The 135,684-nt window shown below is 40.9% G+C and overlaps 2 protein-coding genes and 2 long non-coding RNA genes across 6 annotated transcripts; 2 read left to right on the forward strand and 2 right to left on the reverse strand.

Moving 5' to 3' along the window:
• The first annotated feature begins 48,753 nt into the window (after positions 1-48,753).
• Positions 48,754-55,352, forward strand: LOC129176957 (aquaporin-4-like). Of its 2 annotated transcripts, XM_054767579.1 has the most exons (6): positions 48,754-49,255; positions 50,024-50,143; positions 50,349-50,790; positions 51,471-51,635; positions 53,295-53,375; positions 54,829-55,352. In XM_054767579.1, the coding sequence occupies exons 2-6, from the start codon at positions 50,046-50,048 to the stop codon at positions 55,072-55,074; spliced, it is 1,032 nt and encodes a 343-aa protein (XP_054623554.1). In that variant the 5' UTR covers positions 48,754-49,255; positions 50,024-50,045; the 3' UTR covers positions 55,075-55,352. The 2 variants fall into 2 exon arrangements, with proteins under 2 accessions (XP_054623554.1, XP_054623555.1); XM_054767580.1 differs by lacking the exon at positions 48,754-49,255 and having other exon boundaries at positions 49,941-50,143.
• LOC129176959 (uncharacterized) lies at positions 52,521-83,263 on the reverse strand. Its single transcript, XR_008569546.1, has 3 exons — positions 82,841-83,263; positions 78,283-78,393; positions 52,521-52,643 (listed from the first exon to the last, which is right to left on the reverse strand). It is a non-coding gene; the product is annotated as an uncharacterized LOC129176959 (long non-coding RNA).
• LOC129176958 (BTB/POZ domain-containing protein KCTD1) lies at positions 72,165-96,482 on the forward strand. Of its 2 annotated transcripts, none has more exons than XM_054767582.1 (5): positions 72,165-72,349; positions 83,652-83,830; positions 85,369-85,513; positions 87,339-87,644; positions 94,933-96,482. In XM_054767582.1, exons 2-5 carry the CDS (start codon positions 83,667-83,669, stop codon positions 95,092-95,094), a joined length of 777 nt encoding a protein of 258 aa, XP_054623557.1. In that variant the 5' UTR covers positions 72,165-72,349; positions 83,652-83,666; the 3' UTR covers positions 95,095-96,482. The 2 variants fall into 2 exon arrangements, with proteins under 2 accessions (XP_054623557.1, XP_054623556.1); XM_054767581.1 differs by lacking the exon at positions 72,165-72,349 and adding an exon at positions 82,300-83,302 and having other exon boundaries at positions 94,933-96,478.
• Positions 96,483-97,320: 838 nt separating this feature from the next.
• LOC129177238 (uncharacterized) lies at positions 97,321-102,259 on the reverse strand. Its single transcript, XR_008569600.1, has 4 exons — positions 101,322-102,259; positions 100,012-100,145; positions 97,680-97,750; positions 97,321-97,596 (listed from the first exon to the last, which is right to left on the reverse strand). It is a non-coding gene; the product is annotated as an uncharacterized LOC129177238 (long non-coding RNA).
• Between the last annotated feature and the right edge of the window lie 33,425 nt (positions 102,260-135,684).

The following is a 135,684-nucleotide window of genomic DNA, read 5'->3' on the forward strand; positions in this document are numbered from 1 at the left end:
TGAGTGTGGCTGTGATGGAAATAAGTGCTCCTCATACAATCAACACATTCATCTGTGTACAGCACACTTAACCAGTACTTTGTGTCTGACACCGTGCATCATTGTAGAGCTGGGAGGAGGTAAAAGGACTGGCATTTCCATAATCTGACATGAACACTGCCTTTGACCTTGTGTTACTTAATACGCAGCACGGCTCAACACTTGAAAGAAGTTTTATCTCCATTTTGATGAAGTTCAGAGAAGAGGAAAAGGATTCATCCCTGTCCCTTGTGGAGATACCGAAGGTTAATATCTACTCCCTCAATATTTTATGTATGTTTCTTCATTTGATGTCAATGATAGTACCCCTTTAGAACTGATACTGCCATTGTGGTGGGTGTTAACATTTTCACACAACACGAGTTTTAAAAGGTCAGCTATAGGCCAATAATACAGTAATTCCTCATTTATCGCGATTAATTGGTTCCAGACTCGACTCTCATCACTGAATTTTCGGGAGGTAGGCTTCTGCATTTATAAATGGAATATTTTCATAGAGCATAGAAAACAATTCTCCAAAAAAATTACAAAAATGAAATACTGTATAATACAATATAGGAGAGTCCAACAATGCAAAGAAATGCAACAGTAAGAGCTTGAACAGTCTAAATGACTTCATTTTTAGGAAATTAAAATGAGATTATTATTGCCTGAATGAAATGCAGCATTAATTTAGTTCCAGCTTGTAGCCCGGCAGGGTTCACCATGAACTTTCATTTAGCCTCTCAGACTTTGCCTTTCTTCTGCGCCAGGAGAACGCAGCAGCCTGCGGACCCGGTGAGCTGAATACCCGGCGAGCAAAGCATCCAAGGCGTAAACGAGGCAAGCGAGCCGGCCTGCATGCTAGGCTAAAAGCTAGAGCGACGAGGCCACCGCTACCAAGCCTGCTGCTAGCCAACGTCCGCTCTCTTGAAAACAAGATGGACGAACTACGAGCAAGGATTACAACTCAACGTGAGATCAGGGAATGCTGTGTCCTCACCTTCACAGAAACCTGGCTGACGGAGGATATACCGGACTCGGCGATCCAGTTGGAATCATTTGCTGCTTACCGGGGAGATCGGACTTTAGCGTCTGGTAAACACAGAGGTGGCGGCGTCTGTGTTTACGTAAACAAACGGTGGTGCACAGACGTACAGACGATGGAAAAGCACTGCTCGCAGGACATTGAGCTGCTGATGGTGAAATGCAGACCTTTTTATTTGCCTCGTGAGTTTAGCGCTGTGTATTTAACTGCTGTTTACATCCCACCACGAGCTAACACTGCTAATGCACTAGGCCTCCTGCATGACATCATTGATAAACACGAGACCAAACACCCAGACGCTGTATTTATTATACCTGGCGATTTCAACCACTGTAACCTCAGGACTGTCCTCCCCAAATATTACCAGCATGTGAGCTTTCCCACAAGGGAAAATAACATCCTGGACCAAGTCTACTGCAACATGAAAGGTGCTTTGAAGGCTGTTCCAAGACCCCACTTTGGAAAGGCTGACCACATCTCTATATTCCTTTATCCAAAATACAGACAACTTCTTAAAAAAGCTCCCCCTGTACGTACAGCAGTTAAAGTGTGGAATGAAGAAACTGATCAAGTACTTCAGGACTGCTTTGGCTGCACAAACTGGGATGTGTTTAAAACTGCAGCGGGGAGGGAAGATTGTACTGTTGATTTGGATGAATATGCTTCTGCTGTTACTGGCTACATTAGCACATGTATAGAGACTGTTACCACCACCAAGTATTACAGAAAATACCCTAACCAAAAACAGTGGATGAACTGTGATGTAAGGGCTAAGCTACGTGCTCGTTCGACTGCATTTGTCATGGGCACCGCTGATGACTACAAAAAGGCCAGATATGACCTGAGGAGGTCCATACGGGAGGCCAAAAGACAGTACAGACAGAAGCTGGAGGGCTACTATTCCACCTCAGACCCTCAGCGCATGTGGGCGGGGCTCCAGCACATCACAGACTATCGACAGCAGAGTAGCGTAGCCACGTCCAGCCAAACCACACTTCCAGATGAGCTGAACGAGTTCTATGCCCGCTTTGACACCCAAACTCCTGATGAGCAGAGAGGGTGGCTGAACCTGGGGAGCACACAGGACTCACCTCTCATGGTGACATCAGCTGATGTGCGCAGGGTTCTAAACAAAACAAACCCACGAAAAGCAGCAGGGCCAGACAACATCTCAGGACGTGCACTTCGGGTTTGCTCATCAGAGCTAGCTGATGTGCTTGCTGACATATTTAACCTGTCGCTTGCACAAGCATCTGTACCGACCTGCTTTAAGTCCACCACCATAGTGCCCGTACCCAAGAAGAGCAACGTGACCTGCTTGAATGACTATCGCCCTATAGCACTCACTCCTATTGTTATGAAGTGCTTTGAAAGACTAGTCATGACCCACATCAAAAAGAGCATCCCGGCGGCAACTGTGGACCCTCTACAGTTTGCATATCGCCAGAACCGGTCCACGGATGATGCAGTCAACACTGCCATCCACACAGCCCTTTCTCACCTACAGGGCCAGGACACATACGTCAGAATGCTATTTATAGACTATAGCTCTGCTTTTAATACAGTCAGCCCCCACAAACTCACAAATAAGCTCCTCACACTTGGCCTGTCTCCCTCCCTCTGTAACTGGGTGTTTAACTTTCTCACAGGCAGGCCCCAGTCAGTCAGAGTCCACAACCGCACATCCAGCTCAAGAATTGTGAGCACTGGGACCCCACAGGGGTGTGTGCTGAGTCCACTCCTCTACACGCTCTTCACCTACGATTGCGTGGCCTCCCAGAACAACACCAGCATCATTAAATTTGCGGATGACACTACAGTCATCGGACTGATCACTGGTGGTGTTGAAACATCATACAGAAGAGAGGTGGCGGACCTCATAGCTTGGTGTCGCGATAACAATCTCCTTCTCAATACAGATAAGACTAAAGAGATGATCATCGACCCAAGAACAAGGGAAAAGGAGCCACATAGACCCCTGTTTATTGATGAGACTGAGGTGGAGAGGGTGAAAACCTTCAAGTTCCTTGGCACACACATCAGCGAGGACCTCACCTGGTCTCACAACACCCAACAAATTATGAAGAAGTCCCAAAGGAGACTGTACTTCCTGAGAAGACTGAGGAAATTTGGCATGTCCACCACAATCCTGAGTTGCTTCTACAGATGCACTATCGAAAGTGTCCTTACCGCCTCCATCACTGTTTGGTACGGTAACTGTACAACACGTGACAGGAAGGCACTCCAGCGGGTGATCAAGACCTCACAGAACATTGTTGGGGCAGCCCTCCCCTCACTGCAAGACATTTATAAATCTAGAGTCCTACGCAGAACACACAACCTCATCAAGGACAGCACACATCCACAACACTCATTATTCACACTCCTACCGTCAGGCAGACGCTACAGGAGTTTGAAGTCCAGGACCACAAGGCTGGCAAACAGCTTTTACCCACAGGCCATCAGGCTCCTCAACGAAGCACTCGCACACGCCGCACGCACACACTCATAGCACTTTATTTATTTATTTATTTATTTATTTATTTGTATTATTTGCTTGTATTAATGTCTCTTCTGTTGTTGTTGCTTAATTTATTGGTATATATGTTTATGTGTTTATGTTTCTTATGTTCTTATTCTTTCATTTGTTTTATTTCTTTTCTTGGGAGAATGAACAGAATAAGATTTTCATTGCATGGTATAACTGCTGTTTTACTATGCACATGACAATAAAACTCTCTTGTATCTTGTATCTTGTATCTTGTATCTCTTGTATCTTATCCACTTGGTCTTTGTCTGTTTACATATTTCACCGGGAAGTCAAAGTGTTCCCAAACTTGAGACTTTAACGACGAAAGATGGTTTTCAATCTCTGGCTTTTCTTAGGCACTATCGCTAGCCATGACTACTGCTAGCAAAAGCCTACACCGAAATAAAGAGTAGATGCGCGACTATGGACAGATTCACTTTGTGTCCCTCACTTTATACCGTGTGGAAACTCGGTACACCTCTGTACTGTACCAAAAAATCAGATTACGAATACACGTAGCATTACACCCCGAGAGATAATCTGTTTGTCCTTGGAATACATAACATAGATTTCTTTCAGAAGCAGTTTCAGCATAAAAAAATTCATCCATGAGGATCCACCCAAGCATGGCGCTAATCATAACAGTGCAAAGTGTTTTAAACAGTGTGTGGTAGCTATCTGAGACTGAAAATTCCTCAACTCTAAGTAGTTTGAACTGTGAACCTGACATTTGAGGGAGAAACATCTCTGAACCTGATCTAGGACCTTCACGGTGGAGCGCCACACTGAGCAGTCGGATTTGGAAGCTATGGGAAAGGAGACATTTTTATAACACACTTCAATTATTCATTTGAAGTAATAGTCTTGCTGATGAAATATTAATGAAAGCGTAATGAGGGATGTATTGATTTAAATAGCGATCCAAATGATCGGCATTCTGCAGATCATCTTTTTGTATTCGCTTTTCAAGCACGGAACACTTGTGCTGATTACAAATTAGACACTTGTGTGGAAATCATTTCAAGAAAATCACACATCCTCCATTCAGCAGATTAGAAATCAGCAGTTACTGATAAGAACAACATTGTTCCACTTTATTGCATCACTTTATGGTGAGCTTCATTAGTCTGAAGCTCAACATGTTCACAAGGGTTTAATGACCACTTCAAAAATCAAGACGTTCCTCTCCGCCTCCACTATAATTAATTTCTTCTAAAACATCGTTAAAAAGAATGTCATAGGTCTGGCTTTGTTGTTTAAGGGGCTATCCACATGACGTTTTCAGGTCAAAACGGCAAAGTATTTTATCTTTTCAGCCTCTCATCCACACGGAAACAGCTTTCTGGGTTCCCTGAAACTGTATTTTTTTTTTTAAACGGCTACCAAAGGGGAAAATCTGAAAACGGCGGCTGGTCGTTTTCATTTAGATAGCCAAATCGCTGTTTTTCAGAAACTATGACGTCACTGATTCCTCGCCACCCTGTTGACGTTGGGTGACCAGAAATGAGCTTTGACAACAAGCCAACATATCTGAACATTTCGACGGACCCCAGTTGACATTCTCCTGATATTTTCTTGTTTTTTACTCCAAAATGACTCATAGAAATAATTCCACTTCTCTTAAGTCTCGATGAGCTTTGAAAAGCAGAAGATGATGGACTTATGTGCGTAGTTATTTCTATAGTTTGGTGTGTCATGTGGTTCCATCTGCGTGTCTGTTCACGCCACACGTTTGTGTGTCTTGCGTATTACATCGTTTTCACCAACTGATCCTTTCCCGTCCAGATGCAGCTATTTACTAATCTAGCACAGTGTGGACGCAATTTTTTCTCGACCCGCCAAAAAAGAAATCCCAGGAATGTTCCCGTGTGGACAGGGCCAAAAACTATGAACACCTTTTAATGTTCATCAAGTGCAACTAAATAACTGTAATTACTTTTTCTCCTGTAGGCAGATTATGAACACAGCCATTCATTACATATCTGTGTGCTTTTATTCACTTTGACTTGTGAATTTCCATGACGAAATTTCATGAAAGAAAGACAGTGATGAATGGTGCTTGGATTTGGTGTCATATTATACTTTTCACAGTTAATATACCAAATAAAGAGGTTATCAGCAGGATCTTGGAACTCAATGGAGTGTGGGCTTAGGAAATAAGTCATCAGGTCAGGCTGTAGATATGCTGAATTTCATTAATATTTCAGTAGTTACTGGATTCTACAAGGTCCTTCGGTTGCATCATGTTTCACTAGTAGCCTTCCAACTATGGCACAGCTGTCATCACACACTTTACTTTTCTTTACCAACCACTTTAACAACTTAGTACTATATTATCTCCTATTCCCAATGCGGAGATAAAGACAGGTTTGTGGTATATTTTCATGAAAATGAGTTTTTGTTTATTTGCGTTTTGAAACATAGCAACCAGTCAGGCCAGTAACGCACACTCTAAAACCTTTTTCAATCAGGAGTAATCTAACACGTTACTATTTCCAAACCAGTAATCAGATTAAAGTTACTTATCCAAGTCACTGTGCGTTACTATTTTGTCATTTTCCATGGTAAAAAGATACTGTATATGATTTCCTCATGCGTCTCGGGGAGTGACGTCATGCATTTTTCAGCATGAGGACAACTCACGTATAAAGCCGCAAGCAACACAATGGAGGGAGGAGAGAAATGGGCATTTTCTGGATGGAAATACAATTATTATTTTTTAGCAGGGGTCGCCAACCCGTCGGTCTTTGCGACTTAAGGAAAATAAATGCACTATCACGAGTGCCCTCTCCCCCTGGAGAGTGACCAACACATTTTGACCACTGAACATGCACATGCGCATTGTCGCTCCACAGACACACACCTAGGCTGAGCTCAGTCCCCAAAACCCGGCCGGAGCAGTGTTGTTTTCGTCATTGATGACAATGACAAAATTATTTTGATGACAAAACTTTTTTTCATGACACAAATGAGATGGTGATGATGATGATGGTGATGATCATCACTCTTTGACGACTAAAACGTGACGAGTCGTGTGTGAGTTTTGTTGACGAGAATGGACAAACCTTTTTTGAACCACGGACCGGCTCGTGTTCCCAAAAATCTCCGGCGGATTTTTGTATCCCCTTTTTGTTTTTTTTTTTCTTGTTGTCAGCAGCTGCTGAATGTAACTAATAGAGTAACTTGTAATCTAACTTACTTACTTTTAAAATAATGTAATCAGTAAGTTAACTAAGTTCTTTTTTAAAGAAGCAATCAGTAATCAAATTACTTTTTCAAGGTAACTGTGGCAACACTGATCACAACATAACTTCTACCTTTACAGCATAAAAGCAAAAGGGACACAGTGTTGATGGTAGGGTAATGCAGAGCCCAGCGTGAAAAACTACTACAATGCTTATCCTTTTGACTGCACTGAGAGCAGCTGTGATCTTTATGTCGAACTGCTGTCACTGCTGTCCCGTGGCATAAACCAATGTTTGTCTGGGGTATCCCACAGATTGTGAGACACTTTATGGCACGGACCAAATGCCTTGGGATAATTTGTTTTTTACGACAGACAAAGTCATGGCACAGTGTGAAATGGAAGCTTCCAGTGCCAAAGTTACGGCATGTGTATAAAGAGACACCATTTGTCTAAGGTAAGCATATGACTACTTTTTTTCACTGCTGATTAAACATGTTCAGTGATGGCAACAAGGCCTTAGAGAAAGTGACTATTGGACATAACTGTGTTGATTAAGTACCTTATCACTAACAGCAAATACGAGAGCTCATTTGATGTCTTCAGAACTGATACATGCCGCAAATGAGTCAACATTCCATTGATACAACGTGGTACCGGTGTATCCTTTCAACCTGTCATTATTGATCAACAACTGGTACGTTTGTTTTGATTTAATGATTTAATGTATTGTCTACTAAGGATGTGAAGGTCTTTTGCAGTGGGGGTTTTGGGGGTGCTCACAGGCATTCTGGCTGCTAATTTGGTTGACATTTCAGCACAGGTCTGTGAGGTGAGCAGTCTAAGAGGATGAAGCACAATCAGTTGATTGCCAACATAAGAGAAGACAACAAGATGGGAGTGTGGGACGGCCTTGAATGATTGATATTCTGCAGTCAGAGCTTGAGGAGGGCCAACAGCACTGAGTCCAAAGAGAGTGACAGAACAAAGACAGGTTGGTATTTAGAAAACTGCAGGAGGAGGACTGTAAGCTGAGCCATAATGTGTGCCTTAGTAAGACTTTCACTGAGTTGTTATTGCATTAAATGTGTTCTGTTAAATGATAGCCAAGCATTTTTGAAAACCACACATGCATGAAATTGGGGACTTCTTGTACTTGCTTTGTACTAATTACTTCAATTGCAATGTATTGGAGGGACAATAGTTTCAAGTTTTTCTGTAATCAAAATTGCTGATAAAGAGGAATATGAAGCCAAAACTTTCTAAAGCAAGATCGAGAGGCTTCCTTGCATCCACATACTTCATCATAACGTCCTCACAAAACATCTTCTGTAGACGGTTAAATGCCTTCGTGACGCAAGTGCGAGAAGGGCAGACAGGCGATTCCAGTGCATGCTTATCAAAATAAAGCGTAGTGAATTTTTTTGTTATGATATTTTAAATTGTTTTCAAACTAACTGTGGTCAATATGCACGTAAATAATAAGCTAGATATGTATCTTTATAGCATATATATCAATTTATACAATATATTACTTCAAATTGTTTTCAAGTAAAAAAAAATACTTTTCAAGGTGTGGAGGCTTTTATTTTGTAGTAGCGCACCGCCACTATCAATTTCATGCAGCGGAAACCGTGACATAGTTCATATATTAGTGAAAGTTTGCATAAATGTTGTAAATTTATGGTATAAATCCAATTAAGACAATAGTCTGAAATTACAAGTATAAATCTAATTAAGACATTAGTCTGAAAGAACTGTAATTTAAACATTTTAAAAATGTACCTTACTTCAAACAAAGCCTTAGTCAGACTAACCATAATCAGAATATGATCCGTAACGAGATGTTAGCATTGTTGCCAACTTGGCGACTTTGTTGTGAAATCTGGCGACATTCTAAACCCTCTTGGCGACATATTTTCTCAAAAGCAACTAGCGACAAATCTAGCAACTTTTTCTGGCGTCATTGGAGAGATTTCCGGTATTTGGGGACTTCAAAGTGAAAGCACGTATTGATCTTCAGTTTCTGTTCTCACTGAGCAGCACTGTCATCTCCCACGGCACACTGAGAGCACAGTGGAGCTCCACACATCCATAAATTATGCATGTACAAGGCACGATGCCACCGGGGTGTATCTTGCCCTGTTTTACAGAGCGGGATCTAAAACGTAAATGTTACCTAATCTTCATTAAATTCGGCCACTTACCTCTCAGTGTGTAAGAACGTGTGATGGAAGAACAATGTGTGATAAGTCAAAAGTTAAAGTAGTCCTAATTGAAAGATCAGAGGTGGAGGCTGGAGGCAAGTCCAGATGTAATTATTACGCTGTCAAGACTTGAGATGCGCTGGCCGAAATAAAATATTACAGTTATTTTTATTTTTATGACGTGATGGCCAATTTTAAATAAAACAAGGAATCAAGTTTATTTGTAGTTCTAAACATACCGTAATTAAGGTGTTTTTATTCACTTTTTCGTCTCTCCTACGAGGTTATGCTTATTTCCCAACAGCATCTCTTATGACATCATATGCAAACAATGTGCAAATTAGTTAATGACATCATCTAGCAACTTCTAGAACTGCAAGGACAGCCAATAGCTACTTTTCTTACTGAGGAGTTGGAAACAGTGGATGTTAGTCACATGCAGCAGAAAAATGCGACACATACAAGATTTAGTTTGAAAACTAAATGATGAAAACAAGAACTGGATGGATGGATCCTTAAAAACAGAAGTTAAGAAATACTAGTTCTCAGCTTTTTGCCAACCCAGTAAAAAGTGCAGCAAAGTAAGATTAAAAAGAGGCATAGGAGGATTTGACTTTCTAACTGAGGGCTTAAAGCACATATTATCAGAAGAAGAAGGAAGCAGATAGGGAGCTTGCCACGTTATGGAAAAATTGTACCTGCAGGGCAGTAAAGAATCCCACAACCCCATCACCACAAGTATTTTTGAGATTTTGGAAAGTGAACTTCAATGAAGACACTGAACGGAAGCTGGGGAAGAGATTAGTTACAGAAACACACCTATTAACTCTGATTGACACCACAGTTTCTAAGACCCATTTGTGATTTACTCTGTAATTAGGAAAGAAAATAGTCTGCGCTTGAAAATGTCATTTGCGAGCCTCCACAGTTTCTTACTGAGAATTGTTTGCTAACAAGTTAAGTCTGCATACAGCATTAAATGGGCTTTACCTAAATGTCATTGCGTCATTGGTGATTGTCAGTTGCGCTGCCTGCATTGATCCCAAATTTTTAGCTCTTCTTCAAGGTCCTTCATCATTTATCCTCAGCAGCCCTGAAAGCCTCCACATCCCTACCACCCACAGCTTTGACACAATCTCTGCAGTCTATTCCATTTTTCTGTGTTTGGAAGGACTTCATTTCCTTCCTTAATGCTTTCTAACCCTGCCACTGTCTCCAGGCAACTTAAAGGCTGTCAAGCTTGTTAAGTCCATATCCCCTGAAGAGTTCTTTTTTTCCCCTCTACTGTTCCTGGATCCCTATGTGTTTCTGGTGAAGCTCAAGCCATATCCACCCGCCAAGCACTATGAGGATAATTAAAGTTGTGATAGTTATGAGCTCTCTCAAAATTGTCGCATATTTATGGTTCTCACAACCAATTTATTGGTCAGATATTTCCTCAATTATTTGCTTGGTTTAAAATGTCTAGAAGGGGAACCCCGCGACACCTGACAATGAAAGCCCCAAAGATTGCAACCCAAAGTCTAAAAAGTTCTTTATCCATATGCAACAACTTATTTGCTAAAGCTGAAAGAAACAAATGTCTGCGTCAGTTCAATCAGCATCTGACAAATCGCAATACTGACACAGTCCAGAAGGCACGCAACTGAAGGAAGCAGGGGAAAATTCAAGGCACTTGGAGCTGTAAAATCTAGAGCAAAACTGCAAAATCTACATGGAGGACAATAGGCATGAGCCAAAGTGCTTGTCAAAGACATCAAAGAACTGGTCAAATATTGAAAATTCCAGTCGACCCCTTGCTACATGGTGGTTCGAACATCGCGCCCTCACTCCACTGTGGTTTTCAACAAATAAATGAATAAATGATGGCTGTTTTGTGGTTGTATACGGCCTATTATTACTAAAAAACATGCAGATTGTACTTTCAAGCAATCAAGCATAAAAATGGTTAAATAAACTAGAAATCTTACAAAATTTTGAAATATGTAAAATCAAGTCTATTATTAATTCTATCTGATAAAGCATGACAAAAAAGAAAATTACCTAACATTTAGTAGCAGGCATCCTTCTGTCTTGAGAGACACACATGGTAGGACTAGGGTGGGTGAAGTGTCTTACCAAAGGGACACAGAAACAGTGGCGGGAGCAAAGATCGAACCACCGACCTTCTGGTTTCTAGACGACCTGCTCTACTTCCTGATCCACGGCCACCCCAACATAATACCTAATACTAGTGTAAAGTAATAAAGCTGTATCCTGAAACCAGTTGCCAGATGTTGGAATTAGCCTAAATCCATCTCAAATGCAAAAAAGGGGTTTGCCAAGTATAAGAAAAACAGACTAAATATTAGGAAAAAATACTTACAACTACTGAAATTATCTATCTGTGCAGCTAGTTCATTTTACTTGATAAAAAAAAAAAATCCTACAGTAAATTAAGATTTCTATAGCTGGAAATAAACAGGACTTTTAAGATGAAGATACTTATTTTCAGAATAAAATACTTCATGCAACCAATACAAAGTGAAATATTATTAAAATAAGTGAAAATGAAATTACATATTAGTGCAGAATGAATAAACTGTATCCTGAAACTCGCCCAAATAAGGCCAAATTAATCTTACAAGCAGGCCAAAAAGTGTACTTGTTCCATGAATATATATTGCTTTACAAAATCTGTAATTTAGTCATTTAGTCTGTATTTGTCATCAAAGATTGCTGATAGTATGCCATTACCTTTCTGTTTAATGAACTTTATATATTAAATATAATATATTAAAACGTTGTCCTACTCCTTTTCAGACATGTTGAATTGTGCAAATGTAACCATGTGATGTTCTTTAATGTAATTTCAGTGTCTGAAACAAACACACCATACAATACCATTGTGGATAAACCAAAAATTAGGCCTGTAAGCGGGAAAGCGTGACATTATTGTTTCCTTGCAGGCAGTTCTATCTGTGTTGGAAATCATGGACTTTTTTAATATGTAGCAAATTAAACTCAAAAGATCAAAGCCATCAACTGTGCCTGCCAAACTTCCTGTAAGCAAAACATCTCTCTTCAGTTGTGTGGGCACTGACAAAGGACACGTCAACACTGTATCCGTGCCAGCAGAGGGGCACATTAATTTGGGCCGTTGAGCACAACGAGATAAACACGTGACATTGATCTTAAGCCACAGTGAAGGACTGAGGTGTACGTTTAAAGTGCATGAAATAGGAAAACTAACGGAATAAATAAAGTATGAAAAAGTTTTGGGTATAAGCAGTTGAGGACATGTTGAGGACCTCTGGTCTATGACTTTAAGTGTGAGAATCATGCATTAAAGTTAGGCTGCATATTTTCATTTTTCTGCAAACTTACACTGAAATATGTAGCAGCACGTTACCGTGACTGAACTGCATGTTACGTTACTGATCCTAACATACAGCAACACTTAGCCTAAGTCAGCGACCCTTTAGAAAACGGGTATGTAATTATTTTGACTCGCAGGCCACAGTGGGTTAAAAAAATATGGCCACAGTGCTGTGAAAAACTTATTAAAGTATACTGTATTACATGATAATAACGAAAAACTCACAAAGTAATGAATGATATACTGTCGTCGTCCCTCGCCACTTTGCAAACGTCACTGCTTCACTCTATCGCCGTTTTACAAACATATATTAAGAAATTATGCTGTATTTAAGCCAATTTTACGTACTTTTTGCCTAAATTAAGCATTTTAAAGCATCGGTGTTAGTTCATGTCTATTGGACTCTAATATTAATGTTAAAAAAACATATTTAGAAGATCATAAACAGGTTTTGTATGCCATAACTATGAAATATTTTATAAAGACGACGTCGTGGAAATTCATTAATCATGGTCGGGTCTGGAACCAATTAACCACGATAAATGACGGATTACTGTAATGCTAAAAAAGTTACAACAGGCCACCTCAAAAGACAGAATTGAATTTTACAGGTTTTTACTGAATAAGACACCCAGAATGTGACGGTTTCACTGTATTATAATTACAGCTCTAAAATGTCCATCCATCCATTTTCTATGCCGATTATCCTCACTAGGGTCATGGGGGTATGCTGGAGCCTATCCCAGCTGACTTCAGGCAAGAAGAGGTACACTCTAGACTGGTCGCCAGTCAATCACAGGGCACATATAGACAAACAACCATGCACGTTTATAGACAATTTAGAGTCTCCAATTAACCTAACGTGCATGTTTTTGGAATGTGGAAGCGAAGAAAACCCACGCAGGCATAGGGATAACATGCAAACTCCACAGAGAGATGCCCAACAGCGATTCAAACCCAGATCTTCCAGATCTCCTGACTGTGTGGCCAACATGCTAACCACTAGGCCACCGTGCACACCAGCTCTAAAATGTGTTATTTTGGAGTATTTTATTGACAAGTCCTGTCAAAACTGTCATTTTTAAACCATATAATATAACACGATGAAAGTGGAACGTATGTACTTACAATAAACAAAAAATAACTGAATTGTTTCTAAATAAATAAATAAAATAAAATGCTGTTCTCAATGCAGTCTACTGTGGCTAATTCTGCAACTAAAGTCACAACACAAGAGTAAACGCTTTATACCACTTATCCTCCACTCCTGTATACTTATATCACATCTCCACATTTGGTGACCCCCAACGTGAATAATATGTCGACCGACAACAGCGACAACAGTGCGGTCGTACCGGTACTCAGTGCTAACAAGGCAGCTAACAACGCCTGTGCTATCTATGCCCGACGTATGGCAACACAGCAGATGCCTGTGGTTTCAACACATCGAAGCCCAGTTTCGACTGCGAGAAATAACACAGGACGTGAGAAAGAATTACCATGTAGTGGCCGCGCTGGACCTCCACTTTCTCTCATATCGTAGAAACAGCATGGCACAAAATTTGGGTGTTTTTGAAACTGTGATAGAAAATGAAAAAAAAAAAAAATTGTATAGTGACGTTGCGGAAGTGCGCGGCGAGGATGCCTGCTGACGTGTGCTATGTTTGACTCCGGCTGCTGTGAACATACTACAGTAATTTTGAATGCTTATGTTTTGTTAAACCAGCGGGCAAACGCAAGGCAAGGCAAAATTTTAGCAAAAATATAGGATGTAAATGGAAAAACCGGTGCGGACGTTAACCGAGGTACAACTTGAAACAAGTAACCGGGCCATGCCTAGATAAAACACTGACTATAGTATAAGAGTATGTGAATGTCACTTCCAATGTTACTTCCAACGACCTCCTCAACGTGTTTTGCAATGATGCAAAACACAGCAAAAATGCCACAAACACAGCAAAACATGAAAGCAAAGGGTAAAACAACACCCAAATGTCTGATAAAAATATCACTTTTCTTTAGAGTTCTTTTTTCCCCCTTTTCCTGTCCAGCCAATGGGGTGGATAGTATTGTTGATGTCCTGACATGCTAAACAGATTTGCTCTGACAAGGAAAAGTGTAAGATACTCTTCTCTTGTTACATAGTTTGTATTTGACTTTATTTAATGTTTTACTGTGGTGCAAATTTGAGAGAGGGGCAATATATTATAATGGTTAATACTTTCATTACTCCTATTACCACTAATAAGTATGACTGTTTTAATTCAGTATTATCACTGTGGCTGTTGATATTATTTTGCCATCTCCATCATGGTCTTTATGGCCGTCATAGACATACAGTATACTTTGCTGATGAAGTCCTGATTGCTTCTCTTGTTTTGTTATTGTTGCTGTTGTTCTTATCTCGCTCTGTATTGTCCCCTTCTTGTCCACGCACTCCCCCCTCTGTTTTCTTTTCTCTTATTTTCTATCTCCTCCTGCTCCGATCTGGTCGCTCCAAATTTGGGCACCGGAGGCCACACACCAGCGGGCCTACAGTCGACCCCGTCATCACGCCACCCAACCCCGCACCTCCAGGGAGCATTGCCCAGCCTGCCCTGGGCCACCCTACACCCGGCCCCAGACACGGGACCACCCCGCCCAAGTCCGGGGAGATATCACCCCCCGGCCCCCAAGAACTCTGTTATAGAAAGCTTGCTTTCGTGTCTCTCCCCGTCACATGCTCGCGCCTTGCCTGCTCTGCACACAGACCCCCCCACCCAATATGCTTCATATCATTGCCTTATCATCCTAAAGATGCTGTTGAGTAGTCCCTATGATCACTGTAATGACCGGTATATTACCAGAAAGTGCAGACTCTCACATTTCAGAAACCTTTGGAATAATTTACATAGACTTATGCTAATTTTTAAAATCCTATTGCCAGCTACAGCTACAGCTTCAGTGTAAAAGGTTAAAAAAAGTAGCCAAGCTGTAGATGCTCGAGTTTTCGTCTAGCACCCGTGATGCAACTCTGGTTGGAAGAGGAAAGCAGAGTTGATTTGAAGCAAGGACCAGGTTTGTTGTTTTTTCCACAGAGCTAATACATTACTAATACAAATGCAGTTAGCTAAATTAAAAAATGAAAACAGATCAAATGTCTTTAATTGTGCAACTGTCACTCTAACTGCAAATGTATACAAATGCAGTTAGAGTAGCAATTAATGACATGTTACCTGTTTTCATTTTTTAATTTAGCTAGTGGTAGCAAGGGTTACTAAGTAACAAGTTAATTGACATGAGTACACGTGAGTCCCAATTCAGTAAAAAACCTGACTCGTTCAGGACTCGCACATCTCTCTGCCCCAAAATTCTTTTCATGCCGGGAACTTCCAGTAAGATGAATCAGAGTTCATTTCGGAGCACTCATTCCAGAGACACACGAATGGCGGTGCACTCAAGAAGATATATAAATGCATATATAATGTTCCATGTGAGACGGTGTGCATCTGCTCCCCAACACGCTTCTGCTTTTCGCTTTATAAGCCATTAGACAAGGGCAATTGAGTGAAGCTGTCAAATTTAAAAAGATCTACACAGATAGAGAGGGAGAACACGTATTGCTAATCCCAATGACATAAGAGGGAAGGTAATCTGTGTCCCTCCGTGCCCCTAAAGCACATTGTGATGCCACTGCCAGCACATTAGCAGCTCTGGTATTAACACAGAGAAGATCACCATCACTTATCACTTACTCTGTAATCAATAATAACTAAGTGACCATTGTATTTATTTTTTGCTAGTAAAACAAAGAATAGCTGCACAATATTGGAATCAGCAGATATGCAAGTGATGCAGAATACACATGGGCATGGCAGGATGATTGCATATGCGGTAATATCATTATAGCGATAAGAAGCAATCACTGTGGCAACACTGTCAAGGGACTGGTGTGCACGCTTGGTGACAGCCTTGCAATTACAATTTTGTGTGATTACGTTCTTTTCATATGGATAAAAACAACGTTCTCTTTCTGGTGATGCATAGAGACTCTGTATGACCATATACCTGTACAGTCACGGGAAAAATTATTAGACCACCCTTGTTTCTTCAGTTTATTGAGCCATCCAAAAATATAGCTCATAAGAGTTTAATTAAAAGCTGATATCCAGCAACTTCCATGGTTTTCTTGATAATAACCAAAATCAAGTAAGTTCTTACATGTACTGTATATCTATAGCCTTGTACTGCCAAAAAATTTAACTCTTATGAGCTTTTTTTTTTATTGTCATTGTTTTAATTGTTCAAACAAATGTTGTCTTAGTTGTATCACGCATTAAAATGAACAAGAAACTGAAGAAACAAGGGTGGTCTAATACTTTTTTCCATGTACTGTAATACTGTACAGTACCTGCAGAGGAGAGCATCCTCCAGTCCTCAGTGTTTTATTATGAAAAGTAACTACAACTGTATTTGTAAGCCTAGCAAAAAAAAAAATTGCTCTTTCCTACCATAGCATTGTGATGTGGTGGCTATCACATCTGTCAGACAGTCAGGGGATCTGGGTTTTAGTCTAGTGGCAGTAGCAAGTCCTCATGTCCACCAAGGTGGACATGAGAATAATGTGTTGTCTTCAGGGTCTTAAAAATGACTGTTACCAAAACCACTTCAAACTATTGAAAAAAACACAATAACTGGATAAACTGAATAACCTACCACTCTTGTGCCCATAAAACACACTGGGCTGTATGGCAGACCATTTAAGGAAGACAGATCTTCTATTTTTATAAAAGGGAGGCTTATTTGATTTTCAACATAGATCATTAAATCATGTGGTTAAACAATATTTGCCAGACAATCTGATCTGATTTGGCAAGTGTCCATGATGTCAAACATATTTCTTCATAACAGCCGTCTGTCCCGCACCTCTCAAAACAGAGCTGTGTCCTTTCCCATTTACACTCTGCTGTTTTCAGCATGGCACAGCCTGTCATATAACACAGGGACGGTTGACAGCTGTTTGCTGATGCAGTGCCACAGCTTATTTCCTCCGTCAGTTTGTTTTGATGTCAGCGTTCAGGCGAGATCACTTTTGGTGAGACAGGGGAGGAGGGTGCCTTGCTTTTTTACGGCGGCCCAGGAACAGACACTTTACAGACGAGCTGGTCTTTTCCCCTGAATGTCAGGCCAAGTTACGCTGACCATTGTAGTTTTGTTACACAACTAGCTGTGGGCTGGTCAGAATGAATAAATTATTTATGTATACCCATTTTTGTGTGTCTAGAGTAATCCCTTGTTTATCGATGTTGACTGGTTCCAGACCAGACTGTGATAACTGAATTTCCACCAAGTAGGATTCCTTACTCATAAATTGGATATTTTCATAGTTAGAGCATAGAAAACCTGTTTACGGCCTTCTGCATACGATTTTTAACATTATTGTATTTAACATTAGCGATCAGAAGTGACAAGCCAACAAGTCAACAACTTTGACTCCTGATATTTTTTTTTTTTTGTCTTTTTCTCCAAAATGACTCAGAAATAATTCCACTTTGTCCTAAATGTAGACAAGCAGAAGACGACGGACATACTTCCTTTCTTCTTTTATAGTTTTGTGTGTCACGTGGATCTTTCTGTGTGTCTGATTACAGTGCCACACGTAGGTGTGCCTTGTGCATTACATTGTTTTCACCCAGTTATCCGTTGCTGTCTCGATATGACTATTTACTAATTTGGCACAGTGTGGATGCAAATTTTTTTCAAACCGCAAAAAAAAAAATAATCCAGGAACGTTTCCTTGTGGACACTCCTGTGACTCCTGTGTGTGTTGCTATAAATGTGTTCTCTTGGGTGGTCAGACAGGAAGTCATGTCGGGGGTTCAGAGTTGAGTATTAGCTTGGTGTGTGCTACGGCCGCCACAGTAGCCCGCTTTTTATTAGGAACTTTTATTAGGGATTGTTGTGCCAAATTTGAAATTAAAACCTGTTGTTCCAGCAATCAAGTCTGGTATTTGTGTGTCAGTAACATTACCGACGCCTAGTGACCAGTGTAGAATGATACATTTCGTTCACAATATCTTTGAATGCGTCTTCTGAAAGTTGTATTTTAGTTCATTTAATTTAGGAAAAAATACAATTAACAGAAAAATTAGCTTCAATATGCATATTTTTGACAGGGAATTAAGTGGTATTTATTTGAGCTACCAACGACAAAACTAGCATGTCTGATGCAGAGGTGTCCGATAAACAAAGACAAGTGTAAATTACCTTGGAGTTGCTTATCCTTCAATTACTGTTTTCGGCTACTTAATGCACGTAAAGGAGTCTTTAGAGCCTTTTTTGTTGTGTATTTCGTTGCCGTCGCAGCACTGCCCCACACTGTCAACATATTGCTGTGAAAACATGTTTTATAACATGTACAGTATAATGCTTTGAATGCTTGTCGCTATGGTGGCATAGTGTTTAGAATACAATATGTAAATAAGACATGACTTAGTCTGTTCTGTGGCAACTTTGACGCCATTCTCCTCCTTTTTTCCTGTGTAGCATCGCATCAGGAATAACATCCTAGCATCCAAAATGCGTTTATACCGTACTTTCAAGCCAAGCTTCATGTAAAGGTGTTCCTTCTACCAGTCTTCAGTGAAATGAAGGCAAAGCGGTGGTCCATTTATCTCTTATTCTCTGTGTGCTTGCTTCGTTCACTGTAGGCAAGGCAAGGCAAGTTTATTTATAGAGCACAACTGGTACACAAGGTAATTCAAAGTGCTTTACAGGAAAGAAGGGTAAAATCACTTCATAAAATCATTCCGTAAAACCATAAAATCATTCAAAATATCATTAGATAAAATTCCATAAATCATTCCATAAAACGAAAAAGATTACAAATAAAATACTTTTAGTTGTCATAGTTGTCAATAGTTGAATAGTAGTCTTAAACCTTCATCTTTTGGAAAAGAAAACAAACTTACAGTATCACTCGGACACTGTGACCAGCCAGCGGCAACACAACGTTTTGGCACGACTACTATTTAGATGAAAAATATAACAAAGTCGATGAGCTACCGGTTGAAGGGTTTGTTTACTAGGCGTTAGCTAAAAGTTGTGGCTTTGCCGACGTCACTTGGGAAACGCCCCTTTTCTAAGGTGTTCAGTCCATAATGGCACCCGACACGTACAAAAATGTACGGCAATCTGCGTACTCCTAGGAGTATGCATACCCGACTTTGGGAATTAGGATGTAGACCAGGCGTCTCCAACGTTTTTTTTTCTCTCATTTTTGTAACATTTATTTTCAGAGCTTATTTCAACTCAAACAAACCAAATATGCTTGTTTTACCAGAACATTAACAAAATGCTGGTATCCACAAAAAATATTTCTTTCTAGTGTTCTCACATTATTAACTGGAAACCTGAATGAAAACAGGCTTGCGGGCGCCTCATGTGGTCGTGCGGGGCTACCCGCGGGCACCACACTGGTGCCCCTACCTGATGTGACACTATATCACACTATCATCAGTGTTGCAACACTGCCATTATTTATTGGAAAGTATGAACTGCAAATATAAGGAGGCATTGTGAGCACAGTGCTGACTATATCTTAGCCGGCTAGAAACTAGCCGGTGTGGTGTGGCAAAGTAACGTAGTTCGAGCGGCGTAACAATGTTAATAATAATAATAATAATGTTGCTGTAGCTGGGTTAATATGCACGTCACATTATATGGAAACAGGTTTTCTATGCTCTACAAAAATATTCCATTTATAAATAAGGAATCCTACTTTACAGAAATTCACATATAACAGTGGGGTCAGGAACCAATTAACCACAATATATATTAATGTATATTAAAAATATACAACACATATTAAATATATACAACATAAGGTAGCAAGAAATACATTAGTATTGAATAAAGCAAAATTTGTCCTTGATCAAAAATCACTCCATACTCTTTACTGATCTGGTATTACCGTATCTAACTTATTGTGTAGAGATATGGGGTAATAACTATAAAAGTAATCTTAATTCGCTAAATGTACTGAAAAAAGATTAGTTTGGATAATCAATAACGCCGCTTAAAGAGAACATACAAATCTTCTATTTCTAAAATCACAAATATTAAAATTCGCTGATCTAGAACATTTTCAAACAGCTAAAACTGCATAAAGCAAACAATACCCTGCTGCCCAAAAATGTCATACAATACGTTTCAACAATAGAGGAGAAATATGATCTCAGGAAAAAACTGAACTTACAGTAAAACACTTATACACAAGAACAACGCTAAAAACACACAGCATTTCAGTATGTAGAATCAAATTATGGATCGAATTGAGTAAGGAACTCAAACAAAGCACGAAGGCGAGCAATTTCAAGAAACAATACAAACAGTTGATGTTTGCAAAATACAAGGACGACGAGTCTTGAACCACTGTGTAGAACATGCTGTGTCTAACCACAACAACACTCATTACTCTTCATTCTCGTGAGTTCATTGTCAGTACTCACCTATTATTACAACTACGTTCAGTTATGTCTATTTCAACTCAATATGATTTATTTATTACCATACTAATTATGTGATTATTATTTATTACGATGGAGGAAAAACCTTGACAATTATAGTACTACATTGTTACATTCCTTTCTCATTTTCCCATGTATTAACTGTTCAAGACTACATCGGAATATAAGAAGTGAATAAATATATTTCAATCGATGTGAAATGGACTTTGTGATGTATTCCATTGTAACTTGTATGCATGTTCAAATAAAATTAAACCATTACCATGACCATAAACGAGGGATTAGTGGATAACTTTTATGCTCTACATGTAATATTTGATTCATTTCTTTCTTTCAAGTATAAAAAAGTGAAGCACTGTATATTAAAGATAAAATAAAGTAAAACTACTCACCCCGTGAAGACATACAGACATGACAGACACACAAAATAACTGTCACCAAGTGGTATTTCTGAAATTGTAAGGACAAGTCTAGTGAGTTATGTGGTTGTTGCCTCATTGGTATGTACAGTTACAAGAAATTGATATTCAAACTTAAATAGAAAAATTACATGTTTTACATGCAATGCTGGTCATTAGCAGTGTTCTGTGCTTTCAGCTACATGCTATTTACATTAGTATTTGCCTGGTAAAAATGGATTTGCATATACAATTGATCTAATTGTATGTATTGTCCTTTTCTTTGTTGCGGTAAGTGCAATTTCCAATTTTATGGTTGTCATCACACTTTTCATCTTAGCATTCAGTGGTACTTTGTGTTGATGTCACAAAAAAATACATAAAATGCCAAAGAAGCACTCAAAGAGCACACATGATGGATAGAAGTTTATTTTTACTTTTGACCCATCATTTATGGACATTTTTTGGTCTTATGAGTTATTTTCACTGACCGGATTTAGCGTGGCCAATAATTCCAGTTCAAATTTGAAAATTGACATAATTCATTTGATCATGTTAGCCGCACTCATCTTATTATATAAAAAAGACAAACAGACTCACATGAAGCCTGTTTGAGATTATTATAATGACTTAATAATACTGGCAAGTGTGATGAGTGAAGGCTTATTGTCACTTTGCAAAATGACACACTCATCAATCTTTGTTACTAATACATCTTATGAGCCATGTGTTGACAACCTGATTTCCTGAAAAACCCCAAATAAATTATTCTCCATATTGACAGGCCAAAACATAAAAAAGGGGAGCAAATGAATCTGTTAAAAATTCCTACAACATCTTGGCAAAGCACTTGGTAGAATTAAAGGGAACGTCACCTGTCGTTACCAATAAGCACTGTGAGTCCATCTTACACCTGGAGCACGCTGCACATCAAATTCATTTTGACTGACATCCTCAGCATTTAGGAGAATATTCAAACTACAGGAAAGGTTGGGATATTAAAGGCATTGTTGCTGTCTGTCTCTTTAATGTCATAATGTTGTTTTGCATATGTCACCAGCAGAGGGGAAAATTACATTGAGTGACATCAAGTTTAAGGTTTATTTGTTATGCAATATAGTCTATAACAGATCCCTGTCTCGGCCCCGCCCCCCAAACAATACGTATACACATATACAGTATATACAAAAAATAAATGAATATATATATATATATATATATATATATATATATATGTTTTGTGTTATTATTGGTTTCAATATTTCAGCTTTTTGTCATTGTGCCTTTTGCTGTATTTTTAATCATTTTTTCTGTTTTTTAATTTTATTTTGTTTCTGTAGTGATGCAATGACAAATGAGCCACAGGCAGCAGATGGCCCCTGAGCCGCACTTTGGACACCCTTACTTTTGTGGCCTCAGCTTCATGAGCAAACCACAAATATTTGTCTTTCTCAGTGTATTGGATGAGCGATGCAGATTGAGAAGAGAGGGGCTGGTCAACGCTCTAGAACAGTCAGAGTCGGTGTACCAGGCGAACCAGTGTACTAGTGTACCTCCGGGCGGGTTTTTGGGACTGGGCTCCTTGCTGCCTGGATAGTGGCGAGGCATACGGAAGTGTTCGGTGGACAAAATGTGTGCCTGCTGGTCGCTCTCCGGGAGGTGAGGGCACTGATGTGACAATACATTTTTTTCTAAATGTTCTCGTGATCGACCGGCAAAGTCCCAAAGATCAAATACTAGTAGCTCAAGATCGACGGGTTGGCGCCCCCTGGTCTATAACCTGCATATAACCCATAGCATACATGTAATACATATATTTATGTTTATCATTGAGCATTTGGTTTAATGCTTGGTTAAAAGGAAGCATAATAGATTTTAAGTCCAGCCGAGGGCGCAGGTCTTTCAAGTTTCTTGCTGCCTAAATGGGTTGGATTATGTTGTCAAAAACATGTAATGCTAAAAAAAGAGAGACAAAAGTTTGGGGTACAGCATATACAGCACTGTACATTCAAGGCAAGGATTTGAACATTGCCAAAGTTGAGGATTGTCACACATCTTCTGAAAGACTTCCAGATTTTGCCAGCATAAAACTGAAATGCAGTCTCACCGTGTTTAGTCCTAACTCTGGGCAGCCACAGGAGACCACTCTCTGAGCCTTTCAGAGCCCGAGATGCTTCATGTGGCTCTATCATGTCAGAGATGAACTTTGGCGCAAGACCATGAAAAGACTTGTACACAAGTAGAGCTGTATTAAAGTCTATTCTCTGAGCGACAGGAAGCCAGTGCAGCAACCTGAGAACTCCACTAATATCATCATATTTCCTGGTTCTAGTCAGGAGTCGAGCAGCAGCAGTCTGCTTTCCCCCCTGTCCCTTCGGGGGCTCCGTAGCATAGTGATTTTTATAATTTATAATAATTTATTTAAAAAATGTTAACAAGCACACCAACAGAAAAAAAATGTGAGCAGCACCAACACCAACAAATCAGTTCCACAAATAATGTTTGATTCTCTCCACAACTAGGTAGCACACAGTACAGCGCAGAATCCTGTCGTCACATGTTCTTTTATGTCAAAGAGCCTTTTTTCATGGAGTCACTTCACATCTTGGCAACAATGTGTTTAAAGTGTGACAACTCAAAAATAGAACTCTGGCCATGTTCAGTCTCATCAAGCGTGCTAAATGTTTGTTGTGTGTATGCTGCAACACAAAATACTTTGATCGGTAAATGAGTCACCTCTGTTTCTGTGCAGCGTTTCATGTCCACTTAAAAAAAATAAAAATAATCACGCTGAAACAAGTTTGTTGTATGCTAATAGTGCAGGATACAAAAAAACAAGCACCAGGAGAAGTGATTGTAATATATTTTATATGTATTATTATTATCATCACGCGGTTGTTGCAGGCGTGAGCAGATTAGTGAAGTGTAACACTAAAGCTCGACTTGTTGCCACTGGCCATTATTATGCACATCGAGCAAAGAGCATCATGATGCACATATTGATTTTTGTGAAATGTACACACACAGAGGGAGTATTCAAACAAAAGGTCAAAAAGAATGAGATGGACTTTTTCTATATTATTATAATACTAAAATCCCCCCATTATGTCCATACAAGTGCTTCTGCATGCGCTTGATGGTAGGACACACTATTTGTTTTATTCATGAATGGATGTCCAGTACTAGTAATCGTAGATGATGTAGCAATACAGTTACAAGACCATAAAATACACTGTATTCCAAATTATTATGCAAATGATATTTTTCTCTGATTTTGTTCGACAATATAAATTACAATCATCATAATTTTCAAGTCATCAACCTTGAGAGTACAATTTGAATGTGATTGAACAAGCCTCCCAAAAATAAAAACTTAAAATGCACTGTTCCACATTATTATGCGCAACAGAGTTTCAACGTATTTAAGAACGTATAAGAACCAAAAATGGCCATTTGTTGAATTTGCAGCATAAGCAGGTCATATTTGTTAAAAGCAAAAGCTCAATGACTTTTAACGTCTTAACAGGCCAAGTTGCATGTTAACATAAGATCCCTTCTTTGATACAACCTTCACAATTCTTACATTGAACTTGTGAGTTTTTGGAGAGTTTCTGCTTGAATTTCTTTGCTAGATGTCACAATAGCCTCCCACAACTGCTGTTTTGTTGTGATCTGCCTCCCACCCTCATAGATTTTTTGCTTGACATGCTCCATAGGTTCTCAATTGGGTTGAGGTCAAGGGAAAAAAGGGGACCAAACCATGAGTTTCTCTCCCTTTATGCCCATAACAGCTAATGACAGAGAGGTAGGTATTCTTTGCATCATGAGACATAGAGACATAGTGCATTGTCATGCATGAAGGTCATTTTGCAGTTCTTCATATCGTACCATAGAATAAAGTGGTCAGTCAGAAACTACATACTTTGCTGAGGTTACTTTCATACCTTCAATGACCATAAAGGGCCTAGCAGCTCTCTCTCAATGATTCCGATCCAAAATATGACTCAGCCACCTCCTAGCTGACATCACAGCCTTGTTGAGATATGATGGCCATACGCTACTTCATCCATCCGGACTAGGTTGAGACAAGGTTGCACAGCCGTCATCTGCAAACAGGAATGTTTGAAAATTATTCTTCATGTATTTGTTGGTCCACTGCAACAGTTTCTGCTTGTGAGTATTGGTTAGGGGTGGCCAAATAGTAGGTTCATGCATAACTGCAAGCCTCTGGAGGATCCTACACCTTGAGGTTCATGGGACTTCAGAGGCACCAGCAGCTTCAAATACCTGTTTGCTGCTCTGTAATGGCTTTTTAGCAGGTGCTCTCTTGATTCGATAAATTTGACTGGCAGAAGCCTTTCTAATTATGCCTTTATATGGCTGCAATTTGAATCAGCCACAAATTTCTTCACTGTAGAAAAGTTTTTGTGATTTACTGAATGTTTTCATGCCTTGTCCAAGGCATTGCAATATTTGTTTTTGTCAGTAGAGAGAGATTTTTTCTTTCCCATGTTGCTTGAAATCTGTGGCATGCTTAATAATGTGGAACATCATTTTTAAGTAGTTTTCTTTTAATTGGGCTCACCTGGCAAACTAACTATGACAGTTGTCAGAGATTGATATCAGTAATCCAAAGAGTTCCAAGACACAAAATTTTATGAAAATCCTATTTGCATAATAATTTGGAATACAGTGTATACAATGGAGCTGATGGTATATGAAAAATATATTGGAAAAAATCCTTTTTAAGGTTAAATATGTCCAAAGGGTGGCCCAGGGGCCATTTACGGCCCACGGCTGTTTTTTTATTCACCCTCTCACTTTTTAAAAATACAACTGAACAAGAAAACTAAAAAAACAGCACAAAAATTTAACAAAGACGCAGTAATTTTACAAGAATAAAGATGAAACATTAATATTATGAGAAATGAAGGAAAATAAGTCGTAATATGAGAAACAATTAAAGAATTAAGTTGCAATTTTTGGAAAATTTGGTTGGGAAAAAGTTCTAATATTATGATAATACTGTAAAGTCAAAATATTCTGAGCATAAAAAAATTGTTGAAATATTTGTAAAAATAACAACAGCAAGAAAGTAAGGAGAAAAAGTTCACAGTAATAATTCATTTTGTATTACTCACAAACCAGTCCAGGTTGTACCCCGCCTCTCGCCCGAAGACAGCTGGTATAGGCTCCATCATACCCATGACCCTAGTGAGGACAAGCGGTATAGAAAATGGATGGTTACTCACAAAGCTAAGATGCAGGTTGTTTTTCTATTTAAATATAAAAAATGTCCCTGCACATCTTCATGGGTTGATTTAAAAAATGTAAATGTACTTAAAGTGCAGTCTTTCAAACAGCTTTTCATTGCCTAGCGCCAAAGTACATCTTTGACATGTTCAAGCCATATCAACCATTTCGGGCTCTAAGAAGCTCAGGGAGTGGTCTCCTGCGGGTGCCCAGATTCAGGACTAAACACGGTGTTTTAGTTTTATGCTGCCAAAATCTGGAAGTCTTCCATAAGATGTAGACCAGGGGTCTCCAAAGTTTTTTCCTTGTGAGAGCTACTTTTACAAAATGAAAATAGCCAAGAGCTACTCATTTTTGTAACATTTATTTTCAGAGCTTATTTTAAACCCAAACAAAGCAAATATGCTTGTTTTACCAGAACATTAACAAAATGCTGGTGTCCACAACTCACATTCGGCTGGAAACATCCATGAGTGAAATCGTCCGATACCAATAAAATAGATTAGCGACAGAATCTCCACACAGCAAAAAAAAGTTAATGTCGATTACATATTCACCAATGTTGATTAATCTGTGACACGTAGTAATCGGCCCGATTAATCAGCCCACCGATAAGTCAGTCGAGCTCTAGTAAGTGCTGTAGTTTTCCTAGCCGACTTAACCAATGATGATGGCTGATGATGATAGTATAGTTTTGCAGTGTATACATATTGATAACAATAGTATAGTTTTGTAACATATACTGTAACATATTGTAAACATAACATGTACTGTGCTTTTTCCTGCAACGTGTTGATCAGTGTGTCAATGTCATGTGTGTCATTGTCAGTGCGACTCTCATTTGTTTTGACATTGTATCTTTCTATGTATAGAAACTACAGTGTTGCCATAATGTGTTGCCATGTGGGAAGAGTCACAAAGCCGGCGGCGATCATCCAAGCCATTCAAAGTCTGACACACATCCGCCCTTCACATGCGCCCACGACACAGAAGCCTACAGTGCTTTTTCAGCCACTGACTTTCATTGCAAATGACTCTTCTCTCAATGTTTCCAGGCAAAATAACTTCAGAATTGTACCCAGAAATGGACATTTGTGTTTTTTAATAAAAGGTTATTAATGTTTTGATCTTTGTACTCGTCATTCCCTGTGTAGGTTTGCCAGAGAGGCAGGATGTAGCCTATATATTTGACTCGATACAGTAGCTTGTGCCTATAGTGCATGAAGAGCAGAATTTACTCCTCTAGGAATCGGCCTTTGGCAGGCTCGCTAATGGGATATGGTCCACAGCTCCACCTGTTCCAATGAATTTCTCCCCTTTTGGAGGAGCTACATGAGGCTCAGTAATGGGGAGGCAATGATTTGAAAGACAGTGATGATCACCCCCAGTTTTATGGGTATTTTTCCAGCAGAATCGGGCTTTGCTTGCGTTGTTGCTGGGGCAGGAAGTAAAGGAAAGTGACAAAGGACATTAAGGACAACAGGGAAATTGCACGTTAAATTGCACGTTAAATCCATGTTCTCACTAAAGTTGGGTATCGTTTACATAAAATTCGATATCAGTGCTAAATCTGTACTTTAAAAACAGTGCCCGAACCAGTATTAAAAAATGGAAAACATAAACAGTGCTTACACATTTTGCCTCCGCATTGTCCCTCAATTGGCTATTTTTCTATAAATGGGTCTTGACAAAGACGACTTGTCTTATATGCACGGTTGTCTTATAAATCGGATCAATACGGTAATGTTTGTGATATTCAGTTGTGTTTGGCTCAATAAAGTACTGAGCAGCCTTTTCCTTTCGTTCAACGGGGATGACGTTGGCACCGAGCCGGGGGGCTATTAATAAGCCCACACCAGCTTGCCGCCTCTCCCCTGCGGCAACTCCAGAGTAGAACATGGTCCAGGCCCTCGCAAGAGTTTGCTTCCAGAGACCAAATTGTTGGTCAAGGTGAGTCAGACTATGTCTACTCGGAATGTCTCATTGTCTCACACAAGCTCGGGCTCCTTCCCCACCAGAGAAGTGATGTTCTATGCCGCAAGAACCAGATTTGGCCGTCAAAGACCAGGTCGCTCAGGCACCCGCCCTCGACCGTCACCCAATATGCACTGCACCAGACGCTTATGCTTGCCCCCGCAGGCGGTGGGCACGACCGGGCCCCACGGGTGAAAGCTAGGTGTCCCACATCCGGGCAAGGTGCGGGTCTTCTGAATCTCTCTTTGTTTGGCCCGTCACCGTCTCTGGATGTTGAGGGACTGTCTTGGCTGACATGTCTCTTCAACACTGCATGGAAGTCAGGAAAAGTACCCCTGGATTGGCAGATTGGCGGGGTACTACCATGCAATGTGGCGCAATGTGGTTTTTGTCTTGGTCATGGAACACTGGACCAGCTCCACACCCTTACAAGGGTACTGGAAGGTACATAGAAGTTTGCCCAACCGTGCTACGGTGCCAACATGTGCTTTGTGGACTTGGAAAAGGCATTTGACCATGTCCCTCACAATGCCCTGTGGGGGGTGCTCCGAGAGTACGGGATTTATGGCACGCTACCATGTGCCATTCGGTCCTTCAACAACTGGAGCAGGAACCTGGTTCGCATTGCCAGCAGTAAGTCAAGCCAGTTCCTGGTGAACCCTGGCTTCCGCCAAGGCTGCCCTTTGTCACCTTGGCTGCACCTAAAAGGCTTCCTGATGACCTCATCGGGCTGTGACCTTCAGCGTTTACTCGAGTGATTTGCAGCTGAGTGTGAAGCTTCTGGAATGAGACTCAGCACCTCCATGGCCAAGGCCATGTTTCTCAGTCGGTAAAGGGTGGATTGCACCCTCAGGGTTGGGAGTGAGGTCTTGCCCCAGGTGGAGGAGTTCAAGTATCTGGGGGCCTTGTTAACAAGTGAGGGAAGGTTGCTGCGTGAGGTCGACAGGCAGATCTGTACAGTGTCTGCAGTAATGCGGTCACTGTAACGGACCAACGTGGTTAAGAGAAAGATAAGCCAGAAGACGAAGCTGTCAATTTACCGGTCGATCTACAGTATGTTCCCACCCTCACCAATGGTCATGAGCTTTGGGCCGCGACCGAAAGAACGAGATTGCAAATACAACTGTGGCCATAATGAGTTTCTTCCATAGGGTGGCTAGACTCACCCTAAGATGTCGGATGAGGAGCTAGGGAAGTTGAAGTAGTTTGGCCATCTAGTCCATATGGACTAGATGGACGCCTCCCTGGTGAGGGTGACCCAGCATTCCCAGCCAGAAGGAGGACCCAAGCAGACCTAAGGCGCATTGGAAGGATTATGCCTCACAGCTGGCCTGGGAACGGCTTAGTGTCCTCCTGGTGGAACTGGAAGAGGTGACCAGAAACCGGGAAGTCTAAGCTTCCCGACTGAAAATGCTGCTTCTGCAACTCGGACCCGGAAAAGTTGGATCGCTATTGTAGTGTAAGAAATGCACATCATGGCGAAAGTAGCGCACGTGTATGTCAGGGTTTCATACTGCTCTGTTGCCTTACCAACTACATGTTGACTGACATTTTCCTAGCAGAGTGTGGGCAGACTGATACATAAAGGCATGCACCACTTAGCACTATTCACACCTACCTTGTGAAAGTACTTTTTTTTAGCATAGACTATAGTGAGAAGAATGATGTTATAACCACAACATGCATTAACATTTATTGGACCGTATGTCTTACTTTAGCCAAAACAGCATGTCGTTCAGTATCTCCTCCCTATAGTGACTTCCCATTTACAGCTCCCTTTGTGTTTTATGTATAGTGTACACTTGTGTGTAAGTGCTTGTTGACTTATAGAGTTGTTTAGTCACTGTGTTGTGTGACAGGTGGCCCTGCCAGCCTCCAGTGTGTGCTCAGTACAAGTGCTCTCCTGGGTGAGGAACTGTCGCATCTACTTACACCAGGGAACCCTTCCTCCCCCTTTTCTTTAACCGCAACTAACTTCGCCCTGATTTCCAAAATGCGTGCCACTTTTTGCAGCATTTCATATTCCCAAGTCAACCTTCCCTTTGTCTACCCCCAACAAACATCACTGCGCTTTAAAGCACACCAGGGAGCCTGCTGTGGCAAATTTTTGAAAAATAACAGACACAGATCGGGGTGTTCATGCTGCAAGGCATTTTGTCTGACCACATGCACAAGCACACACACACACACACACACACACACACACACACACACACGCACACACACACTGGAGCCAGCAGTACAATGCAGCGTGTGTCCATATTTGTGAAAACCTCACGGACCTTTTTGTGTCATTGTCTGTGCTGCAAGTGCTGTCTCAGCAGAGCACGCTTTATGTGTGACAATTGAACCGTGTGTGCGCGAGCGTGCATGTGTGTGTGTGTGTAGGTGGGGATAAAATGTCATTTTTGTTCTGCATCAACATGTCACCAAGAGGGAAACTATTCCTCCGATGCACGCGCTCCAAAATACTTACTGTAGGCTATCAATTATGCAGTTTGAACTCAGGCATCAAGCGAGGGGGGGGAACAAGAGGCATCAGAGTGAGACAGTTATTGCAGCTGCATTTCACATGGTATGATTTAAAGCAACAATATGTTGTCATTAGACCGAAACAGCTACAAAATCATGTTGATGGTACGCTCGCTGGAAATAAGCAGGATAGCATCTGTCATTGCCATGGTAACCCCGGTTAAGATTTGTCAGCTTCACTCTACCACAGTTTTGAAAAAATAAATTGATTAACAGATTATTGCTGTTTCATGGATGAATATGAACTTTTATATGTTTTAAAATATGCATATTTAAGCAAATTGTACGTATTCTTGGCCTAAATTAAACATTTTCAATCATAAAAATGGCTAAATGAACAAAAACACAAATACAGTAATCCCTCTTTTATCTCGGTTAATTGTTTCCAAGCCCGACTGTGATAAGTGAATTTCCGAAAAGTAGGACTCCTTATTTGTAAATTAAATATTTTCGTAGTTAGAACATAGAAATCCTGTTTACAACCTTGTAAATACATTTTTTTGGATACCCCTCGTCATGAAATAATCACCTTTACACTTGTATTACCCAATAAAGTAGACATACTACACTATTCTTCTGATTTGTATTTTAGTTTATTTTTCCATTTTCATTGTCATGCTTGAAAAATCTAAATTTAAATAAATACAATTTTCTTAAATATGCATTTTTTTTTTACTATAATAGGCCATATACAAGCAATAAATTGCACGATTTATTCATTAATATATTTTTGAAAAGCAGCAAAATTCAAATCACAACGTGGAGAGGTATGACTGAGCATCAAAAGTGAACTTGTCTAGGCCTGGAACTCATACAAAACCCGAGAACCACCTGTATTATTCAAAATTCAAGATTCAAGAGAGTTTTATTGTCATGTGCATAGTAAAACAGCAGTTATACTATGCAATGAAAATCTTATTCTGCTCATTCTCCCAAGAAAAGAAAGAAAACACAAGAAAGAATAAGAATAAGAACATAAGAAACATAAACATAAATACCAATAAATTAAGCAGCAACAAAAAGAAGAGACATTAATACAAATACATATACAAATAAATAAGTAATAAATAAATAAAGTGCTATGGGTGTGTGTTGCGTGCGGCGTGTGTGAGTGCTTCGTTGAGAAGCCTGATGGCCTGTGGGTGAAAGCTGTTTGCCAGCCTTGTGGTCCTGGACTTCAAACTCCTGTAGCGTCTGCCTGACGGTAGGAGTGTGAATAATGAGTGTTGTGGATGTGTGCTGTCCTTGATGAGGTTGTGTGTTCTGCGTAGGACTCTAGTTTTACAGGGCTCTAATAATGTTAAAACCATACTTGAGAAAGTCCTAAACAGGTTTTCTGTAAAAAATATTCCATTAATATTGAATCCTACTTTGTGGAAATTCACTTATCGTGGTCGGGTCTGGAACCAATAAACCACGATAAACGAGGGATGACTGGACACTGTAAGTCTGCACTTATAACTCCCCATATAATAGCTGAGGTGGAGAGGGCAAAAACCTTCAAGTTCCTTGGCACACACATCAGCGAGGACCTCACCTGGTCTCACAACACCCAACAAATTCTGAAGAAGTCCCAAAGGAGACTGTACTTCCTGAGAAGACTGAGGAATTTTGGCATGTCCACCACAATCCTGAGTTGCTTCTACAGCCCTCCCCTCACTGCAAGACATTTATAAAACTAGAGTCCTACGCAGAACACACAACCTCATCAAGGACAGCACACATCCACAACACTCATTATTCACACTCCTACCGTCAGGCAGACGCTACAGGAGTTTGAAGTCCAGGACCACAAGGCTGGCGAACAGCTTTTACCCACAGGCCATCAGGCTTCTCAACGACGCACTCACACACGCCGCACGCAACACACGCACACACTCATAGCACTTTATTTATTTATTTATTTGTATTATTTATTTGTATTAATGTCTCTTCTCTTTTTGTTGCTTAATTTATTGGTATATATGTTTATGTGTTTATGTTTCTTATGTTCTTATTCTTTCTTGTGTTTTTTCTTTTCGTGGGAGAATGAACAGAAAAAGATTTTCATTGCATGGTATAACTGCTGTTTTCAAGAGATCAAGATCAAGAGATCAAGAGAGTTTTATTGTCATGTGCATAGTAAAACAGCAGTTATACCATGCAATGAAAATCTTATTCTGTTCATTCTCCCAAGAAAAGAAAGAAAACAAATGAAAGAATAAGAACATAACGTTTTACCATGCACATGACAATAAAACTCTCTTGAATCTTGAATAGCACACGGCCGTCGCTAGCATAGCAAGATACCGAGCTAACCATTTAGCCTCACCAATTTACTTATTCTAAACTTAAGTGTTTCAAATGGAGTGGGGAAGAAGGACAAAGTAAGAAGCCAAAAACTTCAACGTAACATCACTAACGCCTAGTGACCAGAAGAATACATAGAACTTGTCTTTCAATATGTTTTGACTATTAATAGGCCATAGTCAACCAAAAAACTGTTATCATTTATTAATTAATTGATTTTTGAAAAATCGCAAAACAGTGAGGGCGTGATGTTCGAACTGCGATGTCGCAAAGTTCTATTATGTAAATGTGGATAAAGAGCACAATAGCACTGTAACCACACACACACACTGTCGAAGACAGGTATGGACAAATTCAGCGCATTAGCATTATAGCTACAGTCACACACAACAGCATGTCTTTAGTAGAGCTTACCAAAAGCACTTTTAAACTGTCTATATTCCAGCATCAAGACTAGATTTAACCAACACTCTTCCAATACAATCTGATCAATTAATAATTTTTGAAAAATAGTATAGTATGGCACCTTTAATTGGCTTTTATTCCTTATGATCATGTGAGCATGGCCTTAACCAACTTCACACATGACAGCTCTCTATTGCATCCCCTTCCATAGGGGCATTGTTTCTGTGCTGCTCAGAGGTTTGGACACACTGCATGTGCCCTTATCCTGTGAATGGAGCGATAACACTGATTGAAATATGTTCAGTTTTGCAAAGCTGGCAGGGAATTTCGAGCTATGGCATTAAATTCAAGCATGAAGTGATTGTATGAATAAAAAGCCCACTAGCGCCATCAGTTGGTTTGTATTGCCTGTGTCTAATAGTTTCAAAGCACATTGGCGCCACTCTGAGGCTTACTAAGGCAATTGCAGTTCTTTTTGGGCCTCTCTTGGTTAAGAGCCTTACCATCATGACAAAAAGGATTATGACAATACTGGATGATACTGTATATAATGATTTAACTGTCCTGCAACCTTCATTTTGGCCATGCCAAAGGTACTATAAAATCATACACTGTTTAAAAAATGTGGTCAGAACACCTGCTTTAACATAATTTTATGGACTACTGAAATTTTATCTCAAGCCATTTTGGCAGCATCAAATATTGCTGATCTTGCATATGTGTTCTGAACCATATGTATACTTAAAAGCAGGGGCGTATTGGGGGCCCAAGGCAAACACAGTCACTGGGGCCCTCCACATCCTGGTACTACACTGTCAAAAGATTTTTTCTCACTACAACACAAGGTCTTCAGTGTGCACAGTCGATTAAGTTAGTAGATGATAAACATTAATATTTAAAGGAAAAGTGGAATTTTGCCCATCATCCGCAATCCTTATGTGAGACATGAACACACATCTTCGCGTTTAAAAGCTATAAAAACAGCCAAAAAGAGGCAGCGAAGAATGCACGAACTGGGACACAACTATTCCGCCTATAAAGCCTTCTGAAAAACCTCCAAAAAGCACCAACAACACACAGTCACAATGCCTCAAGACACTACCAAAAAGTTAACGCTACATATTGGAGCTGCCGCCACTGCTGCTGTGTTTTTGTTTCTGAGTTTGGAAAAGTTACTTCTTTTCTATGTTGCTATGCGAATTCAATGTGCCCAGGAAGGAAATTCTGCTAATGCTTAAAAAGACCAAAATACGGCAAAGTATTACATGTTATCATGAATGTGCCTGTAAATACATGGTCACAGCATGGATATAAAACCATAAAACCTTGTTGGACGTTTTTGGAGGTGTTTTTATAATAAATAATAACAAATAATAATAATAATACATTTTATTTGTATAGTGCTTTTCAAGGTACTCAAAGACGCTTTACAATGGAAGATAAAAACAGTATAAAGCTAAATAGAACAAACAGAACAGGAAGGCGCACTAAAATTCAACAAACAGAACTAGAAACAAAACAAAGCAAAGCAAAGCAGCAAAGTATAAAAAGTTATACATTAAATACAGTTTTAAATAGGTGAGTTTTAAGTTGTTTTTTGAAGATGGGAAGGTCGAAGCAGGCACGGAGTGGTTGGGGCAATAAATTCCAGAGGGTTGGGGCGGCAATGGAGAAGGCTGTCTCCCCAGGTTCGGAGCTTGGTCCTCCATGGAAGGGTCAAGAGGTTGGAGTCTGAGGAGCGAAGGGAAGGTGAGGGATTGTGTCGATGGAGCAGGTCTGTGAGGTATGGAGGGGCCAGATTTTGGAAAGCTTTGAAAGTGAAAAGGAGGACTTTGAAATGGATGCGTTGAGGGACGGGGAGCCAGTGGAGGTTTTGAAGGACAGGAGTGATGTGTTCACGGGAGCGGGTGGAGATGAGGAGGCGGGCAGCGGAGTTCTGGATGTACTCTAATCTACTGAGGATTTTGGATGGTGTACCATAGAGAATGCTATTGCAGTAATCAATTCTGGATGTGACAAAGGTGTGGACGAGGAATGTGAGAGATGGACGGAGTCGGGCTATGTTCTTAAGATGGAAAAATGCAGTCCGGGTTATTTGTTTCACATGTGGTTCAAATGAGAGGGTAGAGTCCAGGAGGATGCCACGGTTGCGGGTGAGTGAGGGTGGCGTTATCTAGATTGAGGCAGAAGTCTTGAGCGGATTTTGTGATGTTGTTAGGACCAATGATGATTATGTCTGTTTTGTCGCTGTTAAGTTTGTTGGCGGAATAGATGTGTCCCATTACATGCATTAATTAACTGCCTCTTTTTTTATCTGTTTTTTTTTTATATCTTTACAACACACAGAAAAGAGAAAGGTGTGTGTTCATGTCTAACATAAGGACTGTGGATGATGGGCAATTTTTTTTTAAGTGTACTTTTCCTGTAAGTATTTTTTTATATTCACACTTTTAGTAGTACTACCAAGTGTGAATATGACAAAATCATCCTATTTCCTGAGCAAGATAAAGTCTTTCAATCCTCCTGGGTGATTATCATTGCCTAAGAAGTGAATCATCTCAACGCTAGTACCGTCATTGATAACGACATTAAGCAACATTTAATGGAGTTGACCGCTTTAATACTCACATCTTTGTGATGAAAAGCATCACTCGCAGGCTCAGCTTCCTCCCGAGAGAACTACCTTCCCGGATGACACTGACAGCAGTGCTACTTGTTGTCTACGTTTACACATGGGACTATGAAAAAAAAAACTGTGTACTTTCCGCTTCGTCTTCCTCCACAACGCACCAACATTTTTGTTTTTGCCGCCATCTTTCTGAATCAATGTACACATGCGCAGCAACATGGAATACTCCATTGCATGAGAAGGGAGGGGAGAGCAGTCGAAACGTGTCATGATACTGTATGCATTTTGATGTAGTTTTAAGCACGTGAATTAAGACGAAAACAGTAATAAGTATTGTCAGTGAAAGAAAAAAAAAATTTTTTCATGAGATGTTTGGGGGCCTCTGGAAATCTCGAGGCCTGAGGCAATTGCCTGTGTTTGCCTACTGGTAAGCCCACCCCTGCTTAAATGGATGTGAAGGTAATAACCATGATAATTCAACAAAAAAAAACACATTACTTCAAAAAAGTATTCTCACAAACTATGTATTAAAATACTCATGGAGCCTGTTTCTGATTGTTTAGTCAGAAACATTCACACCAGTGGCCTGCTGGAGGTCATTTTGTAGGGCTCTGGCAGTGCTCATCCTGTTCCTCCTTGCACAAAGGAGCAGATACCGATCCTGCTGAGGGTTGAAGGACCTTCTACGGCCCTGTCCAGCTCTCCTGGAGTAACTACCTGTCTCCTGGAATCTCCTCCATGCGTCCAGGTACCGCAGTGATGCCCTGGTTCAGATCTGGGAGGAGATCCCCCAGGACACCATCCGTAGTCTCATTAGGAGCATGCCCCGACGTTGTCAGGCATGCGTACAAGCACGTGGGGGCCACACAAACTACTGAGAATCATTTTGAGTTGCTACAATGACATTTTAGCAAAATCGACCAGTGTGCTGCATCATTTTTTCCACTTTCATTTTTGGGGTGTCTTAGCTTTCCCCCCTCTATAGGGTGATCATTTTCATTTCTATCAAATGATGTGGCATCATTTTGTTACTAATACATCACCCACTTATTATCAGGAAAGATATTCAGGATCATTTTTCCCCCAGTTTAGATCTGATGTGTTTTTGAAGTGTTCCTCTAATTTTTTTGAGCAGTGTATATTGTTTTTGAATGCTATAGTAACCTGTGTATCTAGATTTGAATTGAATCGTCTGTCACAAAGAGATTTACGTCCCAACTTTCAGCCTGATAAAATTGTCAAAAACACTCACTTTTAACTCAAAATGAACCCTGTGGACTATAACACCTTAACAGAACTGCTTTTCTGAACAAAATTGCAGGTTTTTTCCCCATAAATATTGTTCTCCTCATGCTGATTCTCGTCGACATTCACTTGCCTTTGCTTGGGGAGTTGAGGCTGATGCTTTGCAGCATCTGCAGCGGGCTCCTCTGGGTTGCAGCCTGACAGCTTGTCTCCATGAAGGCTTGGTAATGAGAGAGACTGTGTTCATTCTGTCTACACGTGTCAGACGCTGTTGTTGTTGTTGGGGTTTTTTTTTCGATTTCGCGTACACTGTGGTTTTCCTTTTGCGATGTTTGACAAGTATAGCGGCAAACAAAAGCACAAACATTCAGATGCCCATTTGTACTGTTAAGAAGATAAGTCGGGATACTTTTTTAGGAGATGTTATATCAAATATGGTGTTCTTTGGAATAAAAGCTTTAAAAAAATGATGCAGTGTTGACTCAGTGGCTGTTTTGTCTTCCAGTAAGTGTGTCAGCACTGTCAAAGAAGTCTTCACATGATCCATCACTACTTACTAATCTGCTTGACCTCCCACTCAGTACTTCTCAGCACTGACCAGACCCACACATATAGTAATTATTCATCGTTCATAAAGCTGCTGTTACTCATACTACGAATACAGTAGAAGTTGAACTCTTCAAAACTTTATTAATTTGGAGTTTAACCAACATTTTCAGAAAAATAGTCAAAAGTTAAAAAAAACACCTTATGCAACTTTAGCTCATTGCTCATCCAAAGCATTGGTTCTCATGTAGCTTGGCTGCCAGACTCAAATATCTTATGTACTGAATAAATGAAATTAATGAAGTACATTTTTAATTTTAAAGGGACTGTTTGAAACGGTTAGGCGGCTGCCTGGAGGGTGCTAACTTTTTAATGTGTTTCAAGCATTATATCTCAGCTTCTTCCTGCTCCGTGCATGTCATGTAAGCTGCGCCACAGGTAACACACACATGCGCAGGAGCTTTTGATAAGCACTGGTGGTGTAATTTTGAGCCAGTTGCAAACAGTACCCTGTATGAAAAGACATTAAATTTGAATTTGAGGTAGTACAAAATAAAACACTGTGCCAGCACAAAACATGTTTTGTGATCATTTCAGGAACAATTTGTTTTTATCCATTTAAAAATTACAGTGGAACCTTGGTTAGCGTTTTTGAGTTGATTTTTATACTGCACAACTTTTATATAAAGCTAATAAAAATATACCTCCTATATTCAAAAGCTCTTTACACAGAGAGAAGGGGGTTATAATCTGAGGGCCTGTGGTAACTATAACATTTATGCAGTGGGAACCACTGTTAAAAGTTTGTGTGTGTCTCAAGCAATGAAATGAGCAAAGAATTGGTTTTGTCACAGTACATGAATAACAAAAGAGGTATTTGAATGATGCCTGGTGTTTTCAGGTACTATTAGATATTATAACAGAAGGGATCATAATTTACACCTATGTAAGTCTAAGAGAACATATATACAGTAGTACCTCACATAACATAAACCTTTTACATAAATTCCACTGAACATAAAGAATTTATGTAAAGTTTTTGCTTCGTATTACAGAAGAAATTCCATATAACATAAAGCGTCAAGTCAGTGCAAGTCTTTTTTTTTTCCAATCAACTTTATTAATGCCTCAAGTCGGTGCAAGTTCAGACTAATGCTTGGTGACGCCTTCTGACGCATCACGCTCTTATTGGCTGATTTTCGGGGCACCGCCTGCGCTCATCTCATTGGCTGATTATCGGGGCACCGCCTACGCTCTCATCTCATTGGCTGACTTATACAGCACGTACGTGAGTTCGTGTGGAAGACAGGCTTGTCTCTTCAAACTCCTTCCTCTTCGTTGTTAGGAACGGCCAAGGCTGTGATACAGGAATCCAAAATGCAGAGTCAAAGACGTGTAACAGAAAAAGTCTTGAATACAAAAATGGATAACAAAAAGTACAAAAACAACACAAAGAATAAAGTACAACAAAAATACCTCCAGACCTGGTCGCGGGAATAGTAACGAAAAACACTGCTAGCATGGAGAGCTGAGCAGGGAAAAATACAGGCATGTAATGAAAAACTAGCAGAAGTACCGAAAATACAACTACTGCTGAGAACGTCAAGCAGGTAGGTAGGTACTTACAGGTGAGATGAGCGTGGGTCAGAAAGCCAAAAACACAATGCACGAGAACTTAACGAGAGCTTAACAGTGTGTAGCAAAGGGACAATCTGGCACTGGACATGAGTAAACACACAGCTTAAATAGATCTAGTAATCAGTAGCAGGTGTAGACCATCAGCTCATCAAGGTGCTCAGGAGTGTGCTGCAACAGAGAAACAGTAGATGGCAGTAACGCAGCACACAATCCTGACATTCGTAGTCCCCCTGAAACTAACTTAAACAATTAAGTTAAGTTACAAATTAAAATGTTGCACACAGCATTATCGTGTGGTGCGTGTGCGTTTGTCTGTGAGATCAGCTGACTCTTAGACTCTTTGAGTCGCGTTTCGACTCAGGCTAGTCCTCCTCCTCCTTCCTGCCTCCACTTGCGCTCCTGATCAAGACATCTAGTGAACGGTAGGATTGTTTTTGTTTTTCAGTTTTTTTGTTCATTTACAGTAATCTTATTTATTACCTTAATTTATAGTGGAATGTTACTGTATTATGTTTATGCTAATGTTTTCTTATATTTTCTTATACTTTGAATATTTTGAAGGGCCAAAGGGGTGACTTTGGGAAGATCTTGGAACGGATTAGGCTATTTACATGTATTTTACGCTTCGTATAACATAAAGGTTCTCGGAACTGATTATTTACGTTGTAGGGGCGTCTACTGTATATGTATATTAATATACAGTATGTGTCACGCTCTGCAGGACAGGAGCGAGTGTCTGCTGCCCCCGTGACCTGGACCCGGATAAGCGGAGGAAAATGGATGGATGAATGGAATTTGGACATTTTCTTCCTCTCCTTTCTTACTTAAATCAATTAACACTAGAACTACCAAGAAGATGCCAATTTGGTTGAGGCCGGTAGTTCTAGTGTTAAACGTAGAAAATAAATAATATGTTGCCTTGAAAATAAATAAAATAATACAAACCAATATCAATAATGAATCTGCCTCTTTTTCGGCAGGCTCCTCTGAACCCTCTCCTGAATCCAGAGGAATCAGGTGTTTAAGCCATTTATCTATTTACTTGCAGGTAGTGGCTGTTGTGATTCTGGTGCAACTGTGCCACAGGTTATTGTCTCCTGGAGAAACTAGTAGTAGCGCACACATTCCATTTTATTCTCTGGCTTAATATGAAATGAATATTTATTAACCATCTTGGAAATGATTTATTAAATATGTAACTATGTCCCAACTATGTCCCAACTAGAGGTACATGTACCCCTAGTTGGGAATCTCTGATCTAAAGGATTAACTCCACAAGTGTTTTGTTTTTTCTTTGGCTTTGTAGAATATAATATGATGCCACCACAGAAAGGTTAGCATTGCTGACAAAAAGAAAGTGAGTGAAAGTGAATGTTTACCATCATTTGTATTTGTTCCCAATCAGTATTATTGTAAATGAACATGGCGTTCACAACTGTTGGTCAATTTACATTTTTTTGCTCATATGTGACCTGTATCAGATTTTTTCATGTCAGTGTGAACAGTACAATTCAGATTTTTTGAAATGCGACAGAGGCCTCATTCGTATGTAGATATAAATGCAATTTGCATCCGATCTTCTGCAGTCTTAACGGTTAGGTCGCATATATCCGACCCATATGTCATCGAAAGACACGGTTTAGCATGCAAAACTTGGATAAAGGTACTGATGATACCTACGCAGGCAAAAGTTCATGTTCTCATCCAAAAATTATTTTTAACAAGTGCCAGTGAAGCAGCTCACAGCAATCTCCCACCACTCCTGGCTCCGACATCCACCCACACGCTCCTCAGAACAGACAAGTTCTCCACAAACTGCCATAGCCAAAATTCTTGCCCTCTTTCTTCTTAATCTCCTACACGAAATCATTTAGTAAAGAAAATATTGACTCCTGTAACACAATATCCTTCAAATTGCTACACACGCCTTAAGGAGAGTACAGTGTGCACACACTGCAGCAGTCTTTACATCCGTAAACACACAGAAAAGCTTGTGACGTGTTTTTGCACATGCTTTGTGTTTTCATTTTAAAAATAACGCTTTCATTAACTCACATAAAAATCTTTCTTCGGGGACTATTTTGTCAAAAATGTAAACAGTTAAATACTATACAACTGCCAATTACAACAACAACATGTCATTTAATTTAGCCAACATTTTTCAATTCAAAACACATATTTATTGTAATTTCCATTGTATAAACCGCTACCTTTTTTAAAAACTTTGAACCCTGCGGCGTATACAGCGGTGCAGATCATTTAACTACGTTCTAATCTCATGACATCTCCTATACTTCACAACTACTATTCATCGTTTAACTTCTGTGCTGCTCAGTGAGGAGATCGCAGCTCTTTCTTTGGCAGGAGCCAGTCACGAGCTATGAAAAATTTCACAACAAGCTCGTCAACCCATCGGAAATCGCAGGAGATGATCACTCAATATAACAGTCTAACTCCCTGCGTCATCTTACAAAGAACGCTAAACTCATCACACAGCAACTTAACACTCAAAAGGTATACCTAAGAAATACACAAGACAAGTATCAATACGAGTTAACTTCTTCCTCCTAAAGCATTTTCTCCAGCAGAGCAGTTCATTGGCCAGTGGCTGCCATGGCACAGCTCTCTCTCTCTCGTATCTTGTACCCCAGCTCTCTGACAACACTGCAAACTTCAATTTCCTCCGTCATTGAAACGCGCCACACATAACAACGACCACTTTTATTTGTCCAGCTCTTTGGAACTTTTTCGTCTTTTGGCCAATTAAAACGACAAACACCAAGAGCCAAGCCATTACCGCACTCTCCCATGACACACGCTTGGCACTGTCTCCAAAAACTTTCAAAAATGTGTTTAAAACTTTTGTGATATTGATAGAGAAACACAGAAAACAATATGCCAACAGACTGCCAACTGGATGTCTTCCTGGTATGACATCACCGAACAAGGTGCTATAGAGCATAGGGGATATCTTTAACGTTTATTATCTTGAAAATTAATGGACTTACGTCTCTAAAATTTATAAGTATTTTATTTTTAAAATGTGTGCTATTTCGTGTTTGAGAATTTGGGATGACCTTTGAGAATTACAGACACTCTAAATTTTACATTATAGTGTTTTCCGCTCAGCCACCCATTAAGCAAAACAATTTGTTCCCCCACTGAGTGGAAAGTGACTGATAGATCATGAAAAAATGTTCAGTTGCTGTGAAAGAAAGATATTTATGATCTTTGCTCAAAGGGCGGCATTTTGCCACCTGCTCCAGTGATGTTGTTAGGTACTCGTCTTGCGTCCCTGAGACATTAAAAGGATGCAGTTAACTCACTATCCATGTGTCAAGGGGACGCACCTCATTTTTCTCATGAAAAACGATACATTGTGAACAACAACTTGTAGGGCTGTCAAAAATAGTGCGTTAACAGCAGTAATTAATTTATTTAATTAATAACTTACTTTTTTTAGCATAATTAATGCATATATATCATGGCAAGCCACGGCTCTCTGTTATGATGACAGTCAGCTACCAACAGAGTCACACAGAGTCGGCCGCTCTTTTGTAACATTATTCTGACCTGAACACATAAACAGCAATGCAATTCCAACATCATATATGTATCTCCAACGCCAAACAAACACGTCTATAGTACAGTCGTCATTGCAACAACATCTCCTCATTGTCACTAGACAGACCGCGGAAACGTCTTTATTGTGTGTGTGTATGTGTGGTCTTAATAAACAGAAATGCAAAGAAAAACAATATGTGGATATTCTTATCACTCACTTTATAACTCTGATTGCGGAAGTACAATTTGCTGAATTTAAGTGTGCTCGGAAATCCAAGAAAATTCACTCAAAATATGTGAAGTCAACTTAAATGCTGTGGTGTCTTTTAACACAACTCCTTATTGCTCATAATAACACTGTTAGTGTGACATGGTGTTTAATCATGATTAATTCATTCTAAAATTCATGATTAATCAGATTACAATTTTTAATCATCTGACAGCTTTAACAACTTGTGTTTGAAAGTAAAGTAACTTGCAAAAGAAAGCTTGTTGTCAGCAGACCAGACAAGCACTGTTTCAACCGTCTATCCCTGTACAAAGTATCGTGACATGTTAATTTAGCCGCTATCAACTCAGTCTTTTTTTATCAGTTTTTGTTTGTTTGTTTTGTTTTAACTAGACAACAAAATTTTGCTAGCAAGATATGATTGGATGGATTGTATTTCTCTGTTTAGAAAAAAAATGTAACAATGTTAGCACTCAGCTTATGATCGTTTACATAAAATTATAACTGCATTTTATTAATTTTTTATATTGTTTATGCTATTTGTATATGTATTTTTTCATGTTGTTATATTTGGTTTTTTTTTCCTGTGTTTACTATGTTCATATGAAGCATGGTTACTGGAATTTTTTCTTTATAAATTAAAAAAAAAATGTCATAGAGGCTGGCTCTGTCATAAAAAAATGTTGAGTGAAGGAAGTGACGTAGGCATTGCTCATGCACGGATTGTGTGATCGTTACGATCGAGTAGTGACAACGATGATGAAAAATACTTTGAATGGTTGTTTCCGTCATGTTATGCTCAGATGGCGTTTGTGCATACATACATTACCGGGACTCACTACATTGAAAACCTATCAGCATCACTGCTGTTCTTGGTACATCGTTAGTGGAAAAAAGTAATACGTGCTATTTTAACATGCAACGCTCCTCAGTGGAAAAGCTCCAGGAGTGGATGACTTTCGCCCTGAATTCCTCTGGATGTTGAGGGACTGTCTTGGCTGACATGTCCCTTCAACATTGCGTGGAAGTCGGGAACAGTACCTCTGTATTGGCAGTTCCTGTTTTCAAGAGAGGTGACTGGAGGGTGTGTTTCAACTATAGCGGGTCATACTCCTCAGCCTCCCTGGGAAAGTCTATTTCAGGGTGCTGGACAAAAGGGTACGACCGTTAGTCGAACCTTGGCTCCAGGAGGGAGGTGCAATGTGGTTTTCGTCCCGGTCACGGAACACTGGACCAGCTGTACACTAGGTGTGGGAATCTCTGGCCACCTCAAGATTCGATACGATTACGATTCAGAGGCCTGCGATGCGATGGTGAAACGATTATAAATTCATCTCGATGCATCTTTTTTGTGATCAATAGTTTGTCAATTTTTTCAAGCATAATTTTATTCTCCATGTAATTTATTTTTACTCACTGTCTACTACCAAAACAAAGCATATTTGTAATGATCCACAATTAATATAAACATGAAACAGATTAATTTCCTGGAGCTACTTGACATTTCTAAAAAAAAAAAAAGGACATAGAAATATAAAGAAAAATGCAGCAGCATGGGAACTCATTGGCACCAGAGTAAACATATTGGGTAAGTTTACATTCATTTAAACGGAAATTTCTGTAAGTTTATCTTCAATCCTGGCAACTGTCCGGGCGGCACTTCCGCTTTCTGTCTTTTTGTTCTTTTTTTTTTTTTTTTTGTTCTGTCAGCATCAATTATTGACATTTATGAATTGATTAATAATTGTCAATGTCCGCATCGCGATGCATCTAAGAACCGATTATTTCCCCCACCCCTACTCTACACCCTTGCAAGGACACTGAAGTGTACATGGGAGTTTGACCAACCGGTCTACATGTGCTTTGTGGACATGGTTTGGTTTGGTTTGGTTTAGTTTATTTGAACATGAAGGTTACAATGGAATACATCTCATTAATCATGGACATGGAAAAGGCATTCGATCGTGTCCCTCGCGGTGTCCTGTGGGGGGTGCTCCGGGAGTACAGGAACGGTGGTTCTCTGCAATTTGGTCCCTGTATAACCGGAGCAGGAGTCTGGTTTGCATTACTAGCAGTACTGTAAGTCAAGCCTGTTCCCGGTGAACGTTGGCCTCCGCCAAGGCTGCCCTTTGTCACCGATTCTATTCAGAATTTTCATGGACAGAATTTCTAGGCGCAGCCAAGGTGTCGAGGGAATCCAGTTCAGGGGCCTTAGCATCTCGTCTCTGCTATTTGCAGACAATGTGGTCCTGGTGGACTCATCGGGCTGTGACCCTTCACTTTACTGGGCAGTTTGCAGCAAAGTGTGAAGAGTCTGAGACTCAGCACCTCCAAATCCAAGACCATGGTTCTCAGTCAGAAAAGGGTGGATTGCACCCTGCGGGTTGGGTTGGTTCAAGTATCTCGGGGTCTTGTTAAAGAGTGAGGGAAGGTTGGAACGGGAGGTCGACAGGCGGATTGGCACAGCATCTGCAGTAATGCGGTCGTTGTACCGGACCGTCGTGGTGAAGAGAGAGCTGAACCGGAGGGCAAAGCTCTCAATTTACCCGACGATCTATGTTCCTGCCCTCACCTATGGTCATGAGCTTTGGGTTGTGACCAAAAGAACGAGATTACAGATACAAGTGGCTGAAATGAGTTTCCTCCATAGGGTGGATGGAGTCACCCTAAGGCATAGGGTGAGGATCTCAGTCATCCGGTAGAGGCTCAGAGTAGAGCCGCTGCTCCTTCACATTGAGAGGAACCGGTTGAGGTGGCTCGGGCATCTAGTCCGGACGCCTCCCTGGTGAGGTGTTCCGGGCGTGCCCAGTCGGGAGAAGGCCGCAAGGCAGACCTAGGACACGCTGGGAGGATTATGTCTCACAGCTGGCCTGGGAATGCCTTGGTGTCCTCCCGGTGGAACTGGAAGATGTGGCCAAGAACCGGGAAGTCTGGGCTTCTCTACTGAGACTGCTTCCCGCGCCAACCGGACCTGGATAAGCGGAAGAAAATGGATGGATGGATAGACTTAAACCACAGCCATTGTGAGTGGACAAAAAAAGTGAAGCTCAAATTCAACCCATGCAAAAGGAAGGATGCCATGTAGATTATAGAATAATTATAGAATTAATATAAATTAGGGCTGGGCGATATATCAATATTTTTAATATACACTAGATCACCAACTAACGAACACAATTGGTTCCAGACGACCGTTCGCAAGTCGATTTGTTCGTAAGTCCAACAAAAGGTAATTTACCAATGATATAGGTACTACATGTACGTGTATACATATATACATATATGCGTATGTATGTAAATATAAGTTTAGATGTAGTAATATTAAACGAGGATAATTAATGAAAAAAACAATAATAATAAAAATGATATAATAATACGTAATGATAAATGTTATTTAACTTTGAAGAGGAGTGGTCGAGCATACGTCGTTGGTGGTGGTGGTGGAGGAGGAGGAGTTACTGAAAAAAGGACAAATCGTCATCGTCGTTAGACTCTTCTAAAAGAGGTAGTGTTCTGTGGGTGGTGTAGAATTAAGCAGGCCTATTAACTCTTCATAAACTTTAATCACACGCTCTGTCCGGGTTGCATCGTACAGCTACAATTTAGCTTTCCATTTCTCCTTTACAATCTCTCCCCACCTTCTTCCTGTACCTGTTGGTCCCATCAGCAGTGTCACAGTGCCCTCTACTGGTCAAGCATGTAGCAGTATAAATATTGAGTTTCTACAACACAAAATACATGAAAATATAGACCAGTCAGCTTGCGTTCGTATCTCTGAATGTTCGCAAGTCAGATGTTCGTAAGTTGGGGACCTAGTATATTGATATTCAATTCAAGCACGATATCACAAAACAAACATATCGTTCATATCGATATATTTGCGCTGTATCTCCCTCATCTCTCTGCACTGTGAGCTCCTGGCCCACCCCACTCCGTGCATGCAAGTGAGGGAGGGAGGGGTGGAGCAGAAGCCCAGCTGCTCATTCAAAGCAACAGCATCTGCGGAGGAAGAATTAATCAATGTGAATGTGAATGTGGCCCTAATACTCTGTCGTAGCTCAGTAATTTGGAGTTGCTTTGAATTCAGAGCATAAAATGTTTTTTTTACGCACCTTAAAACTTTACTTTTGTGTTAAAAACGTCCAGTTAAATATCTATATAAGTACTTTTAAATCATGTTTAATATTTCAATTTAATGAAAAAAAAAAAAAAAATCAAGACCTCACAAAACGTTCAGCGTTATATTTGTCTCCCGCCGTATCCGTGCACACTGTCGCCCGTGCATTCATGTGTATGTGATGAAGATGATTGCGGCAATGCCACTCGTTTTCTGTGACGGAGCAATCGAACTTTTTACACAATGCACCATTTATTTCAGTAATGGCATTGTTAATACATTTGATAGACTAAAATCATCCTAATCACTGATTTACAGTATAATTAATTCAACTAATCAAGATTAGTTGTGTAAAACAAATTAGCTTAAAGATACATTGCGTGGGAGTCCCATACAATATACACTTCTTGACTAATGTTCTGTTTATTGTTGTACAATTACAACATTTTTATCACGCATACCTGTCTTTGTTTTTGTGGAACATTGCGAAACTTAAAGAAATGACAAATCTGGTGTTTTGGTCCGTCCTATTTGAGCAATTAATGGCTGAGCAGTGCGGTGACATGTTTTCAATACAATTTTTCTGGATCCTGCTCCTTATCATGGCGGCCAAACCCGCCCAGGACATAATGCGGAAGTGGATGGCGAGTCGGCTCTCCTGTTGCATAATCTAGTGATGTGTCGGTCCCGAACGAAGCGGCTCTAACAGTCGTCTCTTTGAAATGAACGATAAGAGCCAGTTTGCGTAGTTGGGAGCCAGCTGGGAGCCGATTAGCCGAATTCATTTTACACAAACATAATTTGGTAAGGTAATAATTTAAGACAAAAAAAAAATCAGAGGAGCCACTTGGGAGTTGAAAGACCCGGATCTTTTTAGTGAACCGAGCCAAAATAACCGACTCTCTAAAAAAGACCCGAAATTTCCATCACTGGTAAAATTTCCTTGCTTGAAACTAACTTCTCCGCGTTGTCCAAACGGCTTTATATGGTGCTGGGTGGTGCCTTCCGGTTACCTAGAAAATCACAGCAAGACAACTGAGACCTAATTCAGACACACTCGCTCTGTTATGGAAAAATACAATATCGTTTTTTACATCACGAGACAATGTTACCGTGCCACTAGTGGAAATTCAAACAATCGATTTGTTGTAAGACGTGCTAAAGAGTATGTAATGGATTGATACACGAGCATCTTCTGACGTCCTTAAACGCACCAACGTCAATGTCAAAAGCGCCTTAAATAACATGCGTTCACTTGACGTCACAATCAAAAGACGGTTTATATGAGCTAATTTAGCGACGAAATCATAGGGTTTACAAGCACACATTTATCGACGAAATGGGTGTCATAGTCGCCGGCACAAAGATGATCCCACAAACTTGCGTAACCACACATACGTCTCCCGTGTGGCCTGGCCCTTTTAGCACGTTTAATGCTGTTGTGTCACATTTGGGTATAAAATAGATATGTTCTCTTTTTAAAAGTACTAATATTGCTTCACACTGCGGTAAAGACAATTTTCAGGAGATACATAAAAAACAACAACTTCCATTTCACCTGCAAGTAGAATTGGGAGAGACCTTGTGAGTATGGTTGATTTATTGACACTATGACATTTACCAACGCTGAAATTTAACATGTGTAGATACGCAATATACGCAAAATAAAAGCCTTTATTTACACTTGGTACGTTCTATAGTCACAACGTGAGCTTAAATATGTGCTTCTGAACTTTTCTCCAACTTTTTCCGAGTCTATTAGTCGCGTTTTTTTAAAGGGGATTTTGCGATGTCAATTTTCTGAGTAGCAACGGAATGCACCACGAAGCAACACTGGAATAACACGAGCAACCTTTTGAAATAGACATTATTGTTAAATTAGTCACGTTACAATAAAATGATGACAGTCTACTCAGCTATAAAATGATGAGTCTTCTCACACATACAGTAATTTGCATCCTCAATTCAATTCTCAAATTAATTTGCATCCTCGATTCTCCAAAAATTCATGAACTGCTCTTTTTGTTGCAGATGTTTTAGGCCAAGAAATTATCTCAACCCTTTCATTGTGTGTGAGGATGCACCTAATGGTTATTTTTCTTCATGTAACACATTTCATAATATCATATTATGTAATATATAGGGGTCTTAACTAGGATTGCACATGATTTGAATTACATTAAGTGGCACAGTACAGGCATTTTCAATGTCAGCATGTATTGAGTACTTGCATATTGTATGTATTCGAATCTTGACTCGAGATGCTGAGACTCTTCTTTGGGTCACAGTGTGGTCACACATTGTGCAGCAGGTTAGGAAGCAAAAACCTCTTGACTCCTCCCCACTGTGCAGGCACTATAACTCCCGAGAGGTGATGCCGGGTGTGCAATCCCAGGGTACAATTCGTGGCTCGAATGACAGAGCAGCAATAGGATCCTCTTCTGCTCCCTCAAAGCCTGCCGCTCCTTCTATGTAAGTACAGTACTCGACTGCTTTTGTTTTTAACTTCAAATGCCATTTGACTAATGAATGACAACAACTCTGCAATGGAAAGTCACTGGCTTAAATCCCAAGTGTAGTGGCCAGAGACAGCAACCGTGATTGAACATTCATTACATTTTCAGCCACTCACAAGGGATATATACTGTAAGTAGCCTAATTCTTCATTCTCTCCCAGGAGCACAATGCTTGGATCTGAAGGGATAGAAACCTTGGACTTCTGGAGGTCTGTGGGTGCAGAATTCCTGGCCATGCTTCTATTTGTGCTGCTAGGTGTTGGCTCCACCATTTCATGGCATCCAGCACAAAATTTTACTGTAAACGATGCTTCTACTCCACCCAAAAACGTTGATGTCAACATCCAGGAAAACGTAGCCGCCCAGGTCCTTATCTCGCTGTGCTTCGGCCTGTCCATTGCCACCATGGTGCAGTGCTTCGGCCACATCAGTGGTGGACACATCAACCCGGCCGTCACGATGGCAATGATGGTGACTAGAAAAATTGGCTTGGTAAAAGGGCTATTGTATGTGTTAGCCCAGTTAGTGGGAGGCGTAGCGGGAGCGGGGCTCCTCTTCTTCGTCACACCTGTTGAAAAAAGGGGGGGCTTCGGAGTCAGCACGGTGAGAACTCAACATATGTATCACATAGATTCTCGCAACAGTGAGGACGGTACACTGGTCACAGTCCAGCAGTCATTTTTATTATCTTTTCATAAAGAAGTGGAACTTGGTCATATTTTAGAGTAGTCAGCGTACAGCTTGTGTAGAAGTATAGGTTTATTCACCAAAAATCACGCAACATACGGCCATTATACTGTAGTTGGCACCACAAGTGAGTGACATGACAGTCAAGCATGGTGGTGGTAGCATCCTGGTCTGGGCTGCACGAGTGTTGCCAGTACTGGGGAGCGGTAGTAGAGAGAGAGCATGATCCCTTCCCTTGCAAAATTGGGCCACATGTCAGTTTCTCCAAACACACTGAGTGCCTTGCTGAGGAAGGTGAAGAAAGGTGATACATACAAACTGTTGGAAGGAGGGCACGTAGGACTTCATCACTGAGAAGTGGAAGAGGATTCCAGTAAGAGGGTGTGCAGCTCTGGTGAGTTCCATGCCCAAGAGGATGAAGGCAGTGATAATAATGGTGCCCACACTAAATGTTGATACAAATAGTGTACACTGACTACTCTAAAGTACATTTCTGTTCCTAGAGATAATAAAAGTGGGTGTTGAAATGTGAGGTTGTACTCGCTTTTGTGAGATACTGTGTTTCAGTGTTTTAAAATAAAATTGTGTTTGCCAAGGTGGGAACAGGCATGGCTTTGGGATCTGCCGTAGTTGTGGAGCTGCTGTTGACATTTCAGCTGGTCTTCACCATTTTTGCCACTTGTGACTCCAAACGCACGGACCTCGGGGGATCTGCTAGCTTGGCCATCGGTCTCTCTGTAACCATTGGGCACTTAGTAGGGGTGAGTATTTACCAAAAAAACATCTATAGCATCTATTCCTGTACTTCTTATCCTGAGGCTGTGCCTACTGTGCGAATCCTATTCCAATAAGACATTCTCCAAAACCTGCTGACTAAAAACCTGAAAAGGGAGTCAAATGTATTTTAAATTTGAGTGCACTAAAAGGTTTAAGTGTTAATCACCATATTGCCACATCATAAAAAACATGTAAAACTAGAGAAGCACTCGTGGAGCGCGGACCTCGCCAAGCGCCATACTTCTCCCCATATTGTGATTCACACCAAAATAATAATCCTACACTTCTTGAATCAGTCTTGATATTTTGTAGAAACCTGTCCTGTATTTTTTTTCCAAGTGCTCTGACCATTTTTTGTGGAGTTATATGCACAAATGCCGAAAATGGTCCTATCTTGCAATGTTAAAGGATCCATTCCTGGATCCAGATGGTGATCCAGATCACCCCCAAAATGTAATCAGTTCTTCCATATCCATTTCCGACAATTCCTGAAAGTTTCATTCAAATCCCTTCAATATCAAGATATTTTGAACACAGACAGCTGAACGCCGGCAAAAACAACCTCTGCGCTATTGTAGAAAGATAAATGGAAAACACATACTGTCAGAAGGTGTTCAGAAACTCCAATCACTATGACATCAACTTTCTTCAAACCAATTTACTTATATTGTCTTTGAATGCTGATGTTCAGATAACCCTAATGGAAAAAAAGGGTTATTCGAGGTTAAAGGCTAAATACAGAAGCCCTTAAACTAGCTTAAAATGTTTCAAGTTTGGTATCAGTGGAGGCCGCACTGTGGCCTAGTGGTTAGTTTGCAAAGGCACAGTAAAGAGATCTGGGTTCGTATCTTTTTTGGAACATCTCCCATGTGCTCTCTGCGTGTGCATGCTTGTTTGGATAGACAGTACGTACCCTGGCTGGCGACCAGTTCAAGGTGCACCCCGCCTCTCGCCCGAGGTCAGCTGGGATAGGCTCCAGCTTACCTGTGACCCTAATGAGGACAAGCAATATAGAGAATGGATGGCTGGGTATCAGTGGAAAGGGCAAGGTTTTCTGCAAGTAAATATGTTTAATTGTTCCCATGATACGTTCTCTTTGTTTTCAAAAAAACATAATTCAACAGTCGTAGGCCAACATTTCTGATTAACTCAAAATTAAAAAATAAAGCAATCTGAAAATAAGCATTAATGAATTTATACAGGGGAGGATATCCTGGGATTTAGGTGCGCCTGACGCGACCTGGTAAAAGCATAGGAAACATCATTTATCTTCCATCCCAACTAAATTGTTTCAGGTAATCCAATCCCTTACAATGTGAGCGGGTTAAATATTTTAGAACAGTCTTTGTGGTTGTTCACTGGAAAACAACCACAGATCCAGTGCTCCTATCACTCTTCAACTTGTGATACTTTGTGCTCTTGGCTTGCTGATTCACCCCCACATGTAACTGCTTTATTGGACGTTAGCGTCACATGGCAACCAACCTCTGGGGGCTTGCTGAGCCCTGCAGAGCGCAGGGAAATACTGTAGATGATATCATCCACTGAAATGCTTAAGTGTTTTCCCCTCAACTTTTGCATGTAATAGTAAAAGATCATCATGCATTTGCACTGTATCACTCTCCTACGTATTTGTCTTGCAGATTCCTTACACAGGAGCCAGCATGAACCCTGCTCGTTCCTTTGGCCCAGCAATGGTCAAACTTAATTTTGATAACCACTGGGTAAGGGATCTTGATATGTTGCTCCAAGTCCAATTACTTTTGGATGTGGTAGCTAATTGTTATCTCAACTTAATGTAAGGATGCAGTTTTGGAAGTGTGACCTTCAAACGCTCAAGGTTTTCCAAACTTTTTCAGCTCATGACCTCAAAATTGCTTCCTTCCCGGGCTGTATATGTAAACTAATAATGAACATATGAGTATTTTATCGCCAAAAAACGCTGATTAACCTGCTCAATGATGACCACATTCATCTGAATATACAGTAGTGTTTGGAGTCTAGAGAGCTATTACTGACACCTAGTGTAGAATGCTACATTTCATCAACGTCATTGAAGGCATCTTTATATGCCTTATTATTTGTATTTTACTTAATTGAGTCATATTTATGCTTGAAAATGCTTAAATTAGGCAAAAAGTTGCAACATTTGCTTAAATATGCATGTTTTCACTAATAGGCCGTATTCAACCCCGAAACAACGTGATTTATTCATATATTTTTGATTAAAAATATTTTATTCGGTAAACATTACCATTCAGAAAGCAATTTGGACTCGGAAATTTCAAACCTCTGACTTCGGAATTGACTTGAACATACGTGCCTTGACTTTCGACTTGGGATTAAAAACTTGAATTTTACTTGAGACTTGCAAAACGCTGGCTTTCTCTCGCCTCTGCTACACATCACAGCATCTTTGAACGCGTCTTCTGAATGCCTTATATTTGTATTAGTTGATTTAGCCATTTGTATGTGTGAAAAGGCTTAATTTAGGCAAAAACATAAAACTGTCTAAAATGTGCATTTAAAAAAAAAAGTCATATAATATATTTTTGAAAAAACATGAGCATGAAGCTGCAAAATCCGAAGCACAAAGGTGCGAGGGACAAGTGTGCAGGGAAACCCCATATAAGAAAGTATTTTTTTTCTGACAAAACTGAAAAAGTGTCTCTTAGATTTGGGGTCTTGAGATCTATACATGCAAACCCAATATAAGACAGTATTTTTGTTTCTTTGCAATACTGTCTCAATAAGACATGTCGCCTTATACTTGGGGTCTTGAGATGTACAGTATACATAAAATCCAATAAAAGGTGTTAGTAACACATGCAAACCCAACAGGTGGCACCAAACGACTTACTCCCAACCAAGTCAGAGCTTGTCTTCCTATCACTCAAACATTAGTGATCTGGAGACACAAAAAGTGGTTCTGATGCAAATTTAAAGACAACGCTGATCAACGAGTCAGCTATCAACCTTTGAGCAGCTAAGAAATATCTGACGTTGAAAATGTGATTTGCTGAGTGGCCTAATATTATTCATCTTATATTTGGCTCAATAAAGTAAATAACCAACCAAAATTGTGCCCTATCGTGGCCCATTTTGATTTTGGGAAACCTTGGTTGAGTATCTTCCACAGGCATTGATTATGTTCTTTGTCTTGGCTGTTTACATTAGGTGTACTGGGTGGGACCCATCCTGGGTGCTGTCATCGCTGCACTCCTCTATCGGTACGTGTTCTTCCCCGAACGCGATTTCAAACCCAGACCGAGGCAGGTCATTCCCAAGGACCAAGCCGGCAACTACAGGGAGGTGAAGGATGATATGGTCCTTAAGCCGGGCTCCTTGCAGCCGGTCAAGAAGAAGAAGAGAACCGAGAGAAAAGACCCACCGCCGACGAGAGAAGTGTTGTCCACCGTTTGAAAAGCCCACACTCTTGAGACCAACAAGTAGAGAACTTTTTTGGCCCCACGTTCATTTGAGATGATTTATCCTTGAGGCAGAATGCCTTAGCAATCCCAAAATGCGTGCTCATAAATGTATTCTCAGCCTCGATACGACTCCTAAAGCGCTGAACAATTAGATCGCGTTGCCATATGTCAAGCAGACAGGCAGCCTTCAGTACATTGACTGTACATTCAACCAATTGGAATAAGATCATCACGTGTGATGACTTAAAGAGATTCGCATATGACAGCGTTGTAAGGTAGCTGCTCTTTTTTTTTTTTAGTGCAAGGTGTACTCTTCATGTAAAAAGGTTTTTATTGACAAATGTAAAGTGACATTTTAAAAATGTTAACTCCTGTTTACGCATATATTTGGTTCGTGTGCAATGGGGGTGTTTCACAGAGGGCCACATACAAATAAGGATGCCAGGGGCCTCTGATATTTTGATATAGTGGAACTTTGGTGAGCGTCATTAATTTGTTCCAGATGATCCGACTCTTAGCCAAAAAGCTAACTGAATCCATTTTTCCCATCAGAAATTACGTAAATCCAATCTCTTCAAGAAAGCCAAAAATGCTAACACAAGACTTTTTTTTTTAGGTTTACAATTAGTTTTGCATGCAGATAACAATTTGAAATGCATAAAAATCCATATAAATGATGAATGAAGGTTATAAATTGATATTTAAGGTTACATTTACGTTCATTGAAGATGTGATTCTTGTTCCGAAAGACCCATTGTGGTAACGAGATCAATGTCTCTTTAACACCTCCTTCCTGTTTTGCCATGAGTTACTACTTGAATCAAGAGTGCTTTTCACCTCAACCCAAAATGGAGCCAAAGTAAATTGCAGGTGTCAGCGTTTTGACAAAAAGTGAGAAGCACTATTGAAATTAATTGATTTCAAGAAATCGGGACCAAACAGGAAGGTGGTGTTGAAGAGGAGGGTGTTGCTCTCGCTGCCACATGGTGTCTTGGGGAATGTTTTCAAAAGTTGCTCTAAATGTTCATTTATGGCTTTCATTTGTCATACAGTATGTATTTTGAAAAATTTATGCATATAAAACTATTAACTTAACATTTTTCATAGACTGCGGCGACATGGGTGACTTCCGGTTCTGGTTGCCATTTTGTTAGCAAGGTAAGGATGCTAACAAGGATAAGAATGTAACGCCATATTGTATGCTAACTGGAAAATGTATGCAAACCAAGACAAAAGTTTGGCATCAATTGTCAATATCTCAAAAAAAGCTAACCGGGGAGGACGCTAACAGCTTCCACTGTATTTTTAATTTTGCAAAAAGGCCTTTTCTATTTACATTGTGCCTTTTTGCTCTATTTTTTCAGTTTTTGTGTTTAGTTTTGAGTTTTTATTCTTTCTCACGGGCCATAATAAATGAGTCACGGGCCACAAATGGCCCTTGGGGCACATTTTAGACACCCCTGGTGTTGGAGTTGCACTGATGTCACATTGTTAAAGAGCTCATCTGGAAGTGCGATGTGAATTCTATGTAAGAAAGTTTTGTTTTTCAAATATTTTCACATTTTAACATTTGCCATCCCATTTTACTTGAAAATATTGATAAGACTAAGGATGCCGGGTAGGTTACACTGGTCGGCAGATTACAATGGTTTATGGAAGCACTTACTGTATTTTAAAAATTAAAATTGATATTAAAAACAATTATAGGGCCTTTAATTTGACATACTTTTAAAGATCTAAATTCCAAATCAAAGCTGTTTATTAAAAAAAATAATTTGCACTACACACTTTATATTGTGTATATTGGAATAGAGTACGAGCAAATCTAGATGGTCGGCTATGACCTCTGATAGTCTCTTAAAATTTATAAATATTACATAAAAATCTAAAAAAAAATTAAAAAATGTTTTCATTTTTTTTTCAATACAATTCTTCAGAATTATATTTTTTATTATTTTACATTGAAAAAATCATTTCTGCAAGCTACCAATGTATAGGAAAATACAATATACGGTAATATGTTTTCCATTAAAAATAAGTGACAAGAAAAAAAATACTTGCCTTCTACTGCTCACTAGTATAATAGGTCAATGAATGTCCGCAATGCTGCACTATCCTGCTACTCTGTATTCTTTTTCCAATTTTTTTATTAAAAATGTGAATAAAATCGCTCCTAATCTCCCTTTTGTGTACACATTGGTAGGAAATGTAATGCTGAATGCACTTTTTGGGACAAATGATGGGGAAATTGACTAATATTGTTGGGAGATAGATTTGCAGTTCTAGAGGTTTGACCTGACGAGAGACCATACTACTGAATTGAAATATACTTTTTTATATACTACATTGGGAAAAATAAAATATTGATTTAAAATATGTTAAAATTACGTTTTGTTCATTGTAAAATAACTTTTCTAGTAACATTCCTGAACAAACTAGGATGACAGGGCCAATGATGGACAATCATAAAAACCAAAATATAGTTTTGTCATTGCAAACGCTTTTGCATTTTGACATTCATGCACATTTGCTCCTGCTTGCCACCATAATTAGTCCCCCCAGAAAATACTTAAAATATAAAATAAAACTAGGGAGTATAGAGCTGTGAAAAATAACGTGTTAACAGCTGCAACTAATTGAATTAATTACATTTTTTCAGCGTAATTTACACGCATCTGCATCTGATTTTAAGGGATATTGCCGCACACAAGGTTTATATTTTGTTTTTGCTCTTTCTGCCCTTGCTCAGTCCAGTACTTCGTCTCGTTATCCTCTTCTCTATGAAACATACTTCTTTAGCTTTCGCTTCCTTATCTGTCCAACCGTCCGTTTCCTGCTTCGCACTTTCACACTCGTCTTTTTCTCTCTCCCTCTTCTTTTTTTTTGGAGCTATATTAAGCCAATATTGTGTCACTTCATATCCATTTTTGCTCAACGTTTTATGGTTGTTTTTCGTCTGCTGAATTATCTGGTCTAGCAACGCCACCATTTTTTGCGAATTCAGTTGTCCATCGTGTCCATATTTAGTCACCCAAATACCTAAACATTTTAATTTAGTTGGATCTTGTCACTCGATGAACCGCCAATCGTGACTTTACAAATTATCCTTATATTTTTGTTTTACTTTTTCCGTTTCCCATTTTAATTCAATTTGGTCCCAGTTATGATGATGTGCCATCTTAACGTTACATTTTTCATCGACTGTGGCGACATGGGTGACTTCCGGTTCTGGTTGCCATTTTGTTAGCAAGGTAAGAATGCTAACAAGGATAAGAACATAATATTGTATGCTAACTGGAAAATGTATGCAAACCAAAGCAAAATTTTGGCATCAATTTTCAATATCTCAAAAAAAGCTAACCGGGGAGGACGCTAACAGCTTCCACTGTATTTTTAATTTTGCAAAAAGGCCTTTTCTATTTACATTGTGCCTTTTTGCTCTATTTTTTCAGTTTTTGTGTTTAGTTTTGAGTTTTTATTCTTTCTCACGGGCCATAATAAATGAGTCACGGGCCACAAATGGCCCTTGGGGCACATTTTGGACACCCCTGGTGTTGGAGTTGCACTGATGTCACATTGTTAATGAGCTCATCTGGAAGTGCGATGTGAATTCTATGTAAGAAAGTTTTGTTTTTCAAATATATTCACATTTTAACATTTGCCATCCCATTTTACTTGAAAATATTGATAAGACTAAGGATGCCGGGTAGGTTACACTGGTCGGCAGATTACAATGGTTTATGGAAGCACTTACTGTATTTTAAATATTAAAATTGATATTAAAACAATTATAGGGCCTTTAATTTGACATACTTTTAAAGATCTAAATTCCAAATCAAAGCTGTTTATTAAAAAAAATAATTTGCACTACACACTTTATATTGGAATAGAGTATGAGCAAATCTACATGGTCGGCTATGACCTCTGATAGTCTCTTAAAATTTATAAATATTACATAATATAAAAAATGAAAAATGTGTTAAATGTGGTTATTCAAAATTATTTTCAATAGAATTATTCATAATTATATTTTAAATTACATTGAAAAAATCCTTTCTGCAAGTTACCAATGTATAGGAAAATACAATAATATACGGTAATATGAATGATTGCCATTAAAATAAGTGACAAGAAAAAAATAATTGTGGGGCGATCCCAAAAACGCTACTGCATAAACATTAGAATCCTCAAATTCTAACCGAGATCTGCTGAGGTTGCCTCCACTGTTTCGCCAAATGTAAAGTGCTCTAAATGCGACAACAGCATCACTCAGTGGCCACAGTGACGATCACTTCCAGTGCAGGAAAAAGGCTACCATGAAGGGGTTCGTCCAAGGGAGGGCAGCCACGAGCCTTGCCTTCTACTGCTCACTAGTATAATAGGTCAATGAATGTCCGCAATGCTGCACTTTCCTGCTACTCTCAATTCTTTTTCCAATTAATTTTTTTTTATTAAAAATGTTAATAAAATCTCTCCTAATCTCCCTTTTGTGTATACATTGGTAGGAAATGTAATGTTGCACTTTTTGGGGGAAAATGATGGGGAAATTGACTAATATTGTTGGGAGATAGATTTGCAGTTCTAGAGGTTTGACCTGACGAGAGACCATACTACTGAATTGAAATATACTTTTTTATATACTACATTGGGAAAAACAAAATATTGATTTAACATATATTAAAATTATGTTTTGTTAATTGTAAAATAACTTTTCTTGTCCTACACAATAACATTCCTAAACAAACTAGGATGACAGGGCCAATGATGGACAATCATAAAAACCAAAATATAGTTTTGTCATTGCAAAAGCTTTTGCATTTTGACATTCATGCACATTTGCTCCTGCTTGCCACCATAATTATGCAACGGATGCCAGCCTGTGAGGCTGCGCAAGTGTACGTTGGTAAACCTCACTCCCTCTGCCTTAAGAGCTGCGCTGAACACGCGCTTGACAGTCCGGGCTTTTGGCCGTGTGGTCAGCGCTCTCGCCTCACATTGCGAAGGTCCTGTGTTCCTGTGCCCCGGTGCGAAACAGTGCGGGTTACAATTATTCACCCCAGAAAATATACTGCTCAAAAAAATTAGAGGAACACTTTGAAAACACATCAGATCTAAACTGGGGGGAAATTGATCTTGAATATCTTTCCTGATAATAAGTGGGTGATGTATTAGTAACAAAATGATGCCACATCATTTGATAGAAATGAAAATGATCACCCTATAGAGGGGGGAAATCAAAGACACCCCAAAAATGAAAGTGGAAAAAATGATGCAGCACACTGGTCCATTTAGCTAAAATGTCATTGTAGCAACTCAAAATGATTCTCAGTAGTTTGTGTGGCCCCCACGTGCTTGTACGCATGCCTGACAACGTCGGGGCATGCTCCTAATGAGACTACGGATGGTGTCCTGGGGGATCTCCTCCCAGATCTGGACCAGGGCATCAATGAGCTCCTGGACAGTCTGAGGAGCAACCTGGCGGCGCCGGATGGACCTAAACATAATGTCCCACAGGTGTTCTATTGGGTGTAGGTTAGGTGAACGTGGGGGCCAGTCAATGGTATCAATTCCTTCATCCTCCAGGAACTACCTGCATACACTAGCCACATGAGGTCGGGCATTGTCGTGGACCAGGAGGAACCCAGGTCCCACTGCACCAGCGTAGGTTCTGACAATGGGTCCAAGGATGTCATCCCGATACCTAATAGCAGTCAGGGTGCCATTATCTAACATGTAGAGGTCTGTGCGTCCTTCCAGGGATATGCCTCCCCAGACCATCACTGACCCACCACCAAACCGGTCATGCTGAATGATGTTGCAGGCAGCATAACGTTCTCTACGGCATCTCCTGACCCTTTCACGTGTGTCGCATGTGCTCAGGTTGAACTTGCTCTCATCAGGGAAGAGCACAGGGCACCAGTGGTGTAGTTGCCAATTCTGGTGGTCTATGGCAAATGCCAATCGAGCTCTACGGTGCTGGGCAGTGAGCACAGGGCCCACTACAGGATGTCGGGCCCTCAGGCCACCCTCATGGAGACCGTTTCTGATTGTTTGGTCAGAAACATTCACACCAGTGGCCTGCTGGAGGTCATTTTGTAGGGCTCTGGCAGTGCTCATCCTGTTCCTCCTTGCACAAAGGAGCAGATACCGATCCTGCTGAGGGTTGAAGGACCTTCTACGGCCCTGTCCAGCTCTCCTGGAGTAACTACCTGTCTCCTGGAATCTCCTCCATGCGTCCGGGTACCGCAGTGATGGTTCAGATCTGGGAGGAGATCCCCCAGGACACCATCCGTAGTCTCATTAGGAGCATGCCCCGACGTTGTCAGGCATGCGTACAAGCACGTGGGGGCCACACAAACTACTGAGAATTATTTTGAGTTGCTACAATGACATTTTGGCAAAATGGACCAGTGTGCTGCATCATTTTTTCCACTTTCATTTTTGGGGTGTCTTTGATTTCCCCCCTCTATAGGGTGATCATTTTCATTTCTATCAAATGATGTGGCATCATTTTGTTACTAATACATCACCCACTTATTATCAGGAAAGATATTCAAGATCATTTTTCTCCCAGTTTAGATGTGATGTGTTTTCAAAGTGTTCCTCTAATTTTTTTGAGCAGTGTATTTAAAATATAAAATAAAACTCGGGATGATAGAGCTGTGAAAAATAATGTGTTAACAACTGCAACTAATTGAATTCATTACTTTTTTCCAGCGTAATTTACACATGCGCATAATGGAAAGCCACACCTCTCTGACAGCAGACGGGAGGCAAGTGAAGTGAGCCCCCAGAGGCATAGTCTGGCACTCTTTTATAACTTGATTCTGACCTGAACACACCAACAGCACCGCTATTTCAACACCCTTTATGTACGATATCCCCAACACTCAATTCCTCCTAATTCTGCGAGGTGCAGTCTTCATCCGGCACACCGGGCATTTCCACATGTCTTTTTTTAAACCTTCAACATGGAAAGTGTAGCCAACAACAGGACTGGCAGTGCTAATGTGGAACGCTTGAGTCGCCAAAATAGTCAGATGCAATCTGGAGCTGATTCAAAAAAGCCACAAAAACGACACAACAAGCAACATGTCAACACACATGATGAACAATGTAAACTACCTACGTGGCTACATGTAATACCCCTTCCCAAAAAACGCCCATATATTCCCACCGCAAGGCATGCTGGGTAGCTTGTGGTACTTTCTCCCAACATTTTGCCATGTTTGCCGCATTTTTGCCAGATTGAAAAATATGTTGAGAAGGTCGTCAAAACAAGGAGTTAACATACTTTTGATATCCAATGTTTTATTGTTCATAGTTCAGATTGTTGTTGTAGCTGCACTACCCAGCATGCCTTGCGGACATTGGGAAATAACAGTTTTAAGTTATGCGTCATGTTTAGCGCTTAGTTGTTGATTTATGTGACACGTTAACTTGAAATGGATGTGTTGTGTTTTCGTTTTGTTGCACCGTGAGCAAGTACAGTATGTCATTCTCCTCGATGCCACCTCTACTGTATATAGACGGCACCCCCGCCTAATTTTTCTAACCCAATGTCACCTGTGAGACAAAGAGCTTGCCCACCCATTTTATAATCCAGGCATTATTTACTGAAATAAATATTTTTAAAAAATTTAATTAAAAATAGTGAAAAAAGCTGAAAAGTGAAAAAAAAGCCCCAAGTTCACCTTTTATGTAGCTCCTTGCCATTCTTTTCTTTTTTTAAATAAAATATATTTTTTTAAGAACAACATTGACAAAGGTCGCTCTCTCAGTACGACAAGTGAAATAATAATGTTTATTTAGCTACTACATATTTTAAATGAAGGCCTCTCTGATGATGTCAATCAAAACCTAAAGGCAAGTATGCAGTGCAAGTGTACCTATTGAAGTGACTACTGCATGTTTAATTACATTGCATTTTCACAGCAGTATGCTGGACTATATTAGCACATGCAAATATATGCAAAGTTTATTAACGTGTATCCTCTCTCGAGTAGTTAGACTGACTTCTTCATACTTTCGAATTTGAAAATGTGCAATTCCCAGCGTGGCGGAGAAAGGGCAAAAAGATAAAACACACACCTTAAAGATCATTAGCAATTAATATTTGGGGATTGGTGGAGGAAAAACTGTGCTAAACACTTGTTCAATAATTTATACTATAAACAAGAAAGTCTCCCACTTCCTTAATAATTTAGACGTAAGCTAATGTTGATTTATTCAGGAAGGTCTGTGCCACCAGCACCGCCCGGAGTGTCCAAATTTGAATTAAAGTAGGACAGTAGCAGGCGACTCTGTAATAACATTTGTATAATTTTATTATTGCTCTGGGCTTAGTTCATTTCCTCCTCCAGTAGTTGCGTGAAATTGTTTGATTTTGCAAAGTGCCTTGAGTGAGCGGCTCTGGGCTTGGAGGGAGGAGGAGCAGGAACAGGAAGGCATGCGACACTCTGATGCTGTCACACACACACACATACACACACACACACACACACACACACACACAGAAAGATAAATAACTTTGTTATTGCAGGTTTTGTTACATCGAATCACTTAATAATTCACACTGTTGCAAATATGATTGATATTTTCACTCACCTTGTCACATATGATGAATATTTGAGCGAATGCATGTGAGACGTATAATAACTCATTCATTACAGCGTCACATCACATACTTTTTCTTCATGTCCCTGCACATCAAAACATGGTTCTTATGCAAAAAAAAAAAAGCTACAGTTTGAAGACTTTTGCAAATGTTGTGTTTTGCTTATTCTTTTGCTTTTTTTGTGGGTGCTTTTTGTGATTCCATCACACGATGGTGCCAGTAATGGCAAAGAAGAAAAGTGACGATAACCATAGTACAGGAAATGAACCTTACTGCATCATAGGAAAGGCTCTGGAGTACAATATAAACATCCATCCATTTTCTCTGCCGCTTCTCCTCATTAGGGTCACGGGGGCATGCTGGAGCCTATCCCAGCGGACTTTGGACGAGAGGCGGGGTACACCCTGGACTGGTCGCCAGCCAATCACATGGCACATATAGACAAACAACCATTCACACTCACATTCATACCTATGGCCAATTTAGAGTCGCCAATTAAGCTAACATGCATGTTTTTGGAATGTGGGAGGGAACCGGAGTACCCGGAGAAAACCCACGCGCACATGGGGAGAACATGCAAACGCCACACAGAAATGCCCAAGGGAGAATCTTCCCGACCTCCAGACTGTGACTGTGTGGCCAACATGCTAACCACTAGACCACCGTGCAGCCTACAATATAAACAATGCAATTATATTTAAACACTAACTCCAGCAATACCAGTAATACAATGTGCGCTGTTACTTTATTTTAGTTTTTGTAAACAGTGATATTTCACAAGCATTGTGCTAGGCTAATGAAATGTTGATTCATAACTGGCATGCTTATGACGTGCTAGCTAATGTGGTATCTGTTGTAGCATGCAACATTTAACCCAAAAGGTCGCCTTTGATTGCAGTATCATTATGAATGTTAGGATAATAATATAGGTTTTCATGCATCATATCTTGCAGTCGATCTGTCAGTTTCAGTAAGTAAATCCATGTTTTTTTACTAGATCTATTTTACTTGTATGACTCTTAGAATAAAAGCATGGGCTTTCATGCCAGGGTAAGTGCAGTCACTACTCACTGGTCGTGTACTTTGCAGTGTGCACAGAGACAAACACAAGTCAGACAAACATACCTGTGGCCATTTTTTTGTGTGCTATATCATAGTTATCAACCACAATATCAGTATCAGAATGACAAAAAGGGCCGCACGGTGGTCTAGTGGTGAGCATGTTGGCCAACACAGTCACAGTCTGGAGATCGACCTGGGTTCGATTCTCTCCTCGGGCATTTCTGTGTGGAGTTTGCATGTTCTCCCCGTGCGTGCGTGGGTTTTCTCCGGGTATTCCGGTTTCCTCCCACATCCAAAAACATGCATGTTAGGTTAATTGGAGACTCTAAATTGTCCATAGGTGTGAATGGGAGTGTGAATGGTTGTTTGTCTATATGTGCCCTGCCATTGGCTGGCGACCAGTCCAGGGTGTACCCCGTCTCTCGCCCAAAGTCAGCTGGGATAGGCTCCAGCATACCCCCGTGACCCTAAAGAGGAGAAGCGGTATAGAAAATGGATGGATGGATGGTATGACAAAAATGTTTTAGCAAGTACTTTCATTTTTGTTATTGTTTTTTTCCAAACTTTGTTGATGTCATTAGCATGTTAAGTCTTTGTGAAGGTACGTCGTTGTCTTCTGCTTTAGCGCACGGGTAATTATACAATAAAGACCACTATGCTGTTGTAGAAAAACACACAAACACACCTGAGACCCCAATGTTTCCGACACAGGAAGGGAGGGGTTTCAAGTTCTGATTGGTTTCCTCAGGGCTTCCAATTTCCCACCCTCACATATGTCGCGTTCCCCCCTCACCCTCATCATGCCTCCTCCTACTCCAATTCCTTTATGCAGAGCAGCACAAAGTGCACTTTGATGAAACACATTTGTTTGACTTAACTCTTGCCTCGCCATCATGTCTACATCTCAGAGGCCGCTTGCTGGCCCGACAGCAATGGGGCCTAATGAGAGGATATATGTACAAGTGGGCCACTTGACCGCAGGAGCTGCTGTGCTCCATTTGGGTTTTTCGGCCTGCTTGCATTATTAGGGAAACCTTTATTATTGTTGCCCTCTAGTGGGAACCATATAATAGGATTACATTTTATTTGAGCCTCACAGCGTAACCCAAGCAGCCCCCTCCTCATTGTCTCCCTCCCCCTCACTGCCAATGACTCTTTTGACCACTTTTGGGGATGGATGGTGAGGTTTTGAGGGGATTCAGAGGGAATCTAATGTATGAGACAATTGGCCCAGTAAATAATGAGAATAGAATTCATCTTTTCCAGGGACAAAAATCATAAAATCTTTATTAACTGTACACACAGTTTTAAAAGTAACATTTTAACATTAACTCTAACGAACATGTAAAAATAAGCTAACCACCTACTAATACATTAAAAACCCAGTCTTCATTTAACAAACATTTTTCCCCATAGGAAAATAGAAATATGTTCCAGGCTTAAATTGAGGCCATTATAAAACCTTTATGAACTGTACAAACATTTCTAAGTGGCATTTTGACATTATTATCTCTTTTTCAAGTGTAAAACCTACGTTAACAAATTGTTAGGTCATCAAAATACCAGTGTTATCCAGTGAATGAATCCATTCTATAGTGTTCTGTGTTAATCCACTCTATTCACTGTACAGATAATCTTGTAACTGTAAAAATCCAAGGTAATCGGCTGTCTTCAGGCGTATAAATAAGTTAACCACTTACCAATATATAAAAACACACCAGTCTTAATTCATTTAAAATCAACTTTTGACATTCTGTCATACAAGTGTAAAAAGAAGCTAAAACTACACTTAGAAATAGAACTACCCACCGTTTGATAATGCGTGACAGATGCGTAGACTGTCATAAAAGTATAAAAAACAAAGTTGACCACTGCATGTAAAACGTAAAGTAGTCGTATAAGTGTGACCAGACCAATAACTCGCACGGTAGATGCTAGACACAGCAGACTATGCAATGTTTGTCATCTATTTTTGTTGCTTTCAGCATATTGTACTGAGAACCCAAACCACTGCAGGTCAATTCCAATTTTTTTCCTCATATGTGACCTGTATTTTATTTTTTCATGTCAGTGTGAACAGTACAATTCAGATTTTTTCAAATGCAACTCAGGCCTCTTTCTTGTGTACATATAAATCTGATATGGAGCCGATTTACTGCAGTCTGAACAGTCAGGTGGCATATGTCCGACCTATATGTTATCGAAAGGCGTGGTTTGCCGTGCAAGACTTGGATAAAGGTACTCACCGATGTTGACAAAAGTTCTACTTGTCAGTTGAAAATTATTTTTAAAAAGTGTCAGTGAAGTGGCTCCTGTCACCTGCACGCTCCTCGGAAGACGTCGCAGCAAGATTACACAAACTGCCATTGCCAAAATTCTCTCCTAAGTGGAATCATTTAGTCAAGAAATGATTCAATCCCATTGCACAAAATCCTTGAAATTGCCACAAAAGCACACACCGCGGCAATCTTTACTTCCGTAAACACACAGAAATGCGTCTGACGTCGTGCTTTTGGACATGCATGTAACTTGAAGCTTTGCTTTCACATTAACAAGTCAAATTTTTTTTTGGTAATACCAACAAAAAATCAGAACTGGGCATCATACCCTGCAGTGTGAACTTAGCCTAAGCTACCGCTAGCGTGTGTTGCTATACCTTTCGTTTTCCTGCTCTTTGGTTATCATCACACTTTTCCTCTTTGCCAACATTGGTACTCTACATTGTTGGCGGCATCACACACACGCAAAAAAACCACATAAAAAGCAATGTGGAGCTCGTCTGTTTCATTGCCTTGAATGACCCCGCTGAAACAACACACGTGCATGTACACTACACAGTTTGCATGAGCAAAGACACAAAAAGAAGATGTGCCCCTTGGTTGTTTACCTGCCAAATGACTAGGCCCTTACAACAGTGCACCACTGTCCTGTACAGTATATTCATATTCAAGTCATTTCCATTGTTAATATCTATTAGCCGATGGATGCCACACTCCACATTTGAGCTCTTCTCGCCAAAGCATAGTACTGGAATCTGCCAAAGCTAATATTTGATCGTCTATTCTGGCCTCCAACTGTGCACCCCTGCAGGGCACACAATGAGTCAGGCTCCAGAGCAGCTTCAGCACTTTCCCTAATGCAGCCCACTCTCTGACATAACCATGGGCTATAAGAGGGGCGTGGTTATAAAAGGTACTTTTTGGCTTGCCACCATCAACTAGCTACACTACTGTTTGCAGGTTCACGTGCATTATGTAGTCATGACAACATATCATTTACTTGGCACACCATCAATTCAGCATCATCATTTCCACAGCATCCAGTCACAACAGCACTTATTTTAACACCTATACATTTATAAACCAAACAAACATGCCATATAATAGCTATTCATAAATGAATGAATGAATGAATAATAGCTACTAATTGTAAGGAAACTGTCCTTGTATGAAATAAAATCAAAAGATCACCACCATAACCATTAACCACTTACTAAAATAAAAATACTACAAGTAGGATTTTCATAATCCATAAATTTTCTATGCCGCTTATCCTCACTAAGGTCGCAGGTATGCTGGAGCCTATGCCAGCTGAGATCAGGCGAGAGGAAGGGTACACCCAGGACTGGTCGCCGGTCAATCACAGGGCACATATAGACAAACAACCATTCACACTCACATTCAAAATTCCAATTAATTCCAATTAACCTAACATGCATGTTTTTGGAATGTGGGAGGAAACCGGAGTACCCGGAGAAAAGGGGAGAACATGCAAACTCCATACAGAGATGCCCAATGGAGATTCGAACTCCTGACTGTGTGGCCAACATGCTAACCACTAGGCCACCGTGCGGCCGTTTGATTTTCATGACATAAAATAAAATAATACTACTATCATTTTTATTAAAAATTAAAAACTACTACTACTATAAATTTTATTAAAATAAAAAAAACTACCATATACAACTAATATCTTTTCATAACAATAAAATACTATTATTTTTATTTAAATAAAATATTGCATATAAACTAGCATACTGTCATTTTTAGTAAAATAAATTGAAATGCTTCTATCAATTTTGTTACTATAGAATGAATACTACTACAACCGCTAGTACAAATACTATTAAAATGAAATGCTACTCCTAGTCTGCGATTGGCTGGCGACCAGTCCAGGGTGTACCCCGCCTGTCGCCCGAAGTCAGCGGGGATAGGCTCCAGCATACCCCCGTGACCCTAGTGAGGATAAGCGGCATAGAAAATGGATGGACTGATGCTACTCTCAGTATCTTTTTTTTTAATGCTACTATCATCATTTTTATTCAAATAAAATCAAATACTACCACAACAGTACTAGTAGTACTACTACTAGTAGCCCACACTCTACGAAAAAGTTTGTCTTGAAGAGAGGATGTACATTTGTGCAATAAAGTGAGTGTATTTATAATTTCATATCGTTCTGGCAGCATTAGGCCTAGTGGTTAGCATGTTGGCCAGGCAGTCAGGAGTTTGAATCTCTGTGTGGAGTTTGCATGCCCAAACAGATATTTGAACGCAGATCTTCCAGATCTCCTCACGGTGTGGCCAATGTGCTAACCACTACCGTGCGGCCGGATCCGGAAAAAGTAAGTATGACACAAAAAAAGCTCTTCCTCTTCTCAACATGTCTCTTCCTGTTTTTGGTCCAGAGTATATCCAAACATCCCTGCTGGTTTGTCACATCTGATGCGTATTTTCAACACCCCAGTGCCAGGACCCTCATCATGAATGGGCTCCATTTGCTTGGAAAATGGCTAACGTGTGGGATTTTGAAGGCCTGCGGGCACTCTGCTCACTATCAGACTAATGGCATAAAAATGTGTGTATGCATGTGCGTGCAGCCTCCACACACTTAAGTCTTGGTGAATCATGTGCCAGCCACTAACCTCGAGGGCAAATAACTTTTTAACAACACTTTAAGCCTCTGCTTTCTTCCCCTATGTGGGACAGGAAGGTCTGGTGTAGTTGCTGGGTTAGCTGGGCATTCCTCCAATAACAAATGTGTGCATCATCTGCACCGGAAAAACAATTGCTTATTTTACTATTATGCTATTATCACTTCTAGCGCCAGTCAAAAGTATGAAGACACTTTTATATTGTATGTAATGAAAAAGTGTCTTTGAGCTTTTGCAGGTACAGTACTGGTCAAAATTTTGGAGACACTCCCGCATTCTATTGAACGAAAAAGTGCCTCTGAACTTTCGACAAAATTTGAGAGACAATTTTGCGTTATCTTGAATGAGAAAGTGTTTCTAAACTTTTGACAGGTACTGTGTATCTCTGCATTCAGAACGCATTTGATAAGACAAGACAAGAGAAGTGTACACCTGTAAGACATGTAAGAAGACCTCTAATTGACTGGCAATCAGTCCATGATGTCACCTGAAAGTCAACTGGGATAAGCTCCGGCTCATCTGACTAAGCAGTATAGAAAATGAATGAATGAATAAAAGTGGTTAACTTATTTTGAGACTTGCATAAGTGTGATTGATGGCGTACCCTGACCCTTGCTCCGAAAGTCAGCTGGGATAGGCTCCAGCTCAGTAGCAACGCTGAACAGGACAATCAGTATAAATCATTAATGAATGAAAAAAAAAAGATTAACTTATTTTTTTACTTGCATGCCATTTAAGAGACCCTGCAATTTACTGGTTACTAGTCGAGGCTGCCACCTGCCACTTGACACCTGACACAAATGTCAGCTGGGATAGGCTTCAGCACACCCGTCACCCTGAACAGGATACGCGGTATAGAAAATGAATAAATGAATGCATAAAAGTGTTTATCTTATTTTTACACTCTATAATTAAGCTGTATAATTGACTGGACCAGCCTACAATCGATTGGGATAGGCTCCAGTTCAATCATGACCCTAAATAGGTTACGCAGAATCAGAGTGGCTAACTTATTTTTACTCTTGCAGGACAGGTTATGAAGTCTTGTAATTGACTGGCGACCAGCCCAAAAGTTATCTGGGATAGGCTTGAGCTCACCTGGGGCCCTGAACAAATGGAAGAAAACAAATGAATGAATACAAGTGTTTAACTTATTTTTTCACTTGTTTGACAGCTAAGAAGCCCCGCCCAGTCAGCAGATAGGCACCCACAATCTGTGACCATGAAAAGGATAAGCAGTAGGACATGAATCGCTAAAGATACTTACTAAAGTTACTACTTTATGACACCTGTAATTGAGTGGCTATCAGTCAAGGGTGCACCCCACCTCTTGCTAAAAGTCTGGCGGGGTAGGCTCTAGCTCATCTGTAACACTGACCACTGAAGGATAATCAGAATAGAAAATGAATGCGTAGAAATGCCTCCCATATTTTTACACTCACCCTTTTGTTTGACTGGCAACCACTCCATGATGTACACAGCAGGGATATGTCAGCCTGTGAGCGTGATCAGTTACTGAAGGCTTAACAATAGCTACAGTTTGACCCTGGAACGGATTATTTCTATTAAAAATGCAGAGAGGCAACATACCTTCGATGCTTTGGTCATTGAAGTTAGTGTTTTACTGGTTTTGGTTGACTTCATCTTACACTTGTATGACGATTAAGAATGATGAAACAACCTTAAAGGTTTATCGTAAGTTTGACACTTGAACGGATTATTTATTTGTTGGACCTACACGCTGTGTGACAATTGACAAACATTGCTTTTACCAGTAGAGGGCGAAGTAAAGCGTGTGTTTTTTTTTTTGTTTTTTTTTTACCATGAGAACTAAAATCTGTGCCTACTAAATAGCTCTCTCACACACAAACATGCACGCCTGTTCAAATGAAAGCCTTGTTACAAAAATATGCACATTTAATTCACTTTGTGGCCACTCTGACGGCTTCCATTTTGCTGAAATCATGCATGGCTGAACATTAGAAATGAGCTCTCACACACACACACACACACACACACACACACACACACACACACACGCCTCAGGCACTGATTCAGTCTTGATTGGGGCAAAGATTCGGAAGGGGGGGGGGCCCGGTAACATATTAATAGTGAGAAAGTCATTCAACAAGTGGTGTGTGTATGCATTGGATAGGTTGTATATTTGATGGTGTGGCTGAAAATATGAGGGAAAAAAATCAAAGCCAAGCTATATAATTATGATCAAGTGGTGTTTTTCCCCTCTCCCTGCCAAAGAAACACTCCACCATTTGTGGAGAATGCCTGCAGGGAAAGATACATCAAAACTAATCATAACGATTAAAATCAGCTTCTCTGAGACCCCAGCCTGTTTTAAATTCAAGGAAAGGAAAAAGATTTCAATATTTGATCGTATTTAACATAAAAAAACAGAAAGAAGACTGAGGTTGTCTTGATGTAAGCGTCTCTTTTAGACTATGAGGCAGAGACATCAGCTAATTGTGTCCTGATCTTTGCCTTCAGGGCTTTCAGAGCCCCGGAGCAAGTATTCCCTGTATTTTCTTCTGTCTACCTTAGCCAGGCTATTGCATTTCTCCCTGGCGGTGGCTGGAGAAGCAGATCAGCGGGTCATAAATCCAAAGATTTTTTAGAAAGAAGTTGCGGGGGAAAAGCCAGGTAAGCGGAGATTTCTTCATCTTCTTGGTTGGGACGACGCAGCTTGGGCGCAGCAGCTTTTACGCATGTGCCAGACGCACTTCTTCTTCGCTACATTTAAACACTTCCTGCTTGTTATTACTGGTTGAACAATATTTTATAGACTCGTCGAGCTTTAGCAACACTCTAACATGTCGGATGTGTGATTTTAGCGTCCGGTTTCGGTGATAAAGTCGGCGCGTCATCGCGTCGAATCTTGGTCTTCTTCCTCGACGTCAACTGCCAAACTGGCTCTCAAGTCACTCGAAAAGCGGCTCAACACGATTTAAAACCATTTTAAAGGTGAAAAAACAATCCTATTTCCTGGATGGCCCACATTTTCTATTGAAGGGCGCCATTGTGGAGTAATTTTGCCGGAGGCGTTTTTTTCAGTCCCTCAAGAAGACAGGCTGTACCGTTTTTAAACCGAGACTCGAGTAGTTTGTGTTAAGAATAATAATTTCAAAAAACACGGTACTGTATTTACTTTTACAATTATGCTATACAAAGCCAACAAGACTCAATTGTGATCCAGTTGATCCAGTCCGGACGTTTACAAGTTAAACCCGTATTTTACCATCCAAAACAGAAGACGTAAAAACTTAATTCACGATTATATTTATTTTAAAACACATATAAAAGTTCCTGGCACTTAATCAATGGGGCTTGCTGTCGATTTGTGAAGGAATAAAGACGATTTAACTGTAGCTCGTGATGGGTGATGTGATTAGTGCCCACTTGATGGCGCTGTTACAAAACTACACAGCATCCCCTCTGTTGTAACGCACTACGTGCCAACATAATTTAACATAAATTATAAGCATTATGTCTTCTGACTGCCTTTTAGACGCTCTGCGTCCCAAAATACACGTCATTAGAAACACTCACACACTAATTGTGTAAAAAAAAAAGCCTTTACGAAAGGTAATGATGATCAGGTTTTGATTGACACAGCCAGAGATGTTAACAAACTTTATATTTAGATACACAATGTCTCATTAAGATGCAGTGCAGTTCAGCCGCATTGCATACGAAAAGAAAAAGTTTAGCAGTAGAAAAGTCTAAACACAGCATGTACTTAGTTCTGGTTTGGACTGAACCCAGCGTTGTGTCTGTGCTGCGTGGACATTTGAGACAAAATGGCCACGGGGGGCAACAGAACAGAGACAACCCATCCAGATTATGTAAATATACCAGTCTGCCTCGGCTTCAACTGAATGTTAATGCTTTGATCTGAAATGCTAATTGTGTGTCTCGTGCGATATGGTTCTGCAGAGCATTATGGGCTGGAGACATGGAAAGATGCATGGTGTTGATCCCACACGCGCGTGTAGACAGGAAGTTTACAGGACAGTGGTGTCCCACTCTGTGTTGCACTTGCAGTGGTTCCCAACTGGTCACCATCACCCGTCAATGACGAGCGGTGACCCAAACCGCAGAAATTTTTGAACACAAACTTCTCAAATTTCTTATTTATTAAACAAATTCAATTTTAATTTTAATTTTAAATGTAAAAATACTTTTTGTAACAGTTACATGGCTGCCTAGAGGGCGCTAACTCAGCAAGCATTATATCTCGCCCTCTGCCTGCAGCATGTAAGCTGTTCCCCAGGTAACACACATTAGTGATGGTAAACTCAATTCCTTTTATTGACTCAAGTTTTTATGAGTCACTCACTAAAGTGAATCGAGTACTCAATTCACTCGAGTTGGGTGTGAAAGCAGGCATGCGCAAAAAATAAAACCAACTCGCACGGAGACTCACACTAGACACATACGTATACTGTATTTACACTACGCACATATACACACGACACAAACACCTGTGGCAAATTTGCTCCGTAAGCAAATACAAGAAAATGGACCGAACCTAATAAATCGTCTTTCTACAAAGTTTTTGGAGGCGGGTTTCACCGCAGGAAACCACAGCATAATGCCGCAAAGTCAATCAGTTATAATGGTCAAATACAATCCAAACTATTTTCAGATGATCGATGTGGAAACAGATAGAAACACTAAGAAAAGTTAATAGCAAACATTAGTTTTTCTGTCAAGATTAAAGGGGACCTATTACAGTATGTGTTTCCTCTTTTCTAACCTGTAAGCGTTGTTACAATGTTGTATTCTCGTGTTAAACGATGCCAAAGTGTCAGATAAAGTTAACCTTGACATTGACCCTGAGATAATGAGGTTTGCACATTTGGAAGTGAGACCTGCAAGCAGTTTTGGATGGCTCTGCATGCTGTTTTACAGTGGGGGTTTTTTAACACCGAGTTCCATTGACGTCAGTGCAACCCGGACGTCTTTATATGGGCATGCCCAGGCAAACGCTGTAGGCCTGCCCTCACCCCCGCCCTACCTCCGTCTGCTCTGTTCACCATTAGTACGTATGGCTCCCAGGAAATGTTTGTTCGGGTGTGACTAAAGAGGCAAGCATCAGGCAGAAGTGGTTGGAGTTGCTGATTCCCGGCCAGCAAGAGAAAAAAATGCTCATCTGTCAACAGCATTTCACACGGGACAGTTTTGTGAACATGGACCAATACGAAGCTGGACTATGTGCCAAATTGTTCCTGAAGTCTTTCCAACATTACTTGGTCATGTTGAAGAGTCAGGAGAGCAAGCTGCAAGTAACAATTGATCAGTGTCTTAACTGTGTTTAGTTTGTGTAAGTAATCTGACAAAAAGGGTTCGGCAGATGTCCGGAACGCTTGGGAGTGTGACCAACCACAGCGGAGTGGGCTCGGCAGGAGGCGTACCTGGAGGAGGGCCGGGGGTGGAGTAAATTACACAGACCATTTGGGCGGGAGGCAGGAAACACTGCAGGAAGAGGTGCAGTGTCTGGAAGATCTAGAAAGCTTTCTGTGCGTGTTATTGTGTATAGCTGCTCTATACGAGTCCAGAACTCAATACAAAGGCCCAAAAATTAGTATAAGAGGTCCCCTTTAAACTGCTAAACTTCAATAATACTACTATGTAATACTATATAATAATACTACACATCCAGCAAAATAAACTTAACAGTACAGGTGTCACAAGAGCTTGTGAGATTACAATGCGACAAGATTTCTGGTTCAGAAAAAAAATGTCTTGTGGGCACTAAGCCTATGATGATACTAAATCAATTGAAACAGTACAGCACAGTAAAATACTGTACAATAAAGTAAATGAAAATTAACTCAATAATTTTCCCGGCCTCAACATATTGCTACGTGCATGCGTGTCTGTTTTCCTCGCGCCCTGCCTCCAAACAGGCAGGGGAAGAGTTCACTCTGCATTGGTTTCAACACCTGGGTGTGTTTGTTCCATACAACAAGGGCATGAACAGAGTGAGCCCTTTTGTCACTCATCGTCACTGGGTGGAGGCAGAGTGTAGAAGAGTGTAACGTAGTAGAAATTAAATTAAAACATATTGTTATATATTTTAAAAATATTTTACTTTTCATAAAATAATGTTAAAATCCCACCTTGTCTCATTCTCGTAGACCCAATCTCGTGTCTCGTCTCGTGAACTGAGTGTCTCATGACACTCCTACTTAACAGTGAAATATTCCTCTATTCATTAAACTACAAAGCAAATGTTTTAAACAGTGCAATATTAAGTTGCAAAATTTGAATAATATAACTATTTACAAAATGTTTAGCAAAATGTACGTCTTTAAAAAAGTGTGTGTAAAGGTTTTCAGTTATATCTGGGGAGTTGAATCAGAGCATTTGCACATGGACCTGGGTGAAAAGTGAAACCAAAAGTTAAAAACCAAGTTCAGTCCAGTTGCTCTGTTTCAACACCTCAGTAGGTAAGTTTCATAATAATTGGAGGACCATTTTTTCTGTAGACCACCCCTTTGCCACTGCCTTTGCCAGTACATTGAACTGGTGCCGTTATATTGTACCTGGTAGTCTTCACTGTGGGCCAAATTCCCCCATGCAACACAACGTGAACTTTCGCTCTATGCTCTCTTCTCCAGTAGATACCTAGCTATTACCTGTGTGTCGTACAGACGGCACTTTAAGTTCACCCTCAATGTCCTTCCCCTCCCACTCAAGCTTGACTAAGTCACCCACAAACATGATACACACCTCGTGGTGGCACAGCAAGTGAATAACACACAGACTTGAGCTGCGTTCACGGACATCGGGTCATTACATTTTTTATTAATTTTTTTGGCAAAGACCTCGCGACCCATTGAAAATGGCTCCGGGTCGCGATATACCAGTTGAGAATCACTGCTCTACAGCATTCTGACAGTTTATGTGTGAAATCACTTCATTTTACAGTAGGGCTGCATCTAACAATTGTTTTCTTAGTTGATTAATCTGAAGCCTGTTGTGTCCATGAATCAAGTAATCGGTTAGACCAGAGGTGCCCATTATGTCGATCGCAAGCTATCGGTCGATCGCAAAGGTAGTGTGGGTCGATCGCATAAGCGCCACTTTGCATATGTCATATGACATCAGTGATCTGCCATTCAGCTCCCCTCCTGATTCGCTGTTGCTCCCCCACGGCAAAGATTAAGTGGTGAACAGAGGTCTGAAGCTACACACAGAGATGCAACTTTCAATTTATTATTCTGATTAGAGATGAACTAACCAAGAGCTAAGATGCCTATATGTATTAACAAAAGTTATCCCTTCATTTGTAGAAGCTACTGTAGTTAAGTCTGTTGTTAAATTGTAAATTGTTTGATGACTTTGCTTCGTGTCCTGAAGCCCACTATCGAAATGCGTGTTTTCTACACTTCCGTTTGTTAAACTATTATTTCATGATTAATTGGAAAACGTGCCCATCGCTGAAACCCTTTTAATATGTTTCCTTGACTTCGGCTGAAGTCAAGTCTGAAGTCAAAGTGAAGCTGGAGTCAAGGTGGTTAGTATTAATTGCTGGCGGGAGGAGCAATGTGCACATCCACACTTTCACGAGCAAACGTACTGTGGACTGTGACTTTCTGTCTTATTTCGAGTCGTTCAGATTGTTTTTATTAGTATTAATAACTGGCAGGATGACTGATCCCATTAATTATATGTAATGTGCAGTGCATAGCACACAATCATGCTTTTATTATGCAACGTGGCAGTTCTCGGGCGCATTAATTACCTGACATGAACAAGCATAGCAAGGTTTTTGGTTGAATCATTTTGTGTCGTTCTGGTTTATTTTCAATTTGCAAGGTGGTGTTATCGTTAATGACCAATGGGATGTCCGGAGCAAGCATACTAGTTTTTAATGGATGATTTTGAGTCTTCCTATTTTGAGAAGTGGGAATTATCAATTAAAAACTGGTGGAAGAATTACCCCACTGATTACATGAGATGTACATGTGCATGTGTACCCGTGCGTGAGCCAGCCTACTGTGGGCATTGACTATGTGGACTATTTAAAGTGTTTTTTGTATCTATTATGGAATTTGGCAGTTATTTGTAAAACCTGGCAAGAAGAACGACCACAAATCTAAACCTACCGTAAAAACACATCAGACCCTAACTTTTTACTTGCAAACTTATCTGTGGAAGCGAGGTAACAGTTCAAGAGGGAGCAGATGCCAGATGCAGGAATATTTAGTCCTCCATCAATGGCATCTTTTCAGCTGGTGCCAAGCCTCAAAGATATAAAAGTGATGCGGACGTCAGTGATTATCATACATATATGTGTGCTTCCGCCAACCTAACATAACACGGGCGCTATAAGAGCTCATTCCCACCCACCCGGCATCCACTTCTCTTTCCTGCTATTTTCCATAATGCCTCACAGATTTTACACTCAATCCACCTTTGCGATGACAAGGCTTTGAGGAAATCCAATTCCACCGAGCTGTTTTCAGAACTTAACTCTCCACGGGCACACTTCTTGCTCTCAAACTCACACACACACACACACACGCACACCATCATCTCCACAAATTAGTCAGGGAACAAATTACCTGCATTCTGAGTGTGATCCCACGCACTTTGCCGGCTGCCTTACACAGGTCCCCTTTTGAAGAGCAGCCATGTGATTTCTCTCCCGTTTGCCCTGCAGCTCCCCTTGCCTTCTGCGAGGGATTCAGGAGTTGAATTTTAAAACTATGTATGGCTGCTGCCTGCTTGCTTATCAGCGTGTGCACAAATGGCATGCAAATCAGACCAGGATCACACACACACACACACACACACACACATACACACCACATTGCAGGCCTGCACTCAAAGGCAAGCTTAATTGCTAATTGGCTGTCTTAGGTGTGAAACCCACACTGCCAGCAATGATGTGAGAGTGTGCATGTTTTAAGGCCACCGGTTGAACTAATTAATTTGAATCTGAGTGTTATTAAAATTTGTGTAGCTCCTCTTCCCCTTCCCTTCCCTACCCACTGTCCTGGTGGTACTGGTAAGCATGAGGATATGTTGGGGTCTTGTTAAAAAGCACTGGCGTGATCAATATATTGATCATGTGGCATGTTGTTAACGTGGGATGGTGCCTGTATAACACGTGCATTTTTCTGCGTTGCTGTTCTGTATACGCGTCACTGATCAAAGAAGGGAGGGACAAAGGCCACCTTCTGAGGTAGTATCAGAGCCTTTACAGAGACGGAATGACACCTGTGTGAAATGGAATTTCACAATGTGGTGAGACATCAAACAGGTCTGAGATATTGGTATGAAAGAGGCTAGTGTGACCATACTGCTTATGAAACTGGATTTTTCTACCCTTTTTCTTGTGTCGCTGTTTTGTATGAACAGCACGGGATGCCGGGACAATGTCAACCTGGTTCTTTGTGAAATTCACAGACGAGTAAATCAGAAAGGTTGTACAGTTCTGATGTGCACTGCCTGTAAAAGCTAGCTTTTTGACCATGTCGCTATTCTGTCGAAACAACCAAAGAATGGAGAGAAGAAGTCGACCCAGCAATTTTCTGTCATCTGAGTTAGTATCAGAGCCATAACAGGGGTGGGGGGATGCCTGTGATTGAGGGAATTCTCACACCATGTTGTATAGACCAATTGAACACTGATGCTGACATTGTCATAACAACATAAGCCCCTTGTACACATCGTTCCAGCCTTTTTTCTGTGTTGTTGTTCTATATAACCAGCACTGACCCAAAATAGTGGGACGGAGCCTGTAATTTTGTGGCATCTGAAGTACTATCAGAACTGCAATGGAGACGTGTGAAAGAGAAATTCAACAGTTGTCAGATGTTGTGTAAAAGACTACACAGTTACAGAAATCTCCCTTTTTGCAAAGGCAAAGGGGGATACATGGTTATTTTTACACATGGTTTATTACATCTGCCAAGCGCAAAGGTGAGGCATTTTCACCCGTTAGATGGTTGGTTTGTGTGTTATTTTGTTACACAAAAACCACACCACTGCTTTCCATAAAACTTAACTGCCTAGATTGCAAATGGTATAGTCTGACGCAGGCAAGCTATATCAATCACTACTTCATGGAATTTGCTGTTACTTTTTAGAGAGAATTTCCAATTTCACGATTTGACTACACGGAGCGGCCACACAAGAATCTTTTAGACTTGTTTCCAATAAGAATCACTATTCTATATTTAATGTAACATTCACCACTAATTTCCTTTTAACTTTTAACATGTTCACTCCCTGCCATGAATGCAAATGGCACAGTCTGATGCACTCTTGTGGAATTTGTTTGACATATATTTTGAACGTTTTTCTAGAGTAATCCCTCGTTTGTCGCAGTTAATTGTTTCCACACCCAACCATGATAAATGAATTTCTGTGAAGTAGTATACCTTTGTCGTAAGTGGAATATTTTTATAGAAAAGCCTGTTTATGACCGTCCAAATACATTTGTAAACATTATAAGATCCCTCTCGACATGAACTAGCACCCATATAAGCACCTTTACACTCGTATTACCCAGTATAGTTGATATAATCAGAAAAAATAAGCCATTTAAAGCATAAATAAAACTCGTGCTCGTGCGTGTTGCAATAAATGTGTTCCAGATGTGTGGAGGACAGGATGTGATGTCAGGGGTTCAAATTTGAGTTTTAGCTGGGTATGAGTTAAGGCCACAACAATAGCCTGTGATTTTGTTATGATTATGGTATTATTATTGTGCCTGCTGTGAGATCATTCAAACCTGCAATAAAAGCCTGTTATTTCGGTGATCAAGTCTGGCCCATTGTATGTTTCACCGAACATCAAACTAACATTACTGGAACCCAGTAAACAGTGTAGAATAATACATTGTCACAAAAGTCTGTCGTTTTCACAGCATTATGACTGTGTAATGGACAAATCCTTACTGTAAAACCTGTTTTCAGCATGTTGCTGTAGTACCGCAAAGCATCATGGTCAAAATTAAATTCTACAGCAAATAATTTCTTCCTGCGGCTCAGACTACAGTCATTTCTAGCAGGGACAGGACGGTGTCACAAAGGCAAAGCTGGTAAGTTAACTGCACACACTTCACAATTTGAATTTCAGTGGAAGAGAAAAAGCAGCCTGTGTTCACTTGACTAGCTACGCCTGCCCTGATAGTCTATTTTACCCTCTGACTCATTGCCAATGACATTGGTAGCTACAAGCTCGTTTAGTACTGTCTCAGGGGTAAAAGAATTCGCCTGACAGAAGCTAGGCTAGACTTAACAAATGAACGTTTAGCTTGGTGAGTTTTATTAGTAACATTAGTAACATTAATGTTTAAATTGTGCAACGTTTTTTTCTTTTCCGAGGGACATAGTTGTCTAAAGTTTGATGTGCATTTTAGGAAGGACCACTATCGCCTTCTGTAGGCCGAAGGAGTGAGGAAGTTGTCTCTTTTGGTTTTATTGTCAGTGTCAGCGAATTTTTTGTTGTGTTTACTGGTTGAATTGCACCTATCTATTGGAAACTTGTTGCATGGCCTCGCCAGTGGCGACCTGAAAGAGACAGCTTTCTGACTCCTTCAGTCTGTTGTCAGAACACTGGCGCTGGATATGAATGCCGTTGCTGTTTCTCGTTTTCTTTAATGTTTTCATGAAATGCACACACACATTGTCCAAACACGCCATTTATTAGTGACGTCTCTTGGTGACATCATTCTTCATTCTTCTCTATAATGAATGTTTGATTTTTCCACCCACCGCCAGGAAGAAGATTTACACCCACGTGTACAAGCGAGAGTCCAGCCCACTACCCTAATGTGTACACACAAGAAATGCTGGCTATGATCAGAACTACCTGAACAGGCATCTTTTTCTTCCTTTTTCCTACTTATTTGGCTCTTTTTTACTTGAGATGACAAAGATTATTTTATCTGTGTCCTTAATATCCACTCTGATAGAGGATTTCCAAGAAGTAGGCACAATGTTATGTCCCAGATGCTCAGTAGACTTTGTGAAGAATTATCAAAGCTTGAAATTCCAATTGAAGAAATTTCTAATATTATTGATGGATTGTCAAAAGAAAATGTATTGAAAATGTATAATGATTGCATGTTCAGATCAGATGCAGCCCCAGATGCAGCCCGGTTTTATGGTGTGTAACAATACTGAATAAATGCATTTTTGGTGACTAAATGTGTCTTGATTTTACAGTAGTCAAATATTCCACAGTTTTTGATTCCCAGTATTAAAAATTAATGCAATAATTCTTATTATGGTAGTCATATACTGCCAGTAATAAATACAGTTAAAAAAAAACACTAAAGCACTATGTTGCTGTAAGGAGTATTACAGTACTGATACTATTACTGTTTATAATAATACAGTAATTAATAATACTACCTTATATGTGATTTACAGTAATCATACTGTAGAATATACTACAGCAACTTACTTGCCATTTGCTGCCAGCAAGTTACTGTAGATTCTACATCTATTTTTTTTTACAGTGCACATATCACAATTTGAATGCGTCTTCCTAATGCCTTACTTTGGAAATTTGGTCATTTCACAATTTTTATGCTTGAAAATGCTTATTTTTGGAAAAAAAATATATAAAGTTTGCTTAAATATGCATTTTTTAAACTAATAAATGGTAGTCAACCACAAAAAAGCATGTTTTATTAATTAATAAACATACATCCCTTGTTTAGCGTGGTAAAATGATTCCAGACCCGATCGCGATAAGTGAATTTCCGAGGGACGACTGTATTTTCAAACAAACACGAAGCACGACTGTATATGCTTTTTCACCAAGTTGGTACAGTCCTGTATAGACTGTTAAAGCACACACAGGAACACTACTCTGTATTTCATATAAAACAGATACAAAAGAAAAATACAAACAGTGCCATCTGGTGGGGCACAGATTTACCCAATGGGTTTATGTGTGTTGAGTTGGATTGGTTGCTACATGAATTGCAGCTTTATGGGATGTGTGTGTGTTACTGACGCTGTTGGAAGAGGAGGGAAACAGAAAAAGGGAGCAAAGGTCAGAAGAGGGTGGGGGTCCAGACCCGTTATGGCAAGGCAAAAGGGAAAAAAAAGAAGGAGTGAAAACAGGATTGGTTTGGCCGTGAAAATGCGACACTCGTACCTGCTGCCACTGAAAGAGCGACAGCCTCGATTGGAAGAGCCCCGGGCGCTGCGATGCTAATGTTGTCGGGGGCTTTGACTTCTCCCAGCCATTGCAAGCGAGCTGCTTCGCCAGACAGCCACGTTCTCCCCGCCGTGCTCCCGAACCGCCTCCTCGCGTTTGGCAGGTGCCGTTTGCCTACCAAAAAGAAAAAAAGAAAGAAAATAAGAATAAAATCCTTTTCAAATGGACGAGACGGATATCATGGACTTGACGCATCAGAAGGCGAGGAAGCGACCGCGGCCAATCACTTCCGCGGACGAGGCGGTGCATGCTCCTCTCAAACGGGTGCCGATGCGGGCTGCAGAGTGCCGGGAGACGTCGCTCATGTTCGCGGTGCGTGGAGAGCCGGTGCCCGCTGCCTCTCTCAAGCAAAATGACCACTCGGTGACCTCCTCTCCGACTAGCGTCATGCCGGCGCAGGTAGACGCTCTTTTTTGATGTAGAACCGCTGCATTTATTGTTTGCACGTTTATTTGGGATTTTACTCTTATACTGTATTCACTTGTGCTTTTAACCACCAAGCAACATCTATACCTTCGACCTATAACATGCACTTTTTTGCAGTCGTTTCCTCTTGTGTGTGCTGCAAATGGTGTTTTTAGGTTAAGCGAGGCAATCTTATTACAGTTTCTCCCAAAATAATTTTTTGAAGATGATGGCCTGCAGGAAGGAGTGTGGCAACATTCAGGTCAAGGTCGAGCTGCAGGCAAGAGGAAGACTTATCTTATTTTTCATCAACTCTTACTGTACCTTTCTCTTGTCTTATCAGGATAATCGCTCCAGCATGTCCAGGCCCATGATCACACGGTCACCTGTGTCCCCCTTGAGCAACCAGGGCATCCCCACGCCAGCGCAGCTCACCAAGTCCAACGCCCCCGTACACATCGACGTGGGGGGACACATGTACACCAGCAGCCTGGCCACCCTCACCAAATTCCCAGAATCCAGGTGAGTTTCTCCTACATGTATAACACACAGCCATATATTGGCATTTTATTTATTTATTTATCTCATGCTGTCTTGTTGAAGTCGTAATCATGTGTCCATGTCCCATAGAACAATCAAAATGCGCCTTCGTCCTAGAGATAGGCTTTCGACTATCTTGATGGAGAATGGCAAAATACTAATTCATTTTAAAAATATGTTTTTAAATGGATGGGACAATGTCTGAATGTTCTGAACTCATGCTTCTATGCAAGTGTCATAGGGAGCAAAGTGGACAAACTAATTCAGACTGACAAACAGCGCCTCTGCTGGTTGCAGCTAAATAATGCACTCCATTTTGCTTCAATTGCTTCATGATGCGATTCATTATCATGAACCGATTCCACTCATTTGACAGTATTCGTAGCAATCACTTAAACAGTATATGTTAAAGGGATGGTAGAACCATTTGCTGAATGTTCTGGACTCCTGTTTCTATGCTAGCATCATACTTTGCGGAATGGGTGCAGCTCAACTTTCCCTCTTTAGAAAGCCAACTAGTTGGGACTGAATCAAGAGCCTCTGCTCGTTGCAACCAAGTAGTGCAATCCAGTTTGCCTCGGTTCCTTCAAAATATGATTAATTAATTTATTGCTTGTGTCGTTTTATTTTTAAAGGGATGGTAGAAGCTCTTGCTGAATGTTCTGGACTCTTGTTTCTGTGCAAGTGGTGTATTTAGAAGAATGGATGTAGCTCAACATGTGGGGCTTCTGTAGATAGCAAACTAGGTTAAAGACAGACTCAACAGCGCTTCTGCTGGTTGCAGCCAAGAAGTGCACCCCATTTTGCCTCAGTTACTTCAAGACATGATCGATTCCACACCATGTGGTGTTCTCAAGGGTCATTTAATGGTTTAATGGTTCAATTTATTTTGAACTTGCATACAAGTTACATTGGAATACATCATATAATATACAATTTACAGTTCCACATGTCTTACATTCAAATCTTCACAATTAACAGAATTCTTATCTGTTTTTCTTATTTATTTTTTAAACGCGTGGAAGAATTTCTAGATGTTCTGAGCTGCTTTTTCTGTAAACGCGTCGTATTGAGTAGAATTGATGTAGCTCAACCTCCTGTCTTGTTGTACCCAGCAAATTACTTGAAGGCCGGATCAACGGTACCTTGTCAATGTATAAAGACGCCAACAATACCAATGTTGAACTAGAATGATTCGGCCCATATTTTAAAAATGTGCAAAGTGCGGCGTGCAGACAAAGGCAACTTGGTTATTTTGACAGATGTCACAGCAGCAGTAAAAGGCCAAAGGGCACGGGGGGCCATCTGGAGGCTGGGAGGTCGCTGCAGGCCATGTGCCAGAGGGTGACTGGCACCCTGCCTGCCTCGGGCAGAGCGCGACCAGCTGGCCCTGACCTCTCCTAATCTCTTTCTTTCCTTTCCTTTTCTTTCTTTTGCATAACTCTCCCGTAGCTGTGCATCAGTGCCGGTAAAACAGACGTTGCCATGTTGACCCTCTCCCTCTTGCAATGTGTGCACAGAATTGGCCGTCTCTTTGATGGCACAGAGCCCATAGTCCTGGACAGCCTGAAGCAGCACTACTTCATTGACAGGGACGGACACATGTTCCGCTACATCCTTAACTTCCTCAGGACTTCCAAGCTGCTCATCCCGGATGACTTCAAAGTAAGAGAGTGTCATCAGCCAGTCAGCATTTCTACAAGTCACACAATGCATGCAAAGGTTGCCTTGGGTTACTACTAGTCCATATAGTACATGCTGCTTAAAAAAATACCAGTGGTCTTCCAAGTAAGTAGCCAAAGATGAAAGATATGAAGGGGAAACAAATAAACCATCACTGAGATACACAAATAAATATTCAGTGCCAAGGGTGAATTACACTACATGTGACCCATTAGTATTCCCACCATTTAACTCTTGTGTACCATTTAGTCAGTAATTACTTGACTTGCCCCCCGGGAGAAAACAAAGAAGCACATCATCTGATAGATTATCCACAGCGAGGCTCCATCAGTGGAAAGTGTGTCAGCTAAAATAAGCTAAAGACAGGCTCAAATTGCAGCAAAGGCCATGTTCCTGCTAGGGGACCAAACTTGAATGTGGTGCGTTTGAGATACAGCAGCAAAAAAAAAAAAAAAAGACGATCTTTGACTAGCGTTGCTGCAGGAGAGCCTTAAAAACAGCTGGGCACTCCTTTCACAAAGAGGCTATTTGGCTACAGTTTTTCAATAGATCCTTAAAAACAGCAGAAAGCTTCTATCAGAGGAGGATCTTTCACCAACATTTTTGCAGTAGATCCTTAAAAACAGCACAGTGCTCCTGTCATATAGAGAGTCTTTGGCTACTGTTTATGCAGTAGATCCTTAAAACCACCAGAGGACTCTTCACAAGGCAAATTTTTGTTTAGTGTTTTTGCAGTAGATCCTTAAAAACAGCTAAAATGGCCCTATCATGAAGAGGATCTTTGGCTACCGGTTTTGTAGTGGAAAACAGCAGAGGATCGAGGATCTTTGACTAGCATTGTTGCAGTAGATCCTAAGAAACAGCAGAGTGCTCCTGTTATGTTGAGGGTCTTTGGCTACAGTTTTTGCAATAGATTCTTAAAAACAACAGAGCGTTTTTTTCACAAAGGATTTTTGTCGAGCCTTTTTGCAGTAGATCCTTAAAAACAGCAGGGTCCTCCTGTCATTAAGAGGATCTTTGGCTACTCTTTTTGCAGTAGATCCTTAAAAAGAGCAGAATATTCCTATCATAGAGGATCTTTCACCAGCATAGTTGCAATAGATCCTTAAAAGCAGCACAACACTGCTTTCATTTAGATGGTCTTCGGTTACAGGTTTTGTTGTAAATCCTTAAAAACAGCTGTGCCCCAGTTATAAACAAGCTATTTGGCCAGCGTGCTCCTGTCATATTTGGGATCTTTGGCTACAGTTTATGTAGTAGAGCCTTAAAACAGCAGCGTGCTCCTGTGATAGAAGATCTTTGGCTACCGTTGTTGCACTAGATCCTCAAAACCAGCAGCGGGCTTCAGCCATATACAAGATCTTTGAATGGAATTTTGTCATTTCATCCTCGAAAACAGCAGAGCTCTTGTCATAGACAGGAGCGCCATAGGCTCTTATGACCTTACTATTTAATGTCCGTAATTCCATGTACTTGCCAGATACTGTACTAATATACTACTGTAAAGAAGTCAGTTGGCTTGGAGGGTAATAGTTGCTGCAATGTGTACATACACCGAGCGACCGATTGGGGATGCTGCTTTAATGATTGACGTGTAAGACTGCCCAGTGCTTGAACAGCGACTGAAGAGCTGGGCAATGACGGTGAAGACCGTGCAGGTTGACCATTGGTTGGACTTTGAATATGTGTCTTCTGTGGTTACTGAGTCAGAATTGTCACATAGCACGACTAAAGCTAACATATAAATAAATATAAGAATCACTCACTTGTCCTAGTGACCTAAAGCAACTTTCATCCTCTCTCCAAGGACTACAGCTTGCTGTTCGAGGAGGCCAGATACTTCCAGCTGCAGCCCATGCTTTCTGAGCTGGAGCGCTGGCGCCATGACCAAGAGCTGGGCCGGGTGTCACGCCCCTGTGAGTGCCTGGTGGTGCGCGTGGCGCCCGACCTGGGCGAGAGGATAACACTGAGTGGAGACAAGGCCCTGATAGAGGATGTCTTTCCCGAGATCGGCGACGTCATGTGCAACTCAGTCAATGCTGGCTGGAACCACGACTCCACGCACGTCATCCGCTTCCCTCTCAACGGCTACTGCCACCTTAACTCTGTCCAGGTAGGAAACGCTTGTCAATGCATCACGGCATATCATAGCCATCACAAGATTCCAAGTATGCCCTCTCGGGGCTGTGGTGGAAATTCCTGTTAGCGCCGGTGTAGAGAAGAAATTTACCGCTCAACAGCAAATTAACGTTGTTATTCTGCAGAATGAGATAGTTGACAACAGATCACACAGTAGTGCGATACAAGTGTCTCCCTGAAGGACGGGGAGGAAGCCTAGTAATACAAACTCTATCAGGAGGGGAAATCAGGTGCAAGGATATGCATTGCCCAGTTAGCCTAAACAACACTATCAGAGGAACTTGTTTATGACGGCTGAAGGCTTTGCTTTGAGGACAGAATGATTGTTTTTTTAGACAGACGGATTTGTTCTACAGACAGAACGTCTCCAGCCTTGAGCCACGAATCAACACATTACTATAATTTCTTCTAATAAGCCAACGTAATATGAATGTGCGCTATTGGAAAATCATTTATTTAGGTATGTTAATACATACGGTCCTTTAGTAACACTACTAATTAGGGATGTCCTAATTAGTAATGTAGGGATATCAGCCACCGATAATTATCAGCCCAATATTGACATCAAAATGTGACATTGGCATCGCTTTTTTCCCTACAATGAAAGATTGCAACATTGTTTAAAAATGTAGTTAATACAGTGCCGCTCAGAAGCCTGTGAGGAACCCTTAACTACACTTTAAGTATTTATTTAGCAAGCAGAGTAACAGCTGAGATCACAATGAACTTACCAACTCAATAGAAATAGCAGGGGGGTGACCATTCCACATACCATTACTACTCATAGCGTCTTTGAAGAAAGAGCTAAAAAACCATCACAGAGCAACGTAATAGGTAGATAACAACAGACAAGACACTACCAATGAGTCATGTCGAATAATCAACAACAATGTGAGCTCTCAACATGTAACTTAGCAGCCATTTACAACAACAGTACAGCAAAGCACGCTGGGAAACAGGAAATGCTGCTGTCAAAACCATATACGTAGACGCACAGCATCGAGCGCTGAGCCTTACGTCAACGTCGCAGCCATATTGGATGTGGCAAGGCTGCACTCTAAGTGAATACAAATAAATGTACTTACTTTCATAAAGCGCCTTTCTACAAAGAAATTTAAGTTAATGCCTCTTTATACATTCACACACACATACACTAATATACTTGCGAAACAGTTATGCACCAAAAACAATGTATTTGATCTTCTCAGATGGCTAAGATAAGAACCAAATTCATGTATTTTAAACAATACCCCTTTAACTCAAAATAAATTAAATCTTTCCAAAAATAACATACATTAAGGCACAAGAAACACAAATGTATTCCTTCAATAAAATATGTAATCCATTAATTATCTACTCAGAGATGGGTGGAGTTGCCAACAAAACAACTGTACTCTTAAGATTATTGTTATTTTAGAACAATTTTACTCAAGAAAAAGATATGTGATGTTACATATATCTGTATTGGTATCGGTTGATACGATTGGAATCGGAAATTTTGAGTTGGACAATATCGGTTATCGGCAAAAAAGCCAATATTGGACAACCCTACTACTAATATTGACTGGTAAACACTGATAGAACACAAGCTTGCCACTACATTTCCCTCTTTTGATCATAGAAATGATCATGAAACTTGAGTAAATAAATCATGACTGTATGACAGACAAGCGTAAATTACATCAAACTTATAGCCCTTATCAAAATTGAACATACATCTTCACAAACGCCCTGGAATTGCATGCCATTAAAGACATTGCTTTTTATGTATTTGCGCAGAGCAAGCAAGGAAAAAAATTAGGAGCGATCTTGGACGAATTGGTACCTGGGCCCCATCACAAAAGCCATACTGTAAATGGGTGGATTAACACAGGAACAAAACCCTTCATCATGACGATATACACCGTCAGCCCCAACAAAGATGTTAATTATCTATCCAACAAATTTGCAAGAGCAGCTAACCAATTCAGCCTCCGAATCAACACCAGGAAGACAGAGTACCTTTATCAACCACCAAAGTTCCAATTATCCAAATCACTACAAGAAGAGATCAGCAAGTGAAAGACTTTCAAGTGTCTAGGGAGTGCTGTTTCAGAGAATGCTAGGCTGGAGGATGAACTACAGTATCTCTCTGAATGGGAAGAGGGAGCGCTGTGTTTGGAAACTTGAGGGAGAGACTGTGGAACAATCGACATGTGTCTATTCGTGTGAAGTGCAAAGTGTACAGAGCGACAGTATTGGCTTCTCTATTGTACGGTGCTGAAATTTGGACTGTCTATAGAGTACAGGTGAAGAAACTCCACGCGTACATAATGAGACATCTTCGAGCCACAATGAATATCTCATGGAAAGACAAGATAACCAACTTTGAAGTGTTGAAACAAGCTGGTCTACCATCAATGGAGGAGATGTTAATACAGATGAACCTGAGATGGCTCAGACATGTTGAGAGGATAGACCTCCAGCGTCTCCCTCAGCACTTACTCTACTCATAGTTATGCGAGGGCAAACGCAATCAGGGTAGACCACGGCCCAGATGTAAAGACACTGTAAAAAGACAGACAGGAGTTCCTGGCAGCGGAATGCTGAGGACAGAGCTGTATGGATGAATCTGATCAGACCTAAGTGAAACAGTCATTGTCACCCACAACAGACTGCTATGATGAAGAACGGCAGGGAATGAGTCCAGAATAATGAACAAATAATTGAACTTGAAGGGTGATAGGGAGGTCTGGGTGTATATTGGATGTATAAATACAGAGTTCTAGATATGCATGTGTATCAAGAGAACATCTTTCAGAATTTGTGCGATGTTGTGGTTCTTCCATTTTATTTACACGACTGTCTCATGGTCCGAATTATCTGAATTGTCTGAATCCCACCTACTATCCCAAACATCTTTTCATGGCACATTGTCATCCTCAGTCGTGAGACTTTGATATACCCTCCCACTGTATCGACAACATATTTGATACAAAAAATGGTACAAAAACAAGTTGTCAGGGCCAACACCAAAAGGATTGGTACTAGGATTTGAAAGGCCAGTACACCCCATGGACGGAAGGTCTTATTCAGCCAGTTTATGGCGAAAAACCTTCCCCCTCAGTGGGTTTTGACTGAGCAGTAATTTTAGTCAAGAGGCTCACTCACTGGGAAATGGGAACTGGTCAGCTTTAAGGCATGACACATTTCCCCTTCTGATGCAAACAAGTGATCAAGCACCATTTCATGTTTGAGGATCACTTTCCAGTGATTGCAAGCAGCGGAATTAAGAACCTGAATGGCTTGGGTGTATGCGTGTAAACCAGCAGTAATGTTATCAATGTGATGAGCTAGATATACTGTATTACATCGTAAACAGTGTAGTGATGATATAATTCAACTGGTGACCTGTGTGCCAAGTCGGGCCCATGTGTGACATCACACTAACAAAAAATTTGAGTTTTTGCAGAAGATCTTTGATGTGCGTTTTTGTAGTTAAACTACACTTAAAATAGTTGAGTGCTCCTGTCCTTAAAAAGATCTTTGACTAGCATTGTTCTGCAATAGATCCTGAAAAACAGAACAATGCTCGTCTTAGCGAGGATCTTTGGCTACCGTTCATGCTGTAAGGCAAGGTATAATTTGTACACAAGGTAATTACAAAGTGATATGACAAAAGAAAAAGACAGCTAAAATCATAAAACATAAACTCATTTTAAAATCATTACATACAATTCCCTAAATTTATTCCCTAAAACATAAAAGTAAAAAAAAAAGATCTTTAAAAACAGCAGTGCTCCTGTTATAATGGAAAATCTTTGACTCGTGTTTTTTGCAGTAGAGTTTTACAAATAGTGTGCTCGTGCGAAAAAAAAAGTTCTTTGACTAGTGTTTTTTGTTTTTTGCAGATCTTTGGCTACTGTTTTTTCTGTAGATCCTTAAAATCAGCAGAGCCGATAGACTCCTATCAAAAACTTCTATCTTAGAGGATCTTTGGCAACTACTGTGGGGGTTGACACTCAGGTCACAAGACGAAACAATACACGAGATTGGGTCTACAAGGCGAGGCGAGATTTTAACGTTATTTTAAATAAAAGTACAATGAAAAAATATTTTTTAAAATGTGTGTATGCTAGCAGTCCTGCCTCCACCCACCGAGCCAAAGAGACTTTATGACTGACAAAAGGGGTCACTCCGTTTATGCCGTTGTTCTATGGAAGAAACGCGCCAAGGTGCTGAAACCAATACACAGAGTGATCCCTCTTCCTGCCTGCTTGGAGGCGAGAGATGAGGAAAACAGACACGCATGCACATGACAATATATTGAGGCTGGCAAAATGATTGAGTTTCTTTTCATCTTTTGTGTGGTTAATTAATTATTTAATATTTTACCAGGCCTAGTTTGCTCTATCAACTTTCCATAGTAGTTCCGAAATCGTTCTCTCACACCCATCTGCAGTTTGGTACTTTTCAGAAAAAGCTGAGTGCTCGTTTTGAAAATGTCTTTTAACGTTACATTTTTTCGTGTTTGCTAATTTGTCACCATGTATCAGGCGGGTAAGCCAGCGTCATTGGCAGTGAAGCCAAAGGAATATGTCCATTCAGAATTAAACTCACTCTATTTTCTTCATCCATCCATCCTTTTTCTATGCCGCTTATCCTCACTAGGGTCGCGGGTATGCTCCCAGCTGACTTCGGGCGAGAGGCGGGGTTCAACCTGGACTGGTCGCCAGCCAATCGCAGGGCCCATATAGACAAACAATCACTCACCCTCACATTCATACCTATGGACAATTTAGAGTCTCCAATTAACCTAACATGCATGTTTTTGGAATGCGGGAGGAAGCTGGAGTACCTGGAGAAAACCCACGCACGCATGGGGAAAATGGAAACTCCACACAGAGATGGCCAACAGAGATTAATCTTCCCGATCTCCTGACTGTGTGGCCAACATGGTAACCACTAGGCCACTTTTTAGGGACATATTCATTGTTATGGATAGCTTACTCAAGACGTGTTTTTTGTGTCTGACTGCACACACTTGCCATCCAATCAGCAGTCCGAATGCAGTGTGGATGCATTCACGGACTTGCGGTGAGTCCGATAGTTGAAACTCTTTCAGAAAAATGCACATTTCCACCACTTTTGTGGTAAACACAGAGCTTGGTGTGGGAGCTGCAACAAGGAGGCTGAAGAGTCGCATGCGGCTTTGGAGCCGCGGGTGGCCGATCCCTGCCCTATATTGACGATCTTGAGCATCATTTTTGCAGAGTGCTCCTCTAATTCAGAGATTCTTTGACTTGCATTAACATAGTTATGAATTTATTACTTTATTTCTGACTATGTTAGCCATTTGCTGAAGTAAAAGTTTAAAGTACATTACGTCATAAGAATAGCAGTGCAAATAGTTCAGTGCCAATGGAAATGGTTTTCCATTGGCTTTTGTAAAGTAGAGTCCTAGCATATGAATTATTAAGGAAATTTTCACACCTATCTGGACAGCGTGAGAGGATGTCTCAAAAGACAAAACAACAAAACCGTCTCTGAAGTGAGTGCAGGAAAGAGAGCAGAGCGAGACACTGAGCATGCTCCCTCCCTGGCAGCTTGTCCCCAGGCGGGGCCCATAATCCTGTTTGGTTATTAAAGCACGCCGGCGGCGGATGCTGTATCTGCGGCTAATGGAGGCAGGGTGGGGAGAGGGGCTGCCAGTAGTATGGGAGTGGGGGAGACCTTTGTAGTTTTGGCGGGGGCTAGGGCCTGGAGGCTTTTGGGGTAGAAATGGGTGATGGGTAGTGGAGGGGGTTTTTTGAGCTGAGTGACCCACACTGAGCCAAGTGCTAGGGAGAAAGCCACATTGCTCCCTGGGGCCTCTTCGATGGAATGTGATCCTACAGCCCCCCAGGACACGTCTGTAGATGTCTGCAAGGCGGCTAGCTCACAAACACACACTCACAGACAATGGGAAGGAATAACAAGGCAGAGACATTCCTAGTTTTGGGAAACTGTAGCATAAATCGGTATATGCTGTACATATATATAAACAGTATATCACCCAAGGGTTGCTTATCGACCGTCAGTCGCCTTTTAGGTTTCGCAGAACACACAGAACCACCTTCACTGTGGGTTTGCAACAGTAACTGAGATTTCAACATGAGTTAAAATTGGTATCTCTATCTTTAATTTTACAGAAGTTATGACATTTCATAGATTTTTTGGTCATTGGAAAGAATGCAGTTATGTTTAAGCTGACCTCCCTAGGACCTGGTGTCGGAATCGCTTTGTTTCTTCTACATACTCAAAAACTCACTTTGCAGAAATTCACTTATCACGTTCAGGTCTGGAACCAATTAACCGCAATAATTACTGTTATAGTAATCCCTTGTTTATCGCGGTTAGGATTCTGCAAAGTAGGAATCCTGCTTTATAAATTGAATATTTTTGTAGTTAGGGCATAGAAAACCTGTCTATGAACTTCTAAATACCATTTTTAACATTATTAGAGCCCTTTAGACATGAAATAATACCCCATAGTCACTTTTGCACTTGTATTACCCAATACAGTTATAGACGTAATAATAGACAGTAAGACATCTTTAACAGCATACTTCTTGCAGTGGCTATTGTCTCATCGTTACTGATGTTACTAACATTACTGACACCTAGTGACCAGTGTAGAACACTGTTTGTGGTTAAGGAGAGACTCACGATGCCCTCCAATCACTTTATTAACAAGCAGAGAAAGAACCCTGTTTGAACATTCACACAGGAGCTGTTGTCAACCACAACTCACGGCAGTCACTGCTCTCTCCACACTGCTAACGCTCAGCTAAAAACAGTCAACTCTAGCCAGCTGACGTCGCACACGTCACTTCCCAGGCCCCACCCGCTCCTTAAAGACACACACAAGTCACAGATATTAGACTACATATTATGTTTTCTGACCATTAATTTTCCTTATAGTTGATCAAAGAAATTATATTGTATTTAGAGTATCACTGGAAAATGCCCTGCGGTATACATTGTGGTTGTCTATGACCATACATTCTGAGTTACTGTAGTTAATAGCCAGGTCTTATATGAATACAACCTTCTAGTATGTCCATTAGAGTAGCTCAGCGTTGCCTTCTGAGGCCCAAAGTGGTATTACAAGATCAAGCTGTTTTTCGTATGCCTGGTGGGATGCTCTGTGGTCATCTACAATGCTGCATTTCTAGACTGGAAAATCTACCACACCAGAAGAAGTTCCCAATTAAAAAGCCTCCCCATGGTTCTTCTTTCAGGTTCTAGAGCGCCTGCAGCAGCGAGGCTTCGAGATCGCCGGCTCCTGCGGCGGAGGCGTGGACTCCTCCCAATTCAGCGAGTACGTTCTGAGGCGGGAACTGAGGAGGACGAGTCAGCGAGGACCCAATTCCAATAGGATAAAGCAAGAGCAGCTGGACTAGAGACCACTCTCGAGGGGTGTGGTGTGTGCTGGACTTTTCCATGGACTCCTCACTTTTTATCTTCATTTTTTGTTTTTTGCTTTCTTCTTGTCAATGTTTTGGTTTTCTTATACAAGAAACATCTTAGAGAATTAAAATGAAAAAAAATGAGATGCCGACATTTTTGAGTTTGCAGATTGCGAAGACATTTGTGATTGTCTTACCCATCAACACGATTGAGAAAGATTTATATATGTTGTATCCCTAAATAAAGTTTGTTTTAAAACTTGGAGCCTACATTAGGTTGAATATGATTTATGACTCCCTCTCCTATAGAAATGAATGGCATAGCATCAAACCGTTTCTTGTCACCAGTCACTCCACTTTGTCGCTTCACTGGCACATTGGATAAGTGTGTGATTATGGCTCACTGTGTAAAGGTCACCAATGTGTTGCTTACAGTGCCGAATGTCTCAGTTGTCACCAACAATTAGCATCTTTTTCACACTATGTTGAATATTGTGATACCAATGAAGTGTGTTTTTTTTGTACTTCAGTAGTTTTTTAATGGTGTAGAAATATGGATGCAAATTTAAATCTAAAGCCCACATATGATTTAATTCAGGGGTGTCCAAACGTTTTCTACCAAGGGCCATGTATAGAAAAAATGAAGAATGCAGGTTTGACCATTTTGATCATCTTTACAATTTCTAGCTATAGTTATCGTTAATAGAGTGAAATATTGTATTTTAAAAAGTCCTTTTTTTTTTTTTTTTACAATAATAGAAAAAAAAGTACACATTTTAATTTTATGTGGTGTTTAATCATAATTTATATAATCCATTATTAAATTAAGTTTGGTTTAAAATAATAAATACTGCTTTTTCTCATCATTTTGAAATTATTTTCAATGTGGTCATAATCCACCTTTGTAATGTTCAGAGCTGGTTTAATTTTATTCTTAGAATATGCCAGTAAAAAACTGAGCTGCTGGCCTGACTTTGGACACCCCTGAATTAATTTCTCATGGGGGAGTTTTACAAGACAGCACCCCTCATCCCCTGATGGCCAATCTTGAGAATTAGACCATTGGCCTGTCATATTGCTTAATGTGTTTGTGGGCTTTTGGGCAGGGGTTGTATTTAAATTGAGGCAAATTTGTGACTGAACAGTTCGCCGCAAATTTCTTCCGAATTTGTAGCACATATTGATACATGAAGTGAGCATTTCTAAGATGACTGACCCACCTACGCTCCCTAGTTTTGAGGAACAGAGGAATGTAGCAACAAAAAACAACAAAAAGTAAAATAAATTTCAACTCAAGTTGTCATGCTCTGTGTTTGTACATTGCCACGAGGAAGCGTTGTCATTCTGCGGCATCACAAGGATCTTTGCACGATTGATAGTATCCTCACTGTTTCTTTTATGAGGGAAACCAAGTTTACCCAGGCAGCTGTTGAGTACCTCGGAGGATCAGTGGCTGCATTGCGTGGGGGTGGGGGCTTCTTTACTTAGTTATAATGAACAGGGCTGACTTCTCCACGCACGTCCTGTCAGTTGTGCTTCCACACATCCCCCATGGGGCCAAAAAATCCAAAGTGAAATCTCACACAGAGTTCCTGTCATCTTGTCTTCATCCCTTTTGGCAGAATCACTACTTTCTGTGGCTATCTCCACTTGATGCTGCTATATGTCTCCCTTTCAGGCCTCTTCTGCCCCAGATTCCTTTTTTTTTTTTTTTGGTGTTGACTGCAGGTGCAGCAATTTGTGGTGCTGCACATCTTTTCTCCGATTATGCAATTCAAAGTCAGTGGCTGTAGCCTACTGAGCAGGTATCATAAGAGCATATCAAATTACATTAAATGCGTAATATCAATGATATGAAGTTGCCAACTGACATTTGAAGCAACAAGACTCCAGCATTCTAACACTAAGCAGGTTAACTGCTGCACTTGCTACAAAGGCAGAGCATCATTTCTTACATATTACACATTATGCAAGTCAATATAGTATAGTATTATTGTTTGATCATTAAATAGTAACAGCTTTAGGCTAAAAATGATTAAATTAAAATTCCAATATTTCTGATTTTGAAATGTAAAAACATTGTAGTAACAAGAATAATTTGAAGGCTTTTGGTGCACCTGTCTGGATCCCAGTATGCAGAGGCGGAAACAAGTGTGAGCGGAACAGTCTTTTAATGGTTTCTATTAACAGCACAGAAAAGTAAAACTACGATGCCAAAGGAACAAAAGTACATCACGGAAAAACAGGAGCAAAAATAATCTCAACAAATACAAAACCGGTCAGGCGGAGCTACACACGTACTGCAGAGAAACCAGGCTGGACTGGATGGCACCTGGGATGACCAACAGCAGAAGAGAGAGCACATGGCATGGAGGCTCACCCAGGAAGAATCACCGAGTGCCACCCAGCCGCCACAGGTGAGAATAAAAAGGGTGATGAAAATGAGGGACAGCTGCGCACGTCCTGAAGCTCCGCCCAACTCGAGAACCCCAGGATCTGAGTGGCAAACACAAAAGCAGTCATGAAACAAGGGAAAGGCAATCCAAAAACCAAACCATAAAATGACCCAACACACCAACCAGTGTCAACGCAGAGTGTGAGAGTATCCCCCCACCACATTCAATGGACACCACCTGGCTTGTCTGGGAACCTACGATAAAAATCAGAAATAAGGTTATTGAGAATAAGCGAACGGAATATTCAAGAACGGTCCTCGGGACCATAGCCCTCCCAGTCGACCAGAAACTGCCCCGTCTCCTGGCGTCCAGAATAGCTTTGACAGTGTAAGCAAGATGGCCCTCCACTTGCCGGGGGGGTGAAGGAGGAACCAATGGGGGGCTCAGGGCACTGGAGACAACTGGCTTCAGGTGGGAAACATGGTGGACGGGACGAATCTTAAGGGAAGGAGGAAGTTTCAGACGAGCCGTCACCGGATTGATCATCCGTTCCACCTCATAGAGGCCGATAAATATGGGCGCCAGCTTCTTAGATTCTCCTGCCAGGGAAATATCCCGAGATGACAGCCATACCCTCTGACCGGGCTTGTAGGCGGGAGCCGGCTTGCAGTGGCGGTGCGGGATAGTGCAGACCTCATTCTGTGCCAAACGAGGTGGGCATGGCGAAGGAGGGCGGCCAGAGAGGGCACCTTACAACCAGCCTCTTGGGAGGTGAAGTTTGTGGGCGTACTCCACCCAAGGGAGATAAGTGGACCAAGAAGAAGGACGCTGATGGCACATGCACCTCAAGGCTGCCCGCAAATCCTGGTTGGCACGCTCCGATTGTCCGTTAGATTGGATTAGATAAACTGGCCGATGCTCCCAGGCACCTGCAGAAGGCTTTCCATGTGGCAGAGGAGAATTGAGGACCCCTGTCCAACACCACGTCCAGAGGAATACCGTGAAGGCGAACCACATGCTGGATGAGCAACTTGGCTGTCTCAAGGGAGGAGGGGAGTTTACAGAGAGGTATGAAGTGCGTGAACTTGGAAAACCTATCCACAATGGTGAGGATGACAGTGAAGCCTCTTGAGGAGGACAAGAAGGGATAGGGAGGAGGTGAAGCAACCCAGCCAAGGCTTGCCTCGTGCACAGTTGTTGCAAGCTGCCACGAAGCTCTTGGTGTCCGCATGGAGGGTTGGCCACCAGAAACACTGAGTGAGAAGGAACGCCGTACGTCGGGCACCCAGGTGACAGGCAATCTTGGAGCAATGAGCCCAGACCAGGACCTCCGACAGGAGGGGAAGAATCCTTGCAGGCCTCCGCCACCGCAGGCCCCCAGGATCCGAGACTGGGGAAGGATGGTCTTGGGGATGGAATCCTCCACAGCCGAGGAATACATCCTGGACAAGGCATCGGGTTTTCCATTTGAAGGAACCGGGGCGAAATGTGATGCAGAAATCGAACCTAGTGAGGAAGAGGGCCCACCGTGCTTACATGGATTAAGGCGCTGGACAGAACGGATGTAGGAGAGGTTCCGTTGGTCCGTGTAGATAAGAAAGGGGTGTGCAAGACCCTCGAGCCAGTGTTTCCACTGTTGTAGGGCGAGTATGACTGCCAATTATTCTTGGTTGCCAATGTCATAATTCCTCTCTGCAGGTGAGAGGCGTCGAGAGAAAAAGGCGCAGGGGTGCAGCTTCTGATCATCTGTGGAGCGCTGAGAGAACACAGCACCGACGTCGGTGTCGGACGCGTCAAACTCAACAAAAAATGGGAGAGAAGGGTTAGGATGAACAAGCACCGGAGCGGAAATAAAAACATGTTTCTGGCGCCGAAAGGCTCGGTCCGCCTCCGGAGACCAACAAAAGGGAACCTTGGATGATGTGAGCATATTCAGAGGTTCCGCCACCTTGATGAAATCCCGTATAAAACGCCGGTAAAAATTGGCAAACCCCAGGAACGTCTGCAACAGCTTCCTTGATGTAGGAGTGGGCCAATTGGCCACAGCCTGGATTTTGGCTGGGTCGGGTCTAAGCTGCCCTTTCTCCACAATAAAACCCCAAATGGACACTGAAGACATGTGAAAAATACATTTCTGAGGTTTAACGAACAACTTATTCTCCAAGAGTCTTTGAAGGACAAGACGGACATGCTGCCTGTGTTGCTGAGTGGAACGAGAGAAAATAAGAATGTCGTCCAAATAAACAAACACGAACCGGCCGATCATATCACGAAGGATGTCATTGATGAGATACTGAAAGACGACAGGGGCATTAGTGAGACCGAAGGGCATGACGCAATACTCAAAATGCCCAAGCGGGGTGTCGAAGGCAGTCTTGCACTCATCCCCTCTCCATACCCGCACCAGGTGCTAGGCATTGCGTAAGTCAAGTTTAGTGAATATAACTGCGTTATATTTATTACAGACAGTAATCTTTACTAAGGGCGCGGAACTCAATGCTTGGATGCAGCGTACCATCTTTCTTCTTGACCAAATCCAGCCGCAAGAGGGGAAGAAGAAGGACGGATGTGACCCGCGGCCAGGGAGAATGAAAATGAGGAACAGCTGCGCACGTCCTGTAGCTCCGCCCAACTCGAGAACCCCGGAATCTGAGTGGTAAATCCAAAAGCAGTAATAAAACAAGGGAAAGGCAATCCAAAAACCAAACTATAAAATGATCCAAAATACCAACCAGTGTCAACGCAGATTGTGACAAATAAATAAATAAAGTCATAATATGAGAACAAATATAACTGAGAACAAAGTTGTAAATTTAACAAAACTAAGTCATAATATTACGAGAAAAAGTTGTAACGCTACAAGAATAAAGTCGCACATTTACCAGAATAAAGTTATAATAGTACGAGGAACAACAAAGTCAAGAAAAAAACTATGCTGTAGGAGTCATAAACGTACAGAAAAAAATGTAACGTTATGTGAAAATGAATATTATGAGAAAAAGTTGAAATGTCACAAGAATAAAGTTGAAAAAAGTATGACATAATATTCCTAAACTAATAGAAAAAGTTGACATGTAATGTAAAAAAGCTGTAATATCACGAGAAAAATGTTATAAAGTTACGACAACAAAGTCGAGAAAAAGGAAGACGTAAGAGTCGTAAATTTGCGAGAAAAAATGTAAATGTTACATTAAAAAGTAATTTCACGAGAATACATTTTTAACGGCACTAGAGCAAAGTTGAAAAAAAAGTATGAGTCATAAAGTTATGTCAAAAAATTGAAATGTGACTTGGAAAAGTTGTAATATGAGGAGAAAAATGCTGTAACATTACGAGAATAAAGTCGAGAAAAAAAGCATGACATAAGAATCTTAAACTTATGAGAAAAAGTTCTGTACTTCTGGACCATTAGAAGAAAAAAAAGTTTTAAAGTTAGGAGGAAACAGATGTAGAATTCCGAAAATAAAACTGAAATGAAGAATAAAAACCCATTATTATAACCAAAAAAATGTTCAAAATCATTCATTCTCCACCATCACTCAAAAAAATCATCACGCTCCAGTGGACACGGTGCAATATTACCTGAAGAGATGCGGTAAAGTGTAAAAACAGCAGCAAAAAACAGCAGCAACATTCTGAGTAAAAAAATGACAAAATATTACACCAGCTTTTCAAGTTACGGGAAAAAAGTTGTCATGTTTTGAGGAAAAAAGGCAGAGGATATCAAAAGTTGAATAGTTCAATAGTTGTCACGCTCTTCGGTGACATTTGTCGCCTGTTATAGTTTTGTGCTGTTTTCCGTTTATGTTGTGTGATATTGCTTACTTCTCGTCTGTTGACTTGTTCAGATTGTGACGCCTCCTGAGCTGGGCGGATCTGCCGGATCCCTGCAACTGTTTTCAATCAGCATCGTTTTTAGTCTCCTCACCTGCAGCCAGCCAGCGCTGGATTATTCTCCATGGTTGTGCTTCCAGACCATGTGCATTTCTCCTGCTACCACTTACCTTTATCCTCCCGTTGAAGTTCATCTTGCCACTCCAACCAGCTCAGTCGTCCTGCTGCACCAGACCTCCGTCCAGCTCATGTTGTACTTCCAGTACCTTTTTGTTCAGTGTTGTCCTTGTTTTTTGCCCACGGTGCCCTCCTTAGTTTCTGCACCGTCGCCTTAAGTTCCTGTGTTTTGGCCTCCTTTGTTTCTACATAAAATATATATTGAACTTTTGGACTCATTCCTGTGTCTGCATTTCGGATTCCAACAAACACAGCTCCCTGAGCCTGACAATAGTTTTCCCATGCAAAAAAAATGTCATCTTCAGAGAAAAAGTTGGCATGTTAAGAGAAAAAAACCTTACAAACAGTAGTGTTAGCATTGAAGCTAGCCCAGACATGAGAGGTGCCCTGACTGGTCTACTATTTATTTTATTATATTTTTTACAAAAGGCGTTGACATAGCTTTGACACAGAAACTACTCTTGCCATTGACTGTTTTTGTTGGTTGAAGGTACAATTATTACATAGTATTGCTTTAAGATTAAAATTAATTGCCAACCATAGCCTTCCTGAACTCACGCTCATTTGAAAAGGAATAAGATGAAAGCATTATGTCGTGTGTTTTGTGGTGTGCGTCTCTCTGATGGTTCTTTCTAGTCATCACTGCATCGCGACGGCGCCCGCAGAAAGCATCTGTGGTCATCACTGCCTCACTTTCACTTACAAGTGCAGGGTCAATGGATGGAGCCACGGCAAAGAACATAGTCCGAGTGATGATAGCTTGCTGCACCATGTCATTTTCTTGTTCTGTGTTGATCTTTAGTTGAATACTCTGCACCGTGGATGCGTCCTACCCTTATTGAAAAAGCCCCCTGTGGCCATTTTACACCAGTGTGATAATTATAAATGTAACCCTTGGCAAAAAAGCAAAACAACTCCCACATCTCTCCTGTGCCATTTCTCTCTCTACTTTCCTTTCCTCACCCACCCTTCTGTCTTCCCCCTGCCTCAGCCTCAGGAGCTGATTTCAAATTTTCAAAGATATCTCACAGTAGACACATTCGAGATTGAAGGCTCATAAATACCTTTATTTTAATATAATGGCTACTTTTTTCCCAGTCATTATTTCAAGCGGAGGAATTCATCTGTGTGATGAATGTTTACAGTCTTCAGGAGTTAAATGGGCTTTGATTGGACCACGAATTGACGAGCTGGATGATAAACGGCAAATAAAACTGGGTTCTTTTAGAAAAAATAGCATTATTGCATGCAGGATTTACCCTACATGGTTGAAGTGGCCTCATTCTAAACTAAACCCAAGCACCAAAAAACGATAACGACACTGCAGGGAAAGGTGGAATTTCTGGATATGTCGAGGGGAGGAAGAACTGTTGCCGCCCTAAGTCGCTATATGGCGTGAATGAAAGCACTGTTCCGTATGTAAAGAAAAAAGAGGAAAAGAGAAAGGTTAAAGCATCAGCTCGCGCCGTGCCGTTCATGTCTTCATCATCATCATAATTGTTCATTTCATCGTGTACCTATACGTTTTACTATTTAAAATGCTTGTGACCAATAATCTTGTGCTTCTATTAGGGACGTCACAAGATCTCATGTCACAAGGCCTCGCAAGATTAAAACGTGACGAGATTTCTCGTTCAGAAAACAACTGTCGCGTGGGCACTAGTCCTGGGACGGTAATACATGAATTCATTCATCACCCAATAAATGAAAATGAACTTGATCATTTGCCCACCTCAATACACTGTCGTGTGTCTGTTTTCCTCAGAGTGAACGAGAACAAGCATATTTCATCTGTTTGGGTTGAAATAAGGTATGAAAATCATTTCTACAAAAATGAGTAGCTCGTGGCCATTTTCATTTTCTAAAAGTAGCTCTCGCAAGAAAAAACGTTGGTGACCCCTGCCTTAAACTGTATTTGTATTTTAGTATTTTAGTACTAGTACAAAAAGTAGCGAGTGACAACTGTACAGGGAAGAAACCAGAGAAGGGGCCACTGTGGGCATGGCATCTCGGCTTATTGCGCAAGCCCCGCCTACCGTGCACAGTGAGTTTGTGTTAGTTTGTGTTGTCAGCATGTCGCCAATCATATAATGTTGCAGAAACTTTAATTATACACCATGATTTTCTACAGCCTGTGTAATGCCTTCAGTGTATATGTGATGTCATTATTCACAATAAAATAAATAGAAATGTCATCCGCGAGGCACTTGCTGTACCGCTGCATCCTGAAGGGTTTGGGGCGTGCGTGTCACTGACGACCTTCCACAGAGCGTTAATCTTTTTGTTTTTTTTCTTTCTGCTAGTAGTAGCTCGCCGAAAATCAAATGCATTCAACATATTTGTAAGCTCTACAGAATGAATGAATTTGACCGTCAAGATGGAGGATGATATACCCAAACTCACCATAAGGTGATCAGACTTATACAACAAAGTATCCGAATTTCATGGCTTCACTTAATGAGCAACCTGTATGAACATAAAACATCTCCAAAGGAGTCAGTGCTTCGCCAGCCATGAACCTCACTGCACGACCGAAAAGATTGGTCAGGCTACGAGAATAAAGTTGTGATGAATCGTTTGAAGTCACAATGCAGCCGTCCCTCGCCACATCACGATTTGAATTTCATGGCTTCACTCTATCACAGTTTTTCAAAATATATGAGTTAATAAATCATGCTGTCTCGTGGTTGACTACAGCCTATTATTAATCAAAAAAGATGCATGTTTAAGCACATTTTATATGTTTTTGGCCTAAATTAAGCATTTCCATGCATAAAAATGACTAAATGAATTAAAATACAAATTGACATTCGGAAAACGCATTGAAAGACACAGATATTGTTATATCTGTGTCTTGCATGCGCCTTTAAGAGGCTGAGCCTAGGAAATGACGTGAGGGGTCTGTGTTACTCAGTGTTCAAGGAAGCTGGAGTGGGAATGACTGGCGTGAGTTGTGGCTGACAGCAGCTCTTGTGTGAATGTTCACTGCATATGTGGTCTCCGCTTGTTAATAAAGTGCCTGAAGTGCATTGGCGACATGAGTCTTTCCTTAACCACAAACAGGGGCATTCCTGGTCACCAAATGTCAGTAATGTTACATTATGTTACATTGATGAGACAATAGCTACTGCAGCAAGTACTGCAAGTTAAAAAGTCACTTACCACGAGTCACGGGTCGGATCTGGACCAACTAACCGCAATAAACGAGGGATGACTGTATAGCAAGAAAAAAACCTCCTGAGAAAAACGTTGCCTGTTTCATTAGCCCGTTTTAAGAGGTGTTTACATGGGACAATTTTGCACAAAGCTTTGTCATTTAGGCCACTAAAATGTGCAACTTTTAAAAACAGGTACCAAAGTAAACTTTTTAAACAACGTTATTGTCCCTTGTAAAAATTCAACAACGCAACTTCTTTTCTTGTTGTTTTCCTGAAAAAAACAACAATTGGAGGATGAATTATGTATTCAAAACTATAACTTAAAGTTATGTTCATGGTCATAGTATTAGCACTTTAATCTCGTAAAATTCCCACTGATTTCTCATAACACTGTGACTTTAGTCTCGTAAAAAATTCTTTTGTGGTCATTGTAACATTACAACTATTTATTTTTGTAATTCTACCCCCTTTATTCTTGTAGTATTGTTTTTTTCTGTTTCAGTTCATTTAGGCCCTTATGTGTCTTTGTACGTAGATGTGCAACATGGCAATGTAAACAGAAAAAAACTGAATCAGGCCGTGATCGCATGTGAATCGGATATGAAAGGGATATCTGTAGTGTAAATGCCCATATATATGGTATTTTATATTGATTTTTATGTACAATGCATCTAGTGTACATGAAGACTACTAAACACTAAATCGGAACTAAATCCAGCCTGTCACTTTCTCACCCTGTCCTTGTCCCCAAGCAGTGACAATTAGTTCCCTTTATTTTAGTACCACGTCACCTGATGAAAATTGGTCTGGAGGATTTCAGGTAGTGCTCCTTGAGATGCTGTAGCTTTTTTTTTTCTTGGTCTTTTGTTTTGTTTAAAAAAGTCAGGGCTTGAGTGGAGGCGCACTTGCAGTGAGGAATTTTAGACCGGACCGTGGCTGCTGCAGGCCCTTTTGGCATTGACTGTACGCTGAGAGGGTATCATTTATATTCTACTCCAGAGGTAACAGAAGAACATGCGATTGGGAAACCGCTCAAACACCACTCGGCTTGTGAGGCTCAAGGCGTTGAAAAAGTCAAGCAGCATTTTTTTTTTGGCATGTATCTTTTTCTTTCTACACTCTCAATTTTTTGGAGAGTTTTCCTTCTACTCCATGTCTTTTACCATCATGGCTGCACTAAAATGGCTCAGAGGAGCTGTGATGGAATTTCCTTAGCAATGAAACCTGCCCAGTGAAGCTGCCTGTAAACGCTATAGGTGCCTCACTCTAACCTGTATTGAAAAAGCCTGCGGGGCGTTTAAAGCCGTTGAGATAATTGCAAATGTATCCTCTGGCAGAAAAAAAACAGCAGCAAAGAAGCCTCTGCCCTTTTCTCGCTTTTCTCTCGCAATTAATATGGGATACCTGGCCTTGATTAAAAGCATACAACTGCACTGCCAGCGTCTGAGCCTTTCACATGGGCAGACCTGAACCCGCTCTAATGATTCCAGAGTTCGCCCATTCAAGGGCCACCCATCCATCATAGCAGTAAGGCCACTGGCTTTATTATAATACAGAGGACAGACGTGCTCCCAGGCTATGTGGGACACAATAGAGGTCTTTCAACAGACCTATAAATACATGATCTGTCAGCGTTGCTGTCCTCGGGGCTCTCTCAGCAAGGTTTGAGCCCTCCGGTCGGCCATCACTTATGCTAAGATATGCGCCAGCCCCCCGGGCTCAGGCTAAGGCTCGGTTCATTTCAGCCCCTCATCAACCAACACATTCTACCTCCAGCCATGAGAATAAATAAGAACAAGATTTAAAAAAAGAAAAAAGTTGTTCGTTATGACAGGGGGTAAAATGTTACTAAACAAATAAGAGTAATATCCTACTATTGGAGTATGATTAAATAAGCTATGCTTCTTCCTATTTCTTTTCAGACATTTTGAACTGTGTAAACACACCATTTGCGTTGATGTAGCTTTGTTCAGCATGTTCTAAATAAACTAAACCATGACCATTTAAGCATGTTTTTGTGCACATATTTTAGATATGCACCTCCATTCTCACCTTTATCTCAGGTGAGAATCTCCTTCTACCGTTGCCTCCAAGCCAAGATCAGCAATCTGAGGGCTAGGGTGTGTTCTTTTAGAGATTAGTGTGGATGTTGGCTGTAGTTCGTCACGTGTTAGAATAATAAACAGGTGAACACTTTAACTCTCTGCATAATTCCCCTCTATCTCTGTGCCACCTTAATGTATGAAAATCATATTCTACCTGGGGGCACTAAACCAGCAGCAGATTATGTCCAGGGTTACGCTGAGTGGAAAGCCAATGACAAAGCTCAGCACTTGCACAACAATAACCACTACAGCATTAGCGCACTTTTTATTATGGTTGTTTTTTTTTTCAACTAAGTCCGATGAATGGCTTGGTTATAATTTGGTCGACGGGCTGATAGGTTGATTCGTTGGGTTGTTGTTTAAGGACAGTTAGAATTAGTGGATTAGAATGGGGGGGGTGGTTTATTATTTGACTTATAGGTTGATTATTTGATTGGTTTGTTGATTGACTAGTTGGTAGATTGAGTGGTGGTTTGGTTGAGTAGGGAAGTTACAGTTAAGATTAGTTGGGTGGTTGTTTGATTGCTGGGCTAGTTAATTATTATTATTATTATTGTTATTTGGTTGGTTGCCTGTGTAGTTGAGCTTAGCGTAGTTTGTGTCTGAGTTACAGAGTTAGGGTAACTTTGGTTGGATGGTTGGTTATTTGACTTGTGGTTGGAATATTTAGACAGTTGGTTGGTTTTACAGTAGTTGGGGTGCAAGTGAGGGTTATATTTGGGTGGTTGTTTGATTGATGAATTGTTTGAGAAACTGGTTGACTAATGGGTTGATTAGTTGGTTGATTTAGATAGTTTGCCATGTAGCTGTAGAGTAGGGTATCTATGGTTGGGTTCAATTGCTGGTTGATTGCTTGGTACAGTAGGTGGATTCATTAATTGGTTTGTTTGGTTGGGTGGGTTGATTATTTGGTTGTTTGATTTGTTGTTTGGTTAGGCTTACTTTATTTCGACCTCGGGTTAGTGTTAGGAGATTAAGGTTGACTAGCTGACAGGTGGTTGATTAGTTTGGTGACTGAATGAGTGTGTTTGTTTGGGTTAGGATAGTGAGGGTTAAGGTTTGAGTTGCAGGAGTTTAGGATTGGCTGGTGGGTTGATGATTGGGTTGGTTGATTAATTGGAGGTTGGGGTTACATTTAAGTGGATAGAGTAGGGTGACCTGTTTGATTGACTTATAGGTTGATTATTTGATTGGTTAGTTTGTGTATTAGCGAGTTAGTTGATTGGACGGTTTACTTGAGGTTACGGTAGTAAGGATTACAATAGTCAGTCGTCAGAATAAGGGTTTGGTTTGGCTTGGTTAGTTTATTGATTGACTGGTCAACTGTTAAAATGTTGTCCTCAGTCCAGAGGGAATGGGGATAATAGATGAAATTCAAATACACCACAGAAAAGTTGTCCCAGCTTGAAGATGGGGCGGCATGGCTCAGGTGGTAGAGTGGTTGCCTCCCAACCTGAAGGTTGCGTGTTCCATCCTCGGCCCTCCTGTGATTGTGTTGAAGTGTCTTTGGGCAAGATACGGAACCCCCTGATGCTGTATCATCAGTAGGTAAATGTTCTAGCAGTGTCAAAGCGAAAGACCATTTACCAAGACATCTTCAAATGCAACTTTATTTATACTTCACAGCATCCCGTGTTCCAAGATTTGTTGTGTGTCACTGCTAGTAAACCAGTACATAGTCTGGGTCCTCCTAAAGGTGCAGCTCCAAAATTTAGGACACATCTGTGGACTCTCTGTGGACTCTGAATATGCAGTGATTGTGGTGGAGCCAGCTGGTTGGAGACGTTAGGAGGGGGTGTTGGGGGGCGGGTTATGGGTTCTTGTATTGAAGGCAACCTAAAAACCTGCTGGGAGACACCAGGGGAAAGGTCATCAAGTAGAGGAAAGAGGCCTTTTGGGCTTGACTGGCCTCAGGTTGACTTGGTTGCAAACAGGTCAGGAGGGCAGAAGCTTTAGCAGCGTCTGAAGGAGGTGTTCACGGGGAGATGAAAATGGGGAAGATCTTTGGGAAGTAAGATTTAAGGAGAACTGCTGAACTTGACTAAGGGTTTTGGCTTCAATTTTAGGGTTCTGGAAGCAAATGTAAACTTTTAGGTGTTTACTCTAAGATACGTGCACACCCCTAAATTTGTATACCCACCAGCCTCCGAGGCTTATTCCGGTCCTATTGACAGCCAAAGCAGGTAGAGGGTACTGTTCATAATAGCTGGTATTCTTGGCTTTAGATTTTGGTCCCCGCACTCTTTCATACACACACACACACACACACACACACACACACAAAACGCCCCCCTGCACCAGTCTAATTCAGCCGCTGGCGCTCACACACTCCTCCCCAACTCACTCTTCTTCTTCTTCCCCCAGATCTCTCTTTGCCACAGCTGCTGCCTCCTAGCTTCGCCCGCAGCCTTCAGGAGGCTTCCCGGCTCGCTCTCCCTTCTCCCTGCAGCCATGAAGGAGAGAAAAATAAAACTTGAGGCACACCGTGCAAGGCCATCTGGGTAATCTTGTTCAAAAGGCTGGAGGTGATAGCTGCAATTTACACAGGCAAAAAAAGGGAGAAAAAAGACCTTATTTCCATAGCTAGCAGCCTCGAGGAGATGCAATTGAATAAACTAAGAATTAGAGAAGAATTACAGTAAAACCAATACGGAACATTCAATATTAGATCAATTTGCCCTTTTAAACCTTCCCCCCTAACACAAACATACTTGAAATTTAGTAAGATGACATGGCCGTGTGTCTCTCTCTCTCTCTCACACACACACACACACACGCGCACACGCACACGCATACACGCACACACACAGCTGTGGGGGAAAACAATATTTGCGATGAAAGCAAATCAAACTGAAATCCAACATGTTAAAGTCAACTTGATTAGTGTGAAAATGTAAAAAAGCGTCTTCGGTTGCAGGCTGGCATATCCCACAGTCATAACGATATGTTAATTTGCGACTTAATGGCTGAGAGCACCATTTTTGTTCGCTTATATAGACCTTGAAACATGCTGCATTGCTGATATGTGTGCCTTTTAATTTAATGAGGTAAACAGCACCAACAAAAAAACAATAAATGCCCCAATTAAAGAACAGGCATGAAGAGAAGTGTCTATTTCCCACTTATCCCCCTGCGGACATATGTTCCCTGAGCATGTCTGCACATTTACCCACACGCGCAAAGCATATGCATCGTGTGCAGCCCATAAAAGTCCTGCCTTTTGCATTAGCATATGTGCCATGTTGCTGGAGATGTAGGTTATCTGGTGGGAGATCCAGGCTACATGTTTATGGCGGTTGCTCTGAGCACACATGTTAAATGGGGGTAGACATGTCTGCATGCATGGATTATTGTAAGTGTGTGTGGCGGTATGGTGTTACTTTATAATTACTGCATCATGTACGTCAGGATCCATGTTGTTGGAGCATATTGAGCATTCAAGGCAAGCAGGACGTGCCATCCTCCATTCTTATCCTTCCGCCCCTGCGACTGTATGTCATCTGGCCTTCTTCGCACCCCCGCCGGCTACATCCCATCAGGCTCGCTATGCTCCAATGTGTCCCGACAGACCTGATGTGATCTGAGTGGCTGACGGGTTTGTCCCTGCTGCCCGTTGTCGCCTTCTTTCCACGCTTCACTCATGTTGTACACACCAAGAAAACACACGACCTGATGCAGTCTGATCAAGTTTGCAGCAAATACGATCGGCATAGGTGGCACTTTGTCCAGCATTGGGGATTGAATGAGAGGATGGAATGGATCATCAATAAAATACCTCACATGAAAGCTTTAGTTATGAAATTTGAATGCCCTAAAGGTTGTACAGTATGGAAACAGTTGAAAATATTGGGGAAGAATGCGTTTTGAAAGTCACACATAACTTGGAGGTCCCACTGTGATGTTGCTCAAGGAAGACTTCAGTTCAGTGAGCATCTCCGGTTGACTTTTTTCTTTGTTTTTTTTCATGCTTTTGTCATCATTGAACGTTTCCAGTTGCTACCATGACAATGAGAATAATAACTGAATTTATCATGAAAATTTGTCCGCATGTCTCCGTCCTGGCTGCTCAGTACTACAGTGCTTTGCCAAGCCAGCTATGTTTAGTGTTTATGTGGAACGGCTCGCGGCCCAAGGACACAGTACTTAACTTATTTTTACACTTGCGTGTCATTTAAATTGAAACAGGTCCTACAGCGGTTAGCTTCTTTTTACACTTGTCTGGCCATATTGAATGTTAAAAGCACCTCTCTCTCGTGGTTTGGTTTTATTTTAGTTTATTATTTTATACTTTTTTTACACTTGTATGACAGTTTCCCTGTACAGTCATTCCTCACTATCATTCGAACATCGCTCCCTCCCGTTTTTTCAAAATTAATTAATAAATGATTGCAGTTTTTTGGTTGACTATGAACTGTTATTAGTCAAAAATAGATGAATCATGTAGTATTCTGGTCACTAGGCATCAGTAATGTTATATTGATGAGACATTATCTTCACACTGTATGGAGTCAGCCCTGGCATGTCCGACATAACATAGTGAAAAAATTTCTCCTCTCATTCCATGTGGAAGTGGTAAGTTTTTGACTTCTTACTTTGTCCTTCTTCCCCACTCCTTTTGAAACACTTTCTTAAGTTTAGAATAACTAAATTGGAGGCTAACTAGTTAGCTCGGTAATTTGCTAATGCTTAAAGCAGCGGCCGTCTCTTTTGTCCCTGCAGTGATCTAGTAGACTGTGTGCTATGGTGTAAATGGATATAATAGGAGTGTAAAGGTGACGATTTATGTCGGCAGCGCTCTAATACAGTGCTACAGGGCTCTAATAATGGTAAAAAAAAAAAACGTGTTTAGAAAGTCATAAAAAGGTTTTCGATGCTTTAACTACAAAACTATTTCTTCTTATTAATACTGAATGCTACTTCGCGGAAACTAACCAATTAACCACGATAAATGACGGACGACAGTACAATGGTTAACTTCTTTTTACACGTCAATTAAGAATGATAAAAAGAGCGCTGCATGAAGCCGACAGTCACCAGCCAACCTTCATTCTCCACGCCAGTGCAGCTTTATTTTAGTTCAGTTTTATTGTACAGCAGTTGCTTTTACGCTGCAAGTCAAAAAGCGCAATGCATGAAGCAGACAGTTATCAGCAAGCCTCTCTCCCAACGTCTGTTAGAGTAATTTTGTTTCAGCTTAGTTTTACAAAGTGGCAAACTGCTTTTTACAGTTGTATGACAGTTAAAAATGTTAAAATGTTGTTTAAAAAAATTTGCCTGTATAGTTAATAAATGTTTTCGGATGGTAACAGTTTGACTGTGGAATGGATTATTTCTATTCCCATTATGATTTATGGGAAAGCTATATTTAACTCACTGATATGTTCACTTTCACAATAGAGCACTTAACTGAAATGCCGCCTGACCCTGAAAGGGGTTGTACTTGCCTGCATGAACCACTGTTTTGAGCAGATAAAATTTAGATAAGAAATATACATGGTAATGTGATGAGAGTCATAAAATTGCCTCTTAGACTTGATTCAAAGAAACTACACTGGCAATGCGCCAGCTATGCAATGCATTCTGGTACTTGTAGTGGCAGTGGTGTATGTCTTATAAAGCAGTGGTTCTCAACTGGTGGGTCACGGCGCCGTATTCAGTGGGTCGCGGGTCTTTGCCTGGGAGAAAAATGTAAAACTGTAATGACCCAATGTCTATGAATGCACCTAATGTTCTTGTCTGCGGTATCTGCTTGCTACGACGCTGCAAGGTGCATGCCATGTTTCTGGGCGACTTTGTCAAGCTTGAGTGGGAGAGGAACGACATAGAGTGGAGATTTAATGTGCTGTACGTCCAGCACACTGCTGCAGATATCTGCTGGAGAAGACTGCACCATAAACAGCGCCTCAGCGCAGCAGCTCATGTTGCGTTGAAAACAGTCCCCTTAAAATATACTACATATGAGAGGTTTGAGTTGAAAAATCTCCGCAATTTGGGTCACCACTTGTCATTGAGGGGTTAATGGTGGGTCCCGCAGACAAACCAGCTGAGAACCACTGATATTAAGCATATGTCCATGGTCTGGTCCAAAATAAAATGCATTCATAATAAGTATGTCATGCACGATCATTACCATTTGTGTTTTAAGGGGTGCTAAAATGAAACGTAGGGCTGAGTGAAAATCCATAAAAGGGTCTAAATACGCTCATTCTACGTGCTTTAACTTGTATCTGAACACGTGCACAGAAGTGAAACCCTGATGGAGAGAAACAATACCCTCTTGGTTCAGTAGCCATTTTATACAAGCACACACTCACTCACACACACCCACAGAGGCCTGAGGGGATGCAGAGCGAGTGGGGGTTGGATACCATGAGACGAGGGCATCAAACTAGGGGCTTTTAGAGACAGAGCTGTACCAACTGGAACCTTACAAGTAAACGCTGGGCGTTTGTGCGCACCGTCTGTGTCTTGTGTTAACACAAATTCACACATCTGGCGGAATGAAGTAAGTGACACACAGAGGGAGGGATAGGGAGAGTTTATGGGGGCTAGTTTCAATGCTTCCAAGTGAAGGACAACAGTGGCTTTGCCTGCAGGCATAATTCCCCCATAATCCTTCTTTTTAAATGAAAAGGACAATAAAAATGAGGAAGCTCATAGTTAACATATGAAACCATTTTTTTAATCTAAATTCCACCGCACATTTTAGGCAGGGAACTATGGAGCCTCAAGTGCTCAATCATGTTTTTGATCAACGGTTAAGTCTTTTTTTAACCCGCAAAAATGCATTTAAATTATTTTTAGTTGAGTAACTTTTTTTCTGTGATCATTAACATTATATTTATAATAATACAGTATATTGTGTTTTATGATATTTCCAAAAACATTAAATTATTACTGTTCTTCACTGACTGGCTGGTAGAAATCACATGATTTTACTGCCTTACAGTGAGGCTTGTGGCGTCCATTTTGGCTCAAGTTTAGGAGCCTCATTGTTGTTTCTTGCCCTATGTAAAGGGCTAACTGGATCTTGTATCACATTTAGGTGCCTCCCATGACTTCTATGTGGCTAAAATGTCTCCAAGGTGCCTTCTATCACTAATTTTGCTTCAAGTGGAAGTGAATGACACGTTGGCTTGCTTGCAGAGTGGCAGTGCAGGGCTCAAACCTTTTCCACATGAATAATGCTGCAGCCGCACTGCTTTAAGATGACACATAAGCTTGGTCATTTTTGACATGATGTTTTGACACTGTCAACTCTGGAAAATTCTTCCACGGAGAGCCCAAGGACATCACCGCCATTTTGGGGGGGCACATGTGACCCTTGCGCCATCTCCAAACTGGAGGAAGGATGGGGGCGGTGTCGCGGTAGGCCGAGGCGGGTCAGGAGTCACTCAAGTCACGTGACACGCCACCCCCAGGGGTGTCGTTGCAAGCGACAAGGGAGCCCAAGAAGCAGAAAGTGTAGCTGCACAACCCCGCGGGTAAAAAAAAAAAAAAAAAGAAGAAAGAAAAAGAAGGTCAGTGGCCACAGGAAGCAGTGTAAAAATGCCCCCAGCTAGTGTCCTTAATGAGAGCACATCCCCTTGGGTGTGTATCCCAGCAGCCTAACTGCCACGTGAAAAAGTCCAATCTATATGGAGCGCTGCGGGCAAGCGAGAGCAGCCATTTTCATGCTTCATTCTCGAAGCCAGGAGCCATCTTGTGAGGTAAACAAACCCAAGATGTGCACACAGACTTTTTTTTTGTCTTTTATTTTCATCTCACTCTTTCTGGAGCATTGTCAAGTGTCCTACATGGGAAAATAAAATATTAGATTAGGAATAATTATAACAATGATAACCGTGAGCTCTGCCCGGGTTATCACTACAATTGTAAAACGAAAGTAACAACTACAGTATAAACTAACCGAAAACAAAACGACTGTACTTTGATTGAGGCGGAGACAAGCTGATGGCTGCTGACTTCATGGTTCATGCTTTTTAACATTCTTAACTGCCGCACATGTGTAAAACAAAGTTATCCGCTGAAATAAAGGTCACACAAGTGTAAAAAGAAGTTAACCACTATCTAAAACTCAACTAAAACTACAGTGGAACCGTGGTCAAAGTCGTTTGTTCATTCCAGAAGGTCTGACTCCGACTGAAACTGACGCTAACCGAATCATTTTCTCCCATAAGAAATAATGTACATTCAATTAATACGTTCCACAAAGCTAAAAATGTTAACACACAATAGTTTTACAATTATAGTTTTACATGCAGAAAACAATTCAAAATGAATATACGGTACTGTAAATACATAGAAATGATGAATGAAGGGGATAAACTTTTGTCTTCACTGAAGACGTGATTCTTGACGTGACTTTCGATGTGGCAGCGAGATCAACACGGACACCTCCTTCCTGTTTTGCACTGAGTTATTTATTGAATTCAATAGTGTTTCTCACCTCAATAACCCAGAAAGTTGCAAGTGCCAGCATTTTGATAAAGAAGGTGAGAAACACTGTTGAATTGTGTCTCGCTGCCACATCGTGTCTTTGGGAACAGTCACGTCTTCGCTGAAGGCAAAAGTAACCTTAAATGTTCATTTGTCCCTTTCATTCGTCATTTACATGCATTTGGAATTCTTTTATACATGTAAAACCATAAAGACATGTTTTGTGTTGACATTTTTCAGAGTCAGCCGCTGATGAAATCATGGACAGGCGAAGTAGTTTGCAGTTTATTAATAACATAACCGGAAAATGTACGCAAACCGAGGCAAAATTATGGCATACATTTTCAATGTTAACCAAAAAACACACTAACCGAGGTTCTACTGTAATTTTGCTGAGACATAGAAAAGGAGGCTTGCCGCTGGCCAGGGATTTCTTAACATTTTTAACTGTTGTTGAGTGTTAAAAGGAGTTACTTTCTGAAATAAAACTCTCACACAAGTGTGAAAAGAAGTTAACCACGATCTAAAACTTAAATAAAACAAAACTACTTTGATGGAGGCATAGACAAGGAGGCTTGCTGACAGCAGCCCATTTCATGCATCGTGCTTGTTTAACATTCCTAAATGTCATTCGAGTATAAAAAGAATTTAGTCGCTGTATAATAAAATTGTCAAACAAATGTAAAAAGAAGGTAACCACTACCTAAAGCTTAACTACTTTGTTGTAGGCATGAGGAAGGGGGCTTGCTGATTACAGCCGACGTCATGGTCCATGCTGTTTAACATGCTTGCCTGCTGTACAAGTGTAAAAAGAAGTTAATAGAAGGCGTGCTGAAGGTTGACGACTTTTAAAAATTCTTAGCTGTTGTTAAGTGCAAAAGAAAAACAAACCTGTCATACAAGTGTAAAATGAAGTTATAATAAAACTGGGCAATCTATATGGAGCGCTGGGGGCAGCGAGGGCAGCCATTTTCACGTTTCATTCCTGACGACGTCTTGTGAGGTAAACAATCCCAAGATGTGTACACGTCTATGAGTTTTATTTTGGAATATATGGAATGTCTCGCTCCTTCCGGAGCATTCTAAAATGTCCTAAGTGGGAAAATGAACTTAGATTCTGAAAATTATGAGAACGATAACCCAGAGCGCCGCCCGGGGAGGTAAATCCCATTAACAGGTTTTTCGATCCCCTGCTTTCAATACATTTGTTAAAGTGCCAGGGAGTGTTCAATTATCACCCACCCTCCTCACCTTCCAGCAGACGAGAAAAAGCCTGGAGAAGCCCGCAGGGCAAGGGAGGGGCCATGCACTTGCACAAGAACACACAAACACACACATGAGTTTCTCTGAGTAATGAGCTTACTGACCATTTGTGTATTTGTTTAATACCGTCAACATGCAGAGCGAGAGCTAGAGGGCAGTGCAATTTCGAATGACGCACATGAAAAACAATACATGCTAACATAAACCTTAAGGCCAACGTGTCCTCGTAGTTGTAAAGCAGCTAGGTTTTCACAATAACAACCAAACAATCACCCCGCCTAAATTTTTTCTTTCAACTGTTTCCAGTCAGCACTTTGCCTCCAGGCGACACTAACCCCACCTCGAGGCAGGAACGTTTGCAAGGCTGTTATTTGTTCTGGAACCATTTGCTGTGCCTGCGTCCTCTTTGCTCCAGGCATGACTGACGGCCTCAGGGCACGCTGAGGCTCAACCCATTTGGATGAAAGACGGGATACACCCAGCTCCCCTCTGGTGGCGCGTACAAGTACTGCAGCTACATTGGTCATTAGCTACTGTATATTGAGACCCCTGTGGTGTAAACCCCGGTTTACATGCCATGTTATTATGTTATTATTGATATTCATTTTTACTATTATAGTAATCCCTCATTTATCACGGTTTAATTTCACAAGTGAATTTCCGTGAAGTAGGATTCCTTATTTATAAATGGAATATTTTTGTAGTTGGAGCATAGAAAGCCTGTTAACGACCTTCTAAATACGGTTTTAACATTATTAGAGCCCTCTAGACATGAAATAACACCCCTATAGTCACCTTTATACTCATTTTAGCCAATATAGTAGACAAAATAAGAGTAAATAATCTATTTAAGACATAAATACGACTGATGTGCACTGCAATAAATGTGTTCTAGATGTGTGGAAGACAGAAAGTGATGTCGGAGTTGAATTTGAGCTTGGCGTGGGTTATGACCACGACAGTAGCTCGTGCTTTTATTCCGCATTTTAATTAGGGATTATAGTGCTTGTTGTGAGACCATTCAAAACTGCAATAAAAGCCTGTTGTTTTGGCGGTCAAGTCTGCTGGATGTGTGCCTCACTGAATATTACAGTAACATTACTGACACCGAGTGACTAGTGTAGAATACTACGTATGCTTCATAGCATCTGCATCGAATGCATTGAATGCATCTTCTGAAAGCCTTATATTTGTATTTTAGTTGATTTAGCCATTTTTATACGTGAAAATGTTGGGAAAACTACAAACATGTAAATATGCAAAATATAAATATCAAAAATTTGCTTCAATATGTATATATATATTTTTTTACTAATATTCAACAACAAAAAAGTGTGGTTTGTTGATCAATATATTTTTGAAAAAATGTGAAAAATTAAGTGGCAAAATTTGATGTGCGAAGACGCCAGGGATTCCTGTATGCCATCCACACCTGGCCATAAATTAATATTTATTCACTATCGTTTCTGATATTTGAATACATTTGATTTCCTTTACTTATTGCAGCCTCCAGTGGAGGAAACAGGAACTGCAGTGTATTGCGGCGATAAAAAGTATTATAGCCCCCAGTGGTGAGGGGTAAAACGATTCATTTTAATAACGATTTCATTAATATCATGATTCATGGTTGCCAACACTCGTCATTAAATCGATTCAGTAACTTTTTAGCCAAAAACTCAACCAGTGTGACAGTGAAATACACTAGGTCCCCAACTTACGAACATCCAACTAGCAAACATTCCCGGATACAAACACAAGCCGACTGGTCTATATTTTATTTTATTTTGCCTTGTAGTCGCTCCATCAGTATTTATACTGCTACTGTACATGCTTGACCAGTAGAGGGCACTGTGACACTGCTAATGGGACCAACAGTTACAGGCAGACAGGGGGGGAGGAGAAGTGAAGAAAAGCTACGTTGTAGCTGTATGATACAACCCCGACAGAGCGTGTGATTAAAGTTTATGAAGAGTTAATAGGCCTGCTTAATTCTACACCACCCACAGAACACTACCTCTTTTAGAAAAGTCTAACGACGACGACGATTTGTCCTTTTTTTCAGTATCTCCTCCAACTCCACCACAACGACGTATGCTCGACCACTCCTCTTCAAAGGTAAATAACATTTATCATTACGTATTATTATATCATTTTTATTCTTGTTTTTTTCATTAATTATCCTCGTTTAATATTACGACTGCATCCAAACTCATATTTACATACATACACATATACTGTATATGTATACACGTACATGTAGTACCTATATCATTGGTAATATTACCTTTTCCCCGACTTAAGAACAATTCGACATAAGAACAGTCGTCTGGTCGTCTCGTAGTGTAAATACCCGGACACTGGACAGTGCAGGTGAGGTTTCCTAGATTCCTGCTGTTTTTTTGTAAGGGAATCAGGTATAAATAAATTATGGATATAAACAAACAAGTAAACAACAATTAATAGCAACTGAATTCACATTTTATTTAAATAACGTGCAACCAACACTTCAGGTTTAATGAACAGGTTAACCTTTTCTGCTCTCATTTTCAATATTCAACACATTTTCAATAAAAGTACAGTGAAAATGAGATTTTTGACTTTGTAAATTGACTTGGGCTTTAGTAAATCATCCATTTGTGGTGATACAAAACTGCTCATATGGAGACCAATCAACAACATGACTACAAGTTAAGTATACTGTGTAATAATGTGTGAAAATGGACAAGTCAGCATAGTCACACACTGTGTTGAGATGAGTATGTTCCTGTTTTCAGGTAGGTAGGATAACCCCCCCCCCCCCCAAAAAAGAAGAAGACTCTTTGCTGGAGGCTAAAAAAAGTAGTCATTTCTTTTCTTCCCTTTTAGCACACAACCTACTGTTGTTCATTTCCAGTTTTGTGTGGCCTACACATCTGGTGAACCTGTTATATGTGTGGTTTTGCATGCAGCTGATTTGAATTTAGTGGCAATTTGGGACATCATTAAGCTACCAGTTAGTCACAATATTAGACACATCTCTTGTCAAACTACTATAATAATAAAAAGATTGTTCAACTGAAATTAAATATTTTACTATCTTTAATAATTATTTTTACAATATACTTTATACTATTTTTGAAAATTGTACTTTTGACTAGCATTAATTATTAATTAATTATTTAATGAATAAATTTTTGAATGAATTAATTAATACATTTAAAAGATTTTTTTTTTAACTTCACTTTCTATTTACTTCTAAAATGTACTACATTAATACCTCTTCTATGCCATGCAGTACACTGTATTATTTGTGCACATTTTTATTCACAAACCATAAATTAAAAAGCAATTACTCTCAAGTCTTTAAAGTATCACACAGTATTTACTAATCTTGTACAATATATATATATATTTTCTTTTTAAAAAAGAGTTTTGGGGGGAGAACAAAGCTGGAACACTCGTGCCTCAGGTGGCACACTAATTGAGTACATGTTGCTCCAGTGTTACTTAGCCTGTTTAAAAACGCATTTGCAAAATTAAAATAGCTCTCTCAGGGGAAGGATATATGGAGTTTAAATTAGCATTAAGTAAATTATAGTTTATGTATGCATGTATATATGAGTGGGGTACAAACGTAGCAAAAAAAGGATGGCGCTTGGAAAAAAGAATGACCAAAATGGAATAAAAGGAGAAAAAATGCAGGTCAAAAACCACACACACACACACATACATACACACAGTGAGTTTTTGTGCTTAGTTTTGATTCAGCTCTTCATCACCACAGGGCCCAACTCCGGTTAGCTCCAGTATTAGGCTCAATTAGAACAAGATCCAATTAGAGGGCTCCTTTCCCCTGGGGCAAGGAGAGGCAGGAAATGGAGACTGAGAGAAATGTATAAGTCGACAACATGCGGACACAGCCAGCATAAACAAACTTACTTTGTTGATCTCTGCTGTTGCTACGCTAAAGTCCCCTGGGAGTGAAAGCCCTGCTAGTCTAAGCTATGAGATAAAACAAAATAGGAGTGGAAAAAAAGAAAAAGAAAAAAGGGCCCACAGCAAAACATGAACTCTGTGAGCACAAGGGCTCCGACACCATGAAGGGAACGTCTGGGCCCAGAAAATGAAAAAGCCCACAGGCGTTTTCCATTTACAGCTAAAAATCCAGCACTAGCTTCTGGCCAGGGTTAGTATCAGACTCTCAAAATGAACACTTACACTACAGGAGGAACAAATGGTGCAGCTTTCCATTGTCGCTCTATTAAATCTGTCCGTTAATGGACATATAGCTTACCACTGACAGAAATCAATAATGTACAATAAGATGAAGGGGGGAAAGGAAGAAAGACAACACAAAGCAGTAATTGGCAAAGCTTTGTGCGGATAGTGCCGGATAGTCGGGCTGTGTAGACGCTGTGTGAGCTGCCTGTGCTTGCTTGCCCTTGCCTGGGGCCTCTAGTGTTCTGCCCTCCAGGCAGCATGTGAGGGAAATGGCGAGGGCATTGACCTGCCTGCCAGGAGGCTGCACACGGAATGAAATCAGCCCAAAGACCAAGGTGAGGAGGAGGAAGGTTGAACGACTTCGCTCATAACAGCTTTGTCGTCGCGTCTGATGTGACTCGGCGTGGCAGAATACACATCACAATATCACGCTCAGGTGTTGTGGGTGGAATTTGAAATGCTGCATTAACTCCCCAGTCCAAACACCACCCACCTCAAACCCCTCCCAACACACTGCCAAGTTGCCTTTCAGGGAGAGATGAAAATCCCATTATGTCAAATTCTCAATTTGGCCCAACAAAGTTGACTAATTTGGTTCAGCCTCTTAATGAGTTGCAGATTTGGGGTCTTCACACAATTTAGGGTACACTCACGCTACAATCGTACACTTGAGACGTAAAGTCTGGTTTGTTTGACTAGTGTACTTAAGCACGGTACACTTCCCTGGCCTCAGCATGCTTGGAAGAGGTGGGCTTGGACCCGGTACAATTATTCATGCACAAGTACATGCAGACAAGTTAGTAAATAAATGTGATTATTAATTCTAACCACCACTTTGTACAATACAAGTAAACAGAAGGACTTGAAATAATCCAAAAAATCCAAGCCCGCAGGAGACAGATCACACACGGGCACACCTGTGCACTATGTACATGCGATCCAAGCAGAAGCTGTAGTAATACTGCACTTGATCAAACTTACTTAAGATTTGTCAGATCAAAACATGATCACTGCATAAGACTTCAAAAGGTGATATTAGCGTCTTGAATCTGCACGTCATGGGAACTGTAGTTCATTTAGCCATAAATTAGCCGCATCATTGTTTTCTGCAGGGTACAAAGCGTGTGAAAAAAGTAGCGTTTCATAGTCCAGAATTTACGGTACTTAACTGTTTTGTACTTCTTAGTTGAAACACTAGGGGAAGTTACTGTGTTGAACAAGACACTGTACGTTTTGTTAACACCCCCACATCCTTTATACTAACTTTATACGCCCCTGATTTAATGCAATCATTCCTCCTGCTAGTTATTGATGCTAACCACAACATTGCACGATAAAAATAAACATAAAGATTACTCCATGCCTCCTCACGCATGGCCACACACCAAAAGAAGCCGTGTCATATAATTAAAGCTCCTTCTGCCAGTTATTAATACTAACCACTACCTATCATAATAGAAATAAATAGTTTGATAAGAAATGATACGCAAATGCTTGCTCACACCCAAGCACATGTGCACACGCAACGTTAGCCAATCATATAATTAATGTAGTCTCTCCTCCCGGCAGTTATTATTGATCTAAAACCACCTTCATTAGTGCAGACAAATACAAAGACTTGAAATAATCCAGAAAATCGAAGTCCATGGTACACTCAACAAGGCATGAGCATATGCACTATACAGTACAGTACAGACAATATATACATATTCTGAAAGTACAGTGGTATGCCTAGCATCTATTGTTCTGGCTCGGCCCTGTGCTAACGAGCCAGTATCAGAGTCGTTCATACCCAACTCAGGGAGCGACACTTCCCTTTTATCGGAGGTGTTAATAGCAGGAGAGGATTATACCACTACTGCGCCCAGGCTTAGTGTAAGGAACCAATAGAAGGAGGGTGCTGGCACACCAATTCCGCCCACTCTTACTGTATTTAAGGCCTAGGCTACCAGCACTTATTAGTTCGCTGACGAAGCTCTTCGGATGAGGAGCGAAACGTCCGACACCTTCTTCACAGAAGTACAGATGACGTCTCGAGAAGCCTTTCCCTCGATGGACAACTCCTGTACGACTGAGGGCCTACACAGACACATAGTGTAATGAAGTGATGACCCATTTATATTGGCTGAAAGCTCGGAATGCTGCAGAGCAAGAGCAGGACAAGTGCAGGTCAACTGTTTGGTAGCTGATGTCAGACTGGTACATATAAATAACTTTTCCTTGGTTAGTTGGTTAGTTGGTTAGTCAATAAATGCACATTTAGTGTTGTCATTTTGTAGCTTAAAAGTACTTTATCAGGCAAAGATTAAAACAGTTGGACATTTTAAAGTCAAAGTACAAAATTTGTGTATATATGTATTTTATGTTATATTTCATTCCAACCTCTTCATTTAACATTGCCTTTCTGATTGGTTGGGAGAAGTCACAGGGTTCCATTGCCCTACAGTGAAGCATATGGCTCCAAGTATCACCAGTGTAATCCAGCATGTAAACAGTATTCTATCGCTCTAGAAGTGTGTGCAACATATTGCACCTTTCCCTCGGCACCTGTGAAAAAGCCAGCTAAAATCCAGTACATACTTTAGAAACGACTCATGAATGGACTAATTAGCCCCAGCGTGCTTTCCGCCCGGCTGGAAGTCCCTCTCGATTATGAACAAAGGCACGGAAATTAGCTATTGTCTTGTAACATCATGACTTCAAACGATGCCCGCCATTGCGTGGATGCAGTTGTGTGTCCTGCAGCAAAAACAGCATGGCAGCGAGTAAAACACAAGCGCTTCCGCTCTGATTCTGACCACACATGCTTCACTGAATCATCTTTCATAAAATAGCATCACTGTGCAGGTGTAAACCCTTCTTCAGTGCAGCTGGATGTAGGATTGCACATTACAGGAGGTCAACATTTGGCCACGGGGGGATGTGGACTGAATGACCCGCAATGGCAGTCTCGTCTAACTGCTGCTGGAGTCAGCTGCCCTCCAAGGGTGTGAGTGTTCCAGTGATACGGTGCTGGGTCATCTGACCTACCATTACGACATTGCATCACAAACAGGATGCCTGGATAGTGATATAGTGATATAAAGTTGGGTACTCGTACCCCCTAGAGTATGCCAAATGTAATAGGGGATATGTGAATACAAATTTAAAACAATTACCGCCTAAGAGTCACTATTACGAGTGTGCCTGAACACCTCATGGCACAAGGAGAACGGAGCAGAAAGGAGCCAGGGCATGAAGTTGTTCATTGCTCTGCGTGCATCATATGATTTTAGATTTTTTTATTTTGTGCATTAAGAGTGTTTAACCTTGAATATTTAATTTATAATGGTATTCCAATCCCCACACGATGCAGCGGTGAAAACCTGTCACTATGAGTTGGGATTCCCCTAAAAATTAGGCTTTATCGTTGGTTGTATGTATTTTCGAATTTTGGATCCTGCTTTATTGTGATTGTTAAACTTTCCCCTTCAATTTGGTATTGATTTAACATGCAGACTTAACCCATAGCCATCATGTGTGGGCAAAAAAAGTGATGCACAAATTCAATCCATTCAAACCTGCAGCCGAGAGCAAGCCTTCGTAGCTCTTCCCTCTGCCGAGAGCAAGCCGCCACTCGCCGTAACTCGTCCGGCAGCCGAGAGCAAGCCGCCACTTGCCGCAGCTCGTGTGTCAGCCGAGAGTAAGCCGCCACTTGCCGCAGTTCGCCCATCAGCCGAGAGCAAGCCGCCACTTGCCGCAGCTTGTGTGTCAGCCGAGAGTAAGCCGCCACTTGCCGCAGTTCGCCCATCAGCCGAGAGCAAGCCGTCGCTCAAGCCGTCACCAGACCCGGCCGCTCCGGCCGCCACCCACTGCGTTGCCGCAGACCCCGCCACTCCACTCGTCTCCCACGTAGTTTCCTCGTCTGCCACTTTCGCCGGCTGCACCGTTGCGCGACCCAGCATCGCCGCCTGGCACTTTTTTCCCGGCGGTGAGGATGTCGGTCCGGCTTTGCCGTTCGTCCCATGGTGGGAGGCGTGCAGGCCTGGTGACCCTGCGTCGATCCTCCCTCCACCCACCCTGGAATTATTGGACTTTCTGAATGTCTGGCATCCATTCCGTGGGGGGGATACTGTCATGTTCCACAGGGGGTCAAGCACTCGACAGCCTCAACCCGAATAAAGACATTTGAAGACATTAATTTTTTTTTTATAGTATATTGTAAGTATATTTGTAATATTTTGCACCCTTCAACTAACCAAGTAAAGTTGTCAAAATATTAGGAACAGCTCTCAGTATGATGCAGTGCAGTTCAAACTACACTCACTTTAATAAACATGTAGTTAAATTAATGTCCTGTAATTGACACAATCGCTCCTCCCGCCAGATATTATTAATAACCACCACTTTGCAAAAACAGAAATACTAGAAATAATCCACAAACTCAAAACCTACGGTGCACAAGGACATACATGTGTGCAAATGTGTCACATAATTAATGTTAATTCATGCTCCTCCCAACAGTTTTTAAAGACAACCACCATTTTGCATAATAGAAATTAACAAAATGACTCAAAATAACCAAATGTTGCACCACTGATGTAGCTCTCAGGGTTACGCAGTGCTGTTTTACACCGCTGCAAACTACAGGTACTATAATAAACTCATTCATTTTCTATGCTGCTAAATCCTCATTAGGGTCGCGGGGGTATGCTGGAGACTATCCCAGCTGACTTTGGGCGATAGGTGGGGTACACACTTGACTGGAATACGCCTCTGCTCAACTCTTGTATTGGATCTCTGCCTTTGCAGGTGTACCTAATGAAGTGTCCAGGGCAAAGCAGGATGAGCAAGCATTGCCGAGCCCCGTCCACCTGGCCTATCTCGCTTCCCTTTATCTGCCAGGATCAGTTGTTAGTGCTGGCAGTTCTCCTCGCCTGTCCTCTGGAGAGAGGTGGCTCTCAGCTGGAGAGAGACGCCACAGGCTATGCACTGGCTTCCATTGTGCGCAGAGACACAAACCTGAGAGAGCAAGCCTGTGCAGGTGCAGAGAGGAAGAGGTAAGGGGCACACACCTGAGGGCCCCCTGGATTTTTTCTATCCCTTCCTCAACAACATCAGGCTTGTATTTGAAAGGCCTTCCGTGTGGTCATTTGTGGTCTAGGAGAGGAGAAGTAGGAAGGGGTGGGAGGAAGATTTACATTAGGTCCACTGCACTAGAGGGAGGCAAAGGCATGCCTGAATAAAAAGAATGGCACTGAAGTGGCGTGCAGACCTCCATCAAGGCAGAAATGAACACTGTGTAAAAAAAAAAGCTGACCACTCACATGGCGTGGCCGTTAGAATTTTTTGGAGGTGCACGTCAAGCTCCTTGGGAGGGTTTGAAGGGGGAGGAGCCAGCCAGAGCCTTGATGCCTTTACACATTTCCTAAGATGAGAAAATGGATAGAGACTGAAACCATGAAAATATAATACATTCCTGTATCTGCACCTTTAACCACCAAAATTGAATGAGCTCTTTATGCATGCATGTGCCACCTCTTTACAAAGTTTTCTAGAAATCACTTGTGTAGTTTTTGCAGCAACCAACCACAACCTGAAGATAATATTGTAGCATATGCTAATCACTCACGTTAAAGCTAGGTCCTGTTGCCTTGAACATAATTTATAATATAATGACAGAATGAAGCAGTCGGAAGCTGCAAACGTGGCCTCACTCACTCTGCTGTAAAAGCGATCCTTTTGTTTTCTGTTGGTTTAAAAAGCTGACAGGCTACAAGAGTCCCTGTGACAACAACAATCCATCTCTGAGTGTCAGTGGGAGAGAAAAAAAGGAAACAAACGACAGAAAGTTAGAGGGGGGAGATGAAGTGAATTAAGGATAAGGCCTTGAGCTTACATAAATCTAATTTGAACCTGATATTCAATGTTTTACTATGTCTCACCAAGAACCTTTTTTATTTCTGATGATTTTAGACATAAAATGCCTGATGTAAAATGTCTAATTGTTTTTTTTTTTCTCTCACACGCTACCATGAACAATTATAAACATAAACATTCACCTAAACTGTAGGGAATATTACACTATATCAAAGCAAGAACCCGACAGATTTTGGATCATAGCAGACAAATGCAGTGTTTTTAAATGTAGGTAATTTTAAACAAAATATAGTGGTGTGGAAAACTGTTTGCCCCTTTCCTTATTTCTTTTTTTTTTTTGCATGTTTGTCACACTTAAATGTTTCACATCATCAAACAGATTTAAATATTAGTCAATGACAACACAACTGAACACAAAATGCAGTTTTTAAAAGAAACACTTTATTATTAAGGGAGAAAAAAATCCAAACCTACGTGGCCCTGTGATGGAGATCAAGAGATTGAGATCTATCAATCTGGAAAACATTCTAAAGCCATTTCTAATGGGACTTCAGTGTAGCACCTTCCCAGGAGTCGCCAGCCAACCAAAATTACCCCAAGAGCGCAGCGACGACTCATCCAAGAGGTCACAAAAGACCCCACAGCAACATCCAAAGAACTGCAGGCCTCACTTGCCTCAGTTAAGGTCAGTGTCCATGACTCCACCATAAGAAAGACACTGGGCAAAAACGGCCTGCATGGCAGAGTTCCAAGATGAAAACCACTGCTGAACAAATTGGGCATTAAGGCTCGTCTCAATTTTGCCAGAACACATCTTGATGATCCCCAAGACCTTTGGGAAAATACTCTGTGGTCTGACGAGACAAAAGTTAAACTTTTTGGAAGATGTGTGTCCCATCACATCTGGCATAAAAGTAATGCCGCATTTCAAAAAAAGAACATCATACCAACAGTAAAATCTGGTGGTGGTAGTGTGATGGTCTGGGGCTGTTTTGCTGCTTCAGGCCCTGTAAGACTTGCTGTGATAAATGGAACCATGAATTCTGCTGTCTACCAAAAAAATCTTGAAGTAGAATGTCTGGCCATCTGTTCGTGACCTCAAGATGAAACGAACTCGGGTTTTGCAGCAGGACAATGATCCAAAACACACCAGCAAGTCCACCTCTGAATGGCTGAAGAAAAACAAAATGAAGACTTTGGAGTGGCCTCGTCAAAGTTTTGACCTTTAAAGAGGCAGTTCATGCTTGAAAATGTAGGCAAAAAATATGTAAAATACTTTAAAAAAAATGGATAGGGACAGTTTCAGTTCTTTTCCACTGACAATGTTCTGTCAATATACACCAAAATTTAAAGGATTTTTTACTGTCTATATCAACGGAAAAACTCAACAGATTTTTTTTATTATATTAGACAAAAGATATTTGTTGAGGTCAACGGGTAAATTAGTATATACTGTATTCTTTCTCAGCTCTTTGTCAATGATGATTTTAAAAGAAACGCATTTTTGCGTTCAACAAAAAAGAACCCTAGGTATTTTGAATAATAAATACAAATAATAATAATAACTAATTATGTTTGAGGTAGCCAAGGTCACAGTCTTTCTCAGATACTCCCAACCTTCTGTCAGCATTCATCAAGACTTTTGGCAACATCACTCCATATCAAAGCAAGAACCCTACTGATTTTGACTTTCAGGTACAAGATTGTATTAGTACATTTCTTAGCTCACTCTTTTGGAATTACTGTTTTATAGCGGAGCAGGTGAATCCAGCTTGGCAGGAATGACAGTGTCTCCTAGCAAAGTTTTCTAGTGTTACCTTCAGCTTTGAAAGGTGTTTCAGCTCACGGCATCAGCAGCAATGACTGAGTGAATGCTGATGTTTTCATAACAATGATATGTCTCACTCAGCACACTCTCCCTGCTACTCTTGCTAATTTAGATTGAGATCCTTCCAGGCTTTCCCCCTATCTTTCATTTCCCTCCCTTCTATCTCTCCGCTCTGCATCCCATCAGCCCCTTGATAGAGAAAAAAAGAGGAAGGGTGGTGGGGGGAGAAAAGCCTTCATGTCTGTGACTTTCTTGCCCTCCAGCGCATGAAGCCCTCTTTTATTTTGATCATCGCAGCACAATGGATTCATGCCATTCTGGCAACTTTATTCAGTATCAGCCCGAATTTACATACTGCTTAACAAGTTTGCGCGTGACTGTTGATGCCTCTGATCAAAGTGCTTTTGGAAATCTTTCTCATCTGATACCCCCTCCCCCTTCGTCCTTCATTTCAAATGCATGCTGCAGTCAGGCATCTTTAACTTAGGGGCACAAAAAGGTAACCTTAGTGCTGCACAAGCCCAAATGTCATCTAACAAGGAGGGCTCGTGTCCCCAGGATAAAGATAATGTAATCTAAGCAGTATACAGTGTGTGACTGTGTCTTTGAGCATGTGTGTGTGTGTGCGTGCGTGTGTATGTGTGTCCATGCATCGCCTGAGTGTGTATTGGAGGTTTGGGTTTGGGGGCAGAGGATGACAAAAGTCAAAGCAGTCATGTGTCATTTTGGGTGCTGAGGGGCTGGGACCTGCCTTCAGGGCTGTCCTCTCTGTCAGACGCACTCAGACATCTGCACTGAACTCTCCTGCTGTCTCTTCTCCTCCTTCTTCTCTCCGCTCTGTCTTCATCTCATGCACGTGTAGCCGTGCAGCTGTGTGCTGCTGCAGCGACACGCGTCATTATTAGCATGTGCTGGCAATGAAGACCATGCAAAATGAACCAAACATATGACACATTCATTGTATGTAATCATAACTACGTCTGACACATTACCTCCACCAAGGCCGAACAATCCTAAACATGTTCATCTGACCTTGTGATTAGAAAACGTGACATACAGTACCAGGCAGTACTATTCCACTCCGGCCCCATCTGCTAGGTCACTGCCCCAATTGGCCCCAAAGGAAGCGCACTCTGACAATAAACACTAGAATCTAACCTCTTGGCTTCCAATTTAATGCTCGGTCGAGGAGTAAAATGAAAAAAAAAAATGTGAATGGAGGTCAATACAGTTCCACTCCAGTCCTGTGAGTGGCAGCATCACGCATGACAGCCAAAATTCACGCCACATCTTTTTAAGTATTGCTGGGTTGCAACCACGTGATCAGGAGGCAGCCCATGTCACTTCTGGGCTTGACTTGGAGGGACAAGCGGTCAATAGGTCACCGTTCAGTTACCACAGAGACGTCCAGATGTCCAGAGTATTATAAAGGGGTAAGGGACGAATATACAAGCCAGGTATCTTCAAAAAATAGCTGCATATGATGTAGTGGATCCATACAATCAAAAGAAGAAAAACCTTTCTGAAGATTTAAACGATTTTTCCAGCATCACAGAAGTTGACATTTCAAACAATCTGGTAGTCCACACTTCCTTCTACACTAGCAAGGAATGAAAGAACTACACGAGTATGGAGACACCTCATGTATTTACAACTGGTTGGGTCTACGAACTAGGGGTTAAGACCAATGTTGGACTTACTGGTGCATGGATAAGTAGCGTATTTGATGCCTGCCGTGTGATCATTTTTTTATCAGTGTGTTGCTAAGCAATTTCCTTTTCTGTAGATTTCTTCTCAAATATTTTGCGGTCATTTACTATTCAGCGTGTGTGGTTGCTTTAATGGTGTGACGTTCATGTTTTGCCTCAGTGTTTGATTTTTCAGTTGTGTAAGTTTTTTTCCAACAATGTTTTGCATAAGTTTAGATTTTGTCAATGGCAAGCAAATGCTTTGCTTCCATTTCTTGTCTAAGATGAGTTGATTAAAAGTCATCGCAGACGTTTTTAAGTCTTCAGTTGCTTTTTTGCTGACAAGCATTTTAGTTTTTAGCAATTATTTCTGGAATTCCCATTTTCATGAGCATTTTCCAGTTCCAACAACATTTTAACAAGTGTAAATTTTGGTTGTTGTGGTCAGTGCGTTATTTGGCTGTTTCTTGATTTTTTTTCCTCTTGATGATGGACTATCTTACATACTCTGTCATAACTTTTTCCAAAATGAACAATTTCCACATGCAAGAACAGTGCATGTATGCAGCATTTATGTCTCGCTACGATCACATTAGTTTGCCCCTCCATCTGCTTGAGCCCGTGACGACTGCAATCGCACGTGACGTCATGTGCAACCCAGCAATGTTGTAAAAAACCCAAGAAATTCTGCAACGTAGGTTCATCTTAATTATGCTCATGTGGAGTTAACAGGCCAAAATTTTTTTGGCAGACACTGATTAAAAAAATTTTTTAAAAAAACCTATGCTGGGGTCTCAAGCCACGGTCGCCTGTGTTAAGCACTGGCAACATTTCCATTGTGCCATACTGGCAGATACAATGCCAGGAAAGCCACACAATAGGTGTCTGCCATTCCACGATATCATTACTGTATCACTAATAATATAAGTCACCTTATCTTGGAATACATCATCACTGATACGCCTGATCTACATTACTGCTTGTAACTTCGAGTTGGTAACTAATTTCCACAGGTGATCGGCGGTACACTGGTGCTTGCAAAGTCGGAGCTCAGCCAAATGTAACAAGCGTAAATAAAACGGCTCAATGATTAAGGGTTTAGACAGCTCCAAACATCTACAGTACAACATCACCTGGAGCTGTTCATGATCACTATTTATCAACAAAAACATAAAATCTTTGAAGTAAAACAAGTAGTAGAAGTAAAAATGTCAATTTCTCCGCCTCAGTTAGCCATTGTGGGAGTAACTTGCCTTGTAGGACAGTTTTGCTCTGATCTACTAATCAGAGGACAGAAAAGTACTGATGCCATTGTGGGCCGGTTTGCTGGCCCTCACAGACGATGGTGAAATCCGAAAAATAAAATAGGCCCACTGCTAATAGTGCTAATAGTGTGTATGAGACATGAACCAGCACACCTGATTCTGAATCCTGATCCTGGTCAGATTAAATTAAAATGGCAACAAATTGAGCTGAAATCTGATTGGACAAGAAAAAAAATCTAACATGGACATACACTAGTGGTAGCAGAGAAACCAAAAAACATGCTCCGAAATGAAAATAATTGACTTGTCTGTGCTTCTGATAATGTTTAGGCCAGCAGAGAAGACTTTGCTTTGCTATTTTATCATTCGATCTCAGCCATGCAGAGATGGACATGGTCTACAATGGTCTCCACGCAGTGTGAAAGGTAATGTCATTTAACATCATGTCTCACAACATTACTGATGCATGGTGGAAAGAATACTACATATACCGTGTCTTACAATATTTTTTTACTTTAAACAATAAGATTTCAGGTTCACCTCACGATGCCATATAGCCAGCCCCCAGTGATATCAGCATTTTTCCATCCTCTGATTGGTTGATGTCTGAGCGTCTATTCCTTAACACTCAAGGTTACTAGTGCGCTTGGATGCATCATCACATGAACAAAATGCAAGAATTTACATTTTGCATTGATGGATCTTAAGGAAGTTCTAAGAACAACAACATGCAAAAAGAAGAAAAGGGAGTGAGACAAAAAACAATTAGAGTAAGCAATTTGTTGCACACAACCATTGAAGTGAACTAGGCTGTTCATCAAAAGTTGAAGACCACAGCCTTTAAAAGCCAAAATCTTGCCAAAAATGTCGATTCAATGTCATTTTCTGTCAGGTATTCACACTGTCATGATCTCTTGACGGCAAAGGCGAAAAAGCTTTCTCTCTTTGAGTGCGGTCGGATTTTTCAACTGTTCTTAACATTTTGATCAGGAGTGTATATGACTTATATATATAAGTCAGCCTGGGAATAGGTTTGTCCCCCACTTGGGGGGTTAAATGCAGATGCATGTTAATGACAATAGAAGACTTCCAGAATGCATTGTACCCCATCTGGAGCACAATCCTTTACAACAATAGTGCAAATATAGTATGCTGCCTGAGCAAACAGACCGAATTGAAAACATGAAATAAACAGGAGAGGGAAGAAATACAATGAAAAGAGGGCGTGGGTGGAAAGAGGGGAATCGTGGGAATGCAAGATTGCGCCTCCCTCAGGCGATCTAATTATTCTATGGGCCGATGGTTTCTTCTCCTTATGCGTCGGCTGACATTTTCCTGTAACCCCATCCCGAGTAATGCCATGTGATGTGTGTGACTGGCTTCTGCCACAGTCCTGAGAGGCCTCAGGGGCCTGCGGGGCTGCCCACTTTTAGCCGGCAGCATCACAAGGATTGTTGAGTTTTAGCGCCATTTTTGCTCGTCTGCTTTGTCCTTTGCGCTTAATAGGCTGTGTGACAAAACCCCTGACAGGTGACTTTTGAGGGGTAACCCAAAACCTGGCTTTTAGTCTTTTTCCTGCACCTTTCACTGGACAGAAATGCATCAAGCTGTATCTGTTACTGCTCTCTGTGATCAAGCAAGATGGGAGGGAGAGAGAGAGAGGAGATCTTTGATTAGGAGATAATGGAATGATATTCTGAATACATCCCTGCAGCTAGGGGGAATATCAAGAGAGAACATATTTTGTTTGCTTATGGATATGTAAGCCAAGGCGCTCCAATATGCCCAAACTTAACTTTGCACTGCGGAGCCCCTGAAGCAAGAGCGGAGGCGGGCCGATGCGCTATACACACAAACAGTTATGTGTGTAACTGTCGGCATGTGACAAGCAGAAAAGGGACAGTGTTGAGAGCGTAGCCTTTTACGACCCAACACACTTTGACAGCTTGGCCATGGCTCGGGGACACAAGCAATGCTGCTTTTCATCTGACAATTTTAAGCAAAAAAACAACTCTCTCTCGATGGATTCTCTTGTTCAGAGGCTGCCTTTGTGTTGTGTTGCCGTATGTGTGCGTTAAAGCAAAGAGACAAATACATGTCAGCTGGCTGCAAGATAGAAGTGTCACACTGTCAATCGGCCAGATGAAAAAGCCAGATGAAAGTGTAAGAGAGATGATGACAAAAAAAAGCTGCTTTTGAGGCAACACTGCGCTCTGCTGGCGGAGGTCTCCCCCGTCTAAAAGAAAAAAAAGCCAGGATGATCAGAGAGGACTAATGTAACCTTGGCTCCCCTGAGATGCAAGTGTCTGCGCTTGTGCCCTTGAAGCGCTTGCCTTATTTGGACCCGAGGACATAATGTGCTGACAAAATTTAAACATCCCACGAGGGACGTATCTTTGAAACGTGGCCACGGGGCGGCACATTAAAATGACAAAAATGGGAGATCTTCAAAGTGAAAGCAGGCTATGAGTTAAAAGCAGAGGAGCCATGGATGTCATTACAAAAGGGTCACACACCAGCATAGACACATATTTAAAGACTACAGTATATGCATGGCAGAATTTTCTGTGCATAACTGTAAGCTGTTTGTGTGTGTGTTTGCATACAAACAATGCACTCAGTCGACAGCCCGCAGCAGTGTGCATTCTTGCTTGGAGAGTACATGTCCCCAGGCCTCGTTCCTCCGCCGATGACCCCTGGTGAAGCCATTATCTTCTGCATTAATGATGAGCAGAAGCCAGCGATGAGAGAGATGGACTTTGTCCTCAGGCGCAGCAGCAGCGCTGATTATGGGCAACAACAATGCTGGAAAATAAATAAATAAATAAAAAAAACAGGGAGGGAGGGGGAAAAAAAACAAGACTCCATAGCCACAAGCAAGTTAAAAAAAAAAAGTCTTTGCAGAAGCACAAAATAAGCTTACGCGATTGAGAAGCTAGATCTGAAGAAACTTTATCGCTAAAGTCCTGCTTTTGCAAGTTTTGTCATTGACTCAATTAGCTGTTCTGAAACCTGCCTGTGAATATTACAGTAGACACAATGTGTAAGGTTAAAAAGATTACAATAGCAGCAGTAGCTGTAAAAATATATATTTTAAATCTGCATCACTACACATAAACATTCATAGATACCGCCTGCATTTTGCATTTTTTATTGGGAAAATATAAAAAATAATATTTTTTTTTAAAGGTAAGATTTAATTTAAAAAAAAAGATTTAGCAAATAAGAAAGGGGCATCATATTAACCGCCCCACCCTGTACGTCGACAGTACATCAATATTGAATGTTTGGCTAATCGCCTCCATCGTTTGAGGGACAAAACACAACCTTAGAGCAGAGGTAAGCATGGTGCATCGATGAGATGAGAATGACTCATACACACAATCTTGCAATTATTTTGTCATAGTATACTGCACATCATGTCTGGGGAGTATAGATCAGTCCAACTGGTAAACCTGGTAGACCAGGACTAGCAAACAAGACAAATGGCAAACAAAGTGCAGTAGCTCTTGTCAAGGCAGCCAGTGCATTCACTCAAAAAATCCTGGCTTGGGGGAGATGACTCTAAATGAAGGACTTTTACCATTCACCATTATGTCTTTGGTGGGAGTCAAGAGAGGCAAGCCCCTCGGGGCTCCCTCAGCACAGCAGTGCACAACTTTTTTTCAAAGGCGCTCCCAGATTAAAGTCCCTGAAAGTTCCCATTGGGGTCTGAGGCCAGGATCCCATTAAGCAGCCCTTCCACACCGCCGGCCATAATTGTCGTTGAGAATTCAGAGCAGCAGTTGCTTGATAAGCGAATTTGAGGTGAAAGGGGGGAGAAAAGGGGACCATTTCAGTTTCTGGGACATAAATTTATGACAAAATATTAGCATACAAATGTTAACAACTATAACCAAAACTATGACAATGTTGGGGTTTTTAGAGGTCAGGCTGTGCGGTCCGTATACGGCCCATGGGCTGCCGGTTCCCCACCCCTGTATATTTCAATGACCGAGAAGCACCTCATGAAGCAATGTATTTTCTATGTTACTAGAGGTAGAAAATGCTGTTAAATGAAAAAACATTGCATTATAGCCACTCACATAACACTACTGCCTGTGATGTGTCTACACCAGAGGTGCCCATTACGTCAATCACAAGCTACCAGTACTGTAGATCACCAAAGTAGTTTGGGTCGATCGCGTAAACGTCACTTTGTAGATGTCAAATGACATCAGTCAGTTGACATTAAACTCCCCTCCTAATTTGCTCTTGCTCCCCCTCGGTGTTTCAAGCTACACACGGAGATGCAGCTTTCATCTTGATTATTCTGATTACGGATAAACTATCTCAGCAGTAAGATGCTTACAGTATATCTGTAACAAATGTT

The sequence above is a fragment of the Dunckerocampus dactyliophorus genome, chromosome 2 (genome assembly GCF_027744805.1).
Source record: "Dunckerocampus dactyliophorus isolate RoL2022-P2 chromosome 2, RoL_Ddac_1.1, whole genome shotgun sequence".
Taxonomy (NCBI): domain Eukaryota; kingdom Metazoa; phylum Chordata; class Actinopteri; order Syngnathiformes; family Syngnathidae; genus Dunckerocampus; species Dunckerocampus dactyliophorus.

Excerpts from the sequence above, each read along its gene's own strand:
- LOC129176958 (XM_054767581.1), top strand. The coding sequence starts at position 83,066 with ATGGACGAGACGGATATCATGGACTTGACGCATCAGAAGGCGAGGAAG. Across the intron at positions 83,303-83,651 it reads CTAGCGTCATGCCGGCGCAG|GATAATCGCTCCAGCATGTC; the intron begins GTAGACGCTCTT and ends TTGTCTTATCAG. Across the intron at positions 87,645-94,932 it reads GCCACCTTAACTCTGTCCAG|GTTCTAGAGCGCCTGCAGCA; the intron begins GTAGGAAACGCT and ends TTCTTCTTTCAG.
- LOC129176957 (XM_054767579.1), top strand. The coding sequence starts at position 50,046 with ATGCCGGGTGTGCAATCCCAGGGTACAATTCGTGGCTCGAATGACAGA. Across the intron at positions 50,144-50,348 it reads AAGCCTGCCGCTCCTTCTAT|GAGCACAATGCTTGGATCTG; the intron begins GTAAGTACAGTA and ends ATTCTCTCCCAG. Across the intron at positions 50,791-51,470 it reads GGGGCTTCGGAGTCAGCACG|GTGGGAACAGGCATGGCTTT; the intron begins GTGAGAACTCAA and ends GTGTTTGCCAAG.